We start from the raw sequence: 115,686 nt of genomic DNA, 5'->3' as shown, positions 1-115,686 counted from the left end.
AGCGCTGGGAGCACTGGGAGCACTGGGTCCTGCAGCCAAATTTTCCCACATTTTATCGCAAAAGCCACAGGGACGGATTTTTCCGGATCAGCCCTGGCCACGGTTCGGTTTCTCCCCATTTTCCATCCCCTTCCCCAATAAAAAATGCTGTCAAAACCGCGTTTTGTGAGAAACGCTGAATTTCTGCCCGTTTCCTAAGGAATATTGGATGGGAGAGGGAAACACTCGAAATAGCCCCAGAATTCTTTTGGGATGGGTTAAAACCGGCTCCGAAGAGTTACAGCGGGACGTACAAGCCAGCGGCAATAAATGATCCGTAAGGGATGGCCGTAGGGTCGGGGGGGTGATGGGAAAGGCGGGAAAACGAGCTTAAATTTAAAGCTAGGAACCCCAAAAAAACCCAATTTCCCCTCCTGAGTTTCTCTGGGCGAGCGACCGCTTGCGAAAACCCCTTTCTAAATCCCTCCTTCCAGCTTATCCGCCCCCCCCCCCCCCCCCAAAAAAAAAAACCCCAAACATCCGGAAAATATTTCCTCCGACGTTTGCACCTCGTACTTGAGAGCAGCCTCCAAAATACGGTGACCTCCTTTGGGCTGGCCGTTGGAGAGCAACCGAAAATAGACGGTTCCTGCTTGGGCTCCATCGATAAAATAACGGAGGGATGCAGGGGGTGGTTGGGATGCATCCCCCCCCCCCAAAAAAAAAAAAAAAAAAGAAAAAGCATCGCTGCGTCGCGTCGCTGAGACGACCAGGGGGAACTCGGAGCATCCCCCCCCCCCCCCCCGTCCTTCGGAGATGTTGGGGCCAGGATTTATAAGAATTTCTTGCCTTGTAAATCAGCCGACGGGACGGTTCCGTCCCCGTCCCCCCGTCCCCGTCCCCCCGTCCCCGTCCCCCCGTCCCCGTCCCTCATTACTATTCCACGGGAGCGAGCGAAGACGAGGAGCCATAAAGCTGTCGCCGTTTTTTTTCAGCCGGCTGGGGATGCCGGGCAAAAAATATTTCGGGTTTTTCAGAAGCTGGGGAATTTGAACGGGAGAGATAAGGGGAGGCGGAAGGAAACGCCGCCATCTTGGTATCAACGGAGCGCGGGATCGCCCGCGCTCGGCGTCCCGTCTTGAAAAATGGCGATGGAAAGAGAGCCGGCACACATGGGGCGTATCTTAAGCCCCGTCATCACCAAAAATGTCCAAGTGCCGGATATTTTAGGGTTGTCCTGATGCGGGGCTGTTTCTCCCAGCCCCAGCGGCGGCGAGCATCCCATGTTTGCTCCTTGAGCATCCCAAGTTCATTCCTCCAGCACCCCACGTTCGCTCCTCGAGCGTCTCACTCCTCTTCCCCAATTTCCGTCGCCGATCACCAAAGCGATTCCTCCGCTGGTTTCGGAAACTCGCTCTCACCCTCCAGGAAGAGCGTCCGGGCCTGGATTTTTCCTCCGCAAACGCAAAAGCCGCTTCTTCCCTGGAGACTTTTCCCAGAGGTTAATTATCATCCCTGGTTCAAAAAAGGGCGCCTGATTTCCCAGCTGAATTGGCTCCGCTTCAACATCCAGCCACGGGGTCTTGCTGTATTTTTTTCGGCGGTAAATTAAAAGTCTCCGGCGCTCAATCTTGGGGTTTTTTTCCCCCCAGAAAAGCATCTTTCTGCTCTATCAGGTCACCCCTGGATGGTCTTTTTTTTTGATCAGACCTCATCCTGCCAGCCCTGAGCCCCCCAGATCTGCAGGACCGGGGATGCTCGGCAGCATCCCTGCCGGGATGCAGAGCCCGGCTCCCACGGGCGCTCCGGCGGGTACCGACCCGCTTCCCCCCGCCCTGGACCACCCTCCGGTGACTGCAGCCCGGGGATGCAGGTGGTACCCGGCTGGCAGAGACGTCCAAACCCCCAAAACCACAAACCCCTCAATCAAACACCTTATTCCACATCCCCACCCCAAGCCGGGGCACGGACCGCTGGAAAACCTCCCTGAAATTAAATCCTCTTCGCTCAGGGGTCCCCCAAAATTTGGGGCTTGTGCCGTTTACCTGCCCCAAAGCTGGGGCGCGGGCACCTCGGAGGGATTTTTTTTGCGCACTCGAAGGCGGTGTCGTAAGTATATAATTACCGTGAACTAATCGGCGCTTATTTAAGAGCACACGGACAGTTCCTTCTCAGAAGTGATGAGTACTGAGAGCGACTTTGCTAAAATATTAAACATTTGGCAAGAGCGGCGACATATATAACCGGCAATATTTACATTTTTACATAACGGGCTTCCGGAGAAAACAAATTACATAAAATATAGCGGTTTAGTCTCCGTCGTTTGACTGCTCCTCCATAAATAATTCAATTCTCTTTCCAAGATTGCATTATTGCTCGTGTCGGATTTCTCTAAGAAAACTGTGATGGGATACTCTGAAAAATACATAAGAGCGAAGCCGAGTAAATTATTAAACGATGGATGTTAAAAACAAGACAGCGTTTTAGGATGCAGCCACGACCGGGGCTTGGCTCCTAAGGCTGAGCTTTGCAGTTGAGCCCGGCTTAAGCACTGCGAGGGGTCAGAGGGGTAAGGTAACCCCCCCAAATTGCAAGCTCGCTCCCTGGGAGGACGTCTGACCCCCTCGGGAATTAAAGGATGCTAAAAAGGGATCCCTCAGGAAAATTCAGGACTTGTTTCGGATCAGGTGCTGCTCCAAACTGTCCCAGCTCAGGCGTTGGCGGTACCCACCAGCCCTTCATCCCTCCTGCTCGGGCACTGCGCCGCGACCGGGGGGACGATGCTTAATACGAACCACCCACTGACATTTCTGTTGGATTTTTATGAGACCTTGAGGATGCAGATATTTTCTCACACCTTTCAAAACCCTCGCCAGTTACGAGTTTCAAGAAGAGAGGAAAAAAATCAGCGTCACCCACCGCAACCTTAAAAGCAACATAATTAACCTGGGACCGGACGCACGGGCAGTTGTCTGGCCGAACCCAATGATGCTTGCACCGAATCCGGGCTGAAGTTAAGGGATTCCCCAAATTTTAACTATTTAGCTCACGGAGGATTTCTATTAAAGCGGATTTCCCGCGGTTTGTGGTACTTCAGATACCCACAGGGCAGCTCCTCTTCTTAAATATGTTTATTTTTACCTCTGCACATGATTTTCCTGGGAATAACAAGCGAGTCAACCCAAAAAGATTTACGGCACCGAGGCGACAGCATTACTTTTGAAGCCACCACGCATTTTAAATAGTCTCAGACACACAAGTAAGAGCAAGTAACGCTACACAGATTTGACAACTATTAATAGATAAATACACGGGAGAATATAATTAAAGGCTTTATCGATAATCCATAGGCACAAGGAGGATGTATTAAGAGTAAGCGATCGATGCTGGGATGGCTCGATATTCCCAGATGTTTCCCCGTGCAAGATTAAATAAGATTAAAGCTTATTTTCTTGTGCGGGATTGATGGATCAATAATAAAGCAAGCTAAAGCCAAAAGAAAGGATATTTCCCTGTCGTTGCCTCCACGAAGCAGCCGGGATCGAGCGTGAAAATACCTGAAAAAATGGGATTTCTCCCCTCCCCGCCCCGGCTGAGCGGGGGTTAATGATGGCTCGTTGAGCAGGGAAAGCGCTTTGGGGTCCTTCCGGGGGAAAAATGCTGGATAAATGGCAGGTTATATATATTTTGATTAGAAAATCCCCGCTGCCAACTTACTCCTTTTAAATGTTTAATTTCAAGGCGTAATAAGTCCGCGGCTGGTTCTTGCTGCTCCTTCAGGCTCTCCCATGCAAAGTTACTGCGAGCATCCGATTGACTGATCCTTTCCCAACCATTTCCAGGGATAAGAAAAAAAAGGAGGATCTCGATGTTTAAAGCGACTTACCTCCAGCACCTGGGCGAGCTTTGGAGTCTGTTTTCCGGAGGCGATATCGGCCGGTTGAGATAGGGATGGGCTGGAGGGATACGCACCAGGGGGAATGAAAAATCTAAATAATCACAAAACTACACCTTGCACAAACCCTGTGAAAATAAAAACTAGGGTTGATTGATGGGATAAGCCAGGTAAAGCAATAAAGCCCCCCCCAACTTATTTTTTACTTGGATATCTGCGGTGGTTGGGTACCAGACAGCCAGCAAAAGCAACGTGGAGACGCTGAATCCTGCCCTTTTAGATTTTGCCTCCACCTGAGATGTTTCTTCACCTTGGCTGGGCTTCAGCATCCCCTCCCCACCCTCGTTTCGGTTCGGTCCACGATGGGAGTTCAGCCTTCACCCGCAGCATCTCTTTACCAAGCGACGCAAGCGCGGCGCCAACCGCCGGCACCGGCCCGGCTTCAGAGGATCCGGCGAAGGGAGAAGCAGAGAGATGGTCACAACTCCTTAAAGATGCAAATTGAGAAGCAGCCATCATAACAAGAGAGCTCTGTTAATTCTCTTACGAGTATGCAGATTTCGACGCCGACTTTTCCTAGGCTTATTTGTTTTATTTAGCAATAAATTTAATACCGGCTCCCTGAAGCAAAGAGACAGATGGACTATAAACTTTGAATTTTGAGTAGCTTTACTTCCTTAGGTTAGTGTCATCTTTGATCTCTCCTGAAATTACATCTAGGAAAGTTTGCAGGCATTGAATTCTGCTTTTTTACAGCCCTCAAAGCCACTTGATTAGCCGCCTTTGAATATTTTCTTTTGCACAGGTTACCCGAAAGGATCTTAAATACCATCTAAATGATTCATTCCCTTGGCTGCTGGAGTTATCTCAGAGACTTGCTGATGGACCTGAGAAAACCAAAGCACTACATAATATCTCCTCCACAGGCGAAGGAAAACAAAATAAGTTTTATGCATCCTTTGGGATGCAAAGCTCCCCAGGTCCGAGACCAAAACCCCAGGGCTGAAATAAAACGGTGCCCTTGGAGAACATGGGGCAACCGATGCGTGGTTTTGGAAGGACCATGGAGTCATGATGCAGCAGAAAGGACTCATCTCCTTTTTTTTTTTTTGCCATCCATCAGCAATTAAAAAATCAGGTCGGAGGTGAGGAGAAATGCCTGGCCCGGGAGGTCAGTGCAGCCCGGGGAGGTCCCCGAGAGGTGGGTGATCTCCACCCTTGGGTTGTCCACAGGTGGTAGGATGAAGCCATGAGTTGATCGAGCGCCGTGATGGCCGGATACACAAGAACATCCTTTTTACCAATGACCCCGAGGTGTGTGAAAATCCAAAATTTAATTTTGGGATATAAAAGCCTCATTCCACGCGCTAAGGGCTTGGGGAGAGAAGATCTTAAGGGCAACGCTGTGACTTTTGAACGAAGCTCCCAGGAGCCACGCGGTGCTTTGACCTTGCTGCTCCAGGCCCAGACGGTTCCCACCATGACTAATTTCCCCGCCGCCACACACAAATAAGGAAGGAAATTAATTTTTTTTTTTAATAAAAACAACAGCAGCTGCATCGTTTCCAAGCTGCCACCCGAGGAACGGGGGGAAAAAAATCGATATATGTCAAATGAAGAAGGGTGGGAGCAAGGTGTTGCAAGGAGCGGAGAATAAAACCATAATTAAAACTGCAAACAGGCTTGGCTGCCAAAAAAACCCTGCCTGAAAGTCCTGGGGACTGCGGCGACAAATTCGGGCCGCTTCAGCAGATGTTGGTTGCTCACGGTCACCCAACGTCCCACCATGGATGGACGTTGCCGTCGCCCAACCCTTTCCAATAAGGAGACATTATCGACCGCTCAATTGCGATTGAATTACTACGGATGAACATATTACAGGCACATTAAAGTCTAATGAGCGGCTGGTGATTAATGCCATTACGAGGAATACCAAAAGAACTAATGATGATGAGCCACTTAAAGTGAAGTGTCGAGGGTTTTATTAGCGATGACTCCTTGGTTTCTCACCTAAAAACTCTTGGGCTGGAAGGAGGAAGAGGTTGACATGGGTAAAGGCGAGAGGTTTCCGGAAGCGATGACACAAGGAGGTCCCATATTGGTACCCTTTTAAGGATAAGATTGATGGGAAATAGCGTTTCTTGGAGAAACCTATGAGAAACAGAAGTTTCTTGGAAAAACATCTCACCATGGGCTTTAGCACCTTTGGGAATGCCATTTTAAAGCAAATTATAATTTTTAGCATCTCCCCAGACCCTGCTCTTGCCTTCCTTTCTCCCCTCGACCTTCTTATATTAATTTTCCATTCATTCTTTCACTACTTCCTTTAGCTTTGTCTCTGCTCCATCACTTGCAGCACCCAATTTAAGGCTCTCGGAAGGTTTCTCTCCTCCTTTCTTTACTCAGGTGTGTCCAGGTTGTCAATACAAGGGTCAGATTTTGCCACAATATCACCCAGGGGCTTTGATCCCATGGGGAAATGTCACCCCATGTGGGCATGATGACATTCAAGCAACCCCAGAAGACAACTATAGGACCTTTTTCTGTAGGGTTTTTTAGGGAAATCACTCTGCAGTTGCTTTAACTTCGGAGAGACAAGTATCAAAAAGCCTTATTTGTACCGATGTACAAATTTACTGGACTGAATTAAAATTGCGTTTAGTATAAAAAGTCACCAAAACCAAAAAATGATCAACTTCCTCCCACTCGGGGGCGTTTTGAACGATAACGGGTGATGACGGAGACACCCCGTCTTCCTCCATCCACCTTCTCCAAGTGCTTCTTGGTTGGGGTTGGACTCATCCCACTATGGGAAATGCTTTTCCTCCTCCATCTCCCACCAACCGGGGCCTTTTTGGGCTTTTAGAGGCATCTCCTCTTGCTGGGATGGTTTTTTTTTTTTATTATTTTAAAAGTGACCTCATATCCCATTTTATTATTTTTTGAACATTGCAGGATTTGTTCTGTTTGAAGTCTTACATCCTCATTTCCCGTCAGGACGATTAAAATTGATTTCCGCCATCAGCAAGAGAAAGATAATCCGAAGTGGGTTCCTGCGAGAGCGCGCCGTATCCCCACCGGAGCCGTTACAAACCCTCTCCTATTATTTTAACTTTCTTTTCTTAGGGATTTCTCTTCGGAAAAGGGCAACTTAGCACTTCTCAGCCATATGTGTCCTCTGAGAAGTTGGGGAGAACTATTTAACCTCATGTATTTCCATCGCAGAAAGTGGACCGGGGGATTAAAATAGCTCTTGTTTACCACCGCCACTGTCCCGGAGGTATTTTTAGAGGGGTAATCGGATCCTCTCGACGCCTTCGCTTTGCTTTCTCGGGCTCCGCATCCTCCGACCCCATCCCTGCACCTGTCCCAGTTTGTATCTGGGCAAACCGAAACGGGATGGGTTTCTCCCATCGCGTTAAGCTGGGTGTTTCCCGGTGCACCCGGAGGCTTTGCAGAAGGAGGACGGAGGGATTCGGGCTGGAAAACCATCTCCAAGGTGTAAAACCTCTGGCCCACAAAGAAGACGTGGAAATAATGGGCATGGAGGGCAAGCGGCACTTGGGGATCCAGCCGTGCCTGCCTTTACCCATCTCCTAAATCAATTAAACCCAGAATATCCTAAATAAAAAATCAATTAAAATAATTAAAATCAATTCAATAAATTTTAAAAATCAATTAAATAAATTTAAAAACCAAGTAAATCAATTTAAAAACCAAGTAAATCAATTAAAACGTGAATATCCTAAATAATCTCCAAAATAAGCCAAAAACACCCCGAAAATACAAATAGCATCTTTCCAGGCTATCCCGTGGCCCTGCAACCATCCCACTCCTGTGCCGGTTTGCAGCAAATCTCCGTAAGTAAATTTATGCAAATGAAGGGGTCTGGCGGTTCCTATCACACCTGCAGGGGAAATTATGGGTTTGTAGCAATACTGCAAGAGCTCGGCTTTCCCCAGCCGCCGTCCCCGGGCTCCCAACCCTCGAGGAGCCACCCCAAAAAGGGGGTCCCCAGCCAGGTCCCCACCATCTAACGGCACCCCCATCATAAAGCTTAAATACCTTTACGAGAGAGTAATTTAACGCCATCCCCAGCTTAAGCTCCATATCTACCGGGCGTGAAATTAGTTCCAGCAAGCTGCAAATTTGCCGCTAATAAAAATATTTAGCAATTCGCTAGTCTTTAAATCAAGAGCAGAATATTTTCTTGCTTGCATCAACGCCTGTTTCTTTTTAATTCTAATATCGGAGCGTCAGGGAGCTCCAGCCGTAAAACTGCAAGTTTTACGACTGCGCAAAGAGATTTAAATCAATTCCCCCAGCACTTCCAACTCCGCCACCAAGAGTTTGACCATTTAATATCATTTGATACTAGATCATGTTGGTCATTTTGGCCACCGGGATGAGCCGGGCATGGCGGATTTGCAGTTTTTAACCCAAAAAAGGCCATCTCGACTCAAACCCACCCTGTTTCTGGGGGCTGCTCCTCGAGCGGCGTCTTACAAAAGAGCTTTGATCCATCTGATCCTGCCTTACAGCCCTTGAAGTAAGGTGACCTCTCCGTCCTCCTGGGACAAGCGTTTGATTAACCTCGGCGCTAATTGCATCTCTCTGCCAAGTCCATTTTGTCCAATTCCAACATCAGGATGTTTTTCATGCCTTTGCCAAGAAATGCCGCAATCCCCTGATCTTTTCCTTGGGAAAAACCACCCACGGTGATGAAGCATCCTTCAAATCGTTCCTGGGCAGGACAGCATCTCCCATCCATCGGCAACCACCTGAATCATTTGTGTCCAAACAAATTCTTTGCATTGGGTTTTGCTGGGCTGTGAGCATCCAACAGCGTCCAGATGACTCCGCTTCTCCTTATTTACCACGTAAAGCGCGGTATCGCTCGAGAGCCTTGCCAGTAAAGGCTTTACGGTACCTAGATTATTGGTATCAAATATACCGGACCTGGAATTAATCGTTACCACATCGTTTGCCGTCGCTTTGATGCGTCCTGCCCAGAGCAAGGGTTTGGATGCAAGTCAAAAGTCTCGGTGAAACTCGGATCTGCAGACTTCCCCACGTCAGCCGTTATCCTGGAAAAAAACACCACAAATCTGAAGTTTGTCCCAGAGTCATGCAAACACTGCAAACAACATGAAAATCCTCAATTTCTGCTGCTTTCCTACATTTTTTAATTCACATTTTATATTCAGTATTGCTTTTTCCCACCTTTCTGTTGGTTTTTTTTTTCTTACAGGTGCAATGCAACTCTGACACAAGCAGTAAGTGATACCAAATCCTAGCAGGCAAAAGCTGGGAAAAAACCTCATTTTAGGACAGCAATAAATTATTCTTTGGCCATAAAATCTAATCTTTCCATTCAACTGACCAGCTGCCAGAGCAGTCCCGTAAGGCAAATCCCCGTCGAGGCATTTCTGATGCTGGGGCGGGGCTGAGATAAAGAAGAGGGTGTTTAGGGTGACGTGTTTCGTTGCAGATGGCTTGAAGAAATTTCTAAGGAAGGTTGTAGCTTGGAAATATCTCACCGATGAGGTTTCTTTTCCCGGGTACCTTCTCCCAATTCCTTAGCTGTGGATTTACAGCTTGCCTCCATCGTGCTCAGAGAAACCCATAGCCCTGCTGCAACACCGTATGTGCCATATAAATAAATATTATAGGGATATTTTGGAGTGCGCTGGGAAGCTGGGCATCATCTCATCTCCAAATCTTAGTGCCCGAGTTACCATCAGCCCAACTATGCTGGATACAACAGACGGGATTAAAACCAAGAAGCAACATGGCTAAAACCTGGCCGCTGGATGTGGTTGCTGGGGCATATATCAGATTTATTCTTCGACCTTTTGGACAAATATCTGGGACGTGGCGTGGTCCAGCAGCGGGTTCAATAGCTGGATGATTCAAGCTCTCTGCCACAACCTCTTGAACTGGCTTAACGTTGTCATTGCCGGCATCAAGAAACTACCAGGCAACACCAAGAGGAGGTGAAGGAGATAATAACCAGTGAAAAGACCCAGTCGATACAGGAACGGGTTAAAGATGCCGTTGTTAAAGCTGCGGATAAAAGGTAGAAGGGAAAATTCAGTAAAGGAAAAGCCTCGTTGGCTGACGGACAAAAATGATCACTTTGAGGTGGAAAGCCAAAGGACAGAAGAGGAATGGCAGAAAGAGAAGGGTCTCTATGAAAACAGGGCTATGAAGAAATTCGGGGTTTTACAAACTACTGGGGTCCAAAAATGCAAATAAATTGGAAAACAGAGAAAAGCAAAGGGAGATTCTCAAACCACAGGAGCAAATTTATCATTTCTGATTGCCAGCAGGAGCAGGAAGCACGGGGAATAACGGAAGAGAAGGGTTGGGAAGACGATGGCGAAGACGGACATTGCCAACGTGGGGTTTGCAGAGAAAAAAAAACCAAAACAAACCTCTCTGGTGGGATTAATGGTACGAGACGGTGCGGGAAGGAGTTTGCTGTCAAACATACGCTTTTAATATGTTGGCAGGCGGTTCCTACTCGATGCCAAGTAAAGGCAGGTGTCGGAGACAGTTTGCGCTCTGCTTGCCGAACTGGTTGATGTCACGCTGGCGGCTTTGATTTCATCGCAGGAAAAGGCAGGTCGGTGCCGCGCAGCATAATTAATCGCCGTTTTATTCCTCCCATTGAAAGAAATGACAGAAAGCAAACAGCAGTTACGTGACACTTTATGCAAAGTATCATCCGACTTCAAGTAGTTGAGAGGAAAAGCTGAATATATCAACGTATTTACTTTTTTCAGGTTAACTGGTAGACGAGCCGTGAGTACCGGCATAAAGTCACCCATCAAACCACTCCGGCCAGAGTCTGATGGGGAAGAAACAGGATTTAAAAACAGGCAGAAAAAATGGGTTTAAAATGGAAATCCCTCTTGCCTTGGTATTAAAAGATGCTCAGTGCATAGACAAAACTCCTTGGCTTGGCTCGGAGGCCCTCAACCGCCGGTGTGGCTGTCCCACAGCAGCGCAAAACCTTGCTGTATCCAGCCACGTTTGTATTAACCAAATCTGCCTGGTTTTGGCCCTAAATATTTTGAGGGTCATTTCAGGTGAATTGAGGTCGAGACCTTGCTCAGACTTCAGGTTTTTGGGGTTGAGACCTTGCTCAGGAGCTGGCTGGCGGCTGCGGCCGGCGGCACAGCCGATGCAGCGAGCAACCGCTGGGTCAATTAAGCGCCGATCCGTCTGCAACGGGAGCAGGGGCGGGGGAAATCCCCGTTCCACCGGGAACACTTCCCAGGACCGGGGTGGGGGGCCCCGGTTCGCTGGAGGGGCAGTGGCCGGAGGAGGGGCCTGTCAGCTCCCTGCCGCCGGGAGAGCCGGGAGAGCGAGGACCGGGACCGGGACCGGGACCGGGACCGGGACCGGGACCGGGACCGGCGTGCACGGAGCCCAGTGGCGCGCCCTCGCCTCTCGCGGCGCGGGAAAACCCGCGGCCCCGCCCCCGCGGTCCGCCCCGCAGCCAATGGGAAGCGTCGGGCGGGCGGCGCTGATTGGCTCGCCCGCTGCGGCGCGGTTGCTAGGGGGAAGCGGCAGCGGCGGAGCGGCATGGCGGGCACGGCGGCGGGCGTGGGGCCGGGCGTGCTGGTGCTGCAGCTGCTCTGGGGCCTGGCGCTGCTGCTCTGCCTGGTGCTCTCCCGCGCGGTCGGCCGGGCCCGGTGAGCAGCGGGAAATAGGGGCGGGGGGGTGGGATCAGGCCGGGCTCGGTGCTGAGGCCGTTCCGCCCGCCTCTCCCCGCAGGTTTGCCGTAGTGCTGGTGACCCTGGGAGCCGCAATCCTCAGCGCCGCGCTGCTGCTCTTCCCCCGGGAGGACGAGCGCCCTGCCACAGCCGCCGCCGATGAGGTGAGCCCACGCCGCGGCCTGCGTGGCCAAGCGGCCCCGGGGATGGTGGGATGTTACCTCAGGGAAGGCCCCAGGGGAAGCCCTGAGGCCCCGGGGATGGGCCTTTACCTCAGGGATGGAGTCCAGGGACAGGGCTTTACCTCAGGGGTGACTCCAGCAGCCGCCCCGAGGCCCCGGGGATGGGCTTTTACCTCAGGGCAGGCCCCAGGTACTGCCCTGAGGCCACGGGGATGGGCCTTTACCTTAGGATGTGGCCCAGGGGTGGGCCTTTACCTCAGGGCAGGCCCCAGGTACTGCCCTGAGGCCACGGGGATGGGCCTTTACCTTAGGATGTGGCCCAGGGGTGGGCCTTTACCTCAGGGCAGGCCCCAAGTGCTGCCCTGAGGCCCCGGGGATGGGCCTTTACCTCAGGGATGGAGTCCAGGGACAGGGCTTTACCTCAGGGGTGACTCCAGCAGCCGCCCCGAGGCCCCGGGGATGGGCTTTTACCTCAGGGCAGGCCCCAGGTACTGCCCTGAGGCCACGGGGATGGGCCTTTACCTTAGGATGTGGCCCAGGGGTGGGCCTTTACCTCAGGGCAGGCCCCAGGTACTGCCCTGAGGCCACGGGGATGGGCCTTTACCTTAGGATGTGGCCCAGGGGTGGGCCTTTACCTCAGGGCAGGCCCCAAGTGCTGCCCTGAGGCCACGGGGATGGGCCTTTACCTCAGGGACGGAGTCCAGGGACAGGCCTTTACCTCAGGGATGGCCCCCACAGGTGCCCCGAGGCCCCGGGGATGGGCCTTTACCTCAGGGATGGCCCCCACAGGTGCCCCGAGGCCCCAGGGATGGGCCTTTACCTCAGGGATGGGCCCCAACTGCTGCCCTGAGGTCCCGGGGATGGGCCTTTACCTCAGGGATGGAGTCCAGGGACAGGCCTTTACCTCAGGGATGGCCCGCACAGGTGCCCGAGGCCCCAGGGATGGGCCTTTACCTCAGGGATGGGCCCCAACTGCTGCCCTGAGGCCCCGGGGATGGGCCTTTACCTCAGGGATGGCCCCTACAGGTGTCCCGAGGCCCCGGGGATGGGCCTTTACCTCAGGGATGGCCCCCACAGGTGCCCCGAGGCCCCGGGGATGGGCCTTTACCTCAGGGATGGGCCCCAACTGCTGCCCTGAGGCCCCGGGGATGGGCCTTTACCTCAGGGATGGCCCTGTGCTGCCTTTTCAGTCTCCTGCGGTTCCTGCTCTGGCACAGGCTCCCGTTGGTGCAGGCTGTGTCACTCACAGAGCAGGGATCTATTTACTTCCTTAAGAAAATCCCTTATTTACATGCCGTTATATGTGACCTGTGGATTTTAGCTCCCATTCTCCCATCCCCAGGCCCAAGGGGCTCTGTGCAGGAATCGCACCTGTACTTTTATCCCTCCCAGCCCTGAGCTCAAGCAGCTTCTGCTCCCTCTCTGCCATCCCCTTTCACAGCTTGGTCTCTGTGCTCCCGCCTGCCTCCATCTTCCAACACACCTTGGAGCATGCCGATAGCCATGTGGCAGGTAGTTTTGATAATTTTTCCCCTCTTAATTCTGCAGCCTTTCACCTTCCCCCAGCTCTGTTTTCTATTTTAAAGCCCAGTAACTGCATTTTGGCTCTCTTCTAGGTTATTACGACACTCAAGCATGGAGCCTATCTGTGTTTTTAGACAGCCCCTTGTCTGTGTTGTCAGGCGCGGGGATCTCCCCCAGTTTTGGGTCAGGCTACCTGCGCGACCGCTGCCTGAGCTGCTGTCTTGAGCTTTCCCAGAGCTCTTTGGGCTTTGAATACACAAAATTTTGTGCCTTTTTACGTGCTGTTTCCTCTGTTCTATTATTAATGCACATTAATTATTGCTCTTCTAGATCTTGATCTGTGTAAATCACTGCTAAAGATCCTTGTAAGTGTTTTCTTTTCTCTGCCTTGTGTGGGACCTGCTCATGTAAAGGTTGGAAGTGAGATGAAGGGCAGCCGAGCACGTGTTTGTGCCCAGGAGGCCAACAGAAATGGAAAACTTATTTTTTTCGGATCTTCAATTGGACTGGACCTGCCCTGACTATCAATAATACATGACCTGGGCTTTCTGCACCGAAACACTGCTAATTGGCTAATTAAAAAGTGAAACGTGCAGAAGGAGCCAACGTGTCACTCACAAGAGACTCTTTCTGCAGCAACACCAAGGCTGAGCGTGTGCTAATGCGTTTTAGAAAACTGAGCTGGGGGTGAGCGAAGCTCTGGGGTAGTCTCAGGAGCCGAGAGGATGATTTCGTAACCAGCCTTCTCGTGGTTGGTCTTGCCTTGCTGCTGTATCTTCTTTTTTTAATCCCCCCCCCCCCCCCCCCCCCCCATTTCCCTCCTAAAAGGGAAGACTTGTGCGCAGTTCCTTGCAGCGCTGGGAGGTTTGTGGCTGGGGAGAGCTGCTGCAGGTTTGGACTCGTGTTTCTTCCCTGTGCTCGGTACTGTGCTGCTCTTTTCCTCCACATTAGTTTTTCCAGAGGAAAGGGATTCTTCTTTCAGTCATTTGTCGCCCACCCCGCTTCCCACAGAGAGCACCCGTGTCAGGAAGGAAAAGCGAGGGGAGAAATCTGGGGGAACCCCAAAGGTTTTCCTCCTGGGATGATCTTCTCGGACAGTCCTCTTTTCCAGGACGTGGCGTGCTCCCTCCGGGCTCCCGGAGCAGACCAAGGCTGTAACATGTGTTGTGGTCTTTTTTTTTTTTTTTTTTTTTTTTCCCCCGCTCTCCGCAGATCGTGGACACCTTCTTTATCGGCCGCTTCGTGCTCCTGGCCGTGATGAGCCTGGTCTTACTTGGGTGCCTGTTCCTGCTCCTGATTTACCACCTCATGGAGCCGGTGTACGCCAAACCGCTCCACAGCAGCTAGCGGCAGCCGGAGGCAGCAATCCCTGCGAAGAGAAAATCCTGTTTTCATGGCAATAAACCAGGAAGGGCGGCGACCAGGAGACTGTTCTGGAGGTGAACACGTCGAGTTTTTCCGAGCTCAGAAAGAGCCGGCGAAGCAAGCGAAGTGTGTCGCTTGCACCCAGCGCTGCGTCTTTCATCTTTAAAAGCAAAGTTTGGACTGAGCACGAGCACCTTCCTCTCCACGGACTCTGCAGACTGCAAAGGTGCTTTAACCTCTCTCTTCTTTTTATCTTTCACAGGAGAGTTGACATCCATGCACTTTGTACTACACTTGATTCAATGAATTGAACGGAGCCGAGATGGTTTGTTATTGGTACCCACAAGAGATGGTTTGTTGTCGTTCCTTTTTCACCTTAGGTTAATAAAGCTCTCTGAGAAACCCCTGACTCCGTCTTTGTTTATTCTCTTTTGCCACCCTCTGGTGACAGTGTGTCTGAAAACCGCCTTTTCCTCTGGCAGACGTGGGGGCTTTTTTTTTTTATTTTTTTTTAAATTCAGCATGTGGTTGTGGATCACTGGGGACGGTCCCTCTGGCCGTTTACTCCTCTGTTGTCTCTGTAACTGGCGCTGTTCAGCCCTCCTGCAGCATTCCCAGGAAGGAGCTGAATGATCTGGCTTCATTTGATGGGGGATTTGAAACAGGGGAGTAATTCCCCGTTCCCTAAAATCAGAGGATCAAGAGGAGTTTTTTTTTCCAGGCTGACTGGAAACCTGAGGCTTTGGAGCGGGGAGGGAGCAACATGCAAAATAATGTCGCAATGGGCAAATTAAAATCTCCCCTCCGCAAGGATGCGGAGGAAAGCCAGATCTTGCCTCCCTGCGCTAAAAAATCCTGCCAGCCCATGAAAAAAAACTTGCTTTTCCAGACCTGAGTGTCTCCCACGTGTGTCGGGACCCCAAGTTGTCATCCTGGGGCGGGGAGCCGGAGGCTCACGGTTTCCGCTACCCTAAAATATAAAACCGTTGCTGACACTAGTGCAGACCACGGGCTGAAGCCGGTAGTCGACTCCCATACCTTTCCTCTTGGGGGGAAAAAACACTTTTTACGTTGTTCAGCAGCAGCGATGGGGTGAAATTCCCATTTATCTCCCCTTTTTTTTTCATGGAAACGGAGGGGAACAGCCCCGCTGAAGCAGAGCGGGGAGGCTGGGCTGAGCTGTCAGCTGGCAGATACCTCCGTCTCCTGCCCGTGCTGCAAATCAATCTGTTGATAGCAGCGGCTCGCACAGGCTGGACGTCTGTACTTAACTAGCAATAATTGCTGCTTTGCCCTGTCTTAGCCATCCCTCAACAGCGACGGTTTATTTTCTTGCATGAAATCTCACAAGGCTTTTAACTTGCTCCCAGGAGAAAAGCATTTTGGTGGCCCGGAGCGTCCTGTGATTGTTTCGGAGCGGGGAAGGAGCCTTTACCATCCATACTGCGCCGGGAAGAGGTTCCCGCAGGTGCCCCGCGGTAGCTGGGTGAGGTGAGTTACGTTGCGGCTCGCGTTTTCCAGGCCTGGGGGGATGAAGCCGCTCAGCCTTTCACGGTTGAGAGGGCAGCGAGTATTGCTGTGAGGTTAAAGCCGAGTGCGAGACAGTGCCGCAGCCCTGAGCTGCGTTCAGGGGCAATGTAGCCAAAAACCTGAGGGCAAGAAACTCATAACTCTTGTACAGTTTGGGGGGTTTTTTTTCCCATTTTAGAGATTAGGGGGGTTTTTTGCCTTTTTTTTTTCATTTTGAACTGAAGATGGTGAACAGTAAATAAAAGAGCCGGCCAGCTTCTTCCAGTCCTGTCCTGCCAGCTGTCAGTCACAAAATATCGCTATCAGGACATGAAAGATTAATAAGGCAGAGCTAGCGGGCTCGGAGACGACGCTTCCCCTGCAGAAAATGCCCCAGCACCCAGGGGCCCTAACTCGGTCAGCTAAAAACGTGTAAGTACATTTCAAAAAAAGGCAGAGAGGAGAGGTGTATCCGCTTTTCGAGCTGTGTAAACGCTCAATCCCTTCCTATCCTGAAGCCTATGTCCCAGGGAGTCGAACTATCATGTTAAGGAACACGCCGAGCATTTATGCAACACAAGCGCGTCGGGTCTCTTGGTGATTTTGAAGTTACGCCTGAAACAAAATTCATATTTAATTCATCATCTTAACATTCATGAACACGAAGCTAGTCTTGCAGCTCACTCCGGCTCTGCGCCTGCCACGTCTTTATTCCCCGTGCTTGTGTGAGAGCAGCGGGCTGATTTCGAGAGCCTTGGTGAGGCTGCGGTGGCAAACCGTGCCAGCCGGAGACGGCGACGTTTTGCCAGGCTTCGAGTCCGACAAATGGGGAAACCGCAGCAAAAGCAGCTGGGGCACTAAAAAAAAAAACCACCCTAAAAGCAGAAATGTGAAGCTTCTTCCAGTTTCACGCCGTAAATAAACCCAAGATATTTGTTTTTCCGTCCCCTTAATCCATTTGTAACTAAAAGCAGTCAAAAGGCTCATCGTCCGGGGGGTATTTTGGGGGAGAGCGGAAAGCCACGCTGCAGGAGGGACGCGGTGGCTCTTGCACGAGGAGGCCATTTCAGCGCTTTCCCAAAAATTCCGCTAACTGGGGAAAGAGCCTCATGTGCTCTTGCCCCCCCCCGAGACATTTCGAGCTCCATCCTCATCCTTCGCCACCCTTGGCAGCGGGGAACGACCAGCTGGATGAACTCAACCTGGGCTCTCTCCGTGTATTTATTTATTCTGGGCAATTCTGCTCCTCCCCGCACAGGGGCTTTCCAGACAGTTCCTGTTTATTTTTGGGAAAGGAAAGACCACGTCAAGGAATTGGTATGAGCTGGAGCTGCTTTCCAACCAGCCCCAAATAGTGATATTTCTTTTTTTTTTTTTTTTTTCCTGCCGTCCCCCGCCCAAACCTTCAGCTCCTGGAGGATAACCTCTCGCTAGCACATCCGCCTCCGTCTAGCACCCTGATCATCTTTTCTTTTTTGCAATTAATGTGTAGCAGGAGGGCGGGTTTGGCTTAAATCCCAACCTCTCGGTCGCTGGCGAAGCAGTTGGGAGCTCAGGAGATGTTATAGCCAAGGAGCCCTGCTCCGGCACGGCTTTCTCCCAAAACTGAGCCAATGATCCCAGCTTTCCTCCTGCAGGGCGGGAGCGCCGGGTGCTCTGTGTCCCGAGGAGCCAGCCCCGTGCAGGCGAAAAATCCTGCTAAATCCCAGCGAGATAAACCTGCCGTGCCAAAAGGGATGTTTGCGCAAGATAACCGCGCGCACCAGGAGGAGGGTGGCCAAACTGCTTTCAGGCCAGGTGGGAAAACAGCCATTTTCACCCCAAAATTCCCTGCCTGCCTCGTTAGAAACGAGCAGGGATGCTCCTGCACCGAGATGCCGGTACCTAGCTCATCACAGGCTCACGCGACCTGAGGGCAGCTGCTCCCTCCTGCCCGAGGCCGGGCGGTGAGCGGTGCTGGAGTGGGGACGGAGGGAGAGCAAGTGTCTGCAGGAGAAACTCCTCTCCTTGATTTAAGGTCCTTGAATGACGGCAATTCCTCACGCCTCGTGCTGCGCTCTGCCGGCACTTAATTACCCTCACTGGTAAAAGCTGGCCTCTTATTTCCACCTTGACTTTGCTGACTTCAGCTTCCCTGCTGTTGAATCCCGCTTTGCCTTTGGCTGCTAATTAAAAAGCCCTTCAGCGTTCGCCGGCTGCTCCTTGCATAGGTAATTACGGACCGTGCCCCAGCCACCTCTTCACCTTCACAACAGCCCGGAGGACCGACGGCGTTCCTCCAAAACACGTGCAGCTCCTTCTCAGGCTGCCTCCTGGCAAAGCTGAGCCGAAACAGTATCGCCGTGGTGTCACCTATAGAAAACACCCAGGCTCTGCATTTACCAAACGGGCTCCTAACGAGCTCGTTTCAGGCGCGATGTTTTTTCCCATCCGCAGGACAGCAGCAGGCGCGTGTTCGTGCTCTCCTGGCTCACGCAGCCCCCTCACCGCAATGCTGCGCAGAAGGGGCTCGTGGCGGGGGGAAAAGCAGCGGCCCCTTCCCCGGCGGCGGAGGAATGAGACGAGGTGAGTTGCAGACTTCTCCTGGAGGAGCTCGGCTCGATTTAAACAGTTTGCTGGGGCAAACCCAAGGGATCCCCCACTGCCTTCCCGCCCACCCCTCGATCTCTGAAATCTCAGCAAGATCTGGGGTTTTCTTTGGCATTTGGCTCTTTTTTTTTTTTTTTTTTTAAGTTTAAAACTGCCGTGGGCCGTCTGCCCTTTCTCCTTGCTCCCAGCAGCGCAGCCAAAGCTGCTCAGACTTTCCAAACATGAGCGGGACGCAGCCCAGGCCTAAATTTGTCCCGGAAAAACTATGAGCAGCTGAAAGAACAGGCAGGAGGTGGGGGGAAAAAAGGAAGAAAGGGGAAAAAACCCAACTTGCTTTTGCAATAAAGCCCCTGTGTGTGTCAGGGCTTGTGGGATTTTTTGCTTGAAAATGTATTTCAACCTCCCCCCCCCCCGTCCTCCTCCACAAGGTGGATGGCGATTAAGCAAAGCGAAAGCTCGCTTAATTTCAGCACATGCACTGAAATAACCGTTCTCTGCCCAGCACGTGGCCTCTTTGCTGGCATCTTTGACCCTTGTGTCATCAGAGGCCACATTTGCCGGGAGCCATGCAGCCTGGGGGTGCCACGATGTCAGCCCTTCGTCTCTGCTGAGGACAGACCCTGGCACGCCTCTGATGTGATACCTCGCTGAGGTGATGCCTCTCCCTGTGGCTCCATCAGGGTTTGCCCCAGGGTGGGGTTATTTCCCTGGGAAAAAGAGGAATTAGGGATTTTGCTGTTCTCTGCCCGCCCCATCATTTCTCCTGCTTTCTCCACCAGGGATCTGCAGGCAACCGGCGAGTTTTCAAAGCCCCATCAAGCATCTCCGCTCGCTCCTGGGGGTCAGCGTGGAGGGGACCGAAGGCCATCGCCACCTCGAATGCGCGGCTGCCACTTTCCGAGTTGCCTGTCCCCCCTGTGCCGCTCCATCGCCTTGCAGGGGTTTACAGGGAGCTGATCCAACTGGCCAGCAGGTTTTCTTCTTCTTTTTTTTTTTTTTTTTTTCCCCTTTGCTGATGAAATCAGCACTTAATAAAATCACATCAGGCCCAGATGTTTTCTCCTTGGGTTAAGATCCAAGGAGGTGAAGTCAATTAGAGTTCAGATTTATACCGCGTATAAATGCAGCCCCTGGCACCCGGCGCTGCTCTCCCCTGGGCAGAGAGCTGGAGCCTGCCCAGGCGCAATCCCTCGATGGCGAGCAGGCTGGGGAACGCACCCCACGGCTCGTGAACACCCCACGCGCCCCGTCTCCTTGCACATCAAAGTCAGGGCCCCCCCCGCCACGAGCGCACAGCTGGCCCCCACCTTAATCAAGTGATGCTGCTGGGGTCTCCTAGACCCACCTCTGCTCGGGGGAGCCCCGCGTGGCCGGCAGGCCAGCGGCGCCAGCTTAACCTCCTGGGGGCTCCCGGGCGCCTGTCACACCGCTCCTCCTAATTAGGAGGCTTCTAATGAAGACCATGAGCCGCCTGCGCTGGACTGAGAGCAGCCACGGTGTGCGAGCAGCTGTTTGCCGTGGCATGGGGGCAGATGCATGGCTATGGGTCCTTCTTTTGGGGCTAAATGTTACAAATTAGGAATCGTAATAATGAGGAAGAATGCTGGGGGGTTTGTTTTGTGGTTTTTTTTGCAGTGGGATGAGATGAGGAGCAAAACCAGCTTAATTTGGGCTCGTGAAAAGCCTGGGAATGTTCTTTATGTAGAATAAGCGGTGCTTTGTCGGTGAGGCAGTGCCTTAAGTGATTTGGTGCAGTCCTCCTGGTCCGATAACCTGAAGTACTGAGTGCCGGGATGGGGCAAAACTCGTTTGCAAAACGAGAGGCTGCACGTGGAGAAAAGCAAGAAGGGCACAATCACCGCCCCTCAAGTTCACGCAGACCTGGCCGAGCCCCACCAGGAAAGGGCACGGAGTGGCTACACAGGTTTTGCATGTTTTTATTAATAAAATGGCCGACGGCAAAGAACCGGCCAAGAAAACCAGTCGGCTGGGGCCCTTGGACTGCTCCTCGCCACTGCCTCCCTCCGAAGCGAACCCACGGTGGCAGTACGAGCCCGCGGGGCCGTGCCTGAGGCCGTGCCTCGGCTCTGCCGAGACGAACACGCTCCTGGCATGCCCCAGCCTCTCTCCTCCCTCCGGGCCTCTCAGCTCGGGGTGGCTCGCGGGGGGGGCACGTCAAAACTCCTTAAACCTGTGGGGAGAGAAGCGAGTGGCTGAGCGCAAGTGGGCACCATTCGGCAGGCGTTGGGATCAATGACGGGTCCTGCAGTGCTGCCAGAGAGATGGAAAGGGAAAACGGCTCTGCCGGGAAACCTCAGCCCCATCTGCACCGCAAGCCTGGAGGAGAAGCGGGTACAAGGAGGAGATCGGGCCACCATTTTGTCTCCAGCCAAAGCTGAAACGTCCCCAAAAAAAACCCCCAGCGTCTGCGCCTCATCTCCACAAGCTGCTCCGGAGACAACGTGCTCCCCAAAGCCCTCTAAAGCATTGCAGTATTTCCACAGACTGAGCCAGCTGCTTCCCCCAGCACAAAACAGCCGGATTTTGGTGCAAATGGGGATGGTGCCGACCCAGCCAGGACCGTCTTTGCCCCAGCCAGCCCCAGCACAGGAGAGCAGAGCCCGACAGCCCTTCACCGGCAGCCAGAGGAGATTTGGGCCGCACTTACCGCAGCGCGAGGCCCAGACTATTGGTCTTTCACCTGCAAACACAAAATATAAAGGACCAAACGTTCGCGGGGCGTTCGGGGTCTGGCACCCCCACCACTGGGACTGGCTGCAGCCCCTTCCCCCTCGGTGCTCGCGGGGCGGGGTTTTGGTGGCAATCGGAGACGGGCCGGTGCTGATTTGGAGATTATTTACACCCTTGCCGCAGTGATTTGGCCACAGATTTGATTAGCGAGCCCGCACTCTGTGTAATCAAGCTCATTAGCACAGGTGGGCAAGTCAGCCTATAAATTTGGCCGTTTCAAGTGCATTAATTGATGCCAATCAATCGGGTGTCTGGGCTAACATCTCGTAAGTCAGCCGGAGACACGGATGCGCTGCCCACCCGCCCGTCCGCACTCTCTTCCCCGGCCATTGCCATTTGATCCTTTGATTCCCAAATCTTGATCTCGGCCCTTAAATTTTATCAGCGGAGCGGCTGTTTCTAGGCTGAGCCTGCCAAGCGAAACTGGAAATCAAGGCGAATCAGGCTTGCGTTTGCATTTAATCCTTGGGGCTCGAGCGGAGATACTCACACCGAGCTACTTCCCATCCAGCACTGACTCTGTTAGCTGCACGCTAGAGCTACAAAGATACAAGGACGGCGTGTTTAGCACCGAGAGAGTTTCGCGAGGCGCGGATGGCTAAAATCCCCCGGGGTGCTGCCCTGGCTCGAGGTGGAAATGTCTCTTTGTGCCCACAGGAGCGAGACGCCGGGCAGACGGCCTCGCGAAACCCGACGCGATGCCCGCGCGGAGATGCAGCAGTGACAGCAAGGGATAACAAACGTCTTTCCGGAGCGGCGCTGACACCGTGTTTTGGCATTGTGGGACTGGAGGCCGCCCTGGGGCGGTACGTACGTACCCTCTCTTCCTCGCTATGCAGCCGCACCACCCGCGCACCTCTTTGACCACCACACGAGCGAGGAGCTGCAAGAGGAAAAGTGGAGGGTCGCCACGGGGCCGACGGCTCTGCAGCCGCCAGCCTCGGCATGAGCGTTTCCATCGCCAGGAGATAAATTTTAAGGCTCTTCCTAAGGAAGATCGCATGAACTAAAACCCTGTGTGAAGGAGGTCGTTGGGAAAAGCCGAGTGGATGGAGGCAAAGGTTTGGAGTCGATACGGGGCTTTGCAATTTGCCCTGTGCCCGGCTGTCTCCCGAGGACCGTCCCTGCCCTCCACCGGTAAGTGGGTGGCTAAAAGGGATCTGTTGAATAGCCAGGGTAGCAAAATGACTCCTGCCAGGGAGGGACCTACCAGGCAAGCCAAGACGTCGGCTGCTATCAACATGTAGAAGACGTTATTCCAGCCCGTGGGGGAGATGAGCCCTGCGAGCAGCGGCCCTAGCGCGGCACCTGCGAGGGCGCGTGAGGCACATTAGGAGATGCCCCGTGCACGGGGGAGAGGGGATCGGGACCCCCCCCAGCACTGCAGCGCCCGGGGGAAATGGGTGCTCGGCATCCCCCAGCCGTACGTACCTATGGATCCCGTGCCATCAATGATGGCTGTGACGGTAGAAAGGGCTTTGGCGTTTCCTTTGAGAGACTCGTGGGTTCCCTGTAGGGACGGAGGAGCAAAACGTGAGGAGGAAAAGCGGCTTCGGGGTCTGCAGCTGGCAAGTCCTAGCGTGAGGCCGCTCACACCCCGGGCAGCAATTTCCATGCATCGCACCCAGCCGCGTGTGCTGGTTCTGGCTGGGGTAGAGTTAATTTCCGTCCTAGTAGCTGGTACGGGGCTGTGTTTGGGATTGGTGCTGGAAACAGCGCTGATAACTCAGGGATGTTTTAGCTATTGCTGAGCAGCGCTGACACTGAGTCAAGGCCTTTTCTGCTCCTCACCCCACCCCACCAGCGAGCAGGCTGGGGGGGGGCACAAGGAGTTGGGAGGGGACACGGCCGGGACAGCTGACCCCAACTGACCCAAGGGATATTCCACACCATATGACGTCGTGCTCAGCAAATAAAAGCTGGGGGAAGAAGAAGGAAGGGGGGGACGTTCAGAGTGATGGCGTTTGTCTTCCCAAGTCACCGTTAGGCGTGATGGAGCCCTGCTTTCCTGGAGATGGCTGAACACCTGCCTGCCGATGGGAAGCAGTGAAGGAATTCCTTGTTCTGCTTTGCTGGCGTGTGCGGCTTCTGCTTTCCCTATTAAACTGCCTTTATCTCAACCCACGAGTTTTCTCACTTTTACCCTTCCAATTCTCTCCCCCATCCCACCGGGGGGGAGTGAGCGAGCGGCTGGGTGGGGCTTAGTTGCTGTCCGGGGTTAAACCACGACACCGTGGACGGGAAGACCGAACTCGGACGCTGCCTGCAGCCAAGCCACAGCAAACGGGGATCGCCAACAGCGGCCAGCAATCCCAGGTGATGTCCCAGCAAATTTTTCCACTCTGATTGTGCTTAGAGGGACGTGCAGCAGGGCCGAGGCAGTCACGTGGCCCAGGTGAAAAAGCAGTAGGGAAAAAAAGCCGTGTTTAAGGGAGGGTGCGGACCGCAGCACGAGATGTGGCAGCCCTGCCCTCCTCCGCTGGGCTTCAGAGGCGGAAAACAAAGCTAAAAGGCAAAAATCCCAGCAAATATCCCTCGGGGAAAGAGGGAGCAGCCTTTGGGTGTGCAAGTGCAGCGTGGTGGGGTCTGAGGTGCGCCCCTTACCAAATCTGCCGAAACCGCTGTCGTGATGAGAGCGTAGGGCCCGTTAACCAGAGCGCCGCAGACGATCAGCATCGCTAGGAGGAACGAGACGGCCGTGGAGGTACCCGGGAAGAGATTAAATCTTTAAGTGCAGGGAGCAGCAGGACGTCGGGTCCATCGTCCCCGGCCCGTGTGCGGACATCACTGTCCCGCGCATCATCTCCCTTTTCTCCCGGAGATCCCACCCAACAGGCAGCGAACCCTCATCCAGCACCACCCTCCCCCAAATCCCGGACCGGGAGCCCGGCTCAAGAGAAGAAATAAAGGCAGGTGAGTCCGCAGCGTCTCCCATCGCCCCTTTGGTGACGGCAGCCGGCTGCACCGAGGAGCTCCTTACCTATTGATGTGCCGATGCCATTCTGGCCGATATGGTTATACAGGAACAGCTGGAAAAGAGAGGAACCAGTTACGGCTATTCCAGCTGCTTTCCCAAGCGTTTTCCCTGCAGCAGCCCCCCAGGGGCAGGGCGGAGAAGGTGGGGACCTGAATTATAGCCGGCGCCAAGCTTCGCAGACCCCCCCCCCCCCGCTACACGGCGTTTGAAGAGGAGAGCACCAGCCGGCACGGGGAGCCGAGCGCGCCCTTGGCTCCGCGTCCTGCCGTCTGCCTGCCAGATGAAATACCTGGCAGCTGGCAAACAGAGGTGCTGCCGCGATTTATGGCCCGGCAAGGCTCGCACGCCTCCCCGCCGGCTGAAGCCAGACGGCAATTTGCCCCGCCGACACTATCGGGGGACGCGGACGTGATGCGGCCTCCCTGCTTTTCAGTGCGCACCAGCTTCTTTGGAGGGGAGAGGCTCGCGACCCAGAGCCAGCCAGGCTTGGATTACAGCTAATTAGCTGCGTTTTTGCGGCAGCAAAGCCAAACAAGCTTCGTGCAGGTGCTCGGGAAGGACGTCCCAGCCAAGCGCCGGCGGAGCATGAGGCCGTCGGCACGGGGTGTTTCGGGATGCAAAGCAAAGAGATGAAAGCTGGACCAGCTCAGTGGGACCCCCAAGGCTTTAAGACAGAGCAGGGGTATGGCAGGAGGGAGGAAAAAAAAACCACCACTAAAGGGTTTTTTTTTTTTTTAGCTGTCACGGACTATAAAATCCCCTCCCAGCCCCCAGACCTGGACGTCCACCCTGGGAACATCTGGGCACGTGGATCGATCCCAGCTCTCATCTCAGCCGAGAGCGTGACCAGCTCATCCCGGGTGCTTGGGAAGAGGAAGGTGGCCCTGACTCAAAGGAGCCATAGGAGAGGAAACCCTCGTGACTGGGGTTTTTTTTTTTCCCCCGCATGACAACGCACCATGGGAGCGGCGACGACCAGCATCACGCAGCAGGTGGTGGCTCTGCCGCCAGTGTAGTCGGAGATGAGGCCGGCGAAGATCCCCCCTGCAAGAAGGAGTCGCAGGTGTGGGTCACACCGCCCCAGCAGTAAAGCTTTGCCCGGAGCGATGCTCTTTCATCCCCCATCTTTTCAGCAAGGTGCCCCCAAGGTTAAATGCAGTAATATCAGAGTGAAGAGCTTCGATTTATCCACACTGCTTTCTCCCTGCAGGTAGTTTCCCTACACCTGCACGCAGCTCCTGTCCCTTCCACGCTTGCAAAATGTGTTCTTTATTTAAGGAAGAGAAGAGCCTGAGCAAGCGAGACCCAGGGAAAGCTGTTGCGATGGTCACCTGGATGGCAAAATAAAAGCAAGGGGCGTTTGCTGCCTGCTGAGTGCTACGGATGCTGAATAAACCTCGCTACGGTGCTCCGGGGAAGGAGACGGTGTTACCGGCAAAGCGCTCCCACGGAGCGGACTTTCCATCAAGGCCAGGATTGTCCCCAAATCATCCCCGATCCACCCCCTCCGCCCGGGTCCGTGACAAACCTAAAATGCCCCCAACGTCAAAGAGGGTCGACAGGTCCCCGGCTTCCTTGGCACCGAAATGAGCTGCGAGGGAGAGGGGAGGGGTGAGGAGGTGCTCCCCTTGCCAGGCTCGCTCCCGCCTCACCGTCCCCAAAAACTCACCAACGTTCACGATATAGAGGGGCAGCCAGTAGAGGAAGGTGTAGCTCACCAGCTTAGCAAAGAGCAGGCAAAGGGAAAACTCCACCACGCCCTGGGAGGAAGAGGAGAAGACATCAGAGGGGCCTCCTTCCCCCAGGCCTCCTCCAGATGGTGGTTTCTTCCCCCAGTTTTCTGCGCGGTGGGCACCCCGTTGATGGGGTGAGCTGCCTGGCTTTGCTCTTTCCTCCATCCCTATCATGATGCGAGGGGCATCCCACGACTCACGGGTATCCGGAGCGCCCCGAGGAAGCTGATGGCTTCGGGCTCCTCGGTTGGCTCCTCAGGGCTGTTGGAGCAATCCACGCTGCTCTGGCTTGAGACTCTCAGTGGCCCCTCGTTGGAGGTGACCGTTTCGGGATCCTTCTCGCTGGAGGTCACCCCTCCAGCGTCCTCGTCAGATGCCATCTAAAAGCAAGCCAAAGGCAGGAGGTGTGGCTCTCGTTGCTGGAAGGAGCTGAAAGATCAGATTTGCTGCCGGGACGTGACCCGGAGGATGCTCGCACTGGAATAGCAACGAGCATCCTCTGCGATAACTGAACATCGCTCTAATTTCTGACGTTACGACCTGACGCCCCGGTTGTTTCGCTGTAAACTGAGTGACCACCGAGCCCGGGACAAGCCCGTTGAGAATCGATTTGACTCACGTGATGCAGAGGCGGGCTGCAGCCGACGTCCTCGGGATCTGCAGGGAGAAAGGAGATCCCGTGAGAGCCTGGACCAGCCCCGCTCCGCCTGCTCTCCCTCCAGCATCTCACGCCGCAGGGGAGAAACACGGGGCTGGGAACCCCCCGGGGCTGGGCTGCATCTCCGGGTACCCGCTTCCTAGCAGCGAAAAACCCCGGTAAAATCCCAAAGGCCTTCCCAAATGTTTTCTAGAAAGACAGGCTGAGGGGAGCGAGCAGCACAGGGGCTGAGCCTGCGCCTGGATGACCCCAAAGGATGCTGAACATCCCCGTGGTGGTCGGGTCCACATCCCTGCTTGCCACAAGCTGGAAATAAGTATTTGGGGTTGCCAAAAACGCTTGGAGATGGGTAAGGACTAAAATTGTGGTCCCACTGATCTCGGCGTTCTGCCAGGCGTCTGCTGCACCCCGGGTCATGCCACTCACACTCCACGAGGAAGAAGAAGCAGATGATGCCCATGGTGGTAATGATGATGCTGGGCACGATGAAGGACAGGCCCCAGGCGGAGGAAACCCAGACGCCAGCGATGAGCGACCCCAAGATGTTGCCGACGGAGGTGTGCGAGTTCCAGATGCCCATGATCAAACCTCTCCTGGCGGGGACAGAGCCAGTGTCGGCATCGCCGGGGCGGCTGCCGGGGCCAACAGGGACCAGGACCGGGATGGGACACGCCAGAGAAACACTCACTTTCCCTTCCCGAACCAGTTCCCGATGCACGCCACGACGGAGGGCCAGCCGGTCGTCTGCACCAGCCCATTGCAGACCTGACAAGAGATAGGCAGCATCACGCGGCAGCGTCGGCACCCAGCGAGCACCGACTTGATCCATGGAGCGCAGACCCTGCGCTGTTTCGGGTAACCAGGCTCAAAAATAGCCACCCCCATCCCAAGACTGTCGAGAAAACACTTGGATTTGTTTGGGTTTTTTTTTTCTGCTGGGGCAATCTTGCCCCAAGTGGCAATCCCGGAGCCACTCGCGTCGTTCCGATGGCTAAATTGGGAGCGGCTGGTGTTGCCAAACCGGCCACCCACCCTGCTCGGCAAGACGGCCGCGCCCAGTGGTTTCGGCACCCACGCCATGCCGCGACCATGTTTTGCAGGGAGTGGAAATGCCCAGCATTCTCCTGCTCGAAAACTGGGCCACCCCAATCCCCGAAAGCCGCCGACAAAATGGGATGAGGCTGCGGCAGTAAAATCCAGAGCCTGGGCATCCTCCAGCGCGGACGCACCTGCACGACGATGAAGTACCAGAGGACGTGGATGTCCCAGAAGTAGCCGAGGCCAAAGAGCGCGGTGAAGAGCCCGCTCAGCACCATCCCCCCTGAAAGGTAGTAGCGCAGGGGGAGGCGCTCCCCGAAAATGCCGCTGCGGAGAGAGGGAAAAGTGCGGACAGGAACTGTCATGGGTGATGCCGCTGATGGGTGTCATCGCACCGCGCCGGTGCCCGAATACCGAGCGGCTCCCAGCGCCCGGCTGCTTTCCCGTTAGCATGACTCCAGCCCAATGGAAACCAGTTTCCTGGCGGACTGGTGCAAACTGGTGCGCGGAGGAAAAGGGGTGCAAAGGACCTGGGTACCTGATAAACATCCCGATGGCGTAGGCCACCAGGAAGGCATTATCCAGCGCCCCGAAAAGCTCCTTGTAGTTGTCCCCATCTGGAAAAGAAATATTAGGGCCACGTCAGCCTGGCCCCCATCTTGTGTTCCCTCCCCGTGGCTGCTTGACTCATCCTCGTCCCCTGTCCCCAAAACCCTCCTCCCCGAGGTAGGGGTTCTCGGAGTGTGGCTGGGTGCCACCGGCGCTGGGACCCGGTCCCATCCTGGCCCCGAGTTCACCACCCACTGCTGCCCTTTGGCCCGGGGGCACAGGGCAGACGCACGCTGCTTAATTACCTCCACGTGCCTAATGAGCAGCCAGCCTCCTGCCAAAACCTCTGGCCACGACGGGGTTTAGGGCATGGGGGGGAGCCCGTCTCGGCTGCCGTGAGGGTAGTTTTTGGGGTGACTGGGGGAGCTCAGCCTTACCGAAGGGTGCCCAGCTGCACCACGTGCTGCTATTGGAGTCGTTGTGGGGGTTCGGGCCCAAGGCTGAGCAATTGGGGTGCAGCTGGCTCTGCGGGGAGAGAGAAGGGGTGAAATCAGGACGCTCGAGGACCCCCATGTCCCCTCTCCCCGCGGCTGGGGCGAGGTTGGAGCTAACCTTGACGATGCTGATGGGTTTTCGGGAGAGGTGGTAGCTGGTGTAGCAGAGGAAGGTCAGCACCAGCGTCAGCCCCCGATACCTGCGGGATAAAGCGAGCGGAGGGGTCAGGGTTGGTGGGACAGGGATGGGGGACAGGGATGGGTGGCCTGTCACCGTCCCAGCTGGCAAAGCCCAGCCCGGCGGGGATGTCTCGGACATCTCCAGCCTCGGCGTTAGCCGTGCTTTTCTTCACTCTCTGCCGCCCCCCCCCTCCAAAATTCATGCTTTTTGGAGAAAAATATCAGGTAAGGGGGATGAGAGCCCCCACCCGGCCAGGTTGAATCCGCTTGGGCTGTGAATTTTGGACGCACGCACGCAGCTCTGGCACTGTTTAACCTGCGGGGTCTTAGAGACACATGGGAAAGGGGAAAAACGGGTTCGTTACTGCTAGTTTCCCTGGCAAAATACCCCCTTGACACCAAACGGGGATAATTCTGCCGGATCAGTGAGCCGGTAGGGAGGCGACCAGCCCCCCCTCCCTTCCCCCTCCCCCCCCCCAAAACAGCCAAGGATGAGGCTCAAAAAGATCAGCTGAGTTTTGGGGGGAGCACTAATCAGTGTTTCCCCCTCCCGGCAAACCGCGGGGCGAGCAAGCACCTTCCCGGCATCACGGGTGGAAACAGGGCACAAGACCGCTGCTGATTCATCATCACTCCCGGCGTTAATTAAAGACGAGCTGGAAAAAAAAAAGCCGGGGGGGGAGGGGGGGGCATGCCCCGAGCAATACCCGCTCCGGTTCCTCCACAGAATAGCGACTTCATCCCTTTTGCTAGAATTAAATGCAGGAAAATAGGGGAAAAATGGGGTCTGTGCTCAGGGACGGGGATGCTGCTAGCAGCAAAGCCAATGGATGAACCCCAAATAGGATTCAGAACCCTCCGGAGCGGGGTGAGCACCTCCAAGGGGCCCCATCCTGCATTTAAGGGGAGTTTTGCGGAGGGTTTTATGGCTGCGCAGAGGATGCGAGCGGTCAGGGAGCGGCTCCGGCACCGAGAGATGTCACGGGGTTGCTCCAAGCTTAGGGAAAAAAAAAAAAGCCTCTTTTTTGCAGTTTTAGCCCGTCCCGCTCCTCTTCGCAGTTTCACTTCTTCACGAAATTGCAGCAACATCCTGCAAATCCAGGGCAGCTCTCTGCCCTGGGGTGCCAGCTCCGAGACCCCACCGCAGCTGAAAAATTGCCGGTTTCCACCCCAAAAAAATAAATAACACCCCCCCCCCCCCCGCCAAAAATCACCGCTGATGTCTGCGGGGCTGATCCGAGGGGAGCGGAGAGGCCACGGCGAGGAAGGGGAAGAGAAACTCCACATGCGGTACCCGACTCAGCCGGATGCATGTGTTCTGGCAGGGAAAATTACAGCTGATGGAAAAGCACGGGGGGGTTGTTTGGCAACAGGCTTCAAAAAAATAGATATATTAAATAAAATTAAACCCGCAGCGGGCTCGTCACCTCGCCAAAAGGGAGGGGAACCAGCGGGATCTCTGCGCTGGCCACATCCCACCAAATCTTGAGGGCGAGGGCCTGGCGCATGTGGAGGGACAGCTCGAGGCTCGCCGAGCGCTGCTGCCCGTCTTGGGGTTCCCCCCCGCATCCCTCCTGCCCAGCCCCACGGTGCCGGAGCGGGGCTCGGTGCCCTCCGTCCCCGGGATGGGGCCGGTTCCCGGGTCGTGCCGAAACCCCCGGGCTCGGTGCCGGTGCTGCGCTGGATGCGGTCTCACGGTGGACCCGGTGCCCGAGGGGTGATGCTGGCCCCCGGGCAAGTGACCCCCCCCCCCCCCCCCCCCGGTCCAGGGCCGGTCCCCATCCCGGTGCCGGTCCCCATCCTGATGCCGGTCCCCAGCCCGGTGCCTGTCCCCATCCCGGTGCCGGTCCCCTGGTCCAGGGCCGGTCCCCATCCCGGTGCCGGTCCCCATCCTGATGCCGGTCCTCAGCCCGGTGCCTGTCCCCAGCCCGGTGCCGGTCTCCATCCTGATGCCGGTCCCCATCCCGGTGCCGGTCCCCATCCTGATGCCGGTCCCCAGCCCGGTGCCGGTCCCCTGGTCCAGGGCCGGTCCCCATCCCGGTGCCGGTCCCCATCCCGGTGCCGGTCCCCTCCCCAGCCCGGCTCCCCCCGTCCCCGATCCCCCCCCGGCGCGGTGCCCCGGTCCCCGTCCCCCCCCACCCCGGTCCCCCGCTCACCGGCTGTCCCGGGGGAGGGCGCGGAGCAGGCGGACACCGGGGGCGAGCGCTGCCCTCATGGCGGGCGGCGGCGGAGCTGCGGGTCCCCCCCCGCGGCTCCTTTTCACCGCCCCGCGGGGCCGCCGCTCCCCGCCCCGGCCCGGCCCGGCCCCGGTCCCGCCCCGGCCCCGTCTCCTTCCCCGGGCGCAGCCCCGCGGAGCCCCTTGCCCGTCCTCTCCTCCAGCCCCGAGGTGCGAAACCGGAGCTGCCCCTCGGTCCCCGGCTCCGTTTAAAACAAAAATCGACTCAGAATCCGGCTCGAAGGAGGGAAAAGCGAAGTTGGGCACCGGGGAGGGGGGAGAAGTCCCAAGGGGGACTCACCTGCACCCGGTCCCCCCCGTGGGGCTCCGGGATTTTCCCCAGATGCTGTTTTACCAGCGGAAAATGCTGGTTTTCGCTTTTCCGCTCACTTTTCCATCAGCCCCCGCAAGGATTTTGGTGCCCTGGTTTTGGCTAAGCCACCCCAGCCAGGCTTTCGGGTTTATCTGCAGGGATTTTAGGAGTCCCGCTCTCCTCTCCCAGAGGTTTCACGCCAGGAGAAATCCCCCCCCCCCCCGCCCCGCTATCAAAGGATCCCATTTACACCGCCGGGACGGAGCCGAGCAAGGGGCAGATCACGAGGCCGAGGAGCGGCAATGGCTTCATTCAACCATCATTCCTTTGAACTAAGCCCCGAACCAGCCCGCGGCCCTTCGGGGGCCGCTCCGGCCCTTTCGGAGAGGTGGAAACGGGGGTCCCCGGGGCGTGAGCAAGGGCTTGGGGACCTGCCAAGGAAACGCTTGTCCTCAGCCGCCCTGGCACAAAGCCCTGCCCTTGAAATCAGTTAAAAAACACATTTGCAGCTTCAGCCCTTTGCTTCCCTGGCCCCGGCGCATGCAAAAACCTCCCGGGCCGGATCCTGCCCTTTACAAATCCGCCCCAACACCCCTTATTAGGTCCGCGGCGTCTTCCCCTGACGCAAACGGCGGTTAATAAATAGCACCGGCCACCACGAATAAGTCAGTGAATGATTCTCCAGCGGGAGCGGGGAACGGAGGAGCATCCCTGGCCACGGCTCAGCGCCTCCGCGCAGCCTCTGGACCGGGGTCACAGGTTTGCTTCGCACCCGGCAGGATGGTAACGGAGCGTGCCAGGAAGGGGGGGAAAAAAAAAAAGAAATTATCCGCTGGGGAGCAGGGCCCGGTGCACTCGGCCACCCGTCCTTCCTGCCGCGGTTAATATTGGAGAGGTGGCGGGAGGGCGGCCAGCAAGCAGTAAATATTAATGACGGGTTATGGTGCAACCTCTGTCCAGGAATGCGTTACCCCACCGGTGGCGTTTTTGGTAAAAACCGATCTTGCCCCGGCAAGCCCTGCCGAGGGGCTGCGGCAGCACAGCAGAGAGTCTCACACGCACCCGGAGGTTAAATACAGATTTTTTTTTTTTTTTTTTTTTTTTTCTCCTAGGAAAAAGCTCCTTTCTGGAGCAAAATCGAGGCTAGGGGAGCATGGGTCAGGTACCGAGCCAGGTGGATGGTACTGGAGGACAGAGGTCCTCACCCGGAAGAAAGCGAAGGAGCAATAAATACCTGGCTCTGGACCGTGACCCGAGCGGCAGGGGCTGGCAGGAGCCACAGGGAAACGGAGAGGAGGGAGGGGGAAGGAAGAGGTTAGGGTCAGAAAACCTCCCGGTTTCTAAGAGATACTGACCCCCACGTACCTTTGTTTCTCCTCATTTCACACTCCCAATGAGACAAACAACCCTTGAAAACAGTTTATTCCGCGGCTGAACGCCAAAATTCAAGTGCCTGCCTAGAAGCCAGCCCCGCAGAGCAATGGGCTCCTTCGCACCCACCATCACCCCGTGCTCCCGGTCCGGCCGACCACACACACGGAGCAAAATGGGAGAGGTGCAGCTTAAACCCCAGCACGCGGAGGAGGAGAGGAAAGGTGCCGTCCTGGATGGAGTCGAGGGGCAGGCAGCAGGCAGGACAGGGCACAGCCTTGCTCTCTACTTACAACAGTCGCCAAAATATGGGGAGGTGGGACACACACACACACACACACACGCGCGCGCGCGCGCACGGCTGCCCTCGGTCACAGATGCTTCCCCGAGCGAGCGCAGAGAGCGGCCAGGTCTCGGAGCGGCAGCCTCGCCGAGGGGCTCCTGTCCGCGGGGTCGCAGGACGAGACGACGGACTGCAGAGCGTGGCTGTAGGCTGAGCGGAAAGGGGACACAGAAGCAGCGTTAAGAGATGAGAGTTTCATTTACGGCCGAAACTGGGCTCGGCTTCAGCCTTTTACCATAAAGCAGAGAGAGAAGAACTGGTTTTTAAGATGAATCGACGTGCCTGTAGTTTTCCACATGCTTGTTTGCACGCTCGGCACGCTCCTGAGTACGAAGCGGTATGCGAGCCAAAGCAGGAAAGCCGACGATTTTTTTATAAAGCCCCAATTTCTCTATTTTTTTTTTTCCCCCCCCCAGAAGACAACTCCCAGTTGCTCAGCCAGGTATTTTTCCAAGCCGTACTCGTGATCAGAGCGCTCTCCGTCACCTAACAAAGACAATTTCCGCCACCTTCTTGCATCCTCCCAACAGAAGATTCAGCGTTTAAGGCGAAGAGGTTTTCTGTGCCCGTAACGAGCCTGTTTTGCAGTGTTGTCCTCACGGTTCTCCCCCCCCCCCCAACACATATTACACAGAGGCTGGTGCTTTGCTAAGGATGCCACTAAGCTCCCCGAAGGGACAGAGGAAGAGGCTGGGTTCGAAACAAGCAGCAGAGCACCTGACTTGCCCTCTCTGGCGTATATTTGTAGGAACATCTCTACACAGCAGCCCAGGACCACGGAAACATCTAGCCCCGTTTGATTTCTCCCTGTATAATCGGGGATCCCGGCCCAGGCGCCTCCTCTCCAGAAGCAGGAGCTCCTACCTTTGTGGTTTTTGTAGAAGACACAGTTGTTGGCGCAGGTATCCGGGTGGGAGTCCCAGAAATCGGACCCGCAGGAGCAGAGCGGGGGCAAGTCAATGTTATACAGTTTTATCTTCTCCCTCATCTGGGCTCTCAGAGCTTCGACGTACCTGCAAGGGATAAAATATTCACCTTTGCCAGTAACACCCGGCTCTGTGCAAGGAGAGGGGATCCGTCCGTACCTCACGTACTCCTTATTTCGCTGCTGTTTTTCCTTAATCTCCTTCACTCCCCTCTCCTCCAGTTTAAGTCGGGCCAGGGTTTCACAGGCTCCCTCTCCCGGGGAGGGTTCTGGCCGGTCAGCCGTCTCCCGCATCCTCTGCTCCTCCACCCGGCGCTGGTTCTCCTTCTTGCTCTTAATCCTGCAGGCACACGCACAGCTTAGAGAAGGAGCTTCCCCATCCCAACCTCCATTCCCCGCCGGCCCCTGGCTGTAAGGTCAGGGCCGGGGGACCTCGATGCTGCCGCCGCCTGCTGCTTTAGCCCAAACTACCCACGGCAGGTGAAAAGTAACTCTGCACTAACTGCAGCACCGACTTTCTAACAGCTTTAAACATAAAACAGGCAAAAATGCTTTCCGAGCCCCCATTCTTTCCCCCGGATGGAAACGGCAGCCTATGAATGCTCTCCCGCCCTTGACCTCCTCCTGCCTGCTGGTTTTCTCACCGTCGTGGCCGTCTCCTTCCAGCTCCCTCCCGCGTCACCTTCACGCGCGCTCCCGTTACGAAGTGCCACCTGCACCTCCCCAAAAGAGATGCTCTTCTGCCCTTCCGAAACCAAGAGCAGTGCCTGGGCTCTTTTAGATCCACCAGAAAGGACCAACGGCTCAGCTTCCCCCCTTCCGATTTCCTCTGATTGTGGGGCAGCTTGGACCCTACCCGTAAGCTGCCCTTGCAGCTTCCAGCACGGGGAGCATAACAGGGCTGTTAGAAGAGTGCTGGGTACAGCAAAGAAGCTCCAAGGATCCCACCACCTACTCCAAAACAGGCTTTAAGAGGCATTTTTAACCAAGTCTTCCTCTATTTCCTCAATCTTCCTTGCACCTACACGGCACTCCAGCCCTTTCAGTGGAATCTGGGTTGCGTAAGTCACACCAAACGCAGAGCACACGTTCCCTCGACAAGCGGCAATTACGAAGCACAAAGACTTTAAACTGAAGCATCTGCCATTTTATTCCCGCTGATGAGTACCAAATGCAATAACATGTTACAGGCTGATCACTGCCAAAAGGCATTTAAAAAAAAAAAAAGAAAATCAAGGCTGGGCAGAAGCCAGGGGGAGAAAGCGTAATCGAACGAGACATTTCGGATGTTACTCCATTTGGGGGGTCAAATCTTTACATCGAGAAGGAAAAGTGCTGAAGCCAAACTTCTCTAGTCAAGTTATAAACTCCGAAATGTTTTTTAAATGAAGTGGTAATAGAGCCTTAACTACCCCACCATAAATCTTCCGCTACAGAAACTAAGGCTAAGGCCAACTTAAGGATTTACACTAAGTAATTACAAAACCAGCTCTTTTCCACATACGCCCCGAGCAGCTTTTGCAGCTCCAGCAGCGCCCCTGTAACTTGGGGGGGGGAGGGAATAAAAAGATATCACACTAACTAGGAAGTCCTTGGTGTCTCACCAGCACTTGCAGGGCAAGAAAAGGTCTCCGAAGCTCCTGAGTGCCAATTTGAAAGTCAGGAATGCGGCTGGAGGAGCGTTTCTTTAAGTTGGCAATTTCTCTCCGTAAAGTGACCATGAAAATCCTGCCCTCGGGTGCCTGTGCTGCTCCCACAAAGCCTGCCCACTGCTGAGCCGGCGTTAGAGACCGAGACGGTCAGAGCTACATCGTTTTATTTTAGAGCAAGGCAGAGACACACACACAAAAAAAAAAAAAATCTAGAGTGTCTCCCCTATTTTGGTGTGAATTTGCAGAGCTCCTCCTTAACGAACCCCTTGAAAGGGAGAAGATGACTAAGCCACCGAAACAAGTACTGATACTTTTACGCAGATACTGAGTTTTCAACTCCAGAACAAATGCTGAGAAATCTTTTTATTACACTATATATGTTTATAGCCATGAGGGTGAAGGGTCTGATATTAAAAACCCCAGAGATAAGATCAGTTTAACAACAACAACAGCGTGACCTCACCCCAAAGTTTCTAAACATGGACTGTAGCACAGGGTCTTGGGATCAGTTCCAGAGAGCCACGGTTTGGTGAGCTGCAACCCTCCCAGCCTGAGGTTTCGGGTCCCAACTCCTATCCAAGCTGCGCGGGGACTCAGAAAGTAGATAGAGAAGCACTGAGCACCTCTGAAGGACTCGACACGGCCCAAGGGTCTCTCTTGGGGGCTCGGTCGAATGACTCCCGCCCCAGGGTTAGCAGACCGGGCACCAAAATAAACCCAGGGAGGTAAGTCAGGCTTTACAATCGGCATTCGTATTGCGGAGCTTCTTTCAACGTACTCCCCCATTTTTAAAAAGTTGGTAAAGTGGCCTTTTTAATCCATCAGGGGCAGTCCGTGGCCAAGGAGGCAGAACGCTACCCATCACGTGTTTTTATTTCGTACAAAGCTGGACGGTCTTCTCAAAGCCTCTGCATTTGGGCTGCAGAAGTGCTTTCCAAAAATACCGTTGCCTGGTTCACACCGGACAGGCACACAAGACCTTTCCAGCCTGAAGAAGGGCCCTGCCTGTGACGGAGGAGGTGACACCAAGAGGCCGGCGCTCACCCGCACGTACTCACTCAGCGATTCTCTTCTGCCTCTCTTTCTGCCTCTGCTGTTCCTTCACTTGCTCTCGCTCGACATTCATGAAGAGGCGCCTGTATCTCAGGTACTCGTTCTGACGCTGCAGGGAAGAAGAGGCACCTTTGAGAAGGACGTCTGGGGGCAGGCTGGGATCGGTATCGAGCGGTATCGGCACTCAGCTTGATTTCTGGAGCGCACGTCTATCAGGATAGAAACCTCGCTCCTTCCCCGAGAGATCCTCAAACGTCTCCTTGTGCACATGCCCCAGGACCGAGAAGCCGGAGAGACGGTGGTTAGCTAGGAGAGGACCACCAAGACATCTCGGAGCATCCGAGGGCTTTGTACCAGCATCCCTTGACCGAACCTTCCTATGGATGGAAGCTCTGTCACCTGACAAATTCCTAAACTCTCATTTTCCTGGGGTTAAAAGAGCTGGTTCCCGCTTCAACCCACTTCACCAGAGCGCTACAAGCTACAGGCCGAGAATTTCGATCCACCCGGGGACTGGTGGTCCTCTGTGGTCCACCTGTATCTGCCTGCATCTCCCAAAAAAAGAAAAATAATAATGAACATACAACACCGAGCTGGACCCGCTACACGCAGGAGAACCACAGAGGTGGCAAAGTCATTGCTGAGACAAATCCAAGAGCCCTGCAGGGAACAACAACTCCCGTACGGGTACCGAGCACATGAAGAGGTTTAAATGTCTGGGCCTCAGCTTAACCCCACGGATGCAGCAAGGGTAGGGAAACCTCCTGGCGAAAGCTCGCACCAAAAGCCCTCCCCGCCCGCGTGGGAATCAGTCGGTACACAGCTAGTTTGAGCTCCACGATGCCAGAAAGTTTAAGGCGTGGATTTTTCGACACCAAGAGTTTTGGGCTGAGTTTGTCCATCCCGCCCAGCGGAGAGAGCCCCACGCAGCTGGAGCAGGAGAGATCGCCAGGCTGAAAGGAGAGAAAGCTGGATGAAAAAAAAAAAAACACAAACCACCCCAGTTATCTCAGGGTGGATCAGAGCCAAGGAGATAAAAAGCAAGGGGCAGAGGGAACCGCTGAGGGAAGGAACAGCCTGACGGGCCCCAGCTGCTGTCACGCCGTCTAGAAACCACAACTGCATTTTGGACCAGCTTGTCGGAAAAAAGCGCACGTAAGGAACAACGGGGAGAAAAAAAAAATCAATTCGTTCAAAGTCCTTTCGAGTTTTACGCTGTAAGCTGCAAGAAAGCCGACAGAAGGAGAGGGAAGCGTTCCTCTTCGCATCAGAAGGAAGCGGGAAAATAAAAGTCACTTCCTAAAGGCATCCAAGAGAAACTTCGTCTCTTCGCATCGCCCAGCTTAGCGTGAGCCAAACCGTCCCGGACGCCGGCTGGCAAGGCCTCGTCATTAAATCAGACACTCGGCGTCAGGCCTGCAGTCTGTGCTTGAAAGCTACCACCCCGCTGCCTGTTAGGCGCCGATACGGCAGAAACCTTCACACTCCCAACCTTATACCCAAAGAAGATAAAGTGGGGTTTGTTCTTTTGGTTTTGGTGGTTTGGTTTTTTTCTTTTTTGAAGCATTTTTGGCAGCTTCTCTCTCTCTCTCTCTCCACACAACTACAGAAAGCGACACCTTTGTTTTGCCAGGCAAAATGAAGGAAGCCCCTTTCTCCTCCAACCCTTCAGTGTTATTCAGATCCCAGATTTTGCGGGAGGAGCACGTAACGGTTGCACTTGCGGTCACAATGGACCTTAAAAAAAAAAAAAAAAGAACCCGGTAGGTTTGCCTGGGGCCTGAGACACCACCAACGCCGAGAAACTTATAAACCTAGCAGATGCTTCATACATTAAGGCTGCTCTTGAGGCTTCTTATCCGGGCTAGCAGCATCCCCTACGCTCGATACCTTTCAGTCCTGAAACGGAGACGAAACAATGAGGACTTGGCTCCAGCGGACAAACCTGCTTCTTGGTTTCCTCTTGGTCTACGCCAGCCCAGAGTACGAGGGGAGCTTGGTAATCGGTGTGCAGCCTCTGGGGAGGCTCGGGCGAGCTCGAGTCCTTCACCGATGCGTCACAGAACTGGAAGGTAATGTAAGAGGGCAGCATCAGCATCTTCAGGGTCAAGTTTCTCATCTTCCCTCAGCAAAATACTCCTCTATGCGTGATCCCTACAGCCCTCAACGGGGCAACCCACCTACGAGCTGTGCTTTTTTTCGGGGTATGGGCTGGCTATAGACAGGAGAGACACGTGCGGCACCTCCACGCAGGAGCCTGAGCACCAAAGCTTTGTCAAAACACTTCTAAAGATACCCTTGGAGGAGGTTTCTGGTTTAGTCTAAATATGGATTCACACCTCGCCTCCCCAGATTTTCATTCTGACCTTTGTGAAGTGCAAGAAAAATAACAATACTACAAATAACAAAAGTGTCAGGGGAATTCAACAGCCAACGTCTCCGAAAACCTCGGCGTAAACCTCCGCCTTCTTCCCTCCGCTCAATATTTGCCAAGCCAGTATTTCTGCTTCTAGCTGGACTAATCACCAGCTAAGGTTGGGCACACACTGCTATAGCCATAAAGTATTTGCTAACTACTCCGGGTAATCAGGGCACGGCCATTTCCACATCTCAGATGCGTAATGAAAGTCTGCCTGAAGACAAAAGAGGAATCGATAAATACATAAATACGTTAGCTCAGCCCTTCACGAGCAGACACATTCACGCTGCCTCTAAGGGAGGCGTTTCGCCAGCCCCAGGGCACAGGAATCTGTCACAGCCAGCTCATTCCTCTGATGCAAAGCTGCTTTTCCCCCCCACACCACCACCCCTTTTCTAGGAGGTTTCCGGCCGATTTGATGCACCACCCGCACCTCTTCCACCCCGCTGCTGCCATCGAGCAGGGCAGCCGGACCAGAGGCAGCTGCAGGTCCTGCCAGCCGCAGTCTGGAGTTCGGTTAAGCGTACGACGCGATTGCACGCTCAGCTTCAGATTTCCGCTGAGCGCCAGCCAACTGGCATCACGAGGCAGGCACAAATAAAACCCCTTTTGAAGGCACAGCTGTAAGATGAAAGCAGGGAAACAGGAGCCGCCAATCTCACTTAGCTCTGACACCGCTCTCGAGCCTGTTTTGACGACAGTAGGCTTAAGAGTTAACCAGGCCTGAGGCAGCAACTGCTCTACTACAACAGCAGCCTCGCTGTCTCTGCCGAAATAAACCCAAATCCCAACGATTCAAACCTCTTAGGACCAACTGGCCCGGCCCCGTACGAGCCTTACTTTTTCAAATTCGATTTTGATGTAGAAGTCATCGTCTTGCTCAGCTTGATGCGGGGCTGCCCCCTGGTCCTGCAGTTCAGCTGGAAGATCATGGTGTCCTGCTAGAAGCAGCTCCTCACTCTCATCTCCTGCGGGCACCGCGGCTGCCTTGCAAGACTCCGGTTTCTGGAGGAGAGGGGTGTAAATATGAAATTCAAATGTATCTCCTTCGGTGCTGAGGGCAAATTCAACATCCTCGTGCGCAGGTTAGAAGCAGCTTTAACCCGAGGGCGCTTGTTCTGCAGAGTCAGTTGAGATCCGGCGAGCAGCAACACAATGTGTTCAAGCATCACCGCAGGGCACGAGAGCCAGAAAATCTGAATTTAGCAGGGTAACTCGTGACTACGTTCTCACCAACTGCGGAAACAGAGGGACAGACGTGCGTGGGGCGAAGGAAAGGCAAGGAAAAGACCTCTCCAGGCGGCGTTTCGCAACTGCAAGGAGTTGGGGGGTGGTGGGATCTCTGGAGTGACACTCGAGTACGTAGCGTACTCCTTCAGATGGTAAGTGGGCAGGCTCCCCGGTGGCAATTAACAATATTTTGAGATGCAGCAGATTGTTTCCTACAAACTAAAAAATCAAAATGCCAGAAGCAAGCTCGGAGCCAGGATTTTTTTTCCCCCCACACACGCCCCCCCCCCCCCCCCCCGCCTCGCTGTCCCTTCAGCACGCTAGGAAGGGAAGAGTAGGACTGCAGATCAACAGGAGGAGAAGCAGGTCACGCCAGGGATCCCTTGAGATGGCTCTGCTGCAATACAGGAAGGACGGAGGATAGCCTGGAGTTAGTCTGAACATGAGGTTATTTGACAGGCATGTAGGAATTACTCTATCCACCCTGTTATGACAGAAACACAACACCGAAGTGCTGCTTTGGTGAGGACAAGGGAATAGAGAGGAACGGTTATTGCTTTGTAAGGATGCTCTGAAGCCCTGAAGGTAGAAGGAAATGAAAACTGTGGAAAAAAACCCCCAACTTTGGGGAATGATCAGCGGGGGGAAAGAATTTGGGTGCTGTCACGCTGGGGGGGACCTACAGCAGTACCAAACCCTAAAGCAAAGCGGCTGAAGACTTGGTGAACAGGATCACCTGAAACACAGGACAGATCACCTCCACGCAATTACCATCTAGGTATCTGCTTGGGAAAGCAGGGAAGAAGCTCTTTGAATGTTTTTGACCTGAAAAGAAATCTCTGGGAGAGAGGAAGAGCAACGATTTTGGGAACACGGATTACTGATCGCAGGGAATGCAACTCTTTAGAGGGAAGAAGGGGGTGTGTGAAGAAAAATGAAGAACACAGGACTGAAGGAGAAGCAACAGTTCCTTTAAACTGGGCAAATGCAAACCACCCATCTGGAGTGGAAAGACAGGCGGCGCGGTGCGAGACAACCCTGGCTAAGCCCCAAGCTCTCCTTGGGCCCGCGATCCGTGCGAGCCCAGAGGAAGCGCAGCACGGGTCAGGTTACTGAAGGAATCACGCAGGAGACGACACAAGCACGCGGGGACAAAAAAAAAAAAATAAAGCAAGTGCCAGAAAGGCCAAAGCTCTAAGTAAAACAAGATCAGGGTAACAAGTCAGGCTTTAGTAAGAGAGACTAAAGGACTCGCTACTCAAGAAGGACAGCTATCGGAGGACAGCAAGAACAACAGTGTTTTATGCTTCTGGGCAGCGGCGTCCGGCCAAAGGCTTGCTCTGAGCTAACAGCAGCAGCAAGAAAAATCTTGGATTGTTATTGGGAAGAAAACGTCAGATTATTCCTAGAAGCTGAAGTTTTTAAGCAGGGGGGATGTGCCCTGGGTTACGGCCAGGAGTGGCAGACAAGCTAACAGCAGTCGTGTGTGTCCCCCGTCCTCCCCCCCCCGAAATCCGTGGAGGTCCAGATTATCAGAACAGGGCACAAGGAGGGTCTATCTTTAAATAAAGGAGGAGAAAAGGAAATACTAAAAGAGATGTTAGTCTCAAGAGTTTAACTGCCTGACTTTTTTGGGGAAAAAAAAACCAAAACCCAAGAGGAAATCACCTTGCAAACTGCCTGTAAGCTGCTAGAAAACAAGACAAACAGCAACCGGCATAAATTTGTCAAGAGCAAGTCACGTCTAGCTGGTTTGAATTTCTCCTGCCATAGAAGAAAGAGGCCTCAGGCCAAGCGCAGCAGAAGACATCTCGATTTTAGCTTAGCTTTTGACACGGCCTAATTCAACACTTGTGTAAAGAAATATCTGTCAGGATGAAACTATTACAGCGGAGGTGCAGTACTGATTAAAACCACTGCCCAGATTCAGCCTCACGAGTTCACTGCACAAAACCAGAGTAAGAACTAGGTGGGCTCTGCTTGATAATTTCGTTATCGGCCTGGATGATGGAAGAAAGAAGCACCTTGATTACATTTACCGACCCCACCAAGCCACTTGGAAGTCGCAGAAGTATTTGAGAACAGGCTAAGAGTGCTTGGGTTCAAACCAAAGAAATCAGCTGGGATAGAGAGCACAAGCAAATTCAAAAGCAAAGGTCAAGGCAGTGCACTACGGCAGCAATTACTAAGGTGGTTAAGTCCACAGCAGACTTTTGCATCTGAAGAGAAGGGAATAAACTGCTGTCCTGCCTAGCTGTGAACATGGCAAACCTTTACACAGGGAGAAAGAGTCAGATTAATATTAGAGCTTTTTTTTCTCTACTATCTTGGAGTAATAAAACAGAGTAATGCAATAAATCAATAAATTCCTCCCAGAATAAATTGCCTAGGGAAGCTGTTAAATCCTCCTCGCCAGAGGTTTGAAGAGAGCGCAGATTAACTGTAGCTGCAGTAAGGTTCAGGTGGGAGGATGGCCCAGGATCCCTCCCACCCCTGTTTCTCACTGCTGCGGACGACTCGCCACGGGACTCCCACGCATCCCGCTTGCTATCTTCTGTAACCCTCTGGCTTGCATGGGCAGCGACCGTATTATTCACGCGAGGCTTTAGTGCCGCTAATAGCCAAGTAATGAATCACTCCATCTTGCTGAGCAGTCTGAATGCACTGAGGACTTAAACAGAAGGCATCTGAAACAGATAAGAGGTTTTCGAGTCCATAATGATACTGGTTCTGTAACTCTTGTTCACAAAGCTGACTTCCTTGAACAGAAATCCAACAGTACACAGGGGGAGGAAGAGCCAGACCAACCCTTATGTAAAAGGTATTTTCTAGATAACAGCCAGCCAAGATCTGCTTCACCTTTGATGAACTCAAGAAAGAGATGGGAATGAAGAATTGCAAGACGGGCAAGAAACCGGCTCCGGAGGAGGCAGTAAGACAAAATACCAGGTTGGGTTGCTGCTGGTGTTCTCCAGGATGGACAAAGTATGTCAGTTCAGGAGAGGTCTCGGCATAGAAAGCAGGATAATAGCTGTGACGCAAAGCTGCTCTTGAGAACCGGAGTGACAAAAGCAGGACGAAATTCAACAGAGCAAAAGGTGAGGCACTCGGGACTGACCTCCTTACGTGGCTCCCATGCGCTGCTTCGAGGAAAGCAGCTGCATGCCAACAATTCTCTACCAGAAGCCAGCCCTGGGTGAAGAAAACCCTCCAGATCTCTGCCACCCACATGAAACAAGGGATTGATGCAAGGGAAAGAGCTGTTGAGGTTTGTTGAAGAAATAAAGGCACCTAAGGGGAGGGCTGATAATCACATTCCTCCCAGATACCCAGATCACAATCTCAGCCTTTAAAAAAAATCTTTTCTGAATTCTTGTTTTCTAGTTTCTCTCTCGTTAATCTCTGCAAACAGAGACGTTTTCACCCACTTTATCTTGCTGCCCTCTCTGAAAGGCAGCAAGAACAGAGGGACAGAGCCCTCGGGCCACCGAAATCCATCAGGTGGGTCACGAAAGCCCAGTTTGTTTCACTTCTGCCGGAGAAACTCACTGAACTATGCTTTGGATTTGCTAATTAGAGCCAGACCTTCAACAGTTTGCAAGGCAATTCCTCTCACCCTACCCTAGGCAATCCTCGCTCACCTCTTGCCTCCAGACGCCGCCGGGGAGTTCGGGGGGACCCGCTCCTTGGGGCATGGTTTTGCAGGACGCCAGCCTGCGCCGAACTTGCTTCATGGTTTTGCTAAGCTGCCGTTAAGAGGGAAGGTAAAGACAAGACAAAACAAGAGGTCACTAGCTGCTTGCCGTGAGGGCTACGCCAAGAAGCTTAGCGGCACAGAAGAAATCTCCTAAAGTACCCCCTGCTCCAACCAAGGTGCTTTGTCAAGGGAGCGCAACAAAACACACAATTAGCTTCACAAACAGGTATAAGGTAACCTGCAACCCAAGGTGTCTTTCAGAGCTGCCCCAATGCCCCGAAATCCTGATCCAGGCACGGCAAAGGACTCAGTTACAGCTCATCCGCTCCCAAATCGCTTTGCTGAGGTGCCAGAAGTGCCAGATCCCCGATTGTCCTGTCCGGCGTCCAGCCAGAAGTGATTCTCCACCCCAAGGGAAGCGGTGCTTCAGCCGGAATAACTCCAGAGCCCAGGCGAACACACGCACTTCAGAAAATGCCAAAAGCAGCATAAGCATCGCTATTTTAAAAAAAAAAAAAAAAGCTCGAAACGGTCCCTAAGGCAGGTTTTCCAAGATTTCGGGATCCCACGCTCCTGGTCTGCAGGAGACAAGCTGCAAGGAGGTGGCACCACCTAGTGCCACCTCTCCGACACGACACGCCTGCACAGCAACAAGTCCCTGGGCGCGGAGGGAAAATTCACTGTATCTACAAGCAGCAGGGCAAGTACAACCACAGCATCCCCCAAGACGACACTTACTGTCAGTTTTGAGGCTCCGATAAGAGCTATGGAGGAGTACAACAATACGCAGCAAACCAGAGTGAAAACGTAAGTCAATGTTTTACTCAGTACAAAAAAAAAATAATCAAATCAGGGATGTGTTGTAAAAGAGGGCAGAAAGGTAAATATTGCCCGTCCTCCATTTCAAACCACGAGCAACCAGCATGGCGAAGCAGGGATGAAAAACGCAGGAGGGGAACCGCTCACCTTGGCGGCTTGCTGCTGGAAGGGCTCGCTTTGCACCCCTTGCCGCTGTGCCGGGACAGCGCGAGCGCGGGGACCGCAGATGGCGGGCGCGGGATGGCTCCGAAACAGGCACGTGTTCTTCCTGGGGGTCAAGTGCAGCGCGGAGTCCGAGTACTGAACGGCGATGCAGCTCTCCCTCTCTGCCTGCCGGGACACAGACCCTCAAGTTAAAAAGCCACGTGCAAATCTCTAACCGTCACCCGGCAGGACATCACCCGTGCCGCGCGGGAGTTGCTGGCTCAATTTGGCGGCATTTCTTGGGGTGGACGTTTCTGCTCTCCGTGCTGAGAGGGGCACAAAGAGCCATCAGGCTCGCGGGGGCCGAAGGCATCCGACGGCTTTCAGTTTGGAGCAGTGCTAGCAGAGTTACGTGAGGACATCCCCACTCAACCGTGCCTCCCGAGCCCTGGAAAGAGCCCAAACACCCCAGGGGTGGCCAAACTCGTGGCCATTTCAGTGCGTTCCCTTCTCGCTCCACAGTCGGTTTCTGGCAAGTCTTCCTGGCAGTTTGTTTAAAAGTAGAAAGGATTAAATATATTCCCAGGATAAGCTAAAACAAGCCCACGGGGGAAACGGGAACGTGGAGACAGCGTGAAAGTGTTGCTTGCGAACTACTTGGCTGCCCTGGAAAAGGGATAGCAGAAGTGAGCTGCTTTGTTTAAAACTCGACGAGGAGACATCCACATCATTCACAACTCCGGCCTGGCTATTTTTTAAACTCCATTCAATCCTGCACGGGGCAGCAGGACTCCGTTCTTCTGCCGCCCGAGAGAGCCAGCGACCTTTCCGCAGGGAGGCAAAGGGCTTAAAGCACCTTCAGCGCCAGAGCGAGCCGAGGCGTCACGCTGACCTCGCCTGAGGGGACGCCGTTTGCGGCCACGGGGTCTGCCGTGGCCACGCGTTTCCTTGTTTTTTCTTATTAACACCTTGACTTGAGGTCTAGCGGGCTTTTTTCCTCCCCCCCCCCCCGATTTACACTGGTTTCAGGAGTTTCTCCTGCAAGACTGCTGGCGAGGCAGGGACAGAGATCCGCTTACCGCTTCGTAGGACTTCTGCAGCTGCTGCTTTCTTCGCATCCTGACCTGCTGGTTCACCCGCTGCTTCACCTCTCCCTGGAAACGCCTCAGGCTGGCTGCCTTCTCCCGTTGCTGCTCCTTCAGCTCCTCCTCCACCTGAAACGCTGAAGCCTGCAAGAGGTGAAAGGAGATTTTACGGGGGTTTTGCTACGTCGCAGCATTACAGCAGCTTGCATTCCATCTTCCCTTCCCACACCGGCACCTACGAGCCAGGCAAGCAGCGCCCAGAGCAAACTTCACGATGTTTCATTTCCAAATCTGTGCATTAACAGCTTGGACAACGTCTATGGAATGATTTTGCGCTTGGATTGGATCTAGCTAGCCAGACACGGAGCACGCACACCTCCTCCTTTAACTCTCTGCAACGCACACGGAAAGAAAAAAGAAGGCGGCCTCATACAGCAACTCCTAGCTCCTGCTCCCACGAAAGGATGCTCAAATACTCAAAGCCCGGATCCGAGGGGAACGGGCCCGGCCTCCGATCCCATTAACGCTCCGCAAGAGCAAGGCTGGAAGCATACCCGGGAAGCAGTTTGCAGAGCACGGGCAGGGCTACGGCTCCGAAAATGTTTTTACCATCTGAAGTAAAAGATTAAAAGCAATGACCTAAAAAAAAAAAAAAAAAAGTCTTTTTTTGGGGGGATTTTTTGGTTTTTGGTTGGTTTGTTTTTTTTTTTTTTAAGGTTCTCACTGGAAGTCATGCCAAGCAATTCTGCCGATACTACCACGGTTTAAGGAAAACCGGCATCGCTCTCCTGGCCGTCACCGCAGCACGGCCTAAAGCAAGAAAAATCGGTGACGGGAGGGAGGAAAGGGGCAAGTCTGAAAATCAACTTAGTAAACGCCGGGTCGGATGCTCCCTACATCCCGCTGACTGCCGGGAACGTTACCAGCAGCAAAGCAAGGTCAGCACAGCCGAACAAAGGGCGAAGATGGGGAGAAATCTGCACTGTTAACGACGAGACCAGGCCAGAGCTACACGAAACGGCGCCGTCGGCAGCTTGCTACGCTCCCCGTTGGCAACCTCATTAGCAATTCCGATGCAGGAGGCATTAATATATATTCTTTAATACGATCCGCTGGCGCGTAGAAGCGTATTAAGCAAGCTCCGATAACCCCGTGCACCTTCATCCGCACCTGAAAGCCCCCACACCGAGGGAGGACCGGGAGTGCCCAGGCCCCCCCCCCCCCCCCCCAAAGCAGTCGGGAGGAGTTCGCTCCCCCAGAAGTTTCGCGGTGCCGAGGTGGAAGTTATGTGGAATACGGAGATGATTCATTTCCATATATTATCTCAACCTTTCAGGATTTAAATTACAATATGGAAATAAATCATCTCAGAAGGGCAGGAGCTTCTGTAACGTTTAGACATTAATTACAGGGGACTGAACTCATCATCCTATATTTAACGCACTTTTAGTCCCCTTATAATAACCCTCAAAGCAGAAATCCCTGAGATAAGCATCGATAAAGATTTCTTAAGTGTTTTAATGGGGTACAGCGGAGGTTGGCTCCAGACCCTGAAACGTTCAACTTACTGTTCTTTTTTTAAAAAAGAAAAAAAAATAATCAGCAACATGGAATAAAATCTCCGCTCGCCGACATCCTTTACGGATGAAGGGGAAGGCGAAGAGCAGCATCGATCCGGGGCGCTGGGGCGGGGGGGGACACACACACACACCGGTCAGCCGGGTGCGGCACAAGGCACCTCAGATGCAAAGCTACGGCGGGGAGTTCAAAACCCGGCGCTGATAAACCAAGGAGCATCCGGGAACAGCGAGGGGAAAAAAACTCACGTGGCGGGGGGGGGGGAGGGGGCACAAACCTGCTGAGTTTTAGCTGCGCGACCTACGCTGGAAGGCAGCCTCTAGGAACACGCTGAAAATCTACAGGTCCAGCTAAAATTAAAAGCGCAGAGCGCGCGGTACGAATAATTAAGCAAGGCAGGCAGCCGATCAGAGCATTGGCTGGATTCCCCACCTGACTGGTTTTTAAAACCGATGCGTTTCTCCTAAAAAAAAAAAAAAAAAACAACCCACAGCTTATTTGAGGGGAATCAACTCGGGGCTCGTGTAAACGGGACGCCAGGCTACGGGGACACCACGGTGGCGTTTGACCCTACCAAAAATCATCAAGATAAATTAGTCTTTTTAGGAGCGGTGTTCCTGGCCGCCTTCAAACGGAGATGAACGTTTTCACCCCCGACGGCCCCCGCGGGATTTACTGGCGCAGCTGGGGGGGGGGGGGGGGGTTGGAGACATCCCTGGCAGGACCCGCAAGGCCGGAGGGTGCCCGGGACCCCCGTGGCAGCACTCACGAAGGCCAGGCTCTCCTCCGGCTCCCCCGGGGCACTCTCCACCCAGACGCCCACGGGGGCCACGCTCTGGTTCCTCTCGGCCAGCACCCGCCAGCTCTGCCGCGGGGGTCTCGCCTGACGCCCCCCCGGCTGCTCCCCGGCCCCCCGGGGCCGCTCCTTCGAGGGGGGCAGCATCCCGGCGCCGCGGCGGGTTCGGCCCTGGGGAAGGGGCAGAGGAGGTGAGTGTGCCCCCCCCAGGCACCCCGGCCTGCACCCACAGTCCCCCACCCTGCTCCCTCGGCCACGGTGCGCCCCACTGCCCCCCCCCCCCCCCCCCCGTACCCCCCGGTTATCCAACCCCAGGGCACCCCACGGCAGCCCTGCAGCTCCCCCCTGCCCCCCCCCCCCGTACCGACCGGGGACCCCCAACCCCTCGCGGCTGAGCACCCCCGATGCCCCCCCCACCCCAATGCACCCCCATCTCCCCATCCCTATCAGCCCCCCACCCCCACCCCCCACCCCGGACAGCCCACTGCCCCCCCGCACCCTCATCTCCCCGTACCCCCCGGGCACCCCTTACACTCCCCTCACCCACCAGGCACCCCCACGCCCCCGGGTACCCCCTCCCCTCCCCTCCTCTCCCCCATACCCCCCCCCCGCCCCCAATCTCCTCACCCCTTGAGCATCCCATGGTACCCCCGCATCTTCACCTTCACCTTCCCATACCCGCCCCCCCCCCGGCACCCCCCTCACCCCCACCATCCCTTACACACCCCTCCCCTCCCCTCCCCTCCCCTCCCCTCACCCCCAAAACGCCCTGACGCGCCCCGCCCCCACCAACCGCCACTTCCGCCTCCACCGGCGCTTTGAATCCCGGCGCCACTTCCGGCCGGCCGGCCGACCCCGCCCACATCCCCGCCTACGGCCCCGCCCACTACCCCCCCCGCCCCGGCTCGTCCCGCCCTCTCCTGGCCCCGCCCTCAGCCCCGCCCCCGGCTCGCTCCGGCCCCTCCCTGCCACGCCCCCGCACGGTTTCGGAGACCCCGGTTCGCGTCCCGCCGCGGGTCGGCAAGACACGGGGGGGGGGGGGGGGGGCGGAGGGGGAGGGTGCTGTGTCCCCCCATAGCATCCCGAAACAACCCCCCGAGCATCCCTGAAACACCCCTCCGAGCATCCCCCTGAAAGCCCCCACAAAGTATCCCTACAGTGTCCCCCATAGCACCCCTGGATCCCCGCAAAGTGTCTTCTCTCCACAGCGTCCCCCCCAAAAGCCCCCCCATAGCATCTCCCTATAGCATCCCCCCAAAGCTTCTCCCCCACCCCCTCTAGTACCCCCCTTAATGCCCCGCCCAAAAAGTCCCTCAAAGCCTCTCCCTATAGCGTCCCCCAAATCCCTCCTTACAGCATCTCCCTATCGCGTCCTCCAAAAAGTCCCCCCAAAACACCTCCCCGTAGCATCCCCCCATAACGCCCCCCCGAAAAAGTCTCCCCCAAAGCATCCCCATCCCGCTGGGGCAGGATGCTCGGAGGCCTCGACCCCTTTTCGGGGCCGGGGAGCCTCCTGGGGGAGCGGGAGGTGGCTCACTGGGGTGATGAGCTTGGCAGGTCTCGGGGGGGGGGGTGGGGGGGTGGGAAGCGGCTCCGGGCGTCCTGCCCCGCATCCCCGCTGCCCTATTCAGCGATGCCCGGGGAACCGGCGCTAATTGGCACCGGAGCTGGAACGAAGCCTGGATGCGACCGCGGCTTCTTTTTAAAGCCTGGGAAGAGAAAAAAAGGGGGGGAGCTCCATTGGGGAGGGGGGGGGGTGTCCAGCTTTGCAAAATGCCCTCCCCCCCCCCCAAAAAAAAAACCCCAACCCAACTTAATGGGATGCTCAGAGCCCTAAATCCCATGGGATTGTCCGCGGAGGGGATGGCAAACCTTAGCCGGGCTCGATGGGGTGATGCCCCTGACCTCCGGCATCTCCCCAGGATAGGGAAAACATGGAAATGGGGGGTTGTAACGGGGGGGGGGGGGGGGGAATTGCAAATCTGAGTGTTTTTTCCCCAAATAAATGTCAGCTCGAGGCCGCCGGGGAGGCGAAAGCCACCGGGACACAGGGCTCTATTGAGAAAGGAAAGAACAAAAAAGAAAAAGAAAAAAAAAAGGGAAAAAAAAAAAATAAATTAGCCGGGCGGAGTGCCAAGCCGGGAGCGCCGAGGGACGTGCCCGGAGTGGGGAAGCGGAGCAATTCGGGGGGCGAGCCTGCCCGAAATGTGGGGAGCGCCGGCCGCCCCGCGGGGCCACCCCGCTCCCCCCTGCTTGCTGCCGGTGACCTGGCTCCTGGCGCTGCATGCAGGTAGGGGGGGGGTGATTTTCCCGTTTTTCCATGGTTTTTCCTATTTTTCCACGGGGTTTGGGGATATCCGGAGGGAGGATGCGGTGGGGGGGGGGGGTGGGGGGTGAGGAGGGTGGTGGTACCCGATGAAGGGGGGGTTGGGGAGGGGGGTTGCTGTGCCGTCGAGCATCCCCTCCGCTTGGGAGAGGAAAAAAGGGGGGGGGAATTGGGAATAAAAACTGGGAAAAACACTTTTCCGGAGCCAAGCGGGTCCTGCTGGGGGGATGGATCCAGCACCGGCCAACCCCGAGCTTCTCCCCAGCTTTTCGGCTTCCCCAAAACCCCTTTTTTGCTCATTTTTCAGCATCCCCAACTCTATTTTCTTACCCATCCTTCAGCTTTCCCAAAAAGCCCATTTTTCACCCCATTTCTAGGTTCACTCCTGTTTGCCCCGTCCCGCTGCGACCCCGGCGGCACCCATCATTTATTCCCTAAATACCCACATTTGGGGGTTCAATGAGCCCCGAACTGCCCCGTCCCGGGTCCGGCAATGCGGAAAATCACCTGCACCAATTCTGCACCATTTTACCAAAGTTTGGACCCAAACCCAGCCCCGAGGAGGCCCCAGTTCCCTCCAGAGGAACCGAGGACGCAAAGGAAAGCCGGGCGGTTTTGCACGCCGCCGGCTTTGATTTACACCCTAAAAAAGCGCCAGGGCTGCAGCCAGGGCACCCCAAAAATGCTGCTCCGCTTTTTCCAAAGAAATAGGGATTTATTCAACAAAATAGTGGGAAAATGAGGAGTTTTGGTTGGTTTTTTTCGGCAGGAACCAGCCAGGAAGGGTGGGAGATCTCCATCCCTGAGCCAGGGATGCTGTAGGAGATGGGAATATTGCCTGATTTATGAATTAACTCCCAAATTTATTACCCGGAGCGGAGAAAAAATCAGCAGTTGGGTTAAAAAAGGGAAGAAACGGTTAAAGAGCAGCGATTTGGGGGTGCGCTGGGTGCAAGGATGCATTAGAAGCCGCATCCCCATCCCGTGCCTGGGTTTTCCCTACAGGGGTCCCCTAAATTTTTCGGGTCGGGGCATGTTTTCGGTCGGGGCCGAGCTCTGCGCTGCCGGGGAGGACGGACGGACGGACGCTGCATACCAATAGGTCCCATGACTTTTCGGGCTTGTTTAAAGCCTTTCTTGCTCCCGCTTCGCCCTCCCCAGCTGGTTTTCCCGTTCCCCCCCCCTCTTCAATATGGGGTTTGTTCGCCGTCGGATGACGGCATCCGGATGGGGGTTTCGTAGACCCCCTGGGCTGTCAAGGGGGGGGGGGATGAGGCTACGGTGTTTAGGGGAGAGAGGCTGTTTTGGGGAGTCGTTCCCCCCCCCCCCAAAATCATTTTTTTCCACTTTTCCCCTGCCCTTTTTGGCTTAAAACCAGCGGTGAGGAGCCATGCACGTGCACCAGCCCCCATGATGCAGTTTCGCAACTGAGGGGGGAGTTGGCTGGACCGGAGCATCCAACGGAGCTGGGGGTGGGATGCAAAAACCCCCTCCCCTGCAATTTTTGGGGGCGATGCACACGTCTTTGCAAAGCGTTGCATCGACCCGGCCACGGGAGGGCTCTCACCCGCCATGCAATTTTGGGGGGGTGATGCACGCATCTTCGCAAAGGGCCGGATCAACCCGGCTGCCCACCATCGATGCAGGTTTTGGGGCAACGCGTGCATTTTTGCAAAGGGTTGCATCGACCCAGCTGCAGGAGAGCTCCCCCGCCCCCCTGCACATTTTGGGGGGCAACGCGTGCATTTTTGCAGAGCATTGCATCAACCCAGCAACAGGAGGTCTCCCACCCCCCCACCCCCCCCCGTGCATTTTTTGGGGTGACGCACGCATTTTTGCAGAGGGTTGGTGCACCGACCTGGCTGCAGGAGCACTCCCAACCCCCACCCCCACCCCCACCCCCAGCACCTTTTGCGGGCGATGCATGCATCTTTGCAAAGGGTTGCATCAACCCAGCTGCAGGAGGGCTCCCACCCCTCAGGCAGCTTTCGGAGGGCGATGCATGCATTTTGCAACGGGTCGCATCAACCTGGATGCAGGAGCACTCCCACCCCCCCCCCACCCCCCCAATACAGGTTTTGGAGCAATGCGTGCATTTTGCAAAGCGTTGCATCAACCTGAGTGCAGAAGCGCTCCCACCCCCAATGCAATTTTGGGGGTGATGCGTGCATTTTTGCAAAGCATTGCATCGACCTGGGTGCAGGAGGGCCCCCACCCCCACCCCCCCCCCCGCACTTTTTGGGGCGATGCATGCATCTTTACAAACGCTTATGCAAACAGCCCGCTTGCGCCGTGGTTGGGCATCCCAGCCCCGGTGATGCATTTTGGGGGTGCTCAGCACAGCTCCCAGAGGGGGTTCCCCGTTTTTCTCCGGGCTCAGAGGTCCAGGCAGCCTGCCCGGACTCGCCACCTCGCTGTCTCTCCCCACCCCAAGGTCTGCTGGCGGGGGTGAACATCACCAGCCCCACGCCGCTGGTCCGCGGCACGGCGGGCAAAGCGGCCCTGCTGTCGGTGCGCTACGCCAGTGCCAGCGCCGACAAGCCGGTGGTCAAGTGGCAGCTGAAGCGTGACAAACCCGTCACCGTCGTCCAGTCCATCGGCACCGAGATCATCGGCAACCTACGGCCCGATTACCGTGACCGCATCCGGGTGCTGGAGAACGGCTCGTTGCTCATCAGCCCCTTGCAGTTGGCCGATGAAGGTGCTTATGAGGTGGAGGTGTCCATCACCGACGACACCTTCACCGGCGAGAAGACCATCAACCTCACCGTGGACAGTAAGCGCTAGAAGGACGTCCAGTGGAGATTGGGTTCTCCATGGGATGTCTTCCCCGACCACTTTTTGGGAGGGCTTTCTCCAACTGGGAGGTGGTTTCTGGGGTTCAGCTACCCCATGCAGCCAAGCTACATCCCCGGTGGGGTTTTGACGTCCCCCTCCCCGTCCCCTGGGCCCATCCATCCCCCAAGACGCGGCATCACCATGGTTCCCCCGCTCGCCCGCAGTCCCCATCTCAAAGCCGCAAGTGTTGGTGGCCTCCTCGACAGTGCTGGAGCTCAGCGAGTTCTTCACCCTCAACTGCTCACACGAGAATGGCACCAAGCCCACCTACACCTGGCTGAAGGACGGGCGGCCGCTGAACAACGACTCCCGCCTGCTCCTCTCCCCCGACCAGAAGATCCTCACCATCACCCGCGTCCTCATGGCTGACGACGACGTCTACAGCTGCCTGGTGGAGAACCCCATCAGCCACGGGCGCAGCATCCCCGTGAAGCTCACCGTCTACCGTAAGCCACCCGTTCCCCCCTCCCGCACCCCCAGAGCTGGCCATCCCTTGCAGATGCTCCCAGCTAAAATTCTGGGGGGGTTGTCCCCCCTCATTCCTCTCCCCCAGGCCGGAGTTCCCTCTACATCATCCTCTCCACGGGCGGCATCTTCCTCCTCGTCACCCTGGTGACTGTTTGCGCCTGCTGGAAACCCTCCAAGAAGTACGGCTGGGGGTAACACAGGACCCAAAGGGGGCTCCTCTTACCCTGTCCCGTCTTGTCCCATCCTGTCTTGTCCCATCCTGTCCCGTCCCATCCTGTCCCGCTCATCTTTTCCCATCCTATCTTGTCCTGTCCCATCACATCACATCACACCTTATCCTGTCCCATCCCATCCCATCCTGTCTTGACCTATCCCATCCCATCTTATCTTGTCCCATCTTGCCTCATCCCGTTTACTCATCTCGTCTCGTCTCGTCTCGTCTCGTCTCATCTCGTCTCGTCTCATCCCATCTCATCCCATCCCATCCCATCCCATCCTGCCTTGACCCATCTGTCCTGTCCCATGCCATCTCATCCCATCCCATCCCATCCCATCCCATCCCATCCCATCCCATCCCATCCTGTCTTGACCCAACCCATCTCATCTCACCTTGCCCTGTCTTGTCTTATCCCATTTATAGAATCATAGAATCATAGAATAGTTTGGGTTGGAAGGGCCCTCTAAAGGCCATCTAGTCCAACCCCCCTGCCGTGGGCAGGGACATCTTCAACCAGATCAGGTTGCTCAGAGCCCCGTCCAACCTGACCTGGAATGTTTCCAGGGATGGGGCATCCACCACCTCTCTGGGCAACCTGGGCCAGTGTTTCACCACCCTCAGCGTAAACAATTTCTTCCTTAGATCTAGTCTAAATCTGCCCCCCTTTAGTTTAAAGCCATTCCCCCTTGTCCCGTAGTCCCATTCCATGCAATCCCATCCCATCCCATCTCATCTCATCTCATCTCATCTCATCTCATCTCATCTCATCTCATGCACACTTCACCCCATTCAATCCCATCCCATCCCATCCTGCCTTGATCCATCTCTCCTGTCCCATCCCATCCCACCCCATCTCATCCCATCCCATCTTGTCCTGTCCTATCCCGTCCCGTCCCGTCCCATCCCATCCCATCTCTCCCTCACCGCAGCACTGGGCCCTTCCCTGGCTGAGCCGCCGGCGGTACCCCTGCTGCCCCCACCGGCGGTGCTGGTGCTGCCCCGTCCCCTGTCCCTTCCCCAGGGAGAAGCGGCAAGCGGAGACGCAACCGGCCTCTGAATACGCCGAGCAGGATGAGGAGCGCCTGAAGCACGAGGGTGAGTGCCAGCCCCAGTGCAGCGGCGGCGGCGGGTTGGGGAATGCCAACACCACCGGCGCGGTAAGCAATGCCTTGCCTCCACGCAGCCGAGGGCATCCCGCGGAGCGGCGAGCACGAGCGCAAAAACCCGGTGGCCTTGTACATCCTCAAGGACAAGGTGAGCGGCCGGTAGTGCGCCAGCTTTGGGCCGTGGTGCCGGGTCCTGCACGCTTCACGCGCTTCACCCTTGGCTTTTGGCAGGACTCGCCGGAGGCGGAGGAAGATTCGTTGCCCGAACCCCGCGGCACGGTTGAACCGGGTTACACCAGCTCGCCAGTACCAGCAGCCGGTCGCTCACCGGGACCGGTGGGGCGTTCGACTCGTCGTTACCATCGCTCGCCGGCTCGCTCGCCCGCCTCGACGCGGACGCACAGGTCGCCACCGGGTTCACCAGCGCGTTCCCGTGGTGCCCCACGGCTGCTGCGGACTGCCGGCGTCCACGTCATCCGGGAGCAGGAGGAGGCCAACGCCGTGGAGATCAGCGCCTGAGCGGGGGGGACATGTGCGCGCTTCGGCGGCGGCAAGCGAGCGGGGACACTGTCACGGCCCTGCTCCCGCCACCAGGCATCGTTCGGCTGGGCGTAAAGTCACTAATTTGCTATTGATCCCACCCAGAGCTCCCCTCTTCCGTCCCCACCTTCCTGGGGTGTCGCTTTAATGGCTTTCTCGCCGGGACGAGCGTGCAGGGAGCGTGCAGAAAGCATGCGCGCTTGCCAGGAGCGTGCAGGAGAGGGTGTGCAAGAGGGCACGTACAGAGTGTGCAGAGAGAGCATGCAGGCAGTGCACAGAGATAGCATGCATGGAGCGCGCAGGAGGGCATGCACAGAACATGGAGAGAGAGCACGCAGAGAGAGCGTGCATGCAGTGTGCAGAGAGAGCAATCATGGAGCGTGCAAGAGGGCATGCACGGAGCGTGCAGTGAGAGCATGCATGCAATGCACAGAGAGAGGGTGCACAGAGCATGCAAGAAGGCATGTACAGAGCATGCAGAGAGAGCACGCGTGCAGTGTGCAGAGAGAGCATGCACAGAGCTCGCAAGAGGGCATTCACGGAGCATGCAAGAAAGCGTGCAGAGAGACCATGCACACAGTGCACAGAGAAAGCATGCCTGGAGCATGCAGAGAGAGCGTGCACAGAGCGAACAGAGAGGGTGTGCACAGAGCGTGCAAGAGGCATGTGCACAGCATGCAGAGAGAGCGTAACACAGCGTGTGCAGGGATGTCATGCAGAGAGCGTGCAGAGAGAGCGTGCGCGAAATGTGTGGAGAGAGCATGCACAGAGTGTGCAGACGGATCATGCCCCGAGCATGCAAGAGGACACGTGGACAGAGCGCGCCTGGAGCATGCAGAGAGAGCGCGTACAAAGGGCGCAAGAGGGCATGCACAAGGGTGTGCAGAGAGAGCACGCACGCAGTGTGCAGAGAGAGCATGCACAGAGCGTGCAGCTAAGACTGAATGGATTGTGTGAAGAGCACGCACATGGAGAATGTGGAGAAAACGTGCATGGCGTGTGCAGAGAGCGTGCATGGAGCGTGCAGAGGGTGTGCATGGAGCGTGCAGAGAGCATCCATGGAACGTGCAGGTAAGACTGTTCATGGCATTTGCGAGAGCGTGCCAGCATCGGGAGCGCTCTCCGAGTGTGCATGGGGTGTGCAGAGAGCACGAGTGTGCAGAGAGAGTCTGCGCAGAGCATGCACAGAGCATGCGGAGAGAGCGTGTGGAGAGAGCGTGCATGCAGTGTTTGCAGAGAGTGTGCACAGAGCATGCAGGGAGACCGTGCATGGAGTGTGAGAAAAGAACATACGCGAAGCTTGCAAGCGGGCATGCACAGAGCGTGCGAAGAGAGCATGCATGCAGCATTTGCATAGGGCATGCATGGAGCGTGCAGAGAGAGCGTGCACGGAGCATGCAGTGAGCATGCACAGAGCATGCAGCTAAGACTGAATGGATTGTGTGAAGAGCACGCACATGGAGAATGTGGAGAAAACGTGCATGGAGCGTGCAGAGGGTGTGCATGGAGCGTGCAGAGAGCATCCATGGAACGTGCAGGTAAGACTGTTCATGGCATTTGCGAGAGTGTGCCAGCATCGGGAGCGCTCTCCGAGTGTGCATGGGGTGTGCAGAGAGCACGAGTGTGCAGAGAGAGTCTGCGCAGAGCATGCACAGAGCATGCGGAGAGAGCGTGTGGAGAGAGCGTGCATGCAGTGTTTGCAGAGAGTGTGCACAGAGCATGCAGGGAGACCGTGCATGGAGTGTGAGAAAAGAACATACGCGAAGCTTGCAAGCGGGCATGCACAGAGCGTGCGAAGAGAGCATGCATGCAGCATTTGCATAGGGCATGCATGGAGCGTGCAGAGAGAGCGTGCACGGAGCACGCAGTGAGCGTGCAAAGAGCGTGAGGAGACAGCGTGTGTGCAGGGCTTGCAGAGGACACGCACGGAGCATGCGGAAGGAGTGGGCATGGAGCGTGTGAAAAGAACATGCATGAAGCGTGCAGCTAAGACCGTGGCATCGAGTGTGCATGAGCGCGCGGGGAGCACGCACACAGCACGTCGAGCGAGCACACCCGCACCCGGTGTGTGCAAGAGCGCCGCGCCCGCCTGTCGCAACACACAGACCTGTGCACACAGCTGCCCGGCACTGCACGGAGCCGGGGGGGGGGGGGACGACACACTAGATGCAAGCTTGCCCAAGCGCGCACGCACGCAGGAGGCCTAAACGGGGGGCTCCCTCCTCCCCCCCAGCTCCCCAGCTGCACCATCCCCTAAACGTGGGCTCGAACCCCTGGCCCGAGTGCTGCCCTTCCGCCGCGCCTGAATTTTCTGTGAAAATCCCCCGGTTTTGGGGCGCGCACCGTCGCCTCTCCCCCAGGCCTTCCCGGGAATTAGGTTTAGGATGAAAACCGGATAGCGGCTGGCCAAGCGAGCCGGGCCCTGGGGCACCCGGGGTGGGTGCCGGGGCACCCCAGGGTGCTCGGGGTGTGCTACTAACCAATAAACTAAACGTACTACCCGGCCGGCGGTGGCACCCTTGGGTGTCTTTGTGGGACAAGGTGCACCCCCCCCCCCCGCCCCGGGGTCGGGGGGACACACGAGAGGCGGGTGGCAGCTGAAAACGCATGAGCTTGACACACCTGGCTGGCACCCAAATTTAAGCTTGCAGGGCCTGGGAGGCCTGGACCGTTCACTCTGGTCCCTACTGATGGCATCTCCAGCCGAGAGCTCGTTTCTTCTTAATTTGTCTTCCTCTGAACATGGGGGGGGAGGGGGGGGAGTTTCTTCTGATTAATTAAATTCATTAACCGCTGGCGTCCCCAGCCCCGCTGCCTCCAGGCGCTGCCGGCGCCAACCGCAACTGGGCGCTCCCACCGCCATGGCTCGGCCAAGCTGTTTGTGTCCATCCCCGCCCCCCGTCACTTCCCGGCCCCTGCGTCCGGCTATTGTCCCCCCCCATCCGGAGCCGGATCCGGCCCCGGTGCTGGCGGGGAGGGACCGGGATTTAGGGAGGAAGCGGGAAGGTTGGCTGGGGCCAGCATGGCGGGCAGCTGGGCGACGGCGCTGGGCTTGGGGCTCTGCCTCACCGTGCTGCGCCGGGGAGGTGAGTGCGGCCCCCCGGGGGGGGGGCAAAATACCCTTAACTCTGCCCCCCCCACCCCCCCCACCGGGGCTGAGACCACACCCGCTCGGTGCACCCACCAGCCTCCATATCACCCCACAGGCTGCCACCCCCCTGGCACAGCCACGGCACCCCAAACCGCAGCTGGTAAGGACACTCTGTGGGGATGATGCGGGTGGGGGGGGGGGCCCCAAAAAATCCTGTCCCCCCACCCACCCACCCATGGTGTCCCCTCCCCACCGCAGCACTGCGGGACAATTTCCGCCTGCAGCCGGGTGATTTGGTGGCCACGGCGGGGCAAGCGTTGGAGCTGGATTGCGTGCCACCCTTGGGGCACCCCGAACCCCACGTCACCTGGAAGAAGGACGGGGTGACCTTGGACTTGACCGATGACCGGTATGTGGTCACCAGTGGGAAGTTGCGGGTGGCACCGGCGCGACGGAGCGACTCCGGGCTCTACGTCTGCGTGGCAGCCAACACGGCGGGTGAGAGGGAGAGCCGGGGCGCCCGCGTCTCCGTCCTGGGTAAGCCGAGGGTCTCCCATGGGTGGTGAACAAGTCATGCCCAGCCTTGGTGCCACGTCCTCGATGTCCCCCCGCAGAGAAGCCGACCATTGTGCGGCGCCCGAGCGACGCCATGGCGGTGGCTGGCAGCACCGTGGAGCTGGCTTGCGGTGCCCAAGGTGACCCGGCGCCGCGGGTGCAGTGGCACAAGGAGCGTGGGGACCTGCCCTGGGGCAGGTAGGTGGTGGCAGGGTGGAGGCGTCCCATCCCCAGGGTGGGGCAGTGATGGGGCTGATGGAGAGCTGGTGACCCGCAGGCACGAGGTGGACCGGGAGCACACGTTGCGCCTCGACGCCGTGATGCCTGCCGACGCCGGCACCTACGTGTGTACAGCACAGAGCCAGCTGGGCACCGCCGCTGCCAGTGCCCGCCTCCGCGTGGAGGGTCAGTGGTGGGACGTCCGTGGCCTCCACCGCCACGGGCACCCAGGGCCATCTGGGGGTCCGTGCAAGGGGAGCCATCTGACAGGGTTTATCTAATGGGGTTCATCCAAGGGGGTCTATCCAAGGGGAGTCTGTCCAAGGGGGGTCCATCCAAGGGGGTCTATCCAAGGGAGTCCATCAAAAAAGGGTCCATCCAACTGAGTCGTCTAAGGGGGTCCATTCAAGGAGGGTCCATCAAAGGGGGTACTTCCGAAGGGGGGTCCATCTCAGGAGGTCCATCTAAAGGCATCCGTCCAACAGGATACATCCAAGGGGGCCATCCAAGCATGTCCATGTAAGGGGATCCATCTAAGGGGATGCATCCAGGTGGGGGCCCTTCCATGGGGATCCATTCAAGAGGGTCCGTCTAAAGGGGATCTATCCAAGCGGGTTCCTCCAAGGGGAACTATTTAAGGGGGTCTTGTCCAAGGTGGGGGGTTCATTAAAGGGGGATCCAACTAGAGGTATCCATCCAAAGGGTCCATCTAAGAGGGATGCATCAATAGGGGTCTATCATGGGGTCCATCAAAGGAGGTCTATCCAAGATGGATCCATCAGAGGGTGTCTGTCCAAGGGGTACATCCAAGAGGTTTCCATCCAAGGGATGAGTGGGTCAAGCATTTGACCACTCAAGCATTTGAGTGGGTCCTTCCAAGGAGACATCAGGGTCTCCAGGCATGGGTATCCGGGGTGGGTGCCTGGGCAGGTGCTGGAGGACCTTGCTCCTGCCCAGCGCTGCTGTTAGCCTCCCTCTGCCCCACAGACCGGCTGCCGATGGGCCGGCAGGAGGCTGCGCCACGGGACCTGCTGGCCGTGAGGCTGCACCTGGACAACGGCACCGCGCTGCCCGCCGCTGCCGTCCAGCTCCGCTGGCGGGTTGGTGTGATGTCAGGATGTCCCCACTGGAGGGGTGGGATGGGGCATAGGGATGAGGCTGGAGATCCATCCCCATGTCCCATCTGCGTCCCACCACGCCTCGTAACCCTTCCCATCCCCTCCAGATGCTGACGCCGGCACTGGCGCCGGAGGGCTACATGGTGCTGTACCGCTGCCTGCTCCCTGCCAGCACCTCCTGGGTCCAACACGATGCCGGCAGGGAGCTCAGCGCTGTCATCCCCGCGCTCCGCAGGGGCTACAAGTATGAGTTCAAGGTCCAACCCTACGCTGGAGGGACCCAGGGCTTGGACAGCAACATCAGGCACCTCTGGATACCTGAGGAAGGTGTGGTAGGCGTGAGGTGCCCCCAGGGATGCCCAGGTGAAGGATGGGGGGGTCGGCTGGGGGTCCCAGGGGTCTCAGCACCCCTGTTCCGGCAGTACCAAGCGCGGCGCCCCAGCACGTCACCGTAGGCCAGGCTGAGATGGGGAACGGCACCGTGATCGTGAGCTGGGAGCCACCTCCTCCTGAGGCCCACAATGGCATCATTCGGGGCTACAAGGTTTGGGGTGATGGGGCGCGGGGAGGCTGGGGAGCTTCTGGCCAAGGAGGGTTCATCCAAGGGGTCTGTCTGTGGAGGATCCATCCAAGGAGGGAGCCTTTCAAAGATGGAGGTCTATCCAAGGGGGGACCACCCAAGCAGTCCGTCCAAAAGGGATGCATATAAGAGGTCTATCCAAGAGGGATGTCAACAAAGGGGTTCATCTAAGGGGGCCAGCCAAGGTGGAGGTCCACCCCAGGAGATCCGTCTAAGAGGGAAATCCGTCCAAGGAGATCCATCCAAGGGGTCAGTCTAAGGACAGGGGTCATCCAAGTGGATCTAACCCAAGGGGTTCCATCCAAGGGGGTTCAACCTAGGGGATTCATCTAAGGGGGTCATCCAAGGGGTCTGTCCAAGAGGGATCCATCAATGGGGGTCCATCAAGGGGATTCATCTGAGGGGGTCCATCCAAGGGGCGTTCATCCAAGGGGGTCCATGCAAAAGGGTCCATCCAAGGGGGATCCATCAATGGGGGTCCATCAGGGGGATTCATCTAAGGGGGCCCACTCTCTCGGCACATGCCAGGTCTGGTCAATGGGTGAGGGCTGGCAGCGCCACACCAACAGGACAGTGGACGGAGGCACCCGCCGCCTGGAAACCCTCCTCCCGAGCCCTGGTGCCGAATTCTGTGTCCAGGTGGCAGCTTTCAACAGCGCGGGGCTGGGGGTCCCCAGCAATGCCACCTGTGGTGTCCTGGGTAGGGGACGGGGAGCAAGGTGGGGTGCAGGTGGGGGTCAAGGTGGTGGCACAGGGGTGACGCTGGTGGGACCCTTGCAGGGCTGACGGCAGGGAGCAACAGGGTGGTGCAGGCACTGCAGCAGCCCACCGTCATCGCAGCCGCTGGCTCGCTGCTCTGGTTGGCCTTGCTCGCCCTCCTCCTACTCCTCTGCCAGCGCCGCGCCAGCCAGGACGCCGCGGCTCGCCGCAGGTGAGCGACCGTGGGGTGGGGGACATGGGGGGTCCCCAGCATGGTGGGGATGGGACACCCTGATGGCATCCCTTGCCCCGCAGGCTGGTGGACGGTAAATCGCCGTGGCTCAGTGGACCCTGGAAACCCGGCTGTGCCCCCCGAAACCTCAGCAGCAGCAGCAGCCTCAGTAGTCGGCTCCTGGGCAGCGATGGCAGGGATCCCCACCCCTCCAGTGAGCCCCATGGGGGCCGAGACCCCCACCCAGAGCCATGGGACCCCCACCCCTCCAGTGAGCCCCTGGGGCTGGGACCTCCATCTGGTACCATGGGACCCCCACCCAGTGCCATGGACACCCCCCCCCCCAGGGTGCTCTGGGACCCCCACCTGGTGCCATGGGACCCCCACCCATCCTAATGAGACCCCCACATGATGCCATGGGACCCCCACCCAGTCCTCTGGGACCCGCACCCAGTTCCACAAGATGCCTCACCCACTGCCACGGGACCCCCACCCAGTGCCTGGGATCCCCCCAGGGTGCTATGGGACCAAGAAAGGGTGCCTGATACCCCCACCCCATGCCTGGGACCCCCCGGTGCCATGGCACCCCCACCTGGGTGCCCTCCATAGCCGTGGGACCCTCTCTGCAGGTAGCAGGGACCTGGGGACAGCCAGAGCCGAGGTTGGAGGGGACAAGGGACACCTGGCTCAGCACCCATGGGTTCCCTGACCGCTCTCGCCCCTCCAGCCTTGTCCTTGGAGCCACCGAGCCTCGGCCCCCCCACGCCCCCCAACCGCAGCAGCCTCCGCAGGGGGCACCCACCGCCCCTTGGGGACAGCGGGTGCTGTGGCGGGGGGCACCCCAGGGTGCGCACCTCGCCCAGCACCCCGAACCCGGCACCCTGGGAGCGCATCCACAAGAGAGGTGGGTATGGGGGGGACACGGGGGACACTGGGGAGGTGGCTCATGGCTCTGTGTCCCCCCGGCTCCATGCAGAGCTGCACCAAGTGCACAGCACCCCAGTGCTCACGAGTGGTCCCGGCCACGTCCCTGTCACCGGGAGTGGAAGCGAGTGGGGGACGGATTTTGGGCTGGCAGCCAGGTGGCCTCAGCAAAGGGGACATGACAGTGACATCACCACCGCCATGCTGGCCGGAGGGGACCCCCGGCGGCTGCCAGTCTTCAGCTCCCCAAAACCACGGCGGGGCAGCGCCTCACTGGCCTCCAGTGTCACCGGGTCACCGGTGACACCCCCGAGGCCACCCCACGCCTGGCACCCGCCGGTGACTCGGTAAGTCTGGGTGCCCCCACCCTGGCGACGCAGATGGGTGCCATGCACCCCCAACCCTGTGCTGCAAAAGCCACCGCGTCCCTTGCACCTGCAGGTCCCCGGCCACTGCATGCCCCAGGGACACATCCCCGGTCACCAGACGACCCAAGGACATGTCCCCAGTCACTGGGATCCCCAGAGACACTTCCCCGGGCAGCAGGCACCCCAAGGACATGTCCTCAGTCACTGGGATCCCCAGGGACATGTCTCCAGCCACCCGGCACCCCAGGGACACATCCCTGGTCATTGAGAGCCCCAGGGATGTGTCACCGGTCACCAGGCGCCCCAGGGACATGTCCCTCATCACTGAGCACCCCAAGGACATGTTCCTGGCCACCAGCCACCCCAAGGACCCATCACCAGCCGCCAGGCACCAGAGGGACACAATCTCGGCCACCAGGCACCCTGAGGATACGTCCCTGGTCACCAGCTGCCCCAGGGACGTGTCCCCAGTCACCAGACACCCCGAGGAGATGTCCCCAGTCCCCAGTCACCACAGGGACAGGTTCCTGGGCAGCAGATACCCCAAGGACATGTCCCCAGCCACCAGACACCCCAGGGACCCATCACCGGTGACCAAGCACCAGAGGGACATGTCATCGGCCACCAGGCACCCCAAGGCCACATCCGCAGCCAGCGGGCACCCAAGGGACACGTCCCCAGTCACTAGGCTCCCCAAGGAGAAGTCCCCAGCCACCAGGCACCGTAGGGACACACTCCTGGCCACCAGGTACCCCAACATGTCCCTGGCACCAAGTGCCTCGGGGACCCATCACCATTGACCAGGCACCCAAGGGACACATTTCTGGCCACCAGATACCCAAAGGACATGTCACCGGCCACCAGCTACCCGAAGGACACGTCCCCAGACACCAGGCACCCCAGGGACACATCCCCCATCACCAGGCACCCTGAGGAGATGTCCCCAGTCACCGGTCACTGCAAGGACATGTTCTTGGTCACCAGGTACCCCAAGGACCTGTCCCTGGCTGCCAGTGCCCCAGGGACCCGTCACCGGCGACCAGGCACCCAAGGGACATGTTCCTGATCACCAGGTACCCTGAGGACATCTCACCAGCCACCAGGCATCCCAGGGACACATTCCCAGCCACCGGGCACCCAAGGGACACTTCCCCAGTCACCAGGCACCCTGAAGAGATGTCCCCAGTCACTGGTCACCGGAGGGACATGTTCTTGGGCAACAGGTACCCCAGGGACATGTTCCTAGCCACCAGGCATCCCAGGACACATCACTGGTGACCAGGCACCCAAGGGACATGTTCCTGGCCACCAGGTACCCCAAGGACACGTCTCCGGCCACCAGGCACCCAGGAGACAGGACCCCAGTCACCGGGCGCCTCTCGCCGGCATTCAGCGATGGGGTCCTCACACCGCAGCGGGTGGCCGAGGACCTGGAGATGGACCAGGACACCACCTGCCCCCGGTATGCCCCATCCCCCTGGGACACCACCATGGTGGCAGCATCCCCCGGTGCCAGCGGCATCCCTGTCATGTCCCCCGCAGCCCCCCGGCACCAACCACACCACGGTCCTTCTCACCGCCACACACCTACGGCTACATCTACGGGCCACCGGCCTCTGAGCTGGGCGAGGAGGAGGAAGAGGAGGAGGAAGAGCGGCCAGCGATGAGGGGCTCTCCAGGGGGATCGCTGCTGAATGGCTGGGGGTCTGTCTCAGAGGACAACTTTGCCAGCGCCCGCTGCAGCTTGGTGAGCTCCTGTGATGGCTCCTTCCTCCTGGACGCCAGCTTCGCCCGGGCACTGGCTGTGGCCGTCGACGGGCTCTGCTTCAGCCTCGAGGACACCGATGTGGGCTACGGGGGTGAGCGAAGCGTCCCTGGACCACCCCTCTGACCCCAAGCATTGTCACCTCCCCGGGGGAGGTGGCCCCATCCTGACACCATGGTGATGCCACCATCTCCTGCCTTCTCCCCGGCAGGTCCCTCACCACCACCATCACCCTTGGAGGGAGGCTTCTCGCCCGGGGTCCCCATCCCCGCCTGGGACTGGGGGACAGCACTGGGGGTCCCATGGAGAGCCGGGACGGAGGCGGCCGTGGGTGTCCCACAGTACGGTGAGCGGCGCCCCAACGCCGGGGTGATGGGCACCGGGGGCGGTGCGGGGTGTCACCTGTTGTGGGGTGCTGGAAAATGTCCCCTTTTCTTTCCAGGTGGCCACGGGACAGGGATTGGCAGCCCCTGGGCCCGGGCGGGTGGCGAGCCAAGGACAGGAGGGACAGGAGCGTGGCAGTCTCCAGGGTGTAGGACGCAGCAAGGCCAGAGTCCCCTCGGCTCGGCTAAAATCCAGCTTTATTAAGTGGTTCCCCAGAAAGGGGTTCTTTGCTAGCAAAAGCCACCCACAAAGGGTGGGTCGCACCAAGGTGGGTGGGTGTCCCTCCTTCTCTAGCGTTCTTGTCCTCCCCAAGTGTCTTCATCCTTCACCAATGTCCCCATCCCTCCTCAGTGTCCCCATCCCTCCCCAAATTCCTCATCCCTGCCCAGCATCCTCATCCTCCCCAAGTGTCCTCATCCTCCCCAAGTGTACTTGTCCCCTCCAAGTGTCCTCGTCCCTCCTCAGTGTCCTCCTCCTTCCCCAGCATCCTTGTCCCCCGACCATCCTCACCCATCCCAAGCACCGTTGTCCATCCCAAGTGTCCTTGTCCTCCCCCAGGGTCATTGTCCCCCTGACCGTCCTCATCCCCGTTGACCGTTCTCATTCCTTCTGACTGTCCTCATCCTTCCTGACCGCCCACATCCTTCCTCAGCATCCTTGTCCCACCTCGACCATCCGTGGCCCTCTCAAGTGTCCTCATCCCTCCCAAGCCACCTTGTCCTTCCTGAATGTCCTTGTGCCCCCTCTGAATGTCCTCATCCCTCCTAACTGTCTTCATCCCCAGTGTCCTTATCCCTCCTGAGCACCCTCATCCTTCCCCAACTGTCCTCACCACCCCCCGAGTCTCCTTGTCCCTCCCCACCATCCTCATCCCCCTGTGACCATCCCCCTTGTCCCTCCCTACTGTCCTTGTCCCTCCCAAGCAACCTTGTCTTTCCCAAGTGTCCTCTTCCCCGCAGCGATCCTCATCCCCCGGGTGTCCTCGTCCTTCCCCAATGTCCTCATCCCCCCAAGCATCCTTGTCCCCCAACGTTCCTTGTCCCTCCCCAGCACCCTCATGCCTCTGCAGTGTCCCTGTCCTTGTCCCTCCCATGTATGCTCATCCCCCCAGCTGTCCTCGTCCCTTCCAACCATCCTCATCCCTCCCAGCCATCCTCGTCCCTCCCCAGAGTCCTCATCCCTCCCAACTGTCCTTGTCCCCAGGGTCTTCATCCTTCCCTGAGCATCCTCCTCATCCCTCCTGAGATCCTTGTCCCTCCTCAGTGTCCTCATCCCTAGCGACTGTCCTTGGCCTCCACGAGCATCCTCATCCTTCCTCAAGCATCCTTGTCCCTCCCAACTGTCCTTGTCCCCAGGGTCCTCATCCCCCCCTGAGCACCCTCCTCCCTCCCTGACCATCCTCCTTGGCCCTCCCCGAGCATCCTCATCCCTCCCAAGCATCCTTGTCCCTCCCAAGCATCCTCGGCCATCCTGACTGTCCTTGTCCCCCCCCAGAGCATCCTTGTCCCCCCCTCGCGCTTGCCGCCCACCGGCTGCTGGCTCTGTGCAACCCTATTTACATGGTGCCACTCAGAAATTAAAGAACATCCCCCCTGTCCCCCCCATGTCCCCATCCCCGTGTCCCCAACCCTGCCACCGGCTCGCCCTCCGCTTCATCGCTTCTCCTGCGGCGGGCAGGGAAATGGGGGACCCGGGCGGCGCCGATGGCCGGTCCCTTCGCCACGGTCCCCCAGCGTCCGGCTGCGCCCCGAGCCACGGCCGTGGGAGCCGGTGGAGCCGCGGGACGAGACGCTGCCCGTTGTGGAGCAGCTGCCGGACGCCTGACCCCGGGGCAGGCAGGAGGGTTTGCCGTAGGGGACAACCTCGTCTGCAAGGCAGGGGACAAGGTTGGGGTTCAGCGGTGACACCCCCCCAAACCTCTTTGGCACGCGGTCGGTGGCTCCGGCTTACCGCCGCGAGGTGGGCGATGGGTGACCTTGCGCTCGGCCCCGCTCAGCTCCCGCTCCGGCGAGGGGCCGGGGGTCTCGCCCGGCGGTGGCAGCGGCGGTGGCGGCAGGTCTGCGGCGGAGAGGGAGGAGAGAGCTGAGCCCACCCTGGACCCCCCCCGGATCCCCCTATCTCCCCCCCCACAACTCACCTCCTTGCTGTTTTTCCCGGCGATAGCGGCTGCATTTGGGCTTTGGGCGACTTTTCGGGGTCTCCCCACGGGTTTTCCCTGGGGGTGATGGCAGCGTCAGCCCCCCCCCCCCAGCCGGTGAGCCCCTCACCCCCCCAAAATGGCCCCCCCCAGGGCTTACCTGTGCCGGGGGGGCGGCGGGCTCGGGGCGGGTGGCCCTCGCCGGCATCCGGACTCGGAGGGGGGCTGGGTTCCTGCGGGGGGGTGCCGGCACCGTGGGGGGGTCTCCTGGCAAAAAGGGGGTGTGGGGTGAAGCCGGGGTAGGGGGGAGTGGGGTGGGGGGCTTGGTGGCCGCCGTGGTGCTGGCAGGACCCCCCCAGCGCCATGCTGTGCCGGAGCAGGGGGAAGCCGTGTGGTGGTGGCACAGCTGGATGGCAATGGCATGGGTGGGCTGAAGCATCACAGCTGGATGCCCATGCCACAGCTGGATTGCAGCTGCACGGCTGTACTTGCAACGGCACAGCTGGATGAGTGCAGTGGCACAGCTGGGTGGAGGGGCCACAGCTGGACGGCAGCGCCACAGCTGGATCACAGCTGCACGGCAGGGTTGCAATGGCACAGCTGGAGCACAGCTGGATAACAATTGCTCAGCTGGATTGCAAGCACATAGCTGGGTTGCAGCTGCACAGCTGGATCACAGCACAGCTGGATTGCCAGCACAGCTGGAATGCAACTGCACCACTGGATTGCAACCGCACCGCTGGGTTGCAGCTGCACAGCTGGATCACAGCACAGCTGGATTGCAACCACACAGCTGGGCTGCAGCTGCACAGCTGGGTCGTGACACAGCTGGATCACAGCACAGCTGGATTGCAACCACACAGCTGGGCTGCAGCTGCACAGCTGGGTCGTGACACAGCTGGATCACAGCACAGCTGGATTGCAACCACACAGCTGGGCTGCAGCTGCACAGCTGGGTCGTGACACAGCTGGATCACAGCACAGCTGGACTGCAACCACACAGCTGGGTTGCAGCTGCACAGCTGGGTCGTGACACAGCTGGATCACAGCACAGCTGGACTGCAACCACACAGCTGGGCTGCAGCTGCACAGCTGGGTCGTGACACAGCTGGATCACAGCACAGCTGGACTGCAACCACACAGCTGGGTTGCAGACGCACAGCTGGGCCACAGCACAGCCGGATTGCCAGCGCACAGCTGGATTGCAGCGTTACAGCTGGCCCCTGATGCCCCAGCTGCATTGCAGTGGCATGCTAGGATTGCGATGGCACCGCTGGATCGTGGCAGAGCCGGGCCACCACAGCACAGCTGGTGGCAATGTCCCAGCCAGCTCGTGACGGCGCAGGGGACATCTGGACCCCAATGACAGCCGGACCACGATGGCACGGCAAGGTCAGATCGCGACAACGCGGCTGAACTGCGATGGGACACCCGGACCATGGCGGGACATCCAGACCCCAACGAGACATCCAGACCCCGACGGCACAGCCGGACCAAGCGAGGCCCATCTCCTACCGGGGCAGGCGGGGGCTATCGAAGTCGCGGAGGCGAGGGATGTCCTCGGTGGCGCGAGGTGATGGCATCAGCGTGGCGGTGGACCGGCAGCCGGAGGAGGCGGCAGGCGAGGATGCGGCGGTGGCACAGGGGACATCCTCACTGGGGTACCACTCCTCCGTCCCCAACCTGCGGGGAGGGGGCCACAGGGTGGGTGCTGGGGCCAGCATCCCCCGGCCCCCCCAGCCACCCACACTCACCCGCCGGCTGCTTCTTCCTCTTCCTCTTCATCCTCCTCCTCCTCCTCCTCCTGGGCGCACCGGCTGAGCTCGCTGGCCGAGGGTGGCGGGGGCAGCAGCTCCGTCCAGCTCACGGCCGGCGGTTTCACCGCTTGCCCCAGCTTCTTCCCTTTGGCCCCTGCGGTGAGGAAGGATGCCGAGGGGGGCTGCGGGGAGGGGACTTGCGCCACCAGCACCCAGGTGTCCCCCCGACCCGTCCCACAGCCCTACCGTGCTCAGCCCGGCCGCGGGGTGCCTGGGGGGCCGGGGCATCCATCGTCTGGGGACCCCCCCCGAGGTAGGGGGTCCCGTGCTGTGAGAAGGGACGGGGGAAGGTGCGGAGGTCCTCACCGCCCGCCTCGATGGTGCTGTAAACCGGCCCCTCACCAGCCCCCGCCCCAAATTGCTCTGTCTGGGCGATGTAACGGGTGATGCCGGCATCTGCGGAGGGTGGCCGGCACCGTCAGGGCTGACCATGACCCCCCCAATCCAAGCCACTCGTCCCCATGATGACCCCTCACCGTTGTAGTATCTCTCGGTGGTCCCCAAGCAACCGGTGGCACCAACCGCGCCGCTGCCACCCCGCCACGCGTCTGCCAGCCACGGGTAACCACCGCCAGCAGCTGCCCTGCAAGGATACGGCGTGAAAGGATGCCGGCGGTCGGCGCTGGGCGCCCCGGGGAGGGGGAGCGATACCAGGGGGGTTACCTGGGGCTGCCGCGCACCGGAGCTGGGAAGGTGACTGCAGAAAGAGGTGGGAGTGAGGGCGGCGAGGGGCCGCGCCGGGACCCCGTGGCACCTATAGGCTTACCGGTGGGCGTATAGGCGAAGGACGCTGTAAAGAGAGAGGCGGTGGGTGGCTGGTGGGGTGATGGGTGCCGGGGTGGGGTTGTCCCAGGGGTAGCAGCCCCCGTACCGGCGAAGTGGCTCAGCTCCTTCTTCCTCCGACGGCGGCCGTAGAGCCAAGCAGCAAAGGCGGCGAGGATGACCCAGCAAGCGCCGCCAACGCCAGCGATGAAGGCCGGCTGCCTGGCCACCTCGGCCAAACGCTCGGCCATGCTGCTCCCACCCGCCAGCCCCGCATCCCGCTCCGCCGGGGGGGCTGCAAGCGACATGGGGAAAGGGGGGGGACACACCGGCAGGGGTGCCGAGGAGCCGTCCCCAGCACCCGGGGTGACCCCTGCCAACCCCCCCACCCATGGGTGCAGCAGCGGTGACAAGGGACTCACCAATGCGGATGGGGACGGGGGCACTGCGGGCGCCCACGCCGGCGCCAGTGGCAGCGGCAACTTCGGCGCGGTAAGGGACGCCAGGGACCAGTCCCCGCAGCACCGTCGCCAGCACCGTCCCCTCCACGCTCTGGTTGATGTGGAAGCGGCTCTCGTTGCCCAGGCACCAGATCTGGGGGGGGGGGGGACACGATGGGGACACCCATGGGGACACCATGACACGGTGTCATGGGGGACAGAGGGCACCCGCCACGTCCCCGCTGCCACCCGCCCTTACCCGGTAATCGCGGATGACGCCGTTTTGCTCAGCCGCCGGCGGCGGCTGCCACGAGATGCGGACGCTGGTGCCATTACCGGCCACGCTGACGGCTCGTGGCGGGGCGCTGGGGGCTACCAGGGGGACATGTGGGGTGTCATCTCTGGGGGGTCCCCAGGGACTCCCGCTACCCCCCCAACCCCACACTCACCCGCCTCGGGGGTGCGCAGGGCTCGCACGGCGCTGTCGGGGCCGTGGAGGTGATGGAAGTAGGGTCGGACCTTGACCTCGTAGTCCTGGCCCCGGCGCAGCTCGGTGAGCAGGGCCCCCCGCTCCCCTGGCGCCTGCACCGCCCGTGCCTCCTCCCAGCGCCCGCCGCGCCGCCGGTAAAGCACCCGGTAGCCCTGAAGGAAGGGTGCTTGGCGCTCCACCTGGGGACCCAAGGGGAGGGTGGGATGGGGGGGGGGGATGCTCGGCACCGGGAGCCCTATACCAGCAGCGCGGCACGGCACTCACGGTCCAGGAGAGGCGGACGGCGCCCGGCGGCAGCACCACGGGTTCCTGTAGGTGCACGGCCACTTGCGCCAGCTCCCGCTGCACCTGCTCGGGGTCCAGCCCTTGCTGCGTGGGGCTGGCGTCTGCCGAAAACATGAGAGGGTGGTGGGTCCATGGGCACCTCCATTGGCGTCATTGGGTGGCGAGGCACCCAAGGGTGGTGGGTGCGTGGACACCTCCGCCAGCATCGCCGCTGGGTCTCACCTTGGGTGCGCACGGGCTCTGAGATGCCGCTGGGGTCGCTGAGCCCGTAGGCGTTGACCGCCCGCACCAAGAAGAGGTAGACGGTGTCGGGGACGAGGCCGCTCACCGTGTGGATCTCACCCTCCACGTTGGCCGCCACTGTCTGCCATGGGCCACCCGCCGCCTGGCTGCCGGGGGACAGGGGTGACCCGTGGCGGGGTGGCACCGGGCCACTGCGTCACCCCTGCAGCCAGAGAGGATGCTTGTGTGATACCTGAAAGCCTCCACGATGTAGGAGGTGACATCGGTGGCACTGCTGTCCTCGTTCCCTTTCCAGCTCAGGGTGACGCTGCTTTTGGTGACGTTGGTGACCACGGGGGTGGAGGGTGGCCCAGGGAGGACACCGGGCTTGGGGGATGGCGGAGAGAGGTCAGATCCGTCACCTGTGTGAAGACACATGGAGATCTGGGGTGGCTTCCTTCCCGGTGCCACGGTGTCCCCGGTGCGGTGACGTCCCCGTGACCCACCCTGCACCTCCAGGGAGCCGCCCCAACGTGTCTCGCCCGCCGAGCTGGTGGCCACGCACTCGTAGTGCCCGGAGTCTGTCACCTGCGAGGGGAAGAGCTCCTGCCCCATCACCCTGAGCACCCGTCACCTCGGCACCCACCATCCTGAGCACCCACCATCCTGAGCGCACGCTGCCCTGAGCACCCACTGCCCTGAGCACCCACCCCCTTTGCACCCATCACCCTGAGCACCCACCACCCGTTGCACCTACCACCCTGAGCACCCATTGCCCTTTGCACCCACCATCCTGAGCACCCACCAATCCTTGCACCCACCACCCATTGCACCCACCAACCCTGAGCACCCGCCAACCCTTGCAACCACCACCCTGAGCACCCTCCACCCCTCGCACCCACCACCGCTTACACTCACCAACCTAGGCACCCACCACCTGTTGCATCCACCACCCTTTACACCCACCACCCCTTGCATCCACAACCCTGAGCACCCACAACCCGTTGCACCCACAACCCGTTGCACCCACCACCCTGGGCACCCACCACCCGTTGCGTCCACCACCAGTTGCATCCACCACCCTGGGCACCTGTTGCCCTTTACACCCACCACCCCAAGCACCCACCACCCCTTGCACCCACACACCTGAGCACCCACCACCCTGGGCACCCATCACCCTGAGCTTCCACCACCCTCGGCACCCATCACCCTTTGCACCCAACACCCCTTGCACCCAACACCCTTTGTGCCCACCACCCCAAGTACCCACCACCCTTTGCAAACACCACCCATCGCACCCACCACCCATCGCACCCATCACCCTTCGCACCCACCACCCTTTGTGCCCACCACCCCAAGTACCCACCACCCTTTGCAAACACCACCCATTGCACCCACCACCCATCACCCTTCACACCCACCACCCCTTGCACCCACCACCCTTTGTGCCCACCACCCCAAGTACCCATCACCCTTTGCACCCACCACCCCTTGCACCCACCACCCTTCGCACCCACCACCCTTCGCACCCACCCCCCCTCTCACCCACCCCCCCCTCGCACCCCCCGCCCCCTCACCACCCCAAGGACCCCTCCCATCCCCTTGCAGTGCCACCCCATGGGTGTCCCCGGGGGTGGGTGCCCTGAGCCCCCGCTCCGGGCCGGCTCACCCGGAGGCCAGTGATCTGCAGGGTGCCGTTCTCCAGCAGGCTGGCGCGGGGCTGGGCACCCACCAGGGCGCTCCCGTCCTTCAGCCACCCCACGCTGGCCGGGGGGTCACCGCCCCCCAGCCGGCACGGCAACCGCGCCGTGGCCCCCACCGGCAGCACCGTCCGGTTAGCGGGACCGCGGTGGATCACCGGCGGTCGGTGCTCAGCTGGCACTACGGTGAAGAGGGGGGGAAAACCCGGGAATTCCTCGGTGCCGGGATGGGTGCCACTCGTGCACCGAATGCGCCCGTTCTCTGCCGGCGAGGGACTTACCCTCTTCCACCTCCAACCGCGCCTTGGCCAGGACGCTGCCGGCCACGCTGATGGCCTGGCACAGGTAATAACCGGCATCGGTGGGCTGCACGTCGGCGATGGTGATGGCGCCGCCGGGGCTCACCGAAAAGCGGCCGGTGGGGTGCGGGGGCTGGCCGGGGACCAGCAGTGTCTGGGGGAGGAAGGGAGGGGTGCAGAGGGCTGCTGAGTGGGGGAGGACGGTGGGGGGGATGGGGAGGGGTTGGGATGGGATGGGATGGGATGGGATGGGATGGGATGGGATGGGATGGGGGTGGAAATGGGATGGGGATGGAAATGGGATGGGGATGGGATGGGATGGGGGTGGAAATGGGATGGGATGGGATGGGATGGGATGGGATGGGATGGGATGGGGGTGGAAATGGGATGGGATGGGATGGGATGGGATGGGATGGGATGGGATGGGATGGGATGGGGGTGGAAATGGGATGGGGATGGAAATGGGATGGGGATGGGATGGGATGGGATGAGGATGGAGATGGGAAGGGATGGGATGGGGAAGGTGATAGGGGTGGGGACAGGACTGGGGACAGGACTGGGGACAAGGATGGGGACAGGGATGGGGACAAGGATGGGGACAGGGATGGGACAGGGATGCGGAGGGGATGGGGAGGGGATGGGGATGGAATGGGGATGGTGACAGGGACAGGAACAGGGATGGGGATGGGAATGGGGACAGAGATGGGGACAGGGACAGGGATGGGGACAGGGACAGAGGTGGGGACAAGGACAGGGATGGGGACAGAGATGGGGACAGGGGTGGGGACAGGGATGGAAATGGGCACAGGGATGGGGACAGGGACAGGGATGGGGACAGGGACAGAGGTGGGGACAGAGATGGGGACAGGGGTGGGGACAGGGATGGGAATGGGCACAGGGATGGGGACAGGGACAGGGATGGGGACAGGGACAGAGGTGGGGACAGAGATGGGGACAGGGGTGGGGACAGGGATGGAGACAGGGAGGGGGGGACAGGGACGGGGACAGACCTGGCTGCCCTCCTTCTGCCAAAACACGGCGGGCGGCGGGTTGCCTTTGCTCTGGCACTGGAAGGTCACGCTCTGGCCGGGGGTGACAGTCTGGTCGCGGGGCCCGGTGACGAGCTGGGGGGGCACTGCCACAGCACGGGGAGAGAAAAGGGCTTGCCCGGCTGCTTTGCCAGCACCCTTGGGTGCTCCCTCGGGCACCCCCCCCTTACCGTGCACCGTGAGGGTGCCCGACGCCTCCGACCTGCCCACGCTGTTGTCGGCCACGCAGGTGTAGGTGCCCTCGTCCTCCGCCCGCAGCCGGCTGATCCGCAGGGTGTTGTCGGGCAGCACCTCCCACCTGGAAGGGGGAACCCCGCGAGGCCGCGGCGCCGGCAGGGTGCCGGGGCGCCACGAGGGCACGGGGTGCCGCGGGGATGTGGGATGCGGTGAGGATGCAGGATGCCATGGGAATGTGGGATGTGATGGGGATGCGGGATGTGACGGGGATGCGGGATGCGATGGGGATGATGGATGTGATGGGGATGCGGGATGTGACAGGGATGCGGGATGCGATGGGGATGATGGATGTGATGGGGATGCGGGATGTGACGGGGATGCGGGATGCGATGGGGATGATGGATGTGATGGGGATGCGGGATGTGATGGGGATGTGGGTACGCTGGGGATCTGGGATGCAACAGAAATGGGGGGATGCAACGGAGATGTGGGGTGTGATGGATATGCAGGACGCAATGAGGATGCAGGATGCGACGGGGATGTGGGATGCAAGAGAGATGTGGGATGCGATGGGGATGCGGGATGCGATGGGGATGATGGATGTGATGAGGAATGTGATGGGGATGTGGGTACGCTGGGGATCTGGGATGCAACAGAAACGGGGGGATGCAACGTAGATGTGGGATGCGATGGGGATGCGGGATGTGACGGGGATGCAGGAAGCAATGGAGACGCAGGATGCCATGGGGATGTGGGATGTGACGGGGAAGCAGGATGCGATAAGGATGCTGGATGCGATGAGGGCGCGGGACGCAACGGGGATGTGGGATGCAACGCGGGTGTGGGATATGATAGGGATGCGGGATGCGGTAGGGCCGCGGGATGTGGTAGGGAGGCAGGGTGTGATGGGGATGCTTGATGCCATGGGGATGCGGGACACGACGGGGATGCGGGCTGCAACGCAGCTGCGAGACGTTCCGAGCCCACCAGGCCGGCAGGCAGCGATGCCGCCCGGCTGCACCGCAGACGCCCACCCTGGCCCTGGCGCCCACCGTGCCAGCCCCCTCGCCCACCGCTTACCTTCCCGGAGGCATCTCGCCCTCCTCCTTGCGCCAGCGAGCCACCGGCTGGGGGTCCCCCACCGCCTCGCAGGGAAACTCCGCCGTCCCCTCCACCAGCACCGCTTGGTTGAGGGGCCTCTTGCCGAACGCCGGGCGCTCTGCGGGGCGGCCGTCAGTCCCGCCGGGACGGCACACGCGCACACACACACCCCCCCCCCAACACCCCAAAAATGACATCCCCGTCCCCACGCACCGAAGACCACCAGCTCGGCCGGCTCGCTGTCCCTCTCCCCCACCACGTTGGTGGCCACGCAGACGTAGACGCCGGCGTCGCTCTTGCGGGTGCTGGCCAGCATCAGCTTCCCACCGCGGATCTGCCAGGCAGCCCAGCTCAGCCGGGGGGGGGGGGGGGGCCTCAGACCCCCCAACCCTGGGGGGTTTTTTTTTTGGGGGGGAGGACCCCCCCTATCCCTCACCGTCAGGTGCTCGTCCTTGTCGCTGAGCCGGGCGCCGTTCTTCTTCCAGGAGACGCTCGGTTCGGGGTGGCCGCGGGGGGGGACGCACTCCAGGACGGCCGGTTCGCCCGCTGCCACCACCACGTCCCCGGGGGGCTGCCGGAAATCATCCCGCAGCACTGGGGGGGGGCATGACATCAGCCCTGCCTCAGTTTCCCCATCCCTGCACCCCTTGTGCTGGGGACCCGTCGTCGTCCCCCCCCCCGCCCCTTTCCCAGCGTGGAGATGATAAAGCTCAGTGATGCTGCATTTAACGTCGGCAGGACCTGGATTTGACCCCCGATACGGGGTGTAACCCCCCCAAACCTAGCCCTGCCCCCCCCCAAATAATCTCTGGTGATTGAGTTAAGCTCAAATCTGGGTCTAAACCCGGTCTGGGTTTAACTCTGGCGTCGCCCCGGTCCTGGGTCTAACCCTGAGCCGCAGCCTCGGCTCAGCGGGAGCCAGCGGCTGCCCCCGAGCCACCCGATGGCCGACGCTGGGGGAGGCTGGGGGTGGCACCGGGGACATTGTTTTCATTTATTTTCATTTATTTTCAATTATTTTCACTTATTTTTCCTTATTTTCATTTATTTTCACTTACTTTCATTTATTTTAATTCATTTTCACTTAATTTATTTTCACTTATTTTTATTTATTTTCACTTTTATTTATTTTCACTTACTTTTATTTCTTTTCATTTCTTTTCACTTAATTTCTTTTCATTTCTTTCCAATTATTTTCACTTATTTTCATTTCTTTTCACTTATTTTCATTTCTTTTCACTTATTTTCACTTATTTTCAATTATTTTAACTTATTTTCATCTGGTTTAACTTCTTTCCATTTCTTTTCATTTCTTTTCACTTGTTTTTCACTTCTTTTCAATTGTTTTCACCTATTTTCACTTCTTCTCATCTATTTTCACTTCTTTTCACTTAGCAGCGCCAGGCCTGGAGTTTTTGCAGCCCCCCACCCCCCCAGCCGCCGCGCCGAGCTGGGCTCAGCGGTGACAACCAGACACACACCCCCCCCCTTCCCAAAATCACTCCCCCCCCCAAAAACCTCCACCCCCAACCCCAGCACCCCCCCACTGTCCCCCGTCCGTCCCCCCCCCACACCCAGGGGACTCACCGGCCACCTCCAGGGAGGCGTTCCTGCTGGTGGCCTCCCCCAGGTAATTCCTGGCCACGCAGACGTAGACCCCCTCGTCGGGCTTCCCCCGCCGGCCGTGGAGGATGCGGAGGAAGAAGAGGGACCCCCCCGGCAGGAGGGTGCGGTGGGAGCGGGGGTCCTCCCGGTCTGTCTCCACCCGCTCCCCGTCTTTGTACCACTCCACCGCCGGGGACGGGCGACCTTCAGCTTTGCAGCTCAAGGTGGCCGGTTCCCCCTTGGAGACCAGGAGATCCGTGGGATGCTCCACGATACGGGGTGCCGTGTCCTCCAGCTGAGGGTGGGACCCTGCGTAAAAAACAGGGGGGGTGGTCCCCACTAACCCCCCCCCAGGGAGGTGGGGAGGCGGGTTTTGGGGGGGGCTGAGCACCCTCCATGGCTTGCGCGGCGCCTTCCTGGCACCACCACCTGCTCTGCTCGGTGAGCAGGAGGTGAGATGAAGTGTGGCCAGGTCTCAGCCCGGTGCAGTCCCCACCCCCCGTCCAGGAGGTGAGGTGACCAGGAGGTGAGATGAAGTGTGGCCAGGTCTCAGCCCAGTGTGGGTGCCGGTGGGGTGGGAGCGGGACCGGGAGGGTGTCGGACCTCGGACACACCGGGGGACGAGGACAGGGGGGACAAAGCGGGTCCGCTCCCAGTAACACCCCTTTTCCACCCGGTTGCCAGCTGGGCGTCCCTGGGGAAATGGGGTTGGGGCTAAATTGCCCCAAAAAGGGGATTTTTTTTCCATCAGCTGCAAGTGATGATTTTCTGTAGCAGAGCTGGTAACTCCAGGTTGCGGGAAACGCTTAAATTTAGGTTAAAAAAACCCATATTGGGTCTGTGGGGCCGTTCCAGGAAAACCCCGCCGTTAGGGCACGGGAATTAATGAATGCCCATTAACGCTTGGATAATTAACGCTCATTAATGCCGGGGTCTAACTGGCTGGGTCCGGGTGGCCCGGCCCACCCGTGTCCCCGGTGCCACCCACAGCTGGTGCTGCAGCTCAGGCTGCGCTCACCGAGTGTCACTGCTGTCCCAGAGACCGGCCGCGCGCGCACGCCCACGCGAGTTGCACCCCCCCCCCCCCCCAAGACGTGCGTGTGCACGCAGCACGCGTGCAGCTTGCACGCACGCGTGCGTGCGGGCACACACATGCAGGCGCGCGAACAGGCCTGCAGCCGCGCACAGGCGCGCGCGCGCGTGTGTCAGCACGTGCTTGCACGCGTGCGCGCGCTCACACACTCGCACACGCACGCACTCACGCGTGCGTCACGCAGGGGCGGGCGTGCATGCAGCTGCACCCACACGCAGGTGCATGCACCCACACGCAGGTGCATGCACCCCCACACGCAGGTGCATGCACGCACGTGCGTATTCACGCAGGGGCAGGCACGCACGCACATTTGCACACGCACACAGGCGTGCACACCCGTGCACACCCCCACGCGCATTCCGGCGGGGCGCACAAGCCTGCGCTTACCCGCATCCCTGCGTATCCACGCGCGCACACGCGTGCACACGCGCGCACGCGGCTCCACACATTCACGTGCGCGCCCACCGCACGCGTGCCCCTGCATTTGCACGCGCGCGTGCAGACACGCTCCTGCCCCCAGCTCCCCAAGCATCCGGGGGGCTCCCCGGGGCGGGTGGGATGGGTTGCCATGGGGACGGGATGCGGCTGCCATGGGGACGGGGAGGGATGCTGCGGGGTACCGGGTACCCCGTGGGGGCAGCAGCGCGGTGGGGTGGGCGCAGCGGGGGCCGAGAGGGCCGCAGCTGGGCCCGGTGGCTAATTGGGACGAGCGGGGGGTCAGGCCAGGCCCCCTCCTGCGCCCGGCCGGCTGCGCCAGGGCGGGGTGTCCCGCGGGGGTTTGGGGGGACACCCCCCACCCCGATCAGCCACCCAGAGCCAAACGGAGGGAGAAGTTCAGACTAAAAAAGGGGGAAAAGCTCAAAAAGGGCTTAAAATTCAGGCGGACTCCCCCTCCCTCACCCCCCCGGTACTTGCAGCCGTCCCGGGCTGCCCTTCCCCCGCCCCCCACTCCATCCCAACTCGGGGACATGGGGCCGGTTTGGAGTCACAGCGTCGGTTTGGGGACACGGGGCTGGTTTGGGGACATGGGGTCTCTTCTGGCTCAGGGTCTGGGGGTAGGTGTGGGGACATGGGGCTGGTTTGGGGACACTGCGGCTGGTTTGGGGACACCGGGTTGGTCCTGGCTCAGGGTCTGGGGGTTGGTTTGGGGACACCGGGTTGGTCCTGGCTCGGGGTCTGGGGGTTGGTTTGGGGACATGGAGCTGGTTTGGGGACACTGGGGCAGTTCCAGTTCAGGGTCTGGGGACCGGCTTGGGGACACAGGACTGGTTTGGGGACACGGGGTCTCTCCCAGCTCAGAGTCAGGGGGGCGGTGTGGGGACACAGAGGTGGTTTGGGGACAGAGGGTCGCTCCCGGTTTGGGGTCTGTGGGTTGGTCCGGGGATACGGGGACAATTTGGGAGCACCGTGTCCATCCCAGTTCATGGTCTGGGGGTCGGTGTGGGGACATTGGGCCGGTTTGGGAACAGGGGGTCGCTCCCTGTTCGAGATTTGGGGGGACAGGGCTGGTTCGGGGACACCCGCTCGGTCCTGGTTTGGGGTCTAGGGGCCAGTTTGGGGACACAGGGTCACTCCCGATCTGGGGACGCAGGGCTGGTCCCGGTTTGGAGTCACGGGGACTATCTGGGGACCCGGCATCGCTCCCGCTTTGCGGTCCGGGGGTCGGTCCGGGGACACGGAGCCCGTCCCGGTGGGGTCCCGACTGGGGGGGGGCTGCGGGCTACTTCCAGCGTCACCGCTGGACCAGGACCGGGCACCCCGGGACAGCGGGACAGCGGGACAGCGGGACAGCGGGACACGGGGACAGCAGGAGCCGGGGCCCCGGGGCCACGTACCGTTGCCGGGGGCGAGGCCGGGGAGGTGGAGCGCGGCGATGGTGCGGTTGATGCCGAGCAGGAGCTGGGAGGAGTTGGAGCCCTCGGCCCCCAGCGAGTCGGCGAACAGGTTCATCTGCAGCAGCGTCTTCAGCAGGTACCGCAGCATCCTGGCGGCGGCGCGGCTGGGCTCGGCTTGGTTAGGCTCGGCTCAGCACGGTCCGACCCAGCGCGGCTCGGCACGGCTGAGCTCGGCTCGGCTCGGCTCGGCTCGGCTCGGCTCGGCACGGCTGAGCTCGGCTCGGCTCGGCTCGGCTCTGCACGACCCGATCCAGCACGATTCGGCACGGTTGAGTTCGGCACGGCTGAGTTTGGCTTGGCTCGGCTCGGCTCCGCACGACCCGACTCGGCTCAGGCGCCGCCCGACCCGAGCTGAGCTCGGCTCTGCACGACCCGGCTCGGCTCAGCGCGGTCCGACCCAGCGCGGCTGAGCTCGGCTCGGCTCGGCTGAGCTCGGCTCTGCACGACCCGGCTCGGCTCAGCGCGGTCCGACCCGGCACGGCTGAGCTCGGCTCTGCTCGGCTCAGCTGAGCTCGGCTCTGCGCGTCCCGGCTCGGCTCAGCGCCGTCCGACCCGGCACGGCTGAGCTCGGCTCTGCTCGGCTCAGCTGAGCTCGGCTCTGCGCGTCCCGGCTCGGCTCAGCGCCGTCCGACCCGGCACGGCTGAGCTCGGCTCTGCTCGGCTCGGCTCGGCTCGGCTCGGCTCGGCTGAGCCCGGCTCCGCACGGCCCGGCTCGGCTCAGCGCGGCCCGACCCAGCGCGGCTGAGCTCGGCTGAGCTCGGCTCAGCCCAGCGCGGCTCAGCTCGGCTCGGCTCAGCCCGCGGCACCGCCCCCCGGGTCCGGCCGGGAGCGGGGGCGCGGCCAGCGCGGTGCGGGGGGGGGGGGGGGGGGGGGGCAGACGGGGGTGTCCCTGCCCCCCCCTTTTGGGAAGGGGGATGGGGGGGAAGGGAGGGCTCCCATATAGGGTGGGGGCTCCGTGGTAAGGGGCGGAGGGGGATTGGGGTGACCTTTGGAGGGGGCAGAGGAAAGGGGGGGGGGGGGTGTCTTCGGTTGGAAGGGAGGAGGAGGAGGAAGGGGAGGAAGAGGGGCTGCTGTGCTGCCCGGCCTCATCCCAAATGACACGTCACCCCACGGGGCTGCCGGCACCCCCCACCCAGCCAAAGTCCCACCCTGGGACCCCCCCCCCCTCAGTGAACCCCGAAAGGCAGCTTCACCCCCCATCCCATGGGGAAAACACGGCTGCCCGGGGGGCGCAGCCTAACACCCACGTACCCCAACACCGGGGCGCGCTGGCAGAGGTGTGTACCGCTTTTGGGGGTGCTGGGACCCCCAGTGGCTTTGAACTTGGGGGGGGGGGGACAAGTGGGAACGTCTGCCCCATTGCAAGATGCCTCCTGAATTCATAATTAGCAATTAGGCGCTTAATTAATGTGCTGGGGCTGATGTGTGAAGCAATGCGCCTCCTCCAGCGAGGCCCCCCGTTATGGGGGGGTTCGTTACGGGGGCGGGGTTCGTTATGGGGGGGGTTCATTACAGTGGCACTTACGACCTCTGTGGAATAGGGCAAAGGGGGGGGTGATGATGGGGTGGGGGGGAAAAAAGGGGGGTCGGGGGTGTGGGGAGCCCCTGGGGGGTTGGAAGGGGATGGGGCAGCTGGGGGAGGAGAGAGGAGGTGGGGTGGGGAGGGGAAGGGGCGATGGGGGAGGACCGGGGGGGGGGCATGCACATCTGGGGTGCAACGGGCAGGGTTGAGCAGGAGAAGGGGCCTCACATCTGGATGGTGAGACAGGCCCGCGCGCCTTTGCACATCTGGAAGGGGTGCGAACGTGCCCCAAAGGGGGTTCACATCTGGGGGGCGCTTGGGGCACAGCTCGGGGGGGGCTTTTTCGTGCACAAGGGCCTCCGGGAAGTTCACATCTGGGAGGGTTGGGTGGTCCGGGGGATACATGTGCGTTTGGGCAAACATCTGGAGGGCTCAGGTCACAGCTGGAGGGGTCCCCGGGGTCACAGCTGGGCGCACACCTGAAGGCGCAGGGATGCTTAAGCGCACATCTGGAGAGCCGGGCGGTTTGCAGCCGTGCACATCTGGAGGCACAAGCGGGAGGTAGGCGAGCGCACATCTGGGTGCACATCTGGAGAGCTCGCACGAGCACGCTCCCCACCCCCACCCCACCCCCCACCCGGGGCTGTGCTGGGGCCACAGACGGGCGCACATCTGGACCCCCGCGCACATCTGGGACCGCTCAGCCTCGGCAGCGTCCTCCGGGTTCTCCATATCCCACCGAACCTGCAGGATCCCGGCGCTGCCGGCGACAGCAAAGCTCCTGTCCCGGTGTCTCGGGGGCGATGCATTATTCATCCACCCTTCTCGTAGCCAGGCACGGAGCAAGTAAATAAATATTAATTTAACGGGATCACAAAGCTTTTCCGTTTCTCCTGCTGGGGATGCAGCAGCCCAGGGATTTCCCGGTAGGATCACAACAAAACAAAAAAAAAAAAAAAGAAAAAAAAAAAAAAGGAGAAATAAATTATCCGTAGAATAACGGGTTTAATCCAACTATTATCCGAATAATTCTCCGGGATGGGAATCGCAGGTGATGCTGGAATATTAGACGCCGTGGTATTTCCCCCCCTACCCCCGCCCTCTCCTTTTGGGTGTCCCCGAAAAGCCGAGCCGTGGGGATGGGGCATCTCCGACCCGGGAATAGGGGATGGAAAGGGGATGTTAATCCCCGGAGAGCTTCTGGGCCTCTTTTCACGGAGTGCTTTGAAGAGAGGAGAGTTTTTTGCGAGCCCCAGGGATTAAAGCACCTCTGGATTCATCCCGCTACGAGGCCTGAGGCTGCGGCGATGGGCTCCCGGGGCTGGCACGCGCGCGTCCGTCGCTGATACCATCCTCCGAGATGGCTTGGGATGGGGAAAGGAGACAAAGGAGCCGCTTCATCCCGACGGATAATCCCCCCCCCCCCCCCCCCCGATTCATCCCTGTTAATCAGCTGGGCAAACAGCGAGCGCGGGGGCATCGCCTCCTTGTTAGCAGATTTATTACCGCTGCCGGGGCATTTAATTGCCCTTTTATTCAGCGATTAGCGGCTGTTTGCGCAGGCTTTGCCCAAACCTCTCGTTGCCACAGCCCAAAATCGCCCCCCCAAATTTTTTGGCCGGGGGGGGGGGGGGGGGGGCTTCCCCCGTACTTCGTGATCCTCGTTATTCCTCCTTATTTTTCCCAACCCTCTGCGGCATCGCCGGGCAGCATCGGGGTGGGGGAAACTGAGGCACGAAGGACCTCGCGGTAATGACGAGCGACAAGATATTTGTATGGGCAAATGAGCGGCTGGACCCCCCCCCCCCTCCCCGCACCGATGCCGGGGGGGGGGGTAAATCCCTCGCAGCCCCGTTATTAACATACCCCCCGGGAGCCCCCCACCCCGAGCCGGGCGCTTTGCCGGAAAATGCAGCTTTTTGAATATTTATAGAGGTTGTGGCGCGGCACATGAGGCGGGAGGGGGGGGGAGAGGGGGGGGGACGCAGAGAGGGGCTGCCTGGGGGGGGGCTCAGTCTGGAGAGGAGCAATGCTGGGGTGCTGGAGGGGATGGTGCTTGAATGGTTTAGGGGATGACACTGAGATGCTTCGGGGGACGGTGCCGGGATGTTTTTGGGGAGCACGCTGGGGTGCCGTAGGGGATGACACCGGGATGCTTCAGAGGATGGTGCGGGGAGGCTTTAAGGAAAGATGCTGGGATGTTTTAGGGGGGCGCGCTGGGGTGCTCTAGGGGATGACGGTGGAATGCTTTGGGGGTGACACTGGGATCCTTCAGGGGACAATGGCGGGACGCTTTACGGAAAGATGCCGAGACGTTTTAGGGGAGGGTGCGGGAATGACACCGGGATGCTTTAGGGGGTGATACCGGGATGACCGAGAGGATGATGCTGGGCTGCTTTAGGGGGTGACACTGGCGTGATTTAGGGGATGACGGTGGGATGTTTTTGGGGAGCATAGCGGGATGCTTTAGGGGACGATGCCAGGGTGCGCTAAGGGATAATGCCGGGGTGCTGTAGGGGATGACACTGGCATGCTTTAGGGAATGGTGCTGGGATCCTTTAGCGGATGATGGTAGGATGATTTAGGGGACGACACTGGGATGCCGTAGGGGTTGATGCCAGGATGCTTTAGGGGATGGTGCTGGGATGCTTTAGGGGATGGTGCTGGGATGCTTTAGGGGACGATGCCAGGGCGTGCTAAGGGATAATGCTGAGATGTTTTAGGGGAGCGCACCGGCATGCTTTAGGGGATGACGCTGAGATGCTTTAGGTGAGCAGATTGAGATGCTTTAGGGGGTGACCCGGGGGTGCTCTGTGGGACGGTGTGGGGATGCCTTAGAGGACGGGTGTCAGGCTGTCTTTCCTCCACGCCTGGCAGACGCAGGAGGCCGGTGAGTTGAGGCCTCCTCGCGGGGCGTCCCAGCCCGCCTCATTACCGACGTCTTTGGGAAGCCGGAGCCCATGTGTTCTTGAGACGAGCGACTCGGGGTATATTAACATCCCATTTCCACCTCTTTAATATAGAGTTTGTCGAGATCATTTATCAGCCATCCTCCCTTCAGGGCCGGGGGAAGCCGGGCAGAGCTCGGCAGCTGGGTCACGACGAGAGGCGAGGGATGCTCGTCCCTGAAGGAAGCCGACTCCGGGTTTAACAGGTAGTGGCTCATGTGCGAATCGCTAGTTTGGGACCGGCGCATCATTGGGAAAGGCTCTATCAAAGCTGGGCTTAATTGGGTGGAAGGCTTGTTTGCATGGCCGCTAATGGGGGATCAGAGGGCCGGGGACCCAGCGCTGACGGCCCTACAAAGGCAAGCAATTACTTGCTTGTCTGCATTATGTATTAACCCATCTGGGGCCGGGATATTGGCTTTGAAAGGGAGACAAAGGCGGAGGCGTGACGCTATTCCCCACACCGAATTAGCCCGCCTGGGTCCCCTTTGTGCAGCGGGCAGGGCAGCTGGATACGGGATGCAGCCCCTAAGGATGCTGATGGGTACCAGGGCGTGGCAGCAGGGCGATGCCTCGCTCAGCATCCCCACACCCTCCTCAGTACCGCATCGAGCATCTTTTCTCGCCTTTCATCGGTCACCCCAGTTTCCTGCCGGCGGCCACGTCTCGGGTTAACAAACTCGTTAGAGCTTTGGCTTTAATTAGCCAGCGCCGCTGTTAATAAGTTTATACTTCTTTTCGGCAGCGTATTTGGTGACGGGAGGTTAATTATGAACAGGTCAGTAAACTGCAGTAAACACTAGTCTGTACCTACTGATTTGTCCGCTTGGCTTTTTGGCTAATTGTTAATTATCTTTATTGGGTTGGAAGGTTGGCTTGAGCGAGGTGGCGAGGGAGCGTTGGGGAGCAGGGGGGGTGTTTCCCCACCGCTGCCCCAAGCTGCTTGTCCCGCCGCCTGCACGTCCGCAGGGAGCTGAGGACGGCCACAATTCATTGGACGGGCGAGCCCCGGCTGAGAACAGCCACGATTCAATGCACAGGGCGATCCTGACTGAGAACAACCACAACTCATTGCACGGGTGATCCTGGCTGAGAACAGCCACAATTCATTGCACAGTGAGCCCCGACTGAGAACAGCCACAACTCATTGCACGGGTGATCCTGGCTGAGAACAGCCACAATTCATTGTATGGGTGAGCCCCGACTGAGAACAGCCACAATTCATTGCACGGGTGATCCTGGCTGAGAACAGCCACAACTCATTGCACGGATGAGCCCCACTGAGAACAGCCACAGCTCATTGCCCGAAGCGACGCGCTGCGGGGGGGGGGGTGGGGGTGGGGGGGTGCTGAGAACGGGCACAACTCTCTACAGGAATGACTCACGGAGGCGTTCGGTGGGGTTGGGGGGGGACCCACAAGCCCCCCGCCGCCGTGTCATTAGCAAGCGGTCAAATGGCCCTAATGAGGACGCGGGGCTGCATCGCAATCAGCTGCTCTAGAGGAATAATGAATTTTTCAATCCCTAATTAACCGTTAACCTCATTTGCATTCCTCCCCCGGCTCACGGCGAGCCCCTCTAATTGGGGCCTGATTAGCTCCCGGGCAGGGGTGTTTCCATACGGCGCAGCGCCGGTGGGCCCGGGGATGGCGGGGAAGGAGCTGGTGGCCCCCCCAGGGCTTGGGGACGCGGGCGCCCTGCCGTGGGGACACACGGGCAGGGCTGGCAGCGGCTGCGTCCCCGTGGGCAGCTGGCTTCGGGGACATCGGCAGCGGGTATGTTCCTTTGGGGACACACCAGCAGTGGGGACATCCCCTTGGGGACCTGCTCTGGGGACACATGGCAAGGCTGGCAGCGGGTGCAGCCCTCTGGGGACACGAGGTAGGGCTGGCAGCGGGGACATCCCTTTGGGGACACTCCACAGGGGCGAAAGTGGGGACATCCATACGGGGACATGCTGCAGAGGTGGCAGTGGGTGCATCCCTTTGGGGACACAGTGGCAGTAGGCACATCCCTTTGGGGACACACCAGCAGTGGGGACATCCCTTCAGGGACATGCTGCAGAGGTGGCAGTGGGTGCATCCCTTTGGGGACACAGTGGCAGTAGGCACATCCCTTTGGGGACACACCAGCAGCGGGGACATCCCTTTGGGGACATGCTGCAGGGGTGGCAGTGGGTGCATCCCTTTGGGTACGAGCTGGCAGCAGGTACATCCCCTTGGGGACATGGTGGCAGCAGGGACATCCCTTTGGGGACACGCTGTAGGGCTGGCAGTGGGTGCATCCCTTTGGGGACACACCACAGGGCTGGCAGCAGGGACATCCCTTTGGGGACATGACACAGGGGTGGCAGCGGGTGCAGCCCTTCGGGGACACGGTGAAGAGCTGGCAGCAGGGACATCTCTTTGGGGACACACCAGCAGCCGGGACATCCCTTCGGGGACACGGTGGCAGCGGGGACATCCCTTTGGGGACACAGTGGCAATGGGTACCTCTCTTTGGGGACACACAACAGGGGTGGCATCTGGGACATCCCTTTGGAGACACACCAGCAGTGGGTGCATCCCTTTGGGGACATGCCACAGCGCTGGCAGTGGGCGCATCCCTTTGGGGACATGGTGGCAGCAGGGACGTCCCTTTGGGGACATGCTGCAGGGGTGGCAGTGGGTACATCCTTTTGGGGACATGCTGGCAGCACGTACATCCCCTCGGGGACGCGGTGGCAACAGGGACATCCCTTTGGGGACACACTGTAGGGCTGGCAACGGGTACATCCTTTGGGGGACATGGTGGCAGCAGGGACATCCCTTTGGGGACACGCCAGCAGCGGGTACATCCCTTTGGGGACATGACACAGGGCCGGCAGTGGGGACATCCCTCTGGGGACATGGTGGCAATGGGTACATCCCTTTGTGCACATGCTGGCAGCGGGGACACCCCTTTGGGGACACCGTGGCGGCGGGTGCGTCCTTTTGGGGACACGCCGCAGGGCTGGCAGCGGGGACATCCCTTTGGGGACACCGTGGCGGCGGGTGCGTCCTTTTGGGGACACGCCGCGGGGCTGGCAGCGGGGACATTCCTTTGGGGACACCGTGGCGGCGGGTACGTCCTTTTGGGGACACGCCGCGGGGCTGGCAGCAGGGACATCCCTTTGGGGACACCGTGGCGGCGGGTGCGTCCTTTTGGGGACACGCCGCGGGGCTGGCAGCGGGGACATCCCTTTGGGGACACCGTGGCGGCGGGTACGTCCTTTTGGGGACACGCCGCGGGGCTGGCAGCGGGGACATCCCTTTGGGGACACCGTGGCGGCGGGTACGTCCTTTTGGGGACACGCCGCGGGGCTGGCAGCGGGGACATCCCTTTGGGGACACCGTGGCGGTGGCTACGTCCTTTTGGGGACACGCCGCGGGGCTGGCAGCGGGGACATCCCTTTGGGGACACCGTGGCGGTGGCTACGTCCTTTTGGGGACAGGCCACGGCGCTGGCAGCGGGGACATCCCTTTGGGGACACCGTGGCGGCGGGTACATCCTTTTGGGGACACGCCGCGGGGCTGGCAGCGGGGACATCCCTTTGGGGACACCGTGGCGGCGGGTACGTCCTTTTGGGGACACGCCGCGGGGCTGGCAGCGGGGACATCCCTTTGGGGACACCGTGGCGGCGGGTACGTCCTTTTGGGGACACGCCGCGGGGCTGGCAGCGGGGACATCCCTTTGGGGACAAGGCAGCCGGTGACAAAGAGCCTGCCGTCCCCGCGCCCCCCACCCGCTAAGGGGGGGGGGTTAATGCCCCCCCCCCCCCCCCCCCGCAGCCTCGCCCCGCCGCCAGCCCCTAATCCCCGTAATTAGAAGGGGATAATTACGGCCCCTGATTGCTCCCGGGCCGCTCTCCTGCCAGATGTGCTGCAGCAGGCAGGAGCAGGCAGGAGCAGGCAGGAGCAGGCAGGAGCAGGCAGCCCCCCCCCCCCCCCCCCCAATCCTGCCCTTTCTCCAAACCGCCCCCCCCCCGGTTTGTTTAACCAACACGGGCCTAATTAAAGCGTTTAATTAACGAGCCCGGGCGGGCGATGCCAATCCTGGGGGAACCCCACAGGACCCCCCAAACCCGTCCCCCCTTGGATGGGGGGGTGGGGGGGAGGGTTTTATTTCGGGGGCGGGGGGGGGGGTCCGGCGAGGTCAAATCTCCCCGCCGCTCGTTAAGTCTCGGCTTAACAAAGAGTTCGGGGCGCAGCTGGGGTGCTGGCCCCCCCCCCCCCCCCCCCAGCCGGCGGAGCTGGGCCAGCTCCCCCCCCCCCCCCCCCCCGCTCCCCTTCGTTAGCTGCCCCCCGAGCTCATCAATCAAGGGCCCCCTCTGGTCCCAAGCCCGTTAATTAGGATCCCGGCGGGCGAGGGGCCGCGGCGCACACGCGGGAGCCCTTTGTGCCGGCGGCGGCGGGGTTGGGGGGCAGCAGCCGGCGTGGGCCCCCTCCGGCCTGCGGGGCCAGAGGAGAAGAGGGGTCCCTGGTCCCCCGAAAATGAGGGGAGCCCCGGTGTTCGGGGGCGCTCAGCCCAGATACGTGGGGGATGCTCGGCCCCAATGCATCGGGGACGCTCAACCCCGATATTTGGGGGATCTTCAGCCCCAATATGTGGGGGATGCTCAGCCCCGGCATTTGGGGGTGCTCAGCCCCCGCATTTGGGGGTGCCCGGCCCCAGTTCCTGGGGGATTCTCAGCCTCAAAGGTCGGGGGATGCTCAGCCCCGGCATTTTGGGGTGCTCAGCCCCTACATTTGGGGGTGCCGGGCACCAGTTCCTGGGGGATTCCCAGCCTCAAAGGTCGGGGGATGCTCAGCCCCGGCGTTTGGGGGTGCTCAGCCCCCGCATTTGGGGGTACCCGGCTCCAGTTCCTGGGGGATTCCCAGCCTCAAAGGTCGGGGGATGCTCAGCCCCGGCATTTTGGGGTGCTCAGCCCCCAGATTTGGGGGTGCCCGGCCCCAGTTCCTGGGGGATTCCCAGCCTCAAAGGTCGGGGGATGCTCAGCCCCGGCATTTTGGGGTGCTCAGCCCCCAGATTTGGGGGTGCCCGGCCCCAGTTCCTGGGGGATTCCCAGCCTCAAAGGTCAGGGGATGCTCAGCCCCGGCGTTTGGGGGTGCTCAGCCCTCGCATTTGGGGGTACCCGGCCCCAGTTCCTGGGGGATTCCCAGCCTCAAAGGTCGGGGGATGCTCAGCCCCGGCATTTTGGGGTGCTCAGCCCCCGCATTTGGGGGTGCCCGGCCCCAGTTCCTGGGGGATTCTCAGCCTCAAAGGTCGGGGGATGCTCAGCCCCGGCGTTTGGGGGTGCTCAGCCCTCGCATTTGGGGGTACCCGGCCCCAGTTCCTGGGGGATTCCCAGCCTCAAAGGTCGGGGGATGCTCAGCCCCGGCATTTTGGGGTGCTCAGCCCCTACATTTGGGGGTGCCGGGCACCAGTTCCTGGGGGATTCTCAGCCTCAAAGGTCGGGGGATGCTCAGCCCCGGCATTTTGGGGTGCTCAGCCCCCAGATTTGGGGGTGCCCGGCCCCAGTTCCTGGGGGATTCCCAGCCTCAAAGGTCGGGGGATGCTCAGCCCCGGCATTTTGGGGTGCTCAGCCCCCAGATTTGGGGGTGCCCGGCCCCGGGGCGCAGACGGCCCGGACGGTTATGAAGGGTTTGGGGTGTCTCTGTCCCTCCGGGGTCTCGGCCCTATGGCCATTCTATGCCTATGGGGTCCGTGTCCCTGTGGGGTCTGGGGGGGTCTATAGCCTGCAGGGTCTATGGGGACTCTGCCTGTATGGGGGCCCTGTGCCACGCCCACTCCCGGAGCCACGCCCGCTCCCAGGAGCCACGCCCACTGCCCGTGGCCTCCCCCTGTGAACGGAAGCCCCGCCCCCACCCCGTGCCGCTAGCCCCGGCCACGCCTCCTTCTGCCAAGCCCCGCCCCGCCCGGACAGCCCCGCCCCGCCCCCTCCCTTGGACACGCCCACTTTCGCGTGGCCACACCCACTCGAAGCTCCCACGCCCCTCACGCGGCCACACCCCCTGGCGGCACGCCCCGCCCCTACAGCCGTGGACACGCCCCTTCGCGCTGAGCCACGCCCCCTTCGCGGTGAGCCACGCCCCGCAGCCGCCCTCCCCGTCCGTGGCCACGCCCCCCACCTTGACCACGCCCCCGGCGGCGGCGGCGGCACGTGCTCCCTCCCCCCGCCCCCGCCCCCCTCCTCGGGGCTGCCGGAAGTCCCTCCCGCCGGGGGAGCCTCGCGTCACTTCCGCCCGCTCGGTCCGGCATCTCCAATATGGCGGCGTCCTGCGGCTCCTCGCAGCTCCCGGCCGCCGAGCCGCCGCTGAAGATCCCCAAGATGGAGGTGCTGTCGCCGGGCTCGCCGGGAGCGCTGAGCGACGGCAACCCCAGCCTCTCCGACCCCTCCACCCCCAGCGGCGCCTCCCCCCTCGGCCCGGGGCCGGGGCCGGCGGCCGGCGGGGCCGGGCTGGGGGGCGGCGGCGGCGGGGCGGGGGGCCGCGGCGGGGCCTCGCCCTCCGTCTCCTTCTCGCCGGGCGGCGCCGCCGCCGCCGCCGCCGCCGCCGCTTGCCGCGGGATGTCCTGGACGCCGGCGGAGACCAACGCGCTGATCGCCGTCTGGGGCAACGAGCGGCTGGTGGAGGCGCGGTACCAGCAGCTGGAGGGCGCCGGCACCGTCTTCGGCAGCAAGGCCCCCGGGCCCGCCATGTACGAGCGCGTCTCCCGCGCCCTGGCCGAGCTGGGCTACGAGCGCACCCCCTCCCAGTGCCGGGAGCGCATCAAGGTACCCCAGCGGGGGGCGGGGCGGTTCGTCCCCGGGGAGGGGGAGGGGGGGGGGGGCGGGGGGGCGGCGGTCCGGGTGTCCCCGGGCTCAGCCGCCCGCCTGCCTGCGGGTGGGCGATCTGCCGGGGCGTCTTTTGGCCCTGGGGGTGGGGGCGGCCCGTCCGTGGGATCACCCCGCAGGGCCTCCCCGTGGGAGCCGTTTTCCAGAGCATCCTTTGGCCCTGGGCGCAGGGTCACCGTGTCCCCAGGGCTCAGCCCAGCCCTTGGCCCAGGGTGTGGGGGCACCGCGTCCCCTGAGCTCAATCCCTTCGGGATCTCCCCATACGGGCAGTTTTTGGCGCATCCTTTGGCCCTGGCTGTGGGCATCCCTTGGGCTCAGCCCATCCTTTGGCCCTGGCTGTGGGCATCCCTTGGGCTCAGCCCATCCTTTGGCCCTGGCTGTGGGGGCACCGCGTCCCCTGGGCTCAGCCTTTCGGGGTCTCCCCACGAGGGCAGTTTTCCCGAGCATCCTTTGCTCCTGGGTACGGAGGAACCCCATCCCCCGGGCTCAGCTGCCTGGCTCCCCACAGCACCCGGTTGGCACCTCCTGACCCGGAGCAGGCTGGGCGCCACGTCCTGTGGGTTCAGCCCTCACACCCGCAGCCTCCAGCAGCATCTTTTGGGCACGGGCGCTGTGTCCTTTGGGTTGAGCCACTCAGTTCCCCCTGTGTGGGTGGGCTGTGGGCAACATCCTTTGGTCCTGAGGCGGGGGGGGGGGGACACACAGCGTCCCAGCCGTTCGTGTCCCCTCGCGTGGACAGCCCCCAGCAGCATCCTTTCCCCTGGGTTTTTGGGGCACCACAACTCCTGGGTTGCCTCCTTCGGCCCGGAGCGTGGTGGGCACCGTGGCCCTGGGTGGGTTGACTCACTCCCCTTACGTGTCCTCCGGCATCTTCTGGCTGTGAGGGGGTGGCACGAGCTGCTCCCTCAAGCCCCGACGGGAAAAGGGGGCTCCCAGTTACTCCGGTAATGAGAGGTGGCTCGGGCTCTGGTTGCCCTCTTGCACTCGTGGCTCCCTCCTTTGCTTTGGAGTTGCTTTACGGGGTACAACATCTTCCCCTGGCTCGCACCAGCGCGTGCTGCGGTCTCAGAAACCTCTGTAATAATTGAGCCGCGTTAAACAGCCTGATGGGCTGCGTTTCCTCCGGCGGCAGGTTTTAAAGAGGGATCTTTCCCGTTACAGCATTCCCTGGGGAAGAGGGAAAGGCTGGGTTTGGTGTCCAGCTTGGGAGCAGCCGCTCCGCGCGTCACGCTTTTATGAAGAGGAGATATTTGGAGGCGCCGTGGATGGGGTGGGAATCGCTGCGGGGTTTCAGTTTATAAACGTGAATGAAGCTTGGAAGAGTGAATTAAATGCTCCGAGCTCCCTCCGGCTTTTATTTTCCCCTTTCGTGACCCATTAGGCTGCCCGTGCAGCCGCTTAAAATGCCGATCGATTAAAAAAAGTAACGTCTTGTTATTGCTAGGGATCAGCGAGGCTGTTTGTTTCTCTGTTCCTCTTCTCATCCATTAAATACGGCTGTGCCAGCCCAGCTAGGCTGGGATTCTTCAGGTGTATACGCCCGGGCTGCCTTTGATTTGCAAAATACGTGAAATAAGGGATTCTGCAGTATCGAGGATGCTCGGGAATAAGCGAGAGACTCACCTTTCAATCCCTGTTAATTAGAACAGCCCTCGTCCCTGGAAGTAGGTGGTCAAAACAAATCCCCTTCCTATAGAAGTTTTAGTTTCTCGGTGTAGTTTCCTCGTGTCATCTCGCTGACCCCGTGGTTTTGCTGCTCAGGGATTTATTTCCCTTGAACGCATCCAAATATTTTTTGAGAGGAACGTTGCTGCGCTGCGAAACCTCTTTGAGTCCCTTGTTTTCTCCGCGGCTTTCAAGGTGCTCGTTGCTTAAATCGGTTCTTCTGCAAAACTTTGGGCTTTGCCGGAGGCTGATGCGTGATGGAGAAGTTACTTGAGGCGGTTTGGCTTTGTCCGCCAGACTCCAACGGTTTCGGGCTGTGGTGGGAGTTTACGCAGCGGCTGTAGAGGACCGCTACCCCGATTTTGGCCGCAGGCTCTGCAGCCATTAATGCTTTGGGGGATGCTAAGCAGGTTGTGAGGAGAAGTCTCGCTATTAAAGCGGCCCGGAACTCGCTGTTCGGGTTCAGACGATGCTTTTGGATGGAGCTGGTCACGGGTTGTGGCTGCTTTGGGGCCAGAGCAAGCGTTTTGGTGACTGCTGGAAGATCCCGTCCTCCCAGCGGTTTGCGAGCTTCTCGCAGAGAAGGACTTCTCCCCCTTTTCTCTTAAGACGTGATGCTTGAACACGTATTTGCCCATGAAATGTTGAAGCTTGAAAGAAACCGCACATCACGTATCAAGAGGGAATACAAGAGCACGAGGAGGATATTTACCACCTTGCAATGGCTCCAAGAGCAGCTCTTGACAGACCTGTTAATGTTTCTGGATCAACACGCGATACGTCGGGGCGGACTCTTCTTCAATACAGTAACGTCTGGTTGAAAGGCCCGGCTGGAAGGGGGTTGTCCGCTTTCCGTCCACGTGCTGTCCTGTGCCTGTGGTCATTCACAGGTCGGCCTGTCCTCGGGCTGTGTGCCGGGGTGAAGAACGGCCGTTGGACCTCAGTTGTGGCCGGCGCCCTACACTCCTCGCGATGTTGCCTGAGCTTTTGCAGATCCTGGATCCCCGCCGCGAGGGTCTTCATCGGTGCAGTCGCCCGGAGGCGCAAAAATGTGGCTTTTTCCAAAGCCTTCGGGCTCGCAGTAGGTTTTTCACTAGAATGGCTGTGAAACGAGCACTCGTCGAAAGCTGGGATGTCTCACGAGAGCCAAGAGTTGGCCTTGTTATAGGGATTATTGAGATAGATGCGGTAGCCGCTGCCAACCTTAAAATCCCAATTTTTGTAGAATTCCAGGCGGAATCGGCTGCTCGGCTCTTTCATGCTTGACTGAGAGCGAAAATCGCTCCTGGGTGTGGAGGGGTCAGTGCCTGAAGTCACCTTTAAGACAGAGGAGGATGACTTGAACGCGCTGTTGGAACAGGGGGAGGACACAGGCACTTCGTAGTCCTCCGCTGTCGGCTGTCTGAGCCGAAAGCAGAGCCGGGGAGACGGTGATGGAGGAGCGCTTAGCTCCATCTTCCCTTTATTAGCCATAACGCTCCATGTTTCCGCGATTTTATATAGTTTGACTTAATGCCCGTCGAGGGAGAGTAGCGTGAGGATTTGCTGATGTATTATAAATGTAAATCGTGCTTAAAACGCATCGGATTGAACTTATTTTATAAATGCGTTTTAGATAAGAACTGGGTATTGGCTTTCTTCAGGACACCTGCTTTCCCTGGGCTCTGCTAAATCTTGACGAGCGAGTTAGAAACGAGCTGGGAAGGAAAAAGTCAACTCCGAAGAAGAAAGATTTCCAGTTGTGTCGCGTAGATGCATTCTCTCCTAATTCAAACAGGATGCAAAGTAAGGTCCCGGTTCAGATTTTCGTCTGTCTCCTAACATCTGCATGTGCTTTTCTGCACATAGGCAGTGCTGGCCCGCAAGCTGGGAGCGAGACCGCCGTTGGGTTTGAGCCACTCTGGAAGCGTCTGTTTCAAATTTAGGGATTCACACGTAACCGTTCCAGCAGCTTTTCCTGGTTTCTTCCTTCGGAAAGAGGCCTTGAATCCGACTTCATGGCTCTGAGGTCGGTGGATTGGCGAGGTCGGCAATCGGGAGCTGCGGGAGGACTGAAACGTCTCGATTTCTGCCTGTTGGGTTCCCGGAAAAGCTGTCTTGTGCTCTGTAGTTTCCTCATCCTGTTGTATCCTTAATCCTTGCTTGTTTAGTAATGTATTCTGACTGTCCCTACGACGCGTAGTTCTCGTTAAAGAGTCGTTCGCTAAAGGACACGTGCTTTTCGTCCGGCCCGGCTCTTGTAGGTTCGTGGTCAAGGAATTAGCCTGGTTTGTGTATCCCAAAACTTGTCGCCTCTCTGCAGCAGCGCGTGGAGAGCCTTTAAGTTTTAAGGTTTGACCTTAGCGCTGGTGTTTTAAGGCAGGTGATGGAATATTTGGCAAAACCCTTTCCAGATTTGCGTGCTGATTTTTGTGCCCTTCGCCGGGCGATGTTGTTTCAGCCAGAGAGCAGGAGGTTAGCCGTTAACTCGAGCTGCTTTTAACCACAAAAAGACGAGCCGTCGCCTGGTGCTGTGAGGCTGCCATATGAAGGCCAAAAGCCGACGTGGCCAGTATGTATTCTTTGAGATCGCTTTCCAGCGGGTAGTAGGCTGGGACGTCATCGTTTCATCCTCTTCCAGCCTTCGCACGTGGCTGCAATGGCAGGGGGATGCTCTGGGAGAGCGCAGGTGAGCTCGGGTTTTACAGCTGCCGCTGAGCAGTGCAGAGCTGTGCGAGTCAAGGGTGACTTTCAGGCAAAAAAGGCTTGTTCTGTTTTAAAGGGGTGTTCTTGAAATAACGTGCTCCAGTTGTTTTTTCAATACTGGATCTTACGCGTTTTTTGGATCTGCGGAAGCATTTCTGCTTCTGTTGCACGCATCTTTCTTCATCGAAGGTGGAATCAAAGACTCGCTCTCCTGACAGCGCTTTGCTTAGCCGAGCTGCGAGAGCGTTTTGGTGCTAGAAATTCACTGGCTGTGGTTGCAGCTAGCGAGCCTGTCTCGAGCAGAAAGAAATCCCTCCTTAAAAGTTGCCGATCAGCAGCGGGAGACTGTTAAAATGAATTTGGGGGCATTTTTAACATGTCACTTCTTCAGCCACCGCGGAAGTGCGGGTTCCGCTTTTATTTTGCGAGAGAGCTGCTGAAATTTGTTCGCCTCTCCCCAGAGTCGGTGCCAAGCCATTTATTCAAAGAGGAGCAGATCCAAGGTCTAACTCCCGGCTGCAGGAATTCACGAGTCCCACTGCCGGTCGCAAACCCGCTCCCCTGGCGTTGGATTTTTTTTCTGTACTTAGCGACCTCCTCCTCACCCCGGATGGGTGACTGGAGGTTTCTGCTGGGTTGTGGTTGTCCGCTAAGCGTGTAATTTATTTTTCAAAGGAAAAAATAAATACCTTGAAGACGCTGGTTAAACACTCAGAGGGAATGTAGGCACAAAGGGGAGAAGCGAATGCCGTGAACCCACATGAAACGGGAAGGAATGAGAAATTATCAGCCTGAATATCAGCCGTTGGTGTTCTCTCGCTTTAAGCTGTATGTAAAGCAGTGACGACAGGGGCTTATTTGTAATGGGGCTGTGGTTTTAGCTGCTTTACGATGTAAACAATCTATTTTTAAATCTTGCGTGAAGTTGTTTTTAAGGAAGGAAAAGCTGTGCTAACTAGACTATCTCAGAGGCATCGCTTGCAGTAATCTAGTTTGACCTCCTGCGTGATACGGGAGATTGGATTTCACCCAGAATTTCGTCGCTGGGTCCGATAACGTTGAGTAGAGCGCCCGTCTCTTAATTCGAAGATCTCAAATGCTGGAGCATCGGTACCTTTCTGTAGCAGCTACCAGCCAACTGTCCACCTTCAAAACAGCTTTGCCTTCTATTTCTTTTTGAATGCATTTTATCTGTGTCTTGCATTTGTTATCTCGGGCCCAGGTCCTCGTCTGGGTAGCTCCACCGGCTGCGATGTGTGCAGGTGGTGTTCAGGTTACCTCCAGATCTTTCTTTGGCTTAAATAGATTCAGATGTGCTGGGTTTTCCAGGCTGGGTTGTTTCTTGTCCTTCCTTGAATCCTCTCCAGCAGCCCAGCTCCTTGCTGGGGGATCTCATGGGCCCCGGTAGGAAAAAATAAACTCTTCAGTGACAAAGAGCAGATTTATTTGTTTTACTCCTTCTTGGATGTATTGTGGGGCTGCAGTTGAGGAGCACCTCTGGGAGGAGAGCGTCACGTGCAGTGAACCCTCTCGCGGAGCAGCTGCATCCGCTCTCTTCGGCCGGGGTGTTTGCAGAGCAGTATCGTGCCGGTAGGCACCTGTCTCGCTTTGCAGGTGCAGGACGAGTGTCTTTACTGTTCAGTAGCTTCTGCAGCCGCGTTGTGCGTCTATAATACTCTGGTCTGGTCGTTCTGGCGTACCTGGGTCATCCGCCGCTCATTGCGTGGGTGCAAAATGATTCCCAGAGGCAGCTGGGAGCAAGCCAGCGGGTTATCCTGTCGAGACAGAAACAGTTGGTGGCCAAGAACTCATTGCAGAAGGACAGACTTGCTAAACGTGAACATTGAATCAGTTTGGGAGATTTGTGAACACTAAATCTTAGTCTGGGAGCACGCAGTTTTTCCCTGTCCCTGTGCTCCTTGACTGTGGAGGACTTGGAAAGGTGTTAAAAATCCTCCTCCTGATTTTTATCGCTTGCCCTTAGCCAGCACACGCAGGCAGGCGGAAATTTTGGACATCCCATGGGCATCGGTTATTGCAGAGGCTGCTTTGACGTCAGGAGAGAGTGCCAGCGGCAGTGATGCAGGAGGTGTTGGATGGTTGATGGTGGATTTTATTTCTTTTAGAAGCGCCTGGATGTACCTGAAGTGCTCAGCAGAATGAAGCTGGTATGACAGCATACAGCTTCGAGCGTCGGTGTGGGGGCAGATTGGCTTTCATTGCCCTTCCTGGTTACGCTCCATCCTGCTAAGTGTATAAATTTGGGGGCCAAGTAGGTGACGCTCTTTGGACTGCGGTGGTCTCACCAGTTACCAACCCTTGACCACTGGTCCTGGTGAAAAACTGGAGTTAAAGCCACCTTTGGTATTTCACTCCCTGCTTTTCCCCTGGATTTAGATATTGCTCTCCACTGGTAACGTTTTCTCAACACAGCTGAAGGCAAGTGGCGTGGACCTTCCTCTAGAGACACCCGACCCCAAGATGGGCAGCGACACGCTGCTAGGATGATGTTGCGTGTAAAGTTTTTTAGCTTTCTGAACTACGCGAGAAGTTTCCCCCCGTGGTGCCACCCCCGTTGACGCTTTCTGCCGCTCGGCTGAAGCTTGTTTTGGAGAGGAGCGTTTTCCCTTCCACCTGCGGGAGGGTTTGTGCCGCTCTTCGTCTTCTGGAGGGGCTTGTGGCCTCGCTCTGCTCGTTCATTTGAGAGCGAGAACCAGCAGGGATTTGAGTCTGTGTGGTCTCTCGTGGCTTGCTGATAACAGAGATGTGACCTCTCGAGTACATCTCGGACCTCTTTGGCCCGGACTGCTGCACTGTGGGCTTTCCTTGAAGGGCAGGCTTTGTGGGCGGCATAAAGATGTCCTGATCGCAGTGGATGCGTGAGACTTCAAGTTTGCTTTTAGGAATGAGCGTGTTTCTGAAAGCAAGACAGTCTACTCAGGCGTGGCCTTCGTTGCTCTAAAGTAAGTAGTGATGGGTTTTAAATGCCGTTTTTGAGCAGGTCGTGCCAGGACTAGGTTGAACCTTACTGACGTGTCTCTGCAAGCCGAGCTCTGTCTGTAGGACACATCCACCTCCTCTAAACTCTTCACAGAGCCAAAAGTCATTGGCTGTGGTGGGTATGGGCGGCACGGCAGAGGGTTTTGCTGGTCTGCCTTCTCAAACTCTAACTAGTTACTCTTCTTTTCCTCCAGTGCTGTCTTAAACCAGGAGCTCAGCACGTCGGGAGATGGAGGTGCCCAGCCATCTGCCTTTCCACAGGCAATACTGGAGAGTTTCTTCTCTCTAGGTGTCTAGCCCGATTAGCATCAAATCCCTGAGAAGGGTATGAATAATTTTATTCTCAGCTCTCTTAATAGCAGCAACCGATGGAGCATCTTCGCAGGTGGCTATTTTGAGACGCGAGGTGTAGCCCGCCGCTGCTGCAGGGAAGTTCATCGTCTCTCGGCACCGCGTATCACTGCATGACTTCTTCACCCGGCCAGGCCGCAGCTCGTTATACCCCGGCTTCGTTCCCTCTTGGTCGCTGGCAAAGTCCTGCCTCATCTAGGTTGACCTCTACAACTGGCTGTAGCGCTTCTGTAGATAACTCCTGTCCAGGCAAGAGCTTATTTTTTTTAATATATTTAATTGTAATTTAGAAATTGGCAGTGGTGGAAAATCCGCTGCGTTTTTTTGTTAGGTTCTAGCTCCGGCTAACTAACCCAACTTAAAAACACATGCCTTACCTGCCTTGACTGACATCCCTCACTGTGTCTTCTGGAGTGACTTTCCTTCTTCAAGTCGTTGTCCAAAGAGGTTTCTGGTTCCTATCTCTATCAGACGATCAGCTTGTCTGTGTTCCCCCTCACCACCCTTCTCCCCTCGGGACGTTCCCATCGCTTTCCTTGTTCCGTACCGGAGACCTTTGGGCCGGAGCCAAATCCTTCAGGAAGTCCCCGTGCGTTCGGGCACATCAGGATATGATTGAGGCTTCGCTCTTCGGTGCAAAGCGTGATTTATTTTGACTGCCGACGTGTCCCCGAGTGCTGTGGTCTGGCAGATGTGCGGCCACGTGTGGGGCTGGAGCCCTTGCAGACAGGTCCGTGGCAGCTCCTGCAGCAGAGTTTTAAGGGCAGGTTGCAGAGGAGTGTTACGACTTGGTGTCTCATGTTGGAGACGCGTTGAAGTCGTTAGCTACCTTTCTGCAGTGGTGTATGGTGCTCTCGAGAGTTTAAAGTGCTCTTTCTTCTCCTTTTATTCTGGATAGACCACAGAAGTAGGGCTTCTTGTGGCGACATCCCTTGTAAGTCTCACGTTCTCCTGCCTTGCACACATCTTTTAACCTAAAAGTTCATGAGTTAGCAAGTTGAGCAGAGCTATTGGACTACTGTAGACAGTTCTGTTTCCTTGCGCTTCCACCAACCAACTCAGGAATGAAGATTTCAAGAGCTTTCACTGTGCCAGTCATCCCTACCTGCCCTACAGCCACTCCAGGCTTCAAAAGCCGTTTCTTCTGTCCCAGTTTAGTTTAATCCCGTGTTGCTTGTGACTATCCTGGCACCATGAGGAAGAAAGCTATTTGATACTGCTGTTCTTAATTCAGGACATAAAGCCAAGAGCTCCTCTCTCCCATTAAGTAAAAGAGCACCTTCGGAGCTGAACGTTGTGCTAAGTGGTGCTCTGTGCCATTGGGACCCCTCCTAGGCCAGCTGCTATCATTTAATAGACTTAAATAGATTAATGTGGACATGCCTGTAGGCCACCGAACTGCTCCGTGGAGCCCGCAGCGTCTCGCCGAGTAAGAGTACGTCTCGGATCAGGGATCTGGAGTTTCTTGTGTTGGACCATCTCTGGGGTTATACATAAAAAGCTCGCTGTGGTGTGGTTCTCCCTCATCTTATTTTTTGCTGGGAGGAGGACTGTGTCTACAGCCTTCCTCAAAGTCGCTTCCTAAGGCTTTTCTGACCAGTGTTTCTGATCGCCATGCTGCAGTTCCTGCAGAGCGATCGGTTCTCCTGTGGCTTTGCTTGTAGAGAAGATGAGGGCTCCTAAGTTAGAAATGGTGAGAAAATCCACGTTGAGCTTTTTGACTGTCTCCTTCTTTGGATTTCATAATTATAAATTAAGCGGGGATAATCTGTCTTCATATTGCAGGCAGTGTTGCAGAACAATAAGCAAAAGCCTCGGTCTCTTCCAGTCTGTGCAGTCACTGGGCAGTTATCAGGTCTGTTTTCCGTTACTTGTCCTAAATTTACTGGTTTCTTGTCTATCTGTATCAATATATGTATGTGCACTTTAGGAACCACGGAGCAGGAGTTGAGCTGGACACCGGGAGGAATAGAGGAGGTGCGTAAGAAAAAACTCGATCTTAAATCTTGGCGATCAGAATAAGCTGCTGGGAGAAAGGTGTCTGAACCGTTGAGTGCTATAAAACGTCCAGGGGAGGTTTCCTGAAGTCCGAGCAATTATTTAGGTCTTACCAGGGTCTCTGAAGAAAATCGTTACGGGAGGTGCGGGTAGCTGCAGAGGGAGAGCCATCGGTCTGCTCCACCTCACCCCTGCCACGCAGAAGCCTGTGGACATTCGTGAAACGGAGCTGACCCGTGTTATTCAGAGGTGAACATCAGAAGAGCGGTAGGGACTGGCTGTTGGAGAAATTGGGGAGTGCCTCCGAGAAGGAAGAGCTAGCGGGAGTCTTGATTCTCCAGGAAACAAGACCGAGGAGCCACTGGCTGCTTGGCCGCAGGCCTTCTGGTGCTTTTTGAAAGCACCAAATTTTAGATTATCTCACTCAAACTTTAGATTATCTGTTGCCAGAAGCAGAGGTAAAAGATGGCTCGCGCAGCCAGGTCCAGAAGCATGTAGGCAGTAACCTCAAAAGTACTCTTGACTTGCAAGAGTGATGAGCAATGAGAGTATTGCTCACTTATTTTTGCCCCCTTTTTGCGTTGCTCCCTTTAATTCTTCTACTAGTCTCCTTTGACGTGATGCTAAATTATTTTCATGGTAAAATAAGCCAGTTTGCAGCCTGAACGAAATAGTTAATTACTGCTAGGCTGCAACCCGGTGTGAGGTACTCGATAACTCCATCGGTAGGAAGAGTTGTTTGAAGCACACGCTTAAAATAGAGCAAGTGGCTGCGGATGTCGAGCGTTCCCAAGAGGGCTTGGCCAAGAGTATTGACGTTTTTTGGTTAACTGCGCTGGAGACGGTTTGTTTAGCTTAAAGGCTGCTAATAAAATCAGCTAGAGGCTCTAAATCTGCGGTTAACTCCGATGGATAAGCCGGGGCAGATGTAAGAACTGGGGTTTGGGAAATATATTTCAAAAAATCTGACTCGGGTGGATTTTAGAAAGAGTCTGGGAGCGAAACAAGAGTTTGCCCGTATCGCTCGGTGAGATCTAGGCTGAAAGGAGAGAAATTGGAGTGAAAAAGCCAAATTCGAACAACCAAATTTATTGGTACCCCCAGCTCCAGGGAACCCAATTTGCATCCAGTGAATATTGACAGGTTTTTTTTGGCCGGGTCTTTGGTTCCTGGTTGACGTAGCCGGTTGCTTTCTACCCCACTTGCAGATGGAAAGTTAAAATTTGCTGGTGTCCATCCAAAGAGGATCTGCCCGTTTATCCCGAGGGGTAGCGAAGGCAAAATCGGGAAGGGTTCCCCCTTAAACCACTGAATAACTCTGGTGCTTGTTGCTGCCTGTGTGTTTATATGGGTGGGTTTTTTTTTATTTTGTGTTCTTTTTGTGGGGGGGGTTTTGGTGTGGTTTTTGGGGGTTTTTTGGGTTTGGTTTTGTTTTGTTTTGAAACAGCAGGGTAAAACTGACTTGCTGCTTAGCGGTTTTGCTTCTGCCCCCAGGGCTCTGAGTATCAGGAGGAAACTGGTTAGAAATGTATTCCTTTCCCGCTGATGCTGTTAAACCAGTATATGAGGAGCATTAGGTAGGTTCGAGCTTTCTGGAGAGGTAAAGGTTCCTTTTTGGGCCGGGGGGGGGGGGGAAACAAGCGGTTTTTGCAATGATGTGTGCTTGGAAGTCCGTTAGTCCTTCTCCAGAAAGCAAGGCGACAGGACTAGCTCTTCCCAAATGAATGCCTCTTTTGAACTGCAGAGGCGGCTTTGCCATTCAAGCTAGAACCCGAGCAATCTAATAAATTTAATACGAAAAAAATATGTTTTCTAGCACTCTACCAATCCGAAAACCATCAAGATCCAGCAAACCTGGGGCACATCGTTACCTTTCAAACGTAGAGTGGTGGTAGAATTAAAAGCCACGCCGAGGGATGCGCATAAAGATTTTTTTTTTTTTATTTTACCCCCAAATAGTTGTGTGTTGCTCCGGATTAGGGGGGAAATGCGGACGGAAATCCTAGGCTTATACGGCTTTGCCTCGCTGTCGCGCAGCGGGCGTGATGCACTGGCTCGGCCGTCAGTGCGGGATGCTGAAGGGATCACCAAAAGTAGACCAGGTTTTTGCCTCTGTCTGTATGGGAGGTTTCGGCCTCAGCACTGTTTTAAAGACTTATTAGACAGAGCCATCTTAGTATTGTTTCTTACTTAATGCTTGATGTCGAAGTCTGGGAATTTGGAGCATTATTGATTTGACCTCTTTTAAATTTCAGCAGCTTCACAAGAGACAGAGTGAGTTAGTAAGGAATGCAAAATATGTAAGTAATATATATTTTCCTAGCTGAATAGCTTAGGCATATACATTTTGTACCTTGTGTCTTCTTACCAGAGTAAGGAAGGTTGGACCATCTTTGCTTTGGGGGACTCTTCTTTCTCTTTTCCTTTCTTTCTCCTCCCTGCTTCACCTTCTCCAAGCTGTGGGCACAACACCGGCTCTGCTTTCTCCTCCTCGTAGTAGGTGTGCATTTTCTTGGCTCGTTGGTATCTCTGACTGGGGGGTCTCTTGGTATTTTTATTCCCCCCCCCCCCCCCCCCCCCCCCCTTCGTTACATAGCAGATCTGGGGATTTTTTTTGAAGTGGGGAAGAGAATAAATCGCCCAAGTTAAATCTGACGAACCTGTCGCTGCTACGCAACTTTGTCCTGTGTCGTAGATGTTAACGCTAAATCGCTGCAGCGGGAACGTCGGATACGTACGATGCTTCCTGGCGGGCGTAGATTAATTCGGGAGCATTGCATATAGCTTGTGAGCGTGGGGCAAATACTGATCAGCAGAAGTAAACAAACCACCCTAAACTCTGCCTAGCAGCCATGTAACTGTCTGCAAGTGAATGTGTGCTCTTCCAACCCGTCGCCGCCTGATTAACGTGCTTTTTTCTGTGTTAGACCCTTCGCAGGTGCTACAGCCGCGTGAAGGAGCATGGTGTGGGGAAGAGGAAAAGCAGCTACACGTTTGAACAGCTGGAGCAGGTGTTTGGGCAGGGAGGATGGGACTCCCAGCCCTGCCAGCCCGTCCTCATCAACAGCAGCGGCTTGTACCAGGAGCTGGAGTCGGACGGCAGCACGATGGAGGAGTATTCGCAGGAGGACTGGGGAAACCACAGTCAGGATCTTCATTGCTACCAGACCGGCGAACAGGAATTGGGTAAGAAATCCCATCTTGGCGCGTCTCCATCCTCTGATTTTACCTGTGCTCGTACCTATCTCACACATACATGTCTCAGTACCAGCTTTCACGTTTTGGACACAGCGTGCTCTAGATGCTAGACACCTGATGTCCTTGGGGAGAAAGGGGAAAGAAGTTCCCCAGTTCATCATCAAAAGCAAACCGTGGTTCCCGAAGTATTTTAGGATCAAGACTTGAGTTTAAAGAGCCTACCAAGAGGAAAGAAGGGCTGTGTGGCCAGAAACGGTGGAGGAGGAGGTGGCAACACGTTCCCTGTCTCTCCTTCCCCGCTCGGTTCTACTTCCCCTCGTGGGATCAGGGAGATATTTTCCCTTTCGGTGGTACCCTGCTTTGATGGTCCTTGGGCACCAGCTGAGCCCGTGGGTTACCGTTCAAACACCGTTCACTTAAATTACGAACGGGACTTTACACCGCTGCCATTATAGTCATACTGGTGACTATAAATGTTGCTGCTTCTTCCTATACACCCTAACTGGTATGTTTGTTTTAAATGTATAAATGTGCTTATATCCAGATGTGTGGCCTTTTTTAAATAAAAAAAAAAAGGCAAGCAAGCTCACACTCCAGGATTGAGACCTAAACCGAACTCCTCCACATGCTTTTCTCGCCTGAATTATTATTGGTGTCTCTGCATAAGAATCAATATATTGATTAATTTGGAGATTTGGTTGTTGCCTGTGGCTTACTGAACTTTGTCAAACGGAGCAAGGAACCACATTCTTGATTGAAAATGGGCACTGATCTGAGCAGTTTTGTGAAAAAGTGGGTTTCTTTAGGTATATTTCTCTCTCTTGAGCCACTGATCTTACGGGTGCGTGTTCCTCCCTTGCCTGAGCAAGGGGGTTATTTTCACTGTGGAAACCTAAAGTCGGATCAAATTCAATGGAGACCCAAGCGCAGTGGTAGTTAGAAGGTGAATTGGATAAAGGCTCTTGGTGGGATGGTTTTTTTTTTTCTCCCCCTCGTGCTTTGTGGGCTGAAACAGGGAGAGGAGGTGCAGTCGTGTACCTGTTCACATCTGTGTGCAGGGGAGCGGTGAGTTGGGATGCTTTGAAGGAGGCTTAAATTGCAGTTTAATGTTAAAATTTGCAAGTTGGCTGTTAACGGCGTTCCGGTTCTCTCAGACTTCTTCCCCAGGGGATTTAAAAGTCAGAAATATGTGGGAGAGAAACGGTGGGGAGAAGACGACGTTACAGATCGTATGTAAACGACGGCTAATCCTGTCTAGTTTGACTCGTTCTGGTGAGTCAAACTGCGGTCTCCTGGTTTGTCACCGTTTTCCTTCAGCTGAATCGGAGACGTTTGTGTGCACTTGGGCTGACGATATTCTTAATGCTCGGAGGAGTTTTGAGAAAAGCACTTAGCACAGAACATCTAAATGGAATACAGATGCATTTGTTCTGGTGCTTCCTCTTCAAATGTGCCATTGAAAGCAGAATAGCCTTTTTTTTCTTTCTCCCCCCCCCCCTTTTTTTTTAACAATGTAGTTTGCAATTAAATTGATTTGCGATTTAATAGTGGGAATTGTAGTCTTGTCCTCCAAAGGTTTTGCAATTTCAGAGACAGATTCAGATCTTAACTGATCACATCGCTTCCAAGAAAAAAAAAAAAAATATTCCGTTACGGAGGATTTAGGAACTGGAGCCGTCTCGTGCAGAACTTAGTGAACTGCCTGGCTTAATGTTTTTTTAATTTCTTTTTAATTTCAGCCTTAAAAAAAAAAAAAAAGACCCAGGAACGTTATTTAAAATATAATTATGTGTTGGAATTTTACCTTTCAGATGAAATGCCTACCACAAAAAGAACATTAAAGATAAAACAGGAATCTTCAGAAGACACGCAGTAAGTAATTCATGAATGTTTTACCCTGGAATGTATTTCCCTGGGGATGTTGTGCAGGAGGGGAGGATATTTGAAACTTCTGATTATAATTATAAATACATTGTGCAAGACTATTCATACAGTTGAATCTGCTTTATGCATTATTCCAGTTACCTCAGAACATCTGAAAAGCTTCACAGCTCTGTCTCTTCTTGGCTTCGTCATTCAGCAAACGAAACAAGACTTACTACATGAATGCAAGGACTTAAAATGCGGGAAAAAATACACATCCGATTCATTAGGGATGCGTGTGGGCAGGCTGCGGGTATCGTGACACGAGGCCAGACTCTTGGATCTGTTTGTAATCTGGGTTGTCTTTTTTTTTTTTCTTCATCTGCCTGAAGTTTGCCCCCTTTGGACGTAAGGGAAAAAGAGAATATAGGAGGAGTGGAGGAACTTATGGCCTCAAGTTGCGGCAGGGGAGGTTTAGATTGGATGTAAGGAAAAATTTCTTTACTGAAAGAGTGGTTAAACATTGGAAGAGGCTGCCCAGGGAAGTGGTGGAGTCCCCATCCCTGGAAGTATTTAAAAGACGTGTAGATGAGGCGCTGAGGGACATGGTTTAGTGGGCATGGGGGTGTTGGGTTGACGGTTGGACTCGATGATCTTAGAGGTCTTTTCCAACCTTAATGATTCTATGATTCTAAGGGAAGAGCGAGAAGAGGGACGCAGCAGCCCGGTAGTAGTGCGTGCTGTTGGCTCGGTGTGAGTAATGCCTGCAAGAAAAGTTCGTGCGTTTCCCCTCCTTGGTGGGAAGGCGTGCCGAAGCTTGTGATTTTATTTTTATAACTTTCCAGAGCTGACTTGTAACCTTTTGGATCGGTTCAATCTGACAAATACCGGAGCATTTCGAATGCTTTGAGCATGTGAACCTCCCGTGCCTCGCCAACAATAACACAGAGCATTTCGAAAAATGAAAGGAACTGTGCCGTATTTACTCGGACCAGGGCTACTCTCTTCCGACCTTTAGGGCTTTAAAACCCACGGGGCCGGTCGTAGATCTGTCTGCGACGGGAGTGAGCTATCGCAAATTGGCTCGCGGGTCCTTCGGGCCGGGAACGCCTGCGGGGCATCGTGTCTTCCACGCACGCGCTCCCCCGCCGGTAATTTGCAGTGTCATCCGAAGTCAGCCTGGTATTTCCTATGCTGGAAAACGAGCTCCTGTAGGGTAGGAAGTCACCGGCACCGTATGCATTAACGTAGTGTCCCTGGTTAGTAATACAACAGAGGCTTTTTACTGTGACTAAATGGAAAAAAAAAAAGTCCTCCAAAACCTAAAAAAGTAAAAATAATTAAAAAAGACGCTTCCATCGTAATGGCCTAGCTTCGTCAAACTCCTCACTTCAGGTGGATTTTCACGGTACCAGAAGGTGACTTTTTTCCTTAACGTGGAGCGAATTCAGTTCAGCGGTTCAGGGATGACCTGGAGAAAAATAACTGTTTTCAGTGTAAACATTACTATCGCCTCTTTGAACGGTTTCCTAGGACTGTTCTGGGATAACGTTACCTTTCAAGGCGTGCTTTAGGGAACTGCATAGAAAATAATCCTGAATTTTCCAAGGTGGAGGCTCGGACTGCCTGAATCTTCTCTTCCAGGTTTGGCTGTGTAGCTGGACGGCTGGATTAGATTTGGTAGATTAGACTTTTCAGAGTTTTGTGGTCTCTCTTTTTTTTTTTTTTTTCCCCCCGCAAGTTCCCTCTAAAACGCACAGAAGTCTCTGAACTCTCGGGCATTTTGTGAAGCGTGCGGGTGATAAGCCCATCTTCCATGCTCGGTGGAAGCACAAAGCATCTTCCAACACAGATTTGCTGAAAATTACTTCCCCCCCCCCCCCCCCCCCCCCCCGCCACTATGAGAGCAAGGAACTTCTAAACTCTGACTTAGTAGATTAAAAGCAGTCAGGAGAAGCGTGGTTGATACGAAGATAAGCTGGGTATTTATTATCTTCAAAAAATAGAATTGCGTCTATTCTTAAAAGCCGCAGAGGATAAATAGATGCCAAACTTTTTCACCTCTTTGGCCAGCATTTTAAAATACGTACATAACTTACTTCAGAGAAGGTAGGGCTTCACTTCATCCGCGTTCTTGGTCACGTGCAGGTTTTCAGCAGGAATAATCTCAATAAAATCGGAGGGAGTGGCGGTGCATTCCAATTCTTTGCTGAACCTTGTGCTGCGATTTTTGACGTGGAAAAATTAACGGTGTGGCGATGCCGGACTATCAGCATGTGTATTGCTAAAAATCTTGTCTCTGCCTATCCCTTTCCCTCCCCTGAGATTTTTTGGAAGGATTTTTTTGGAGCTGAGCAGCTTGCAGAAAACCACGGGAGCAGACGTGCACCGTGACATTGTTTTCCTAGCAGGGAGGGTGGGAGAGTTGCCGCGAAGATGCTTGCTATAGGAAACTCATCACTGAGCGCTCTGAGCACTGGAATTTATTCCAGCTCTTCTTTTTCCCCGATAAAACACACACGCGTGAAGCTGCTGTCGCTATCAGCTGACCACAAACCCGCAGAAGGAGAGGGAGCTCGCTTTGGTCCCCCTCCCTGCGAAGGGGTTCAGCTGCTCCCGCCGGCTCGGCCGGCACCGGGACCTGATCGCGCGCCAACTACTGCACTGTATCTCTAAGCAAGCCGCACAGCACGTTAGCACGGACAGCCCTGCCTCTCTCAGCTTCAGGTAGTAAATAACTGGCCTCCAAAGACACATAAGGACTTCCCGTATTTCCCGGGTTGCCTTATTTTTGGCGGTGTAGGAAGCGAAGGGCAGTAGGTAAGCTGTGTCCGGGTCCCGTGCTCCGTCAGCTGGACTCTCCTTCCCCGCGGCGGCTCTGCTGTTGCATCCCCTTGGCGCGCTGCTGCCTGCGAATAAACTGTTTTGAAAAGTGAAGCGCTACTTAAGACTCCGTTCTGCTATTTTTAAATTTATTTGAGGAGCGGTTTTGTTCACTGCGGGCTTTGTGAAGATGAACTAGGAGAAGCTCGGGGAGCTGGGTCCTTCACTGAAACCAGCTGTTTCAGCTGCTTTGAAGTCTGGTTTTGTTTGGAAACGGCACCTTAGAACAAATTTGCACCACATCTGGTGTCTTTCCTCATTTGAATTGCAAAAGCTTCCGAGGAGAAAGAAACGCAGACGGCCAGTCTCCAGCACGAGGTCGTGGTTTGACGATAGGGTAAAATCCAGCTCTAGGGCACCTTCTGCAGATGAAAAATGAGATTGCCCCGTGACACACAGCGCTGACACGGGGCAAACCCTCTGCTAGCCCAGATATTTCTGTTGAGAAATAAATAATAGTAACAATTTGACTCTTTTAACTGCTTATGCCTCTGCTTGGTCGCGTCGCGGAGATGCTGGATAGAGCCTGGGAAAGCGAAGCCCAGCAGGGCGGCTGCCGAGCCGTCGAGCCCTGGTGTAAGCGGGAAGAGGAGATGCTAAAACCGAACAGCAGAGTTTCTTAAAATGTCTTTTTTGTTTGTTTTTCCCCTATTGCTTCCTCCGTGCTCAAAGCGATGGATTCCCTCTGGGGGAAAGCCCTTCTCTCCCGTACGCGAGGTGCTGCCGGAGATCATCTCTAGTGAAATTATTCCTCTTCCCAGCAGGAGCGGTTTGATGAGTGACTAATTTTTTTTTTTTCCACCAGAGCTTCAGCTCTATTTTGTGCTGAACTAAACTTAGCGTTTATTTATAGTGTAATTAATAAAGGTGGGGTGGTTTGGTTTTTTTTTTTTCGGTTCTTAGCTCTGTTCCTCCACTGCTGAATGAAAATCTGCCCACGCTGCTTTCTCCTGTCTCTGGGTTTGGATGGGACTGCTTAAATTGAGTTCAGCTGCCTGTCTTGAGTCGAACGAGCGTATAACAGCGGCTGAACGCAGGCTCTGTGCTCCCAAACAGCCCTGCGCCGAGCCAGCGCTTAACCGTGTCCCCTCGTCTGTCTGGTCCCCTCGTCTGTCTGGTCCCCTTGTCTGTCTCGTCCCCAGAAGGTGAACTTGGCGCTTCCAAAACAAAAGGCGTTTTCCAAGCGTAGCGATGCCGCGCTGCTCAGCTTCTGAAGAAGCGTCGGGGAAGCTGTAGAGGAGCTTTGAAACGGTCCAGGCTTGTATTGCCGCGGCGTTTGTATGTAAATATAAACTGATTTGGGGTAAATACGCATTTTTTTTTTTTCTTGTACGGCGTTTCTCTCCTTGCCTCCTCCTTTGCTGCTGGTCAGGGGGACGTGGAAATGACTCCTCAGAAGTAACTTAAAATAAGAAACAGGAGTTTGCTGAGGGTGCAACAGGCGTTTTTAAAAACCCCTGGCTCAAACACAACTCCGCCTGCCAAGCAGGTCCCCTCCTTGGTGCTCTAGAAACTCAGTTACGCTCTGATCGTGGCGGAGACGCTCTTGCCAAAATGCCTTTTAAGGTCTATCCGGGAATCTTCTGGCGTGGATGCTGCTGCTAGGTAGTTAAGACAGGCGGCGCGCTGATGGATGCGGTCCCTCCCGTCGCCCTGAGGAGTGAGCGATCTCAGCCTGGACTGCTCAGACCCGCTCGGAGGGGGCTCGGACACCCCGCCTGAGGTCTGCAGAGCTGGTGTGCACCAACCGTCGTGCCTCAAACTGCTCGAAACAGAGCTCGCTGGTCCCAAGCCCAGCGCCTTCAGTCTGCCCTGGAGGCACCGGATCGCCGACAGGACAACCAGCGCTCGGAGAACCTTCCCAAAATCACGTGCATTATATTTACGCCTATAAAAGCAGGTTTTTTGAGATGAGAGGCTGTGAGGTTGGACCTCTCCAGCACCGTGGGAAGGGTCTGCGGCTCCCAAACCTTTTTTTTTCTTTGAACCCTTATATCAATATGATGCAAAAAGAGACCTTCTGATCCACGTCGGGATTTACGGGGCAGAAGTGCAGCTGCTGGAGTCTCAACCCCAGGTGTATCCTTGTGCGGTTCGTGGGGCGTCGTTACCTCCTCTTGCTTGAAGACCTTCGTGTCCCCCGCCAGTCTCGCGCTTGACTCCCATCGGGGAGCTGTCGGGAAAGGCTGATTTTAGGGAGTTTAAGTGATCTCCACGAACGCAGGAAAGGAACCCACAGGAGGAGGGAAGTTCGTGCGTGCCCCGCAGAAGAAAACCGGTGTCGCCTGGCGCAGGGGCTAAAGATGCAGACCGTTCCCCTGGTGGGACGTGGGAGGAGGAGGGACCCTCCTGGGGGTGCGGTGACCCCCACGCGATTGCGGTTCAGCTTTACAGATGCAGCGCAACAGGTGAAAGGGAGGAGAGTTGCGCGGAGCAAGCTTTTAAATCCCATTTGTTGGACCTAGGGAGATTTCTCCGTTACCAAACGAGTCGCGTTATCTTCCCGCAGCTTTGATTATAGGACAATAACTCCGAAGACGAGCAGTTCCTCCCTACGAGTTAATTACGTCCGGAGTGTCTCGTTCATCCTGGAGGAAGCTGTTCCGGCTTCAGGCGCACGCGAATGCTCTCTCCTGATCGCTTAGCGAAGCGTAAATCCCTCCGTGGAAACTCGCTTTGATACCGGTGTCGTTACCGGGAGCGAGAAGAAATCTTTGGAAACACGGGGGGGGGGGGGGGGAAGGTTCTTTACTGGATGTCCGGAGGGATTTCTGCTGTCCGTCACGCGGCGGGTTAGCGCACCAGTTGTGTCCGGGCGCAGGTCACCTTCACCGGCATCTTCTGCTCGGCGGGGTCGGTCCCTTGAGCCGTGTTTCTGATCCAGCGCTGGGACCGAGCCCTTCGGAGCAGCTTGGCGCTTGCTTTGTCGTTGGGTTTGGTTTTTTTTATATAGTTACAGCCCCATTCCCTCGCGTTAATTTTGGAGTAAGGAGGAGGTGGAAGTGTTCTGAGTGGCGGTTGCAAATTAGGGATTGCAGCTCCGGTCCTCCGCGACGGACCGCGTGCCGATGGGAACGCACGGCCGTGAAGAATAATCCAGTAACTTAAGTTCGCATTTATTTAGCGGCACCAGACACGTGTTTGCTTGCAGTTGCTTTGAAGCAGCGCGGGTAGGAGCAGGGCTTTTCCACCGTGTGTTGTTTTGGGGTTGGTAAGAGCCAAAATCTTTCTTGGAAGCGGAACTTGGGGATTTATCAGCTCTCGTTTTCCTTACCGGGTTGTCTCCTGCAGAACTTTACGCATGAAATCTCATTTCCAGCGGCGATCGTAGTGTGCTTGAGGAATTGGAAGGAGTTTGGGTTGGGTTTTTCCTTGGTTTTGCTGAGATTAATTAAAAAAAAAAAAACCCCCACAAACAAACCATCGGTGTGGCGTTACAATCCGTAAACTCACCCGGCAATGTGGGGCATACGTCGTAACGAAATACCCACCGCCTAAAAAGCAGTCGGGAAGGCTGAAAGGGATTAGTATTTTCCGGAGGTCGGTGCGCTCGCCGGGATGGTTTTGCGGCTCCGGTTTTACTGATGCCTTTATCCTTCTCTCCGTGTTTTTTAATTTCCAGGAAGCGCGACGTCATGCAGAATATTATGCAAATCTTGGAGTCGGTCCAGTTGAAGTGGGAGCTGTTTCAGAGCTGGACGGACTTCTCCAGGCTACATCTTTCTAACAAACTGGCCATTTTCGGCATCGGTTACAACACCCGCTGGAAGGAGGATATTCGTTACCACTACGCGGAGATCAGCTCGCAGGTACCCCTCGGCAAGCGGCTCCGGGAATATTTCAACTCGGAAAAGCCGGAGGGTCGGGTTATCATGACCAGAGTGCAGAAAATGAACTGGAAAAACGTTTATTACAAGTTCCTGGAGATCACCATCAGCGAAGCCAGGTGCCTCGAGCTGCACATGGAGATCGACTGGATACCCATCGCTCACTCCAAACCCACCGGAGGAAACGTCGTTCAGTATTTATTACCGGGAGGGATCCCCAAAAGCCCCGGCTTGTACGCCATCGGTTACGAAGAGTGCCACGAGAAACCCCCCTCCCCTCTCGCCGAGCACAGGGGGCCCGATCCCGGCAATGAGACTCAAGGGGAGCTGGAGGTCCCTTCGCCGCAAGCCTCCCTCCGGGTGGATATGGAATCCGCCCGGATTATCTACTGTTACCTCGGCATCGCCGAGGTCCGGACTCTCCAGCAGTGCCTGTTTTTACACTTTCAGGCAAACACCAAAACCTTCAGCAAAGATTGGGTCGGGATCAACGCCTTTTTATCTCAGAACTGCGTCGTAGAGCCCGGCGTGTCGCCCAAATCCATCTACATCAAATTTGTGGAAGTGGAGAGGGATTTTCTTTCCGCCGGCTCTTTGGTAGAGTGCCTGGAAAAAGCCATCGGATACCCCTTAAAATTTAACAACTGAGTCTCGTCCTTCATAAGGATCAGGGCTTTCTGCCCCCCTTTTCCATCTCGCTACCAGACGCTTTCGGATCCTGTCCGTTCACAGCTGGGCAAGTCGGACTTTTCCGCCTGGAAACGAGTTTTGGGGTGATAAGAGGCTTGCGGGGCGCTTTCCACGAGCTCATCCCCGGCAAGCGAGCGTGTCCTGGCTCTCTCGCCGGCCGGACCCGGCCGGTTTTCCCGCCGGAGCGGTGCGGCGACGAGAAGCCCCCGGCCCGTGAAACGACTGTAGGTACATTCCACATCGGACAAGTGCGTACACGTGGCGTTTTCATACGAAAAGCTGGTTTTTTTTGGTTTTTCTTTATTCCACGGTGTCTCATTTTTACGCATCCGTCTCTCTCTTAAGTGTTATTATGGATCTGAACAAATAAGCAATAGATAACGGCGAGTTAAACCTTGAATCACGTTAAAGGAGACTGTTTTTCAAAGCCACCCTTAGATACTATTGTATATAATTTAGGACTTCACTTTTTTCACCCGTCAAGTGTTCTCCTCTCTCCGAACAGTGTTGCCTGCAAAAAGACTTTGGTTTCTGTGATGTATTCCACTTTACTAGTAGCGTTGCCATATCCGCTTTTATTTTATTTTGTTTTTTAACATTAAAATAATTCCTGGCTTTTTTTTTTTTATTTTTCTTTTTATTTGGGTTTTTTGTTTTGTTTTGTTTGGGGGTTTTTTGGGTTGGGTTTTGGGGTTTGTTTTTTTTTTGAGTTCTAGTTAGCCTCTTTGTGAGAATAACCTGGCAGCTGGGAAACATTTTTTTTTTATTTTTAATTTTTTATTTTATTTTTCTGGTCGAACCATGCTTATGGATACAATCAAAGCTGTGAGAATGGGGAAGGGGGGGTTGGGGAGGGGAGGGGAGGGGACACACGGGGACGGGGGGGGGACACGGGGACGGGGGAGGACGCATTT

The 115,686-nt window shown here is 57.3% G+C and overlaps 7 protein-coding genes across 16 annotated transcripts; 4 read left to right on the top strand and 3 right to left on the bottom strand.

Moving 5' to 3' along the window:
• Window positions 1-11,467: 11,467 nt before the first annotated feature.
• Window positions 11,468-15,071, top strand: TMEM218 (transmembrane protein 218). Its single transcript, XM_076363822.1, has 3 exons — window positions 11,468-11,577; window positions 11,660-11,762; window positions 14,517-15,071. Exons 1-3 carry the CDS (start codon window positions 11,468-11,470, stop codon window positions 14,649-14,651), a joined length of 348 nt encoding a protein of 115 aa, XP_076219937.1. The 3' UTR covers window positions 14,652-15,071.
• Window positions 15,072-20,688: 5,617 nt separating this feature from the next.
• SLC37A2 (solute carrier family 37 member 2) lies at window positions 20,689-31,362 on the bottom strand. 5 transcript variants are annotated; one of them, XM_076363832.1, is made up of 20 exons: window positions 31,304-31,362; window positions 29,086-29,167; window positions 28,911-28,998; window positions 28,463-28,541; window positions 28,116-28,251; window positions 27,575-27,651; window positions 27,313-27,479; window positions 26,848-26,885; window positions 26,429-26,608; window positions 26,165-26,255; window positions 26,024-26,086; window positions 25,454-25,539; window positions 24,499-24,547; window positions 24,123-24,196; window positions 22,950-23,028; window positions 22,729-22,826; window positions 22,337-22,401; window positions 22,009-22,057; window positions 21,436-21,468; window positions 20,689-20,958 (listed from the first exon to the last, which is right to left on the bottom strand). In XM_076363832.1, exons 1-18 carry the CDS (start codon window positions 31,360-31,362, stop codon window positions 22,015-22,017), a joined length of 1,554 nt encoding a protein of 517 aa, XP_076219947.1. In that variant the 3' UTR covers window positions 20,689-20,958; window positions 21,436-21,468; window positions 22,009-22,014. The 5 variants fall into 5 exon arrangements, with proteins under 5 accessions (XP_076219947.1, XP_076219949.1, XP_076219948.1 ...); XM_076363834.1 differs by lacking the exon at window positions 31,304-31,362 and adding an exon at window positions 29,725-29,776; XM_076363833.1 differs by lacking the exon at window positions 21,436-21,468.
• Window positions 31,363-33,079: 1,717 nt separating this feature from the next.
• Window positions 33,080-49,616, bottom strand: CCDC15 (coiled-coil domain containing 15). 4 transcript variants are annotated; one of them, XM_076363823.1, is made up of 11 exons: window positions 49,581-49,616; window positions 48,761-48,958; window positions 46,408-46,557; window positions 45,332-45,514; window positions 44,310-44,414; window positions 40,279-40,443; window positions 38,965-39,084; window positions 37,025-37,128; window positions 34,475-34,654; window positions 34,254-34,402; window positions 33,080-33,539 (listed from the first exon to the last, which is right to left on the bottom strand). In XM_076363823.1, the coding sequence occupies exons 2-11, from the start codon at window positions 48,932-48,934 to the stop codon at window positions 33,418-33,420; spliced, it is 1,452 nt and encodes a 483-aa protein (XP_076219938.1). In that variant the 5' UTR covers window positions 48,935-48,958; window positions 49,581-49,616; the 3' UTR covers window positions 33,080-33,417. The 4 variants fall into 4 exon arrangements, with proteins under 4 accessions (XP_076219938.1, XP_076219941.1, XP_076219940.1 ...); XM_076363826.1 differs by lacking the exons at window positions 48,761-48,958; window positions 49,581-49,616 and adding exons at window positions 46,649-46,805; window positions 48,269-48,313; XM_076363825.1 differs by lacking the exons at window positions 48,761-48,958; window positions 49,581-49,616 and adding exons at window positions 46,653-46,805; window positions 48,269-48,313.
• A 1,323-nt stretch (window positions 49,617-50,939) lies between these two features.
• On the top strand, window positions 50,940-56,382 carry HEPACAM (hepatic and glial cell adhesion molecule). Its single transcript, XM_076363837.1, has 7 exons — window positions 50,940-51,077; window positions 53,548-53,889; window positions 54,116-54,397; window positions 54,505-54,598; window positions 55,658-55,731; window positions 55,820-55,890; window positions 55,974-56,382. The coding sequence occupies exons 1-7, from the start codon at window positions 50,993-50,995 to the stop codon at window positions 56,259-56,261; spliced, it is 1,236 nt and encodes a 411-aa protein (XP_076219952.1). The 5' UTR covers window positions 50,940-50,992; the 3' UTR covers window positions 56,262-56,382.
• A 2,922-nt stretch (window positions 56,383-59,304) lies between these two features.
• On the top strand, window positions 59,305-67,808 carry ROBO4 (roundabout guidance receptor 4). The gene is given in 20 exon segments (XM_076363839.1): window positions 59,305-59,368; window positions 59,489-59,533; window positions 59,632-59,910; window positions 59,988-60,126; window positions 60,206-60,333; window positions 61,135-61,247; window positions 61,373-61,592; window positions 61,688-61,809; window positions 62,374-62,545; window positions 62,626-62,776; window positions 62,860-62,990; window positions 63,504-63,680; window positions 63,753-64,047; window positions 64,142-64,816; window positions 64,903-65,066; window positions 65,069-65,291; window positions 65,381-65,530; window positions 65,611-65,927; window positions 66,045-66,179; window positions 66,276-67,808. Coding segments are annotated over 20 exon segments (3,846 nt in total). The 3' UTR covers window positions 66,422-67,808.
• Window positions 67,809-67,869: 61 nt separating this feature from the next.
• ROBO3 (roundabout guidance receptor 3) lies at window positions 67,870-81,377 on the bottom strand. The gene is given in 27 exon segments (XM_076363821.1): window positions 67,870-68,084; window positions 68,168-68,275; window positions 68,355-68,432; window positions 68,515-68,621; window positions 69,870-70,037; window positions 70,109-70,265; window positions 70,358-70,567; window positions 70,648-70,754; window positions 70,835-70,961; window positions 71,043-71,256; window positions 71,259-71,335; window positions 71,338-71,527; window positions 71,633-71,745; window positions 71,823-72,042; window positions 72,128-72,242; window positions 72,361-72,537; window positions 72,624-72,792; window positions 72,877-72,958; window positions 74,040-74,251; window positions 74,352-74,523; window positions 75,380-75,504; window positions 75,589-75,716; window positions 76,676-76,814; window positions 76,910-77,030; window positions 77,133-77,290; window positions 78,284-78,610; window positions 81,230-81,377. Coding segments are annotated over 27 exon segments (4,164 nt in total).
• A 10,668-nt stretch (window positions 81,378-92,045) lies between these two features.
• MSANTD2 (Myb/SANT DNA binding domain containing 2) lies at window positions 92,046-115,396 on the top strand. 3 transcript variants are annotated; one of them, XM_076363799.1, is made up of 5 exons: window positions 92,046-92,552; window positions 104,567-104,611; window positions 105,239-105,497; window positions 107,321-107,381; window positions 113,878-115,396. In XM_076363799.1, exons 1-5 carry the CDS (start codon window positions 92,046-92,048, stop codon window positions 114,728-114,730), a joined length of 1,725 nt encoding a protein of 574 aa, XP_076219914.1. In that variant the 3' UTR covers window positions 114,731-115,396. The 3 variants fall into 3 exon arrangements, with proteins under 3 accessions (XP_076219914.1, XP_076219912.1, XP_076219913.1); XM_076363797.1 differs by lacking the exon at window positions 104,567-104,611; XM_076363798.1 differs by lacking the exons at window positions 104,567-104,611; window positions 105,239-105,497; window positions 107,321-107,381 and having other exon boundaries at window positions 113,878-114,046.
• Window positions 115,397-115,686: the final 290 nt, after the last annotated feature.

Source organism: Aptenodytes patagonicus, unplaced genomic scaffold (assembly GCF_965638725.1).
Source record: "Aptenodytes patagonicus unplaced genomic scaffold, bAptPat1.pri.cur scaffold_128, whole genome shotgun sequence".
Taxonomy (NCBI): domain Eukaryota; kingdom Metazoa; phylum Chordata; class Aves; order Sphenisciformes; family Spheniscidae; genus Aptenodytes; species Aptenodytes patagonicus.
The sequence above is the reverse complement of the archived record's forward strand: the minus strand, read 5'-3'. Positions and strand labels throughout refer to the sequence as shown.

Coding starts and splice junctions, on each gene's coding strand:
- MSANTD2 (XM_076363799.1), top strand. CDS start 92,046: ATGGCGGCGTCCTGCGGCTCCTCGCAGCTCCCGGCCGCCGAGCCGCCG. Junction 105,498..107,320: donor GACCGGCGAACAGGAATTGG/GTAAGAAATCCC, acceptor TTTACCTTTCAG/ATGAAATGCCTACCACAAAA. Junction 107,382..113,877: donor GAATCTTCAGAAGACACGCA/GTAAGTAATTCA, acceptor TTTAATTTCCAG/GAAGCGCGACGTCATGCAGA.
- TMEM218 (XM_076363822.1), top strand. CDS start 11,468: ATGGCGGGCACGGCGGCGGGCGTGGGGCCGGGCGTGCTGGTGCTGCAG. Junction 11,578..11,659: donor CGCGCGGTCGGCCGGGCCCG/GTGAGCAGCGGG, acceptor CTCTCCCCGCAG/GTTTGCCGTAGTGCTGGTGA. Junction 11,763..14,516: donor CCACAGCCGCCGCCGATGAG/GTGAGCCCACGC, acceptor CGCTCTCCGCAG/ATCGTGGACACCTTCTTTAT.
- HEPACAM (XM_076363837.1), top strand. CDS start 50,993: ATGTGGGGAGCGCCGGCCGCCCCGCGGGGCCACCCCGCTCCCCCCTGC. Junction 51,078..53,547: donor GCTCCTGGCGCTGCATGCAG/GTAGGGGGGGGG, acceptor CCCCACCCCAAG/GTCTGCTGGCGGGGGTGAAC. Junction 55,891..55,973: donor TGTACATCCTCAAGGACAAG/GTGAGCGGCCGG, acceptor GGCTTTTGGCAG/GACTCGCCGGAGGCGGAGGA.
- CCDC15 (XM_076363823.1), bottom strand. CDS start 48,934: ATGCTGCCCCCCTCGAAGGAGCGGCCCCGGGGGGCCGGGGAGCAGCCG. Junction 46,558..48,760: donor CGGAGGAGAGCCTGGCCTTC/GTGAGTGCTGCC, acceptor CACCTCTTGCAG/GCTTCAGCGTTTCAGGTGGA. Junction 33,540..34,253: donor CTTCTACAAAAACCACAAAG/GTAGGAGCTCCT, acceptor CTTTCCGCTCAG/CCTACAGCCACGCTCTGCAG.
- SLC37A2 (XM_076363832.1), bottom strand. CDS start 31,362: ATGAGGGCAGCGCTCGCCCCCGGTGTCCGCCTGCTCCGCGCCCTCCCC. Junction 27,652..28,115: donor GGTACTTCATCGTCGTGCAG/GTGCGTCCGCGC, acceptor ATCTCTTGTCAG/GTCTGCAATGGGCTGGTGCA. Junction 27,480..27,574: donor AACTGGTTCGGGAAGGGAAA/GTGAGTGTTTCT, acceptor TGTCCCCGCCAG/GAGAGGTTTGATCATGGGCA.